Raw genomic sequence first — 124,060 nt, 5'->3', positions numbered from 1 at the left:
GTTATATGTAAACCTTTGATTAATTAAATCTCATTTAATCACTAAAAATAGTTAAATTTGGGCTCAAACTATAATTAGGCTTAGCCATTACTAACTGAATCTACCTCTCATCTTTCAAGTCATGCTTAAGTCAAACTATAATCCACTACTCACTTTCTTTCTTATCTAAATTAGAATGAGTCAAAGTTCCTTCTTTTTTTATCAAGCAATAGATTTTCAACAATCAAATATTTATCAAGTTACATAATTTTGGTAAGGAATCTCCACCTAATGCAATAGATTTTCAGCTCCAATTCAGGCAAAATTTCAACAATAATTGCAACAGTAAACAAATTTCAAATTCCTATTTGAGCAGCAATTTAGCAAGCAAATTACCCATCTAATGCGGCATGTTTCTAAGATATTTCATGCAGATTTTCACAAGATTTCATGCATATATATAGCATATTTCAAACACAATTACAGTAGATTTTTAGCAAATTTTTATGCTCTAAGAAATCTATAAATAGAGGGATTGAGAGCTAGAGAAAATTATTTTTTCTTGTGTACTTTCTATTAAGTTTTTCTTTTGATGAGTTGTAATTTAAATTTCATCATTCAAACTTGTAATTGTTTCAATTTAATTGGCAACAATAGAGCACATTCGAAGAAATTTTAATCTTTGTAAGTAAGCAAAGTTCATATTTTGATTTTCTTTTAGCATAATCTCTTGTTTTTGAATTTGAATTTTGTTTTTGAAAGAAATTTTTTATAACTCTCTAGTGCTAAATTTTATATTTATTTTTATTCAAGTTGTGTTATTAACTACTAAAATGAATTTTTAATTTTCTTAAGATTGAAGATGAAGCTTGTTGAGAACATATTTCTTTTATTCTAAATTTCTTATGTGTTCTTAATTTGCTAAATAGGTTATTCTTTATTCTACTTTAATTTATTTTTTAGAATTTAGATATTAGTTATTTTTCTTAAAATGGATACATCTAATGATTTAAAATTCGTATTCCATATTTTCTAAAAAGTTAACTTGCTGAACTATTAAAAACATGTTAAAAAGTTATGTGGATATTTAATATATTATGGGATAACTTGTAGAAAAACTTACAGCCATTTTTTTGTATAAACCAATATGTATTTATGCACTTTCATGAATATTACAAAAATTTACTAGCATTATCTTTTAATGAAAAAATATGTTTTTTCTCTTTATAAAGGGGAATGCTCCCTCTATTTAAAAAGGAAGTGGTTAAAAGCCATTGAGTGTCAATGAGCTGAATTTCACTATTTATAATCCACCAAATATATATAAATTAATAGCTTTTGCTAATAGAAAATAGTATCTTTGTGTTTCACTGCTTATTGTTTTTTTCTCATTTATAATTATTAGGAAAAAGCTTGTCCAACCTTATAAAGAAGGTTGAGCGCTACACGGACTCGCTGTCTATCAAAGAAATAAGTTATGCCAAACTTACAAAGAACAAAGTTCATAAATGAAGACATATTAAATATAAAGAAATAAATAGTTAAATAAAAAAAATTATCTCCAAAATTGTAGCATCATCTACCTACATCATTTCTCATAAAATAAATTATTTTTTATATAAAAAGTATAAAAATGTATTATGCATTAATAGGTAAATAAAGTTAAATTTTATCAAAGGCAAAATTAGTAATTTATTTTGTTAATAATCTCATTATAAATAACTGCTCTTTAGCCTATAACTTGATTGTTTTAACTATGTTTTACTTAAGAGTTTGATTATAAAATTATATTAGGAGACATTAGCCTAATTTAAGAAACTCTAAATTTTAGTGTGTATATTATTTTTGATTGAAAGTTTATAGTTATTTTAGTTTTTATTGAATGTGAGGTTAACAAAATATGTAAAGATTATTAAAATATATAAAAAGAAAATGAAGTTATGCAATTCATTTAATTGAATGCGTATGTCATTCATAATAATTAAAGAAAAAAAATTATATGTATTTTTTTGATTAATCGTCTGCTCACTTATAATATCAGGGAATCTCTATTTAGCTTGTTAAAGGGCTGAAGAGCTATCTATTGGTGGTACTAGTGGAGCAGGAGGGGCTGGATAGTAATTTCAACAATTATTATAAACTTATCTATAAAATATTTTTATGTATTAATTTCAACAATAAGAAATATCATGTGTTTTAATGTAGTTTAGTAATAATTTTTATCATATTTTATGGATTACTCTCAACAAAGAGAAATTTGTGTGTTTTAATTTGCAATAGTAATAATACAGACTATTGTAGTGTCATGGTGGATATATACTATCTTGTGATAGAAGATCCTAAGTTAAAATACTTATGAGCACAAATTTCTTCAGAGAAGAAACAAAAAATAAATTGAATATGTGTGCGCTTGTTTTGATCCATTGTGACTCATAATTTGACTCATTTATGTCTCATTTATTAGGAAGGTTGACCTATATTTTCTTATATATTAGGTAAGACTAGCCGTTATGCGTAGTCTATAATTGACCTGTAAGCTTATGACTAATAAAAAAATAAATTAATAATAGAAAGTTAGAGAAATTTAGAAAGTATAAATATTTCAACTATTTAACGAAATAAAATGTACTAATGAATGTATTAAAAAAGTGGGACATAAGGTACTCTCACATTAAGGATAATGCATCAAATATATTCTTTTATTATTCAGGAGCATGTTGGTTAGATATAGTTGGTAAACTTATTATATATATGAAGGTATCAAACCTCAAAGCGAGCCACACATAGGCTAATCATCTCATTAAACTACTGCATTGAGCTGTAATATTGTCGAACTAGACTTCCAAGCTAAACGTAATGCTTTAAGCTGTCGTGTTACCGGACTGATCTTTTAGATTACCGCACTATTTAGTTGCCGAGCTTGAATCAAACCGCTTAGTTAAGCTAAGCCACTAAAACCACATACCAACACAAATAATAATTTTTTTCTCTATTTTCTATGATAGAGATTAACCCACAACATTCTATCGTGTGGATAATATTAATAATTTATGCCTAAATAGTTAGTCATTAAATGCACTATTGCGAATAAATATTTTATATATCCTTAGAGCATCTCCAACCGGGCTCTATATGGGGCTCCAAATTTGGAGCCATGAATAGTGAGGCTCCAAATTTGGAGCCCCACCATGAAAATGGAGCCGGGCTCCATTTGTCACATCAACTTTTTGAAAATGCCAAAATTGCCCAATAAGTGTTATATTCAATAATTTTAATTCTATTTGTATCCTTTGTTAAATAATTTAGTTAGTTAAGCTAAGCATATAATTAATTTTACTAATCGGTTTTTAACACAAAAAAATACCATTGGAAAGGTCTCATTGAGACCTTTAAAATGAGTCTAATATTAAATTACTTTTGATTTAATTTAAATTTTAAATTTTTTATTATTTATAAAAATGAGTCTAATATTAAATTATTTTTGAGTTAATTTAAATTTAAATTTTTTTATTATTTTTAAAAATGAGTCTAATAAATTATGTATCCTAAAATATAATTACTCAAAATTATCCCCAATGTAAATATTAAAAATTAAAATACATTAGATATGAAATACATCAAACATGAAATACATTAAAAATGAAATACATCAAATAAAAATTACATTAAAATTTATATTCCTTCATTCCCGTGCCTCTTCCATAAGTGTTCAATTAGTGTATTTCGAAGCTCAAAATGAGCCTCTCTATCTTGGATCTTCCTATGTCACGCAAGGAATCGTTGAAATCGTTCATGATCATTGGCTTCAAGCTCTTCAATGACCAGAATATTAAACATCTATTGCTTTTATTATGTTTGGTTAATTTCTGCTTATTTTAGGTAATGTAATTTTGATATTTTTAGTTAATGACATGTAATGCTTATTTCGATGTTTATTTCGTGTAATGTAATTTCAATACGTTTAATTAAAAAATTAGTAATTTAAAATTACTTCTAAAACTATTGAATATTAATCTTATTTTAAAGATCTCGATGAGAGTTTTCTAACCATATATTTTTTAATAAAAAATAATAACGCTAAGATGATCTATTAAGCAATTTAAAATAGCTAATATAATAATATATATTAGATTATTTTATCATATATGGAGTGCATCGGGCTCTTGCTCCATTTTTTGCTCCATATTTGGAGCCTTTGGAGCAAGCATTGGAGATGCTCTTAGAGGATATTTGATCCGGAAAAGTGAGAGAAAATAAATGATAAATTTTTAGTACAACACTATTTCTTATTATCTTGAGAAAGTCAAATATGGTCAAATTAAAACACTTTCTTCGAATGAGAAAAATTGGGTTGTTATTTATAAGATAAAACTATTGACTAGATAAAGTAAAAATTCAATACTAATAAGAGGACAAAGCAAAAAAGACATGATATGAATAAATTTTAAAGCTAACAAGAAGGCAACTCTCAATGTATTTCATGTTTGTTATATTTCAGTGTTTAATGTTTATATTTAGAGGATAATATCGGGTCATTATATAAAATCTTTTAAGATTATTACCAACTTTTTTTATTTAATTTAAAATTTTAAATGTTAAAGTAACTCTAAAATTTGAATTGCACTACAGAATGTTTCAAATTTAGATACTTATTAGAGTGTATCGAGCTCAAACAATTCAGAGGATTATTATGTACTAAAAATAATTTAGGAGTTGTTATGTGATAGTTAGTAAAAATGATACGACTCGATCAGATTGGATCCACTTGCGACATTGGGTTCATTGGGATGAGCTTATTTATGTAGTTTGATATAAGATGTTTTGCCGGAGCATTTGAATGCTAGGGATTCGCATTCGAATAGGTCATGCGAACGCCTGCACACGTTCACAAAACAGAGAACGGGAATTGTGTGTTCGAACGACCATAAGCCCGTTTGAACCCCCGTTCAAACGCTTGCATGTGTTCGCAAATGTAGAGAACGAAATTTGCGCGTTCAAACGCGATCATGCGCATTCGAACCCATCGCGGCAATAACTTTTTGTTTTTAAGGTTTTAATTTGGTTGTTTGGGTCAGAAAGGTGAGCCTCTATAAATATGTGGAGGAAACTCTAATTGGAGTTTATCTGATAATTGTATTGACATTGTTGCCCTTATCTCCCTCCTTGCTCTAGCCATTGACGCCCTCTCCCACCTCTTTTCTTCTACCGCCTAAGTCCTTGGTCGACCTCCTCTAACTCCTAAGCCCCCTCTCCTACAGTAACTTTTCCCCCTTCGCTCTAAAAGAGTTCTCTTAGCACCTATCTAGCCATTGAAAGGCTAACAAGCTAGAGTTCATCCAACCTTCGACTACTGTTCGATCGATATCTCAAAATCTAGCTATTCAAATCCTGAGATCTTGGATTTATTAGAAAGCTCCCTTCAAGAGTGACAACATAACCAAATTTCAGTAAGATTTAATAGCTAGATTCTCCGAAATTCCCTTCGAAAGTCACATCCTCAAATCTGTCCAGAATCGTTATGGATCAAATCAAGCTGGTTCGTAATAGAAAAGAATTATCCCTTAAACTAATTCACATCCTCTTGACTTTTCTCTTTCAAGCAGTCAACAGGGGAATAAGAGAAACATCAATAACCTAGAGGTTTAACTGTTTAAGCCTACATTTGCGTTGATGTTAATTTATTTCGTCGGGCAGTGAACATTTTATATCCAACATCATTTAAGGTAAAACGGATATAGGTCTACAGGAGCAATCTACTTGAACCCTTTTTTTTTTCCTCTCGCCTCTCTTCATTCATCTAACTATTTTATATTTACCAACAGTTCAATTATCATTTTATCTTTCAAAATATATCACTTTAATCAACTATTATTTTAATCCTTCTTTTCCTCTGTCCTCTCCTCTCCTCTCCTCATTTATCTACTATAATATGTATTTTGGTCATTTGATATAAAATATCTCTTAAACCCACTATTTTTTTTTATGACATATTAAAGGTAATAATAACACCACTTAACTAGTTAACAACTGAACAGCCAATTTTCCTGAATACATTTACGATATTTTATTCAAGGTTAAAAAATGAGAGTAACCAAACTAATTTCGGAGCTAAACTCAATCCAAGCGGAGATCTGCCATAAAATATAAATGGGTGGCTTTAATATCATCACTTACTTTTGCCAAATCTTTCATGTTCAATGAGTAAATGCTGTCTGGTCACCACTGAATGACATACAACAATAATGAAAAACCTGCAACTGCAATATAAATGCAATCCTACCACTATGTAACCTACTAAATGGAATGGAAGTACCTCAAATCTGGCACATAGCTGCCAATCTTTCTATACATAACTACTCAACAACAGTGGGAATAACACAGAAGTTTGAACGCTGTTTCTGAGTCAAAAATATCATTCCATATCTGCATCATGAGAGAGAAATGGGTCTGATAGTCATACAATGCTCAACCTGCAAATGAGGGCAATTGCAAACATGCAGCTTGGTTCCCCCTCAGATGCTTTCTTTGGTACCGGACGCTTCAACTTCCTTTTTCTCATCTTCGCCGCTAACTGCTTCTGGAATCTCCGAAAGAGGGGATTGACTAGCATCATCAGGATCCTTTTTCAGCTCTGTTTCAAACTCTTTTGCAGCCTGATTGTGTATATAATTTAGAAAATGACTTGAAATCAGAATCAACACAATGGTATAATCTATTATACATGTCACTCAGAGTAGAACTACATGAAACTAACCAAGTCTGATAAAATAATCTACAAATAGACTGAGTCAAAAGCCTGTAACTACTTGAGAAATGCATGTTTCCTATCTGGATAATCAAAGTCAACAATATAAAGATTGAATGTCCTCTAAAAGGCAGAAGATAATGCAAGAAACTGGACATTGAGGAGGATAAATTTTATTACATCCCTTCTTACTACTTTCTCCCATTTCGTATTTTTCCTTTATTTTGATGCCTAAGTATCAGCAGTTTCAATTGATATCCTGAATTTGAGGCCTTGATTACAACCAAGTGTTTACAGAATCTTACTTTTACCAATTAAAATTTAGAACAAGATTACAGTACATAAAGAGCCTCATTCTAAATATATTTTGTCAGTATATGCAGAAATCCAATAACAAGTGGACTCAAATCTCAATACTATCCATCTCTTTGATGTTTCTATTTTAGGTAATTAATCTCACCCCTTCAATTTTAGTCAGATTAATAGTCTTATCATATATAATCATTATTCACATCTGCCTACTCATTTGGAACTAACTACCCTTTGTTTCTTAAATGTACACAAGCTACAAGTGCCCAAATACTATTTATCCCAAATACATATTAAGGATTATCCACATATGCAACAAGTTCGATCATATGATTTTCAACAAATCCCCCACAATCTAGTGTGTTTTGTCCGGAAAAAAAAAAAATTTCCCTCACAATCTGTTTATTCCTCATACCAGTCTAATAAAATTGCGACAGTCCATAAGATCTCCTTGTTAATATCCACTAGCTCAATTGCTTGGTCCAAAAAAAACATACCAATAGTGAGTAAGAAACCAAAAAGTATTTCTATATGTTTTTTTTTTAATAAAACTTCTATACATTTTATCCTCACAACTTCAACAAATTTATGGCCAATGAGATAGCACTCGGATAGTTAAAGGGGCTCCTGTTGCACAAGAGTTCCCTGGCTCTGATCCTGGCTTCCACTCGAAAAAAAAACATCATCAAGATTGTGGCAATAAACTCCCAGTGTCCATTTTCTTGGTGAAATAATGTCAGTCATATGATCTACATATGCTTATACATTATTTCCATGAAGTGGATATCTGTGAGAGCTGAAAATTGTATTATCCTAAAAGATTGGGTTTTGATTTAGCTTCTTTTAGTTCTTCGTGTACCTCTTAAATTTTGCTTGGTATATTTTAATCGAGGCTCTGCCCTCATTTTCACTCAAAAGAAAAATAAAAAAATCAAGTGGGCTATCCAAGTGATGAAATTGCCAATTCCCATTATAGGGAAAGTTTGGGTTGAGAAAAGGTGGACTCTCAGGTACTAAGAATGAATGTGGAAAATTAGGTTAATCCTCTGCCCAACTATTTCTGTTCTCCTAAACACACTCTTCTCCCAACTCCCATTATTGGAGATTGTTCCTCCTCCATTTTCCTTTAGGAAAAGAGGAGAAAGAAAAAATTAAACAATTGCTTAAAGTTAGCTCCTTCACATCACTGCAGAACACCAAAACTGCTCCCCTTTTCAGCAAAGATCATGAATAGATGGCACATGCAATTACAAACCCTAGGAATTACTAAGTACCATTCCCCGTCTTGCAGCCAGGGGTCATAAAAGTAAAGAGCGAGAGAGGGGCGAATCGAACCTGCTGAAAGCTCTTCACGGTCTTCCCGATGCTGCGACCGATCTCGGGGAGCTGCTTGGGGCCAAAGACGAGCGCCGCGACGCCGGCGATCACGACAAGCTCCGGCACCCCAAGGCCGAAGAGGCACCGGCACCCGAGTGCGCCACCGCCTCGCCGGCTGGCGGCGAGGCGGAGCCGCCTCTTCGCCGCGAGCGGTACGGCGTTGGCGGCGAGGAAGAGGGAGCTGCGGGAGGAGAGGGAGAGGGAGGAGGGTTTGGCTAGAAGCGAACACGACGACGACGCCATCGGAGACGTAGACGAGCAGGCCATTATCTTCATCTCTTTCTCTTCTCTTGGCGTCGGGTAATTTTTCCGGATTAACTTTGGAGAGTTTTGGGAATTGGGGAATACAAAGTAGAATACGTTGGAATTATTTAACGCCACGGAGACGGAGGTGAAACTTTTTACCGTAAAGGTTTTACGACAGCGACAGTTGGCAAAACGAGCCATGTTATTTGGCAGTATTTGGCTACCTTCTTTTCGTTCTATCCTATCGGATAACATCCGATAGGATTGCTAGTCCCACTCCCACCTTCATTTTAGAATAGTATTACACTCATTTTTATATATTTTTTAAAATAAGATAATTTATGGATAGTATTATACTCATGTTTTATGTTTAAAGTAGGGCCGTCTGGCCGGCTCGTGGTGCTCATGTTCGCTCTTTTAGAGTTCAACTCGAGCTTAGCTTGAGCTCTAAACGAGACAAGCCGAGCTGATTTTTTGAGCTTAAAAAACTAATTTAGTCGAGCCAAGTTAGAGTCAGCTAAAAGCTCAGCTCTATATATAATATTGAGATGATATTATATATATATCAAAATAAATATATAAATATTAGATAACATAGTTAGTTAAAACAAATTTTATTACCGAGCCACTCTTGTTTGAATCCAAGCTACTAAATATTATTTTTTTCTATAAAGATTATTAGATGTTCATATATCAGAATCAGCCCAGGAGCCATCGAGCCAAGCTCAACACTCGTCGAGTTAAAGATGAGCTAAGTCGAGCCGAACTTTTCCAGTAGGGTCGGGCCATCTGGTCAACTCGTACTCGTGGGGCTCATGAGCTCCGCTTGTTTAGAGCTCAACTTGACTCGACTCGAGCTCTAAATGAGACAAGCCGAGCTTAATTTTTTAGCTCAAAAGGCTAATTAAGTCAAGCTGAGCTAGAGAGCTTGACTAGATATACAATACGTGAGATGATATTATATATATATATATATATATATATCAAAATAAATATATAAATATTAGATAACATAGTCGGTTTAAGTAAATTTTATTACCCAGCCACTCTCATTTGAATCCTACCTACTAATTTTTTTTTTCTATAAAGACTATTAGATGTCCATATATCAGAATCAACCCACGAGCCATCGAGCCAAGCTCAACACTCGTCGAGTTAAAGATGAGCTAAGCTGAGCCGAACTTTTTCAGCTCGAATCAAGCTCAAGCCTAGACGAGATTTTCTTTTTTTCAAGTCGAGTCGAAGCCCAACTCGCTCAAACTAATTTACACCCCTAATTTAAAAGAAGAGTTTAATATATACATATATATATATATATATATATATATATATATATATATATAATTATTATATTGTTTTGATTGTAATTTTAGAATATATAATTTGTCTCCCTCGTTCGAACTTTAAATTAGAATAAGAAAACAGCAGAGAGAACACGAGGAAGACTGTACATATAATAAAAGTGAAATTAACTTAAAAGAAAGGAGGAAAGAGAGGACCCATCGACAAATTCGAACAGGATTGGCTCACTCCGACTACGCTCTAAGGTGGGGTCATGAGCATAATAGATTTCTTTCCCAATAGATATATTAACATGCAAAATAATAGAAAATTTCTCATAATGATATTGGGTTCTTCAAAGGAAGTAGAATTACTTGAAAAATGAGTGAGATCAAAAAGCATCCTCTGGGTAATCATTAATAATTTCGAGATGATGACTTTCATCATTATTAAGATGATAATAATATAGGTTCCGAACATTGCACTAGTTCTCTCGAGTCGTCCAGTTGGATTTACTGAATAAATTAGAACAATAGAGGTAACACAGGTATGAGCAGACATACCCTTACTCCTTTTCCACTTTGAATCCACCGTGACCATGGCAATGTGAGCAAATGAATATTTTGGGAAAGAAATTCTGAAAACCCTACCGAAGTCCATCCAAGGCCACCTCCTTTGCAAATCGCAACGATCGCAGACACCAAATCCCTCTCGCCGATGACTTCTCTGAGCATCTCTCGTACTTTCTCCAGGCTGAGAGAGAAAGGAAAGGTAAATTCCAATTTTCATCTTCTTGATTAATCTCGGATCCTAGTTGAGGATTTCTGATTATTTTTTAATTTTGTTGTTGCATTGCTGACCTTTTCTTTGACTTGCGTTGTGGATGTTGTTGAATTCACTGTGGTTTGGGCACTCATCAATGTGCTGAATTGTATAACGATGTGGTAGTTGGGGGTGATATAATCGAGCAAAGACCGGTCTTGCTCTTCTATGTACCTTCGCCACTAACGAGGATTCAGTTTCTCTTTTATCCTTTGATTAGGTTGCACTTATTCCCTTCATCACGGCTGGTGATCCTGACCTGTCAACAACGTCAAGAGCTTTGAAGGTTCTTGATTCCTGTGGTTCAGACATAATTGAATTGGGCATTCCGTATTCTGATCCTTTGGCAGATGGGCCGGTTATTCAGGTTTCGTTATTACTCTCTCCTTTGTGTTTCTTCTTATTGATTGAGTACGTCTTAGCTATATACTTGTATGTATTCTAAGGCTGCTGCTACACGTGCCCTCTCAAAAGGAACAAACTTTGATGCAGTCATTTCCATGCTTGAGGAGGTATGACCATTCTAAAATGTTGATCTTTTTAGGCAAATCTCTTTCTCTCTCTACATGTTCGATAGGCTCATTCGCACATACTGTATATCTCCATTTCTTCTTTCACCGGTGCCCTATCTCTCTCATTTCCTTCTGCTCTCTCCCTCTCTTCTTCTTCTTCTTCTTCTTCCTCTCTCTTTTTTCTACAATCTCTTTCTTTGTCTATCTCTCTCTCCTTCAATTTGTGTTACTGCAGTAGAAAATCTGCTGTAGTAACAGAGTGAGATAGAGAGACGCGAGAGAGAGTGGAGACAGAGGGAGGAAGAGATTGAGAGGGAAAGACAAGGGAGGGAGAGAAGAAATAAAAAAAAAATCGGAGAAAAAAATTACTTACAGTAGAAAAAGAAAGAGAGAGAGAAAGAGGAGGGAGAGAGAAGAAATAAAAAAAATAAAATTTGCCTTGTGGCAATAAGAGAGAGAGAGGGTAGAGAGAAGAAAGAAAAAAAAATTAGGAAAAAATAAATTTGCCTTGGCACTAATAAGAGAAAGGAAGAAAAGAGAGAGAAGGGAAAAGAGAAGAGAGAGTCAATTCGGTATTCATTAAAGTTTTGAATAGAGTTTTTAGACTTCATATGTAAATAATTATTATTTTCTAAATTTTTAAAAAATTTCTGTATTTTTTAAATAATATTTAGAATTTATATGTTCGATCTGATACGGGCGGCCAATATAGCCGATATGACGGATACGGTCGATACATATAATTTTTTTGGATGGCTGATCCCGATACCGATATTGAATTTTGGAACCTTGGCTTGTACATGTGCATGTATCTATGTGTGAGCATAGCAATGAGATGGAAGCTTTGAAATGGGCGCAGAAAGTCAAATCTGTGTTATGTTCATTGCTTGCGATGCTTGCATACAACCCATGCACAATGATAAATTAGTGTCCGACTTTGCTGTCCCGATGCCAACAGAGTGACAATCTTAAATCTATGCAGAAATACCATCTGGTGCATACTGTTTGCTACATTTAAGCACAATATCAAACAGAAGTTGGTATTTAATCACTTCGTAGGAACCATGGTTAAAGAATGTAATGAATCGGTAACCAATGAAATACAGGATGAAATGCCAAAAAAGGAGCCAAGTTTGAGTTGTTGCAAAAATTTGAGCAGCAGGAGATTTTTTTAAAACTTTTTATAGGGTATTAGGTTTGTACAGGGATAACTAGATAAGATTGTTTTATATGCAGTATGATAAGACTAGTTTTTGACTCCTTCATAGCATGTGATCCAGTTGGAATTGGCTAAGCAATTAGGAGAGGATACAACTGATTGCAAATGAACTTGACCCATTGAGCCAGATGAAGATAGGCTTGGGGACTAGAGAGGATACAACTGATCATTAAAGAAGGCACTAAGTGGCTTAGGCCTTACAAGTTTGTTGACTATTGAGTTTCTTAGATCGGTGTGCTGCTTTTTCTGGAGTGGCTATAGTAGAACTTAGTTGTTAAAATAGAGCTGCGGCATGCATGACAGATGACAGTTTGCAAGTTATTTGTTGGAGGTACAATGTGATGACTATAATTGGGGCCTTGCTTATGATGTATGGTTGTTCTAGATGTGAGGCTAATATGTTCCTTGCTTTTATTAATAGAAGTTTTCTGGGAAATCTCTGTGAACAGGGAGATAATAATAAGAATCTCAGGAAAGTTAATTTCTCCACTCATTTAAGGTAGACTTTGGTTAAAGTGGTTCCATTTTATGACGTATTCAGTGTACATAGAGGATGCATCTTAAAGCAGGATGAACACGAATGGATCAAAAAGCTCCAAAAGTGAAAATTATATTTGTTAACTCACCAACTGTTAACTCCAAAAGTGAAAATTATAAATTATTATATTTTATATTCAACACTCTCCCTTATTTCGGGGCTAAGACTTTTTGATGGACTCAAGAAGTGAACTTGATTTAAAATGGTGGGGATTTTATATTTCAAATGGTAGATAGGTCTGACGAAATTTGAACTCAGGATCTCTGTTCTAATACAATGACAAATCATAAACTACTCTAATAGATTAAGCTATTAGATAACGGTCGTTTTTATATTTAACGAAATCTAGATTGAGTTATTCTATCTGATTTATCTAGCTGCAACAGTTTTTGTCTTGTTCGTCCAATTATTTTTGGTACATGTACGTCATACTGTCTTATGAACAGCTGTATCTTATGTCATAGACTTAAGAAGGACATCCATAATTTATAGGAAACTGTAACTAAGATTGCTCCTAGAAGTGGAAATTGTATGTTACCACAAAAAATAAAATAAAATAAACTAATTAGCTTTGTTGATTCTCACTTGATTTTAACAAAAGATAATGAGAATATGAAATGACTATTTTTTTTTCATAATCTCACAACTACCTTGATGGTTCTTAAGTAATTTATTATGCATTATCTGGTTGAAATATCCCTTCTTGTTGATTTTGATGTCATATCATAATGTTTTAGTGAATAAGTAAATACTTATCTTTTGGGATGGTGCAACTTGTTTGTTTCTATATCTCACTTATGCTTTTAAGATTTTCTAAGCAGGTAGTACCTCAACTCTCTTGTCCAATAGCTCTATTTACATATTATAATCCAATTCTAAAGCGTGGCGTGGAGAAGTTCATGTCTGTCATAAGAAATGTTGGTATACATGGTAATTTGTCACGTCCAATATCATAACAAATGCTTCTAATACTAATTTACTAGGGTACCTGTTTTCAATGTTTGTTCATGTTGTGAGGATTTCCTGGCAAATTGAATTGACTCACCTGTCACTTGGTCCATTTTTAAGGCAAAGTTCAATAAATGATTAAATTATTCCGAATTTTTTATGGACTGGTTTAGCAAGGTGCAAGTAGTTTTTTATTTTATTTTGTTCTCGTTTTCTTTTATCCTAATGATATATGAAATTTCAATTCTATTGATTAAATGTATAAATTGAAGAACAGATTTGTTCTACTTGGATCTAAGGGTTTAATCCGTGGAAACCAAAACATTGGAGAACATCATTGTATAATATATTTGGGTTTTTTTCTCTCTTTTTTTGCATATGCACCCCACCCCAACAAAGTTTTATAATTCCATATGTCCGTTAAATTTGATAAAGGCATGAATGTCAATAGAATCATCTCTGCTCACATTAATGAGGTTTGCTCAATTTAATTCAGTGAAATTGAGATATCTGATAAAGTCGAACTAGATATCTTATTTAATTTTGAGTTCTATCACTTGGATTAAGAATCAAGCAAGTTATCTAACAGACCAACTTCTGATGTCCTTGCGACATTATTATAGTTTCAAAAAATAGCTTCATGTGTTGTAAGATCACCAACTCTCATTATTGATGATGTTTAACACTACTGTCCTGAATGATATTTTTCATGACTTTAAGCAGAAAGAGATAATCCCCTTCATTCTTTTTCACCTCAATTCCTTGGTAAAATGCTGAATTCTTGTCCCAAGTTCAGATTTTCCCACTGGAAAACATCAAATTATCAATAAGAATTGAAGATGGCGACATCTGATGCGATAGTAAGGCTTGCCCCCTGTATCCAAGAGGTCATGGTCCAAGTAATGGTAACAACCTCTTCAAAAATAAGAGTGAGGCTGCTCAAACTTCCCCTCCCCACACCCTGCTTAGGCAAACCTTGTGTGACACTCTTTACTTCTTCATGCGTACCTCTCTCCAATATGGAATTTTTTATTGCATTGAATCTATGTGCTTCATAGCTGAATAGGTTATCAGACTTGGTGCTAGAGCAGAGGGCTTTATGTATCATGTTTTGTCTCTGATTTATGCCAACTCTATGTACAAACCCTGCAGTATTTGTCCTGATCCTGCATTTTTGTTGTTACCCATATTGTGAATTGTGTCAGCTAAGTTTACTTGAATAGGAATGGATTCCTCTGGCAACTGTATCCACCTGTTTAGGAACTAGATCCTCTTCAACTTGAGAAAATATTTGTGCATGGAAGCATTTTGACACACTTTAAGTTCTACATTACATGCCTCCAGGTGCTTTTTCCACACTAAGCATTCCAATATTTGGTTGCATTATGAGGTTACGTATCTGTACTTGAAAAATGTAGGTATGTTTCTTTGCTTCTTTAGTAGTCTTACCCTTTCCTTCTGGTGTATCTCTGTAGCATTGAAATACTTCACTGCTAGAACAGGTCTAATTAACTTTTGGACTACTAATAGAGACTTAGGTAGGAAAGTGGCACACTAAGCCCTAGCTTTCAAGTGAGCATTGTGAATTCACTTCTCCATGTTCTCACCTTTGGATGTAAATTTTGTGGTAGCACTTTTAAACCTCTTGCACATATCGGGCTTGTCGTGTCCATATGTTCTAACATTTGGGACTTGGGAATATGCAAGTTTAAGGCTCAAGTAATTCTTTTTGTTTTTTTTTTTCACTGCTAGATATATTGCATAATTGTATAGAGTGGAGTTGCTCATGTCATGTAATTCACCTCTCTGTTCTCTGTTGGAATCCTACGATCTAGCTTCTATATGTTTCTTTGTTTCTGCCTATATTTCTCTTTTTGGTGATTCAGCAGCAACAATTGTCATTTTGCAGGACTTGTGGTGCCTGATGTTCCGTTAGAAGAGACTGAACTTTTAAGGAATGAAGCTGTTAAACATGGCATTGAGTTAGTATGTCTTTTTGTTTTTAATCTTTATTCTAAAGCTTATCTTTAGAACTCTTATGCAGGTGCACCTTTTCCAAATTAGGAGTTCCGTATTTGTTAAGAAATACAGGAATTCTCTACTTGGCAATAAGTTGTACTATTCTGTTTCCATTTTTTTGCACCCTGATTAGTATTTTACCATTACATCATATTATTGCTATAACAATGCATGGTAGTTTCACTTGCCCAGGATGGATGCAAGTTCAATTTCTCTATCTCTATCTTTTGGTTGTGGATTTGTCTAGCACCTAACTATTTATATTGCTGATTTATTATGATTAAATCATTAAACTGATTCAATTGAATGATATTATGTTTCTTTGGACTGTTCTCCAATGAGCTGAGATAATGATTAATTGATTACATTGCATCAAGACAATATGATAGTTTTCTAAAATGGTCCGTAGATTTCTTCTATTCTATGACATAGTATTAGCCCTTTTGAATTAACCTTTTCTTGGTAATTATTGCCAACTCCCTATGTCAAAGTTGTCTTATTTGTTACCTTGTAACTCTTTTGTTATGATCCGACCACGTGGGTCGAGTCAGTCGAGTCGAGTCGAGTTAGTCTAATTTGCTTAATGTCTTTAATTCTGAATTAAAATTGATAATCCTCATATGGATCCTATTCGCTATGACTCTACTTCTATAAATAGGAGTGGCCTGGGTTAATTATCAGGAGCAGAATGATCTTTGAGTTAAGTTATTTTATTATCTCGTCTTTATTTTTTATCGTAGCCGTAAGATTGTCCTTATCTTCATAGGAATAGATCGTAATCTTAAATTTATTCAAATAATCCAAACTCGAGCCACCATCATCTACCATAGGCCACCCTACCTTACAGCCTCCACCACCACTCTTGACCGTTTGTCACCATTTGACGACTACCGCAACGTTGGATAATTATCAATCTGTCCAATTCTGACATTTCTTCACTGTTTTATTTTTAACTTTTTATCTCGACCTCAGATTCACGTGAAATCGAAGTCATTAGATTCGTAACTCACGAGGCTACCACTCATAAATCTCGTAATTTTTTTTACTTCCAGATCATTCAAGATCTGATTTGTAATATCTTTTCATGTTGAGGGAAACATTTTAGTTCCTCACAGAGATGTTGCACGAGTCTAACTTGTAATTACAGAAAATTAGGCAACAACTCTACATACTAATTGGCCTTGTAGCTCATGCCAAGTCCTTTTTTTTGCTTATTTCATACCTTTGTTTAGAGTCTCCAAACAATATGCTAATTATGTCAAAATTAGGTTAATCATGGACCATACAAGGTTCTCAGTCCCGTGTATCTTTTTGGAGCTTATCGGATTCAATTTAGGAAATGGCCATCCAACAATTGTCGTGCTAGTGGCATGTGTAGCTTGCCGCTCGACATACATTTATAATATTTTTAATAAATGTTTTAGGATATTTAGAGATGTTTTTGAGTCTTCGGCATGTTAATATTTGGTTTTTGGTTTAAATATATGTATTGCAACCTACATTATAGTGTTTTATTTTTAGATTATTTTTGTAATTGACTGATTTTATTAAAGATAAAATAACAGTTAAATATAAATATTATTCAACACATAATATGATTGAATACATTTATTAAAACTATTATCAATTATTGAACTTTATAATATGATTGAATACTCCATAATATAATTGAGCATATAATATTAATTGATAATATTTTAATAATTAAAACTAGTATCTAATTGAACGTAGCATGATGAAGAGGATCAAAGGCTTCATTTGCCGGTATAAAAATAACACAAGAATATTGCACTAAATACTGTCGATAATCTTTAAAACTCATCTACTGATAATATTTTATGTTGTAACGTTCCACATAGTATTTATACAAATAATTTTTTTTATAATTCTCCTATGATACAATATGAATATTAAACATGCACATGAACTAAAGTTAATTTAATAATGATGAATGGAAATAGAAAAAGTTATAAAAAAAGGCTCCATATGCAATGCCGAATCGGCACGAGTCATGCCGACGGCCATCCTTGTGGCCATCTTAGTACTATTCAAACATATTTAACATGTCACTTTTAAGGGCAGCAAACTCCATATATGCAATGCTAATAAAATATCTTTTTATTACAAATTCCAATATCATATAACAAGGTTTTTGGTTAATAGAAATTTGACGACTGCTGTGGAACTTCAAAGACAACTATAAGGATGAATCCTTTCATGACACATGCTTAAGTAAATTTGCCATCTGTTCTGTGTGATATGTTGCGCCCTATCATCTAGGGGGAAGAGAGGCAATTCATGGCTCCTGTTTTGCTGCTAGCCCAGTACAGCAGCGAACATTATTAGCTTGTAAGAAGTCAATCTGGAAAAGGAACAATATAAAGAAATAGTAGATATAATTTTGGTGGATAGGAAAAGAAAAACCACAGAAGCTGTTCCAGACTAATTGTGAATGAGAACCTTTAAAGATGTAGTAGAGATTAGTAGACAAGTTAGTATATATGGATATAAATCTTGTATTTGTTGAAGGGATATTTTATTATTGCAATTGAGTTTGTTAACATGGATTGTCAGAAGAAAAATGTAGAGCAATTCAAAAACTACTTAAGAGCAAGAACATTTTTGTTTGGTAGAGGAGAAAGAAGGATAAGAGAGGATCCATGGTGGTTTTGAGTATAGGAAGGAGGGATGGATAGTGGGGCATGATTTTAGATTTTTGGAATGTCTTTACTAGTCTCTTGTTACTACCATTACACATTCCAAAGAGAGACGAAGATTTGATCAGTCGGGAATGGTACATACCAAAGTTGAAGACTTAAAATCTGAAATCCTACTACATAATAAAGCTTAAGGTATAGTAGTGTCCCAGAAGTAGATTTGTTTATGAATAATCTTCTGTTCTTAAATTTTTCAAACTTGTATAAATGTTACAATAAGTTGGAAGTTTCTTGTTTCATATTACATGTTTCTTTTGTAGATCACGTTTTACGTTGTCCTTATTCCTAAAATGAATCACAGGTGCTTCTTACAACACCAACAACCCCAATGGAAAGAATGAAAGCCATTGTAGAAGCCTCAGAAGGATTTGTATACCTTGTAAGTCTATGATCTACTGTATGCATCAAGCAAGCATCAGTTTGCTGGATAAGTGTGCATGAAGAGTTTCTGTATGTTGCTTTATACATATCTCCTTCTTCAGTTGATGCTGCTTTCAATGCAATGTCACACAAAGGGGCATATTTGTCAAACCTATCGTGAGGAAGTATGTCTTCAATTAGATGTTCTGTTAGTTGAATAAATGATATGGCACATATCTGCCCAAAAGTAGCTGTTTTTTTTCAAATATCTCAATCAACGGATCTTGGTGTTGGATCATATAATAAGATGCAACACCGAAACCACCACCAACTGCAAAAGCGATCACCAATAATATGCTAGAAGAGGGAGATGCAATTCTTCCACTTCGAAGAAATAATTTGTTTGTTAATATTTCTTGACAATGTTGGTTTATAAATTCCTGAAGATTTCCTTTATTTTGCTAGTTGTTTGATCTCATTACTGCACCACGATTGGGCCATTTAGCGACAAAAATAAAGGAATAAAATAATTAGCCTAATCAACGATGATCATCCAGGAGGGTTCAAGGACAACCAGCGGACTGAGAAGAGTGATTTCTGCTGGATGTGGAAAATTCTCAAATCAGTCCCAACATCTTCTTTTGTTTGGACTTGACTTCTTACTTGTAAAGATAAGGATATAAGACTCTGTTGTAACATGCTAGGTCTAGATGTTATGTCCTTCAAGTTCGTGTATTTAAAAGGTTGAGCTTGTAAGATGTTTGGTGAAGTTAATATACTGGTAGGCACTTCAAGAGGGACTACACTGTAACAAAAAATAGTTCTTCAATGAAACAAGGTGAAATATTCACCTTTGCATCGGAGAAGGACTCTGGAAGAGGCAGAAATAGAAGAGTGGATTAATTGAGTACAAGGGTGAAGGGAGAGGAGAAAAGTAGGAAGCAAGAAAGAGAGCAAGAGAGGTTGGGAGGGATCAAAGAAGTATAGTTTTTTTTTTTCTCATGTGAACGCTAGTGCTATTGTTCAGATTGACAATAGTTTTACATTTCTACTGTTAAAGATAACATATTTTGAAGGAATGAAAGTCCATTTTCTTCATGTAAACCCTTATCAGTGAGGTGTCAAATAAAGGTCATTCAAGATAAACTATTTCTTAAATGGCTAAATACCTTGAAAATATTTCAGTCATTGGCCTTCAGGTAAGAACATTCAGATGGTCTATTATAAATCTAGTGACACTTTTCCATCTAGATGTCTGCATATGCAATCTAAAGTGTTGTGATTCTAACATTGGGGCCTTTCATCTCCCATAAATAAATAGATACGGCAAAATAAGAATTACTATACTAAACTACATTGCTGCAGGGCAGGTAAGCAAAGAGACAGTGCATTGATATCACTCTACTCGATATTGCATGATTTCTACAACATTCATTTATACACCACACAAAATAATGAGCAAATCAGTTGATTGTTGATTTTCAGTCAAGTATGCATTTACTGATTAGTAAATTACATTACCGCAGGCCAATTATACTTAAGGGCATATCTCCAGGCATTTTGCAAGTCATGTTCCTGGTGTCCGAGTCTTAATCTATTGGTGGAAATTCTCATAAGTCATAACTACACAAATCAAATAGATAGGCTTTTTTTTTTCTTTCGCATTTCTATGATACTCCCATTTTATTAGCTTTCTACAAACTATTTGATTGTTCGCGATATACATTTTAATTTTATCAAGGGAATTTTAATCTGCTAAATAGATTTTTAATGTAAGATTTGTTGCTTTTGAATGTCTATCTGTTTTCAGAACCTCAGATTGTGTCTTTATGTTCTATTAGTTTGATCTATTTCTTATGATATTATCCCTTGACCTCATGCATTCAGAAGATACAAAAAACTTTGGTTGCAGAACTGTTGAGTTAATGATACTTGAATCTCTGCCTCTATTAAACTTTGGACCACTTGTCACACTTCCTAACATTGAAATCCTAGGCCCAATCCCAATACCTAATTTGTGAATCAAGTTTGTTCCAAATTTCCAATTATACTTGTGTTTTCCCACACCACACCACAACGGAAACTAGAAATTAGGGAATTAAGAGCAGGCTGATGAGGTTTGAAACTATGATGTATAAAAAAAAATTCTCTGATATCATGTTAGATAAGAAAAATTGTCTCTGATATCATATTTATTGAAAATCGTTTATTTCTGATAGATTATGTACTTCATTAATGCAGGTCAGTTCTGTTGGAGTTACAGGTGCCCGTGAATCAGTAAGTTCACGTGTACAATCTCTCCTTCAGGAGGTTAAAAAGGTCTGGTTCTATTATCTCATTTTCTTTGCTACTCTATTTGCAATAGAAGTGGTAATGTTTGGATTGTGATGTATGCCCTTTTTATTCATACATTCCCATTCAATGTTACTGGCTCTTTACCTATAACTATGATTCTTGATTCATGCGATTCTTTTCTTTTGGCTTCCTTTGCCAGCATATCATACGATAACGGGAGTAGTCATGTGTTGCCATGCAAGCACATTAAAATGAAGTCATTTCCATTGGCTAAATGCTTTTCCAATTACTTTTGGGAGGACAGTGTATTAGGGAAAATCATCTAGAATAAGGGATGCATGTATTTATTTTTTGTGTTTTGACTTGATTATGCATCAAGGGATAATATGATGTTCTTTTTGGTAAAGCCAATTAATTATATAAGATTTCTTGATTATTCATTAGTTTTCATAATGAACGAGCTGTATGTTTGAGTCTTTCACTTTGACTTGAGAGGCTTAGATGTTTTAGTTTCCCATTAAGAGTGACAACACAATAGACTTCAACTTTTCTGCTAGTCAGGTGCTGTAACTTGGTCTTGGTCGTCTTTCATTTCAGTCAGGATATTGGTAATCTGTAATGCTTTGTTTGTGGTTAGCCACTGTAGCAAAGATCAAGAGTGGTGAGTTATTGCTATGGAGTAAGTATTGCTAGTTGGATGATAGAATGTTGTAGTAAAGAATTCAGTTATGCTTTAGGTTTCACCAAAGTTTGATTTGATCTTTTCTCTATTCTTAACTTGTTAGCAAGGTCAGAAATTTTTTAAATCATTGAGAATCAGTACATAAATAAAGATCATTTTGCACACTTACAATTTTAGCATATATAAGTAAATCTTGATGACGCAATGAGTTAGTGAAGAGATTATTTTAAATAGAATTAGATTATCTATACTTTGGCTTAAGTGGATGCAAAAGCAGTCATATCTCAATTTTGCAGGCTACAAGTAAACCTGTTGCAGTTGGCTTTGGCATATCAAATCCTGAGCATGTGAAGCAGGTAGACTCTTCTGGGAGAGGTCATATTTCTACTCTCTTTTATTTAGATTTTTCTACGTTATTGGCAATCTTTTTATTTATGTAAAAATTCCAGGTAGCGGGATGGGGAGCAGATGGTGTGATCGTTGGTAGCGCGATAGTTAAGATCTTAGGGGACGCAAAGTCCCCTGAAGATGGATTGAGAGAACTAGAAACTTTCGCAAGGTCTCTGAAGGCTGCTGTTCCATAAGACACAATTTAGATTTGTCCATGAGACAAGTAAGAAATTTGATGAAATATTCTCCAGTTCTAAATGTTCTTCCAGAGGTTTGATCTTAGAACGATGTTGGTGGACTAACTAAAGTGCAAGAGAGATATTTATGCTTTATTGTTGTCCTTGATAAGAGACCTCTATTTTGAACTTGAAACGATATCAACTCTGCTTGTGTTCTTTCCCATTCGCATTTGTGTATCCCATTTCAAAGATGCCTCATGAGAAGGTAAAGAAAAGATTCAAAAATAGTGGGCTAATACTAATCTTTTAGTTGAGAGTAGAAATTTATACATCATCTACATTTTCCTTCTCAAATTGTTTACTCAAAACTCCTGAATCTGATTGATATTATGATTTATAGTTTTACCGTGTTTTCTTCACATGAAAGCATTTTATAAACATGAGGAAAGAGCTGAGATGAATAATATGGCAGCAAAGGGGACATTGGACATCATTTACACTGGTACTAAACCAGTTTGGTATATTTCAGTGCCTAGTGCACAAGTTAGCTTTAGATACCTTATAGTAATTTATGTATGACTTGAAATATCAAGCTTGATTTGAGGAATAAAAAGAGTTAGAAAGGCCTGAACAAATTCAACCACCTTTCTACGATTATAGTGATGCTTCGGATGCGTACTGAAATTGATAATTTGGGAGTTGTAGATTGTTTCCTGCTTAGCATCACTTCTTTCATGCTTCTTTCTTATCATCATCCTCCATGCTTGTATGGCCCTTAAAAAGATCTTTTATTAGCTTGTATGCTACTTTTAAGTTGATATTTGTATGTATACCCCCTCAAAGTATAGATTATTTGCATAGATACCCTCAAAAAATTGAAAAAAATAAAAATAAATCACACACATGCACTAAAAAAATTGCATAGTACCCTTCTCCTCTCGCCTATTACATGATGAGGAGAAGGTGGCTGCGGAGTTACCGGCCGCTCTGATTCTAATTCGGTGTCCAAATAAAAATATAAAACTTACCTATAAATAAAAACCATAAACCATCTTATTCACTCACTCTCAGCCTCCTTTTTTTATTGTCTTCTTTTTCTTTTCTTTCCCAAAGAGTCACGTTGTGGGATTAGACTACCCAATCGAAGATCACCACGCTTCTCACTAGTCAGTTCTCTCCCACTCCTTATATTTAATTTAAAACGTAATAGATTAGAACAAAAATACCTAACTTTTGATGTTGAGGCTTCGCCGGCGAGTTGCACCGGGATCCTTACCTCTAGTTAGGAATCCCTAGATTGTATTAGACATTTTTCTTTAAACCATTTGTTATTTTAGTTTGATCGAAGATTGTTATGAACCGGCTTGATCCAATTCGTAGCGGTCGAGATTCAGGTCTGCACAGGATTTGGGATCCGTAGGTGGAGGCACGGATTCATAGGTATAGGATGGAGGTGATGATGGATTGGAGGCCGAGTGGTTGATGAAGGTGGCTCGGCAATAGATGATGGTGGTTGTGGCTTGCGGATACGGATGCGGTAGATGGTTGAAGGTTATGATTAGCCTACAACTGTGGTAAAAACCGTACAGGAGGTAGAGATAGTTAAGATAGAGAGATAAAGGGGGAGAAGTAAGCTTGCCCTACGGGACTAGGGAGATCAACGGAAGAGGGAGATTAGAAGCTAGACGAAACTATGCCAACGGAAGAGGTGTGGTTAGTTGGTAAAGGAGGAGGAGTGAGATGTAGAGGTCGGTGGCCTAGTTGAGAGAGATGCCAGGGCAAAAGCCAATTTATCTTTCATTCTGAGCATGCTTAAGATACAAACCATAAGACCCTATTTATAGAGATTAAAACAAAAGGTCTTAAACAAATTTAACTAAACTAGTCTTTCTTATCTTCTTGAATTAACCCTTCGTTTCGCCATAGATAGATTTCGAATCTGGAGAAGTCATGAATACCAAAGTTATAGAATCTGGAGGTTAGTGATCTTATCCAACTGGTTTGATATTATTTGAATGTCTGTAGAATATTCTGTGAATATTTTCTCGAAACTACGCGAGCTGGATTTAGCTAATTAAATAAAATCCTAACCTACTAAGACTCTAACTAAACCAAATAAGATAATAAGATAACTATACTCAATCCATTGAGCCCAATATCTTTTGAGGTTATTTGATCTGGTCCGGATCGCATCATTCCACCATGCTTTTGGTCACCTTGTCCTCAAGGTGTCCGTGGTGGTTTCCAAACCTTTTGTGGTTGTCAAATCCTTGCTTCCAACATTTGAGCCAAGTCCGAGTTCATCTTCTCTAGCTCGGGCTTGATCACATCTGATCCTTGCAAGTGGCCACTCTTCAGGTCTGAAACACAAAGAAAGTTTGGACACAAATTTATAATTAAATTGATAGGATCAACTTGGCTTGAGTCTGTCTCATGCTCCGAAGTGAATGCGCCTAATTTGTCCTTGGTTGTGGCCTCTTGTTGGTTCTTCACCTTCACTTCTGCCCTTGGTCGATGGGGGGTTCACCCCACTCATCCCATGGGTCTTCTTTATAGTTTGCTACCATAGGTGGTTTAGGATGCAAGGGTGAAAATCCAGCACGTTGATGTTGTGGTTTGTCGCACCGAGGCCATGGTACTTGTAGAGTTTACCCTTGTTGGTCTTGTTCTAGCGGTGGAGGACTCTCCTCTAGCCTACGATGCTAGTCATGAGTTGGAGATCGACAATCTGGTTGGGCAGCAACCAGTGGTAGAGCCACAAAAGCCATAACCCTTGCTGGTTCTTTCTCGTTGTTTCTAGGCGGGATGCCGCCTTGATTATCTTCCCCATGGCTGATATGCTTAAGTATACACCTTGGAAGATTTTGGTTCATGTCCACCCCGTTTTGAAAATTTTTATAACATGGCTTCTCATTTTCCCCTATAATTCTCATTTAACACTATGATGTTATTTTGACTAACTAACATCGACCGTGTTACTAAAATACCCCTATTATTTCCTCTCATTTTCTATATTCCTCCACCATCTTTCTCACCTACCTCTCCCACCATTCTTGCCCTCGCCATCACCACATTTCCTCATCTTCCTCGCTCCCCTCCTCCTCCTTCTCGTCTTTTTCTTTTTCTTCTTTTTCTTTGGGAAGAAAAAAAAGAGAATGAGAAGAAATGAGTAATTTGTATATTTATAAATTATTTTATATATTATAATAAAATATTTCTTTTCTGATGCCGTCTAAGTTAACCCAGAGTATTAAATAAGAATTATTGGGGAAAAGGAGGGGTAGATTACAAAATCATCAAAAACGGAGTGTGAATCACAAAATAAGTAAAATGTAAGATGTGATTTATAAAAATCTCTTTTGTTTATTATTGGATTACAATTGTTGGAGTTAAATATTTATAATTAAATTCTTATCATTTTGAACTTAGTAAAATATTAGTTAAAGCTTCGTATATCTTAAGTGTATTGAGATATATGGCTATAGTTATAACCCCGATTTTGAGTCATGACTAATCACTTTTCAGGTTAAATTTAAATATTTTAATTAAAAAGACAAAAATATTATTAATTAATTGAAATATTTGAAAACTAAACTGAAATAAAATTTTTTTGTATTTTATATATTTAAATTATTCAAATTTTAACCATTAGTTATTTAATTCTAAAGGGTGTTCACACCAAAAAAAGTCAAAAGTATACATGAAAAAATGGTGTGCTTTGAGGATATGCATACAAATAATAACTTTAGAAGGGCATACATATAAATAAGAGATTTTTGAATGGTATATATGCCACACAAAAAAAAACACCCCTTTTTGTTCTTCATTAAGGCTAAAATTTGGGTGATGATATGCTCAAAATCCTAAGAACAATTTGCGGGCGCATATTGCATTGTGGCAGATAGAGAAATTGACTGAGCAAAGAACAGTCAAGAGGTTTGCAATGGCCCTGTATAGTTCACCTACATAGCATCAAGAACCATGAGTATTGAGTAGAAGCTCTAGAAAAGAGTATTTTGTGTACAAGCCATCCCTTTGTCATTGTTTTTCACCACTTTTTTTCACTGTAACGCTGGAAACCTATCCATGAAAAAATCATGTTTATCCTTTGAGAAGTTTAAAAAGAATTTGAATTGTTGCATCAAGAGAAATCCTCTCTTGGCGCATCTTTTGTTCGACAATTGCATTGAACACTATGGAACTATTATTATACACTGGTGGTCTCTCTCAGTGTGAATCACAGTATCCGGCATTTGCATCCATGCTCCTTGGGTCCTTCAAACCACCTGTCCCAAGATTGATTTGCAGGTCCAGTAGTTCTGCCATGACAGAAAGAAACAAGTGAAGTTGAGGAAGTGAAGAGTTATACTATTAAGTCTATAAAGGGAAGAAATAAGACAAGAAGATTCTTTTGATTACACTGGGAGAAAAGGGTCTGGCCTGCTTTCTACTTTACGAAGGAATCTGATTAAATGCCAAGTAGAACGTCAGTTTCAACATTATCGATTATGTTTAGCAATAAAGCAACAACCAAGTTTCATATATGTACATACTCTTCTAACGCTGCAGAAACCTTTTCCGTCTTCTCAAGCTCCTGCAGTTCTTGCTGTATATTACCAATTTCACAAAAATGTTGAGATACTTGAAACAATAAGTTCAAAATAATGTCTAAAATACACAACGGATCATTATGTTCAGCTACATTTTAGAAGAACTAAATTGAGAGATCTTCAATCACAACATACTTGCCTTTTATCATCTACCTTACTCGCATGTACCAATGAGATTGAGTCATGAAATCACATTGATAAATGATCCAATAAGCCAACTCTTTAGGGATCATAATTCGTAACAGCATTAAAAAAAATCTCTATTTCAATACATGCAAGAGTACTTTTTTTTTGGTTGAGGAATTTAATACATGCAAGAGCTGCCTGAGTATCTGCACCATTCGAGTGAACATTTCATAATGTGAATTTGATTACTCAAAAGAGGCTACCATGTTTCCACACTGAACCATCTCATATGAAAGTTAATATCAGGATGAAGTGAGATATCAGTTGAGCTGAAAACCATGGTTTACAGTTTATCTCCATTTGTCAGTTTAAACCCTTATGTATGATAAATGACCCAACCAAGGAATTCCAGAATTTAGATTTCTACTAAATTGGACCTAATAATGCTAGAATAAGGAAGACTATTGATTGCATATTGGCATAATGGCTTTATTTGGACCTGCTTTTTGTAAATATGACAGATACTATAAGGAAGCCATTTTCTCTAGAGATACCATCAGCAATTGGAACAAGGTTGATGATATGTGATGAAACCTATTAGTTACATGTACTTAATTGCTAAAATTATAGGAACCAAAATTGGTGAATCTGCACAAGGCAGCAAATTATGTATTGTTCCTACGGGATTGCAGGATTGCATTTCGCAAGGAGTTGCATCTTTCTCGTTCATCATAGAGTTTCCATGTCCAGAGGAGCTCACAGAGAATTGATCCAATGATGAGGTATAACTCCACTGGGCAAATAGCCTTATGGTTAACATAATATGCCCCTATATGATCTGACTTCGCTAAAGCTAAGATCTTGCCCCCAATATCTATGTGACCTCTGAACAGCACCTAGTACCAAAAGTTTGTTCATAGCATTCTCAAAATATTGCCTTCTAGTGGACCAAGTTTTTTTATCCAGAAAGACTAAAAAAGAGATCATATCAATTGGTCGGTCATTGCCGGAAGAATCAAATATGTTTGCCTTGTACTTTGTACTTTCTGCTTTGGGAAATTGGAACACAAGACCTGGGAAAGAGCTTCTTTCCCTTAGAGAGAAACCCTTGCACGGTTGCACCTCTTGAAGAAAAAGAAGAAATGTTAATAATGACCAAATTCACTTCTATTTTATTGTAAGTAACATAAGTTACTGGCTCTATGAAAGTATAAGAAACTAGACATAAGATCCAGAAATCCCCAGAGAAATTAACTCTGGAAGTATTTGTCTGTTTATTGGAATTAAATGTAGTCAATGAGCACCTAGAAGTTCTTGGATAGCTTATCTATAATCTAACTGCATAGTATGTTTCAAAATGATGAATGTAGACTGATACACCTCAATTCTGAAAAAAGTTGATTGGCTGAAACTATACAAGGGCATCTATGTTATTTAAATAGAATTTTCTTTTTGTAGAAAATGAAACTCTTAACAGTTGAAAAGCATTATCTGATGCAAATTTGGACTCCTTGACATAAATGGTTATCAGAAATCAGAAAGTCATATATTGATTCACTTTTGTTCTAGTGAAGAACTTGATCCAATTTTTCATGGTTGACATTATAAGACTAACTGATCATAGAAGTTTGTCAATCCTTGCATGGAGCCTCCAATTTGTGTATGTACTCCAGCTGAGCCCTTTTTGGGGGAAAGATTTGGCAGAAGAGGTCAACTTTTTATCCTTTATCATGATGTGATATCACAGTCATATCTTTTATTGATTCCTGTATATCACTACCAAAAACAATTACATTCTTTAAGTGTTATACTTGTATGGTCAATGAAAGATGGTCACATAGTTTCATGTATAGCAAGCCCTAAGTTTTAATAAGATAGCGTTAAACTAAGCTTTGGATGTTAAATTCACCATTGGTAATGTATGATACTTACTACAAAAGGGAAAAAACTACTGGCAAGCACTTGTGCTTTTTTTCTGACTGTCTAAGTACTGACAAGCGACTGTATCAGCAAAACAAAACTAGCACAACTTTATGCTTCAGGAACTCAAATTTGATCATTGAGTCACCAAAACTATAGCTACTCTAAGTTAGTAAGCAATTTTACTGTCTCAGGAAATTCTGCTTCTGTTCATCAACACAAATTAATCCAAAACTTGAATATTCTCATTGCTCATTAGCCATAATATAAGGCATCTTAGAGAAAGGAAATTCTACTTCTACTGAAGCATATAATCACTAATTAATATCAAAACAACGTATGAGGCAAAAATCTAAACGAGCAACTAAAACAATCTAAATTGATCCTAAGCCCAAGTTCCTTATCACTTCAAGTAGTCCAAAATTTAACCTTTGAACTTTCGAAACATTCTACATTCCATCAACAATCTCACCCCTTGAATATAGACTCATAATACGTCAACCCACACCTCCATCAGCTCAACCGGGACACCAAGGTCAAACCTCTCCCTCACAATCCTAGCAACGAAATTTATTTCCTTAATACCACCTACCTCACGATTCATTCCAAAATAAAGAAAGGTTCCTCCTTTCCTAGTGAATCGAATAGAAAGAGACTAAAAGAGAGGGAAGGGCGACCTCGAGAAACCGAGCTTCTTGCTCGAAACGCTTGACCTCGGCTTGGATCCGGTGCTTCCCCTTGATGTCCCCCGTTTCGGGCAAGTTGCCGCCATCCAATTCGACGGACGAGGAGGCTTTGATCCGATTAGCCTGCATCCCTCGACCGTTGGATCGGTGATCAAAGGCCAAGCAGCTCGAAGACGAATCCGAGGACTACGGCAGCACAGGGGGGAGATCGCGGCTGGTCCACCTCAGGGGGCCACGTCTCTTTCTGGTCCTCTGGATTCGGATCTCGTCGCCATTAAAAACACGAACAATTTTCAAGAGGAAAGCCGAGCAGAGTTCAAAAGGAAGCGAATTCGTAGTTGGAGTCTTGGAGACTTCTTTATTTATTTATTTCTTTTTGCTACTCGGAAAGCTCTTCTTTTCTCTCGGATAAAATAATTAGAAAAAAGTTTGGATTGCGGAAAGGAGGGATACTTACGGCCGGTCATAGATGGGGCCCAGTTGGCAAAAGAGGAATATTTGCACCGTTGGAAAGGAATTTTTAAATTTTTTTTTTACTATTTTAAAGTCTAATTTACTATAAAATTTATATAGTTTCTGCATTTTTTAACATTATTATCTCAAAACTTTTAAATATAAGTCCTCGAATGGATTAATAATTTATATAAAATTTATAAAACTATTGAAAAAATATATATAAAAATAGATAAATCAAAAAGTGATTTTATATGAATTTTTTTTCTAAGACTTCAGTAATTTTTTTTATAAATGGCTGACAATATATATTTAGAAATCGCTGACAGAGATAGTAATTTTAATTTTAGAATATATTAGATTAAAAAAAAATTGGGAGGGCTAGTTCAGTCAAAAATTCGTTGGAAAAGATAAATTTTTAAATTTTTTATGATTAATTAAATCTCTAAATTCTGACCTTTTCACTGTGAAAGATATCTGAAATATTTTTCTCGATAGTTATTTGTTAGTTTTATATTTAAAAATTAATCTGTGTGAGTGTTACGTGATTAATTTTAAAAATTTTAGAACTATTTTACTTTTATTTCGAAGGAAGAAAGCATACAAAACTAAATATAAAATAATTATTTGATATTTTTATATCAAAGGAAGAGAAGTTTTTATATAATTTAGATAATTAATGTGTATTAAATTAGGTACTTGGTGTACCTTAGTTGTACGCTAAAATGAATTTTACTGTCAAGGATGACTTGCTATGTTTGTAATATAAAGATTATAGTTTTTAGAAAATTTACAATTAATACCCTACATCTTAATATATGTAAATTGAGCTTATATTTTTATAAAATATTTATATAACACATCCGGTCGAGATAATTCTCACACTGTTTACTTATTCACTAATGACATATAAAAAACTTCTGCCTAACCTAAATCTGCATTGTCAGATTGAGGTTCAATGAGGCATCGTCCAATGTTGATTAATATAGACATACTATCTGATACACACCAACGCATTGATTGCGTGTATCTAATAGTCATAATCGTACCAACTTAAATCTTGAGATCATCTTTGTATTTGGTTTTATATCGTTGGATGCCTACGATAATGCAACAACGTATATATAAACTGGCCTCATCTCATCTAAGATTGAGGTCGAGCAAGAAAAATACACAATTATATCATACCGTAGAAGAAGAAGAAAAATAAATAAATATTAAACATTTTGTAAAAAAAAATCGGTTAATCTCGAAGGAGTATTCTTTCTATTATGCCATATGCATAAATAATTTTATTGTTAACATGAACTTGGGTTATATTTTATAAATATTTTATAAAACAAAGGGTGTAATTTATAAATATTAAAAATACATGACCTAGAGATAGGTTGTTAAATACAAAATTTCTTTCTTCTCATAGGTTGTATTATTAGTAGGACTACTTATGACCAAACTTGGGTTGAAAGAAAATTCAAATTCAAATTAATCTTTAAATCAATCTTAGCTCAATCTTTATTCAATTTGTTTCAAGCTCACGTTTGGCTTGAGTTGAGTACAATTGAAAGTTAATTTAAATCAACCTTGAATTTGTCTACTAATTCTAAGACAATCCAGCTTAAGGGTTGAACCTAATTAAATCTTATTGGAGTTCGTAATTTAGGGCCTTAATAATTTTGAAAGTTTTTAAATCATACCCTATATTTTAGTAATTTTATGAACAACTCAATGTCTTTCAACTATTTCATATATATTTCTATCATATCCCTTCTTTTTATTTATAATTTTATATTATACCTTGGGGTGGACTTAAACTAATATAGCTCTTTGATCACAAAAAAAAAAAAACTAAATGTGGGTGTTTTTTAAAATTTTCCCTAATTATTTTTATGTACTATAATTAGTTTGTATTTATTTTATGGGTTTTTTTGTACATATACCCGTCAAAATCTTCTTATTTATTTGTACATCCCTCTAAATTTCGCATTCACGTGAATACCTTTCAAAACCAACTCCTCCTTTTTTTTCTTTTTTCTTTTCCCTTTTTCCCTTTTTTTTTTTTTTTGCATGGATGTGGTTACTTTCTAGTAACTATATGTCAACATTTGAACCATTTAATTGATAGCATAACTAAGATGTCCTTATTTGAGGGCAATATATCAATCTCATAAGAATAGCTCTCTCGCCTCTCTCTTCTAGGTTTTAGTCAAACTCTAATCCTTCTCTTTCTTCTAAATCAAATCCATCTTTGCCTTCTAAATTGAGCTCAGTTTCTTTTCCTAGTACAAGGGCAAATTATGGTGGAGATCTGGTGCACCAATGGCTTTCTTACTACGTGGGAGATGCAGCGCTTTTTATAGGGTTCAACTCTTTCTTAAGTAAGATTTTAACCGGTTCTAGCAAGCCATCTCACTACTCTTGTATATTCCATGAGAGTGATAGTTATCGCGTGGGTATAGATTTAGATTTTGATGTATCTCACTTTGTAGGATATATGATAAATGCGAAGGGTGTGAATTGTTTGGTTATTACTGAGATCTTATTATCTCGATGCTTTTCTAAGTGAGAGTTCTAACTCTAAACACTATTCTTATTTTTTCTTACCTAATCTAAGAACTCGGAGTATGTGTTTGCTTCCAGTGTTGTTAGAATACAAAATATAAAAACCATAAATCTCTAATAACTTAAGGTTTGAGAGTAGTTAGTAAGTTAACATGGTATCAGAGCTAGATGTCATGGGTTTGAAATTTGTCATGAATAATTTTGTCTGAAAATATGTAACTCCACTTAACCCTGAAGTGACGAGGAGTGTTAGAATTTAAAATAGCTTAAGTTTTTTAAAAAGTTGGTGAGTTGACTAGTGTTGTAAGAAGAGTTATTGGGTGGTGGCTTCACAGCCTAGTGGTATATTTTCAAGAGTTTTTGACCAAACTAGTATTGTTCCAAACTTTTTAGGTTAATTATGTTGATATCTCTAGCGGTTTTGTTAGAACTACAGTAAATTAGATCATATTTGGTAATAAATTTGAGTGTCAATTTATTTTAGTAAAAAAAAAGGTCTAGTTTAGTCAAAAACTCTATTTTCGATGCTGAAAGTTAGGAAACAAATAGGTTGCTTGTCCTTTAAAAAATGGCGGTATAAATTTACATGTGGTTGTTTTCTCTTGGGCTTGTGGAAAATGCAAACTCCCTTAAATATTAAAGCATTTCTTTGATCGGCTTACAAGAATAAGATTTAACAAAAATTAACTTGATCAAAAGGAATTGGATTAGTGATCCTAAGTGTATTTACTACAGTAAGATGAAAGTATCCCACATTTGTTTTTCAGATGCCAAAACATGCTGGGAGTTTTGACTTAAGCTAGAGATTGTTATAGTAATTTCAGAACCCTAAAGAAGTGAAAAAAGATAATGAAATTATGTATTCATGGAGAGATTGGTAGGTAGCAAAACAGTGCTAAAGCTAAAAAAAAAAAGGAGCAAAAATCACCCTGGAAGGATCTTAATAGTTGCATGTATTTGATGAATCTCTTTTGTTTCCATTGTCTTTGTATATTATTTTTATTGTTTTACTGTGGAATTATTCTTCTTTATTTTGGTGGTATCCTGTGTTAGGGTTTTAGTTTATTTGCTGGCTTAATTTTGTAAAATTTTGTATTTGCTGCTATGTATGAATAGGGTTGGGTAAGTGGTGGTTGTGTTTTGTAATGAAATTAGGAGAGACTTTTGCTTTTAAAAAAATTTGAGAGCAATGTATATATATAATCCATAAGGACACTTTTGTTCTTTTAATATAAATATGGGTCAAATCAAAATTTAATTGTTGGTTAATTTTCATAGGTGTATGCAAAATAAGGGGTATTCATGTAAAAGCAAAGTAATTTGAAGAGTATCCATATAAAATACCAACTTTAGATGGATATTTACATAAATAAAGGATTTTGAGGGGATATATATGAAAATTTGTTGCCAAAATGACAAAGAGCCAACGGTCCGACCCAATTAAGCTTTAACCAATATACTAAACCGCTTAGTTTAGATTTCAAGCTATGTGTATCGCTCAATTTTATATTACGAACAAGATCTGGAATGATCCGAACATAAAAAAATTTATGAAATTTTAGGTGGTGGTAGCATAAGGTTCTAATGGCTCTAGTTCACATAAATCGAATGTCTGGATGAAAAAATATAATAAAAATAGTGGAGCAAGGTCAGAACGGGACAGAACGATAATGACATTGCGGTAGTTGTCAGAGGGTGGCGGACGACCAAGAGTGGTGGTGGACGGCTGTAGAGTAGGATGGCTGTTGGAGATGATGGTGGCTATGGGTTAGAAGTAGAATTTAGATTTCTAACTTAGATCTACTCCTATAAAAATAAAGACGGTATAACGGTTATGATAAAAATGATAAATGTGATAATAAGAAAATAACTAAACTCAATTAATTCTTAAAGCTTGGATGCTTAGATGATTAAAGCCTACTCCTATATATATAGAGGTCAGATACAATGAATTCAACTCGGACTTAGCCCTAAAGACTCTTATACGACTCAAACTAGAACTTGTCTTAGAAGCTTACATGACTTAATTGAACTTGTCTTAGTAGCTTATATAACTTAATTGAACTTGTCCTAGTAGCTTACATGACTTAATTAGACTTGTCGTAAGAGCTTACATAAGCATGAATCAATTAAAAGATAAATAGGCTCGATTCATCGAGCCCAATGTCCTCATGAAACGATCCAATCTGACCCGGTTCGCATTACTCCACTAGACTTTTAGTTATCATATTTAGGAATGTCTTTTCTTATGTGNAGGCTGGACAAAAAGCCAACCCTCCCTGGATACAAATACACTAAGACCCCATTAAGCTTTAACCAATATACTAAGCCGCATAATTTAGACTCATGTCATATGCGTCGCCGAACTATTGCTCCGACAATAATTAGTTAATCTCATGCCCTTCTTAATCACAAGGAAAGCATCTACCAACCAACTCTACTAGAGTTTTGGTATCATATATATTTTTTTTAATCATTCATGATTCCGAAGGCTAGATGTGGGCTGGACAAAGGGCCAACCCTCTCTAGATACAGAGGCACTTAGGCCCCACCGAGCTTTAGCTGTCTAGTCTAGGCTTCAAATCATATGCGTTGCCGAACAATTGCTCCGAATCAAATGTCGCTGAGACCTGTTCCAAGCCTTGTGTTGTCAAGCTGTTCCTCTAAGCTAACTATGCTGCAAGTCATCAACCGAATCGAGCCAAGCTAAATATTATTTAGGGTTATAGTTGAACTCATGACCTCCTTAGTTATGAAAAGGTAGCTACCAACTCTACGGTTGGTTGGTTTTGGTATCATATTTAGGAATGCAAGTCATCAACTTCATTTTCCCTACTTCCTCATCTGTAGCAGATCATCTGCGTGCCTGGCTGCAGAAAGTCCATGTTTTCAACCTTTCAGCAGATCTAATCCATTCATAAACTGACAACTATTAGGTAATATAGATATTCCTATAACTACTTTTGTACAAGATCCTACCATTTCTCAGTACCCGATAGCATTATCCATCGTTAGGTTCCACATATCCGACGACGGAAACATTTGGATTACTCGTTTACTGTTTTGGTTCCAGTGCACTTCTTTTTTTCCTATTTCCAATCCTACCCTCGTCTCTTTCCTTGGAGCTTTCTCGACTCTCCGTCGCCGACCGCCACGTCAGCATCTTCGGCGATCCCCCCCGGGGCTCCGGCAAGGTAAACCCCCCCTACCTTCTTGTCTTTCTTCCCGTGCGCACGCGAAACCCTAACCCTAGACTGCCTATTGATCTCTTCTTGGAACTGGGAGATTGAGGCCCGTGGTTGATGTGGATGTGATCCCTGCGGGGATCTATATGGGAAAGTTGGGATCTCTCCTCAGATTGTCCATTTCGAGGTTTCGGCCTTCTTCCAATTGCTTGGATTTCTATTGAATTGCGATTTGTCGTTGGCAAGCTTGATTTTTTTATTTTTTAGGTGGAGAGTTGAGTATGGAATGCTCTCTGACGTCAATGGACCAATAGTTAGGCATGTCGGTTAAGATTTGAGCTGTTAATTAGATGGGGAATGCATGATTAGATCAGTTGTCTGACTGGTTGACAAATTAAAAATTGACAATTTTTGACGAGTTAATCTGGATAGTTTGTGAGAAGAGTCGTAAGTCATGGTATTAACTATGTGATGTTATAACATCTTGTATCCTCTAAAAGAGGAGCTAAATTTTTTTGTTGGATAGTGGCTTCATGGGTAACTATGGAGCAAGTAACTTGTTTCTAATATTGGTGTGCCAGCAATTTTCTCATATTTGAATAACCAGTTAGCTAATTTGTGAGATAATTATCAAGGTCATAGGACTTCTTAGAAATTTATGCAAGAGCTTGATTAGCTCAATATTCTTGTACTTGAAAGTTAAAACGTTCTGGAGATAGAAGTGACATGGAAATGTCAGTATGTAGTATGTGTTGATCTTCTTCTGTTGTCTAAAGTATCTAATTGTATATGCATGTTTATTTAGTGTACTGAATTTTGGATGGTCAAAACTTTTGAAGGTTGTGGAGCTCAATTTTATTGAAGGCTTAGGGCATTGAACATGAGTATTAAACATGCCTAGCAACCTACCATCCACCAGAAGTATTGGACTACCTGTATATTTTTAAGGTGAACTCGAAACTTTCACTGTAGTACCATGTATCTCCTTTTATTATCTCCAAACTTTGCCATAAGCGTGTTGTAGCTCCGATATTGTCACTTTTGCTAGAAGTTGCATATTTTCATGACATGGTTAAGAAGTTCTATTGAGTTATTGGTTGTGCAGTTTTTGACATCACCTCTGTACTTATCTATAGCGGTAAAGTGTTAAGGCCTATTTGGCAATATATACTAAAAGGCCTTTCAGGATTTAAGCCTATAGTAATTAATTTTTGCAACTATAGGTTCCTTTAGTGATTTTTTTCCCCTTGGGAATTAGTTCAATATTTGTTTGGGATCTATTTTGGTACTCATAGGTGACTTTAGAGGATGCTAGAAAGGAAAGGGAGAACCACCATGGGAAAAGGGAGGAGGAAGAGATGGGGTGAAGGGACTTGAGGCAACATCAACTAGGTCTTGGAGAAGCGGTCTTGAGAAGCTACCATCTGTGGGGTGGGGAGGTGCAGTTGGCTGCTGTCTGTGTGGTTGGACAGATTACCAGAGAGGAATGAGGGGAGGAAGAACAGATGAGGAAGGAAAGGGAGAAGAAGGGAGAGAGGTGGGCTTGGGAGGTATAGTCGTGGTTAGTGGGGTTGTGATTGGATAGATTGCCAGAGAGGAAAGATGGAGGAGAAGGAGAAGGGGATAAGAAAAGAAAGATGAAGGCTTTGAGTCGATTTGGGAGAGGAAGAGTGGAAGATAGGAAGAAAAGTATTAGGTCAGAGTGGATATTTCTTCCCAAGCAGAGGGCCTTTTCCTACATGAAGTATTTCCTCTAAATTGCTCGCCAAACACCTATTAGGAAAAATAATTCTATCTGCGCCTCCTTTATTCAAGTTTATTTAAATAGGCCCTTAGTCTTCCACTCATACAGGTCTTATAAGCTTTTCAATTTATATCCTATTTACAACTTTTTTTCACTTGATGTATCATGTTTTGTGACTTTTGTCTAATAATATTGTACATGTTGGATCCACCTAGATTAGTTGATCATTTATCTTTTAAGTTAGGACACCTATGACGCTTTTGTTTACTTTTTTTTGCAAAATAGCTTCTTTCCACTTATATTGCATTGCTTCCATTTTAATCTCTAAAAGTTGATCCTCACTTTTCATTGCTTCAATATTATCTTCTCTTGCCTTAGCAGATTTGTATGGCTCCCTCCATTTTCAGTTGTTAGCTTATCAGTCAGTTATCATGGCCTCAAATTTAGTGTCACTAATAGATCTCTTAGTCTCTTCTTTAGCCACTTCATGTCTTTCAAAAACCTCTCACTGCTTTTACAAATTTTTCTGGCTTGTAAACTGTGCTAATTGTACACTGTTATTAGCTTCATCATTCCAAAATCATTTTTTTTCTTGGTTGAAATTTGATGTCAGCCCACTCCTTTCAGATTCCAAGATATCTTTATCTTGACTCTATTGTAATATGAATTTTATTGTATTTCATATTGTTCTAGAGACTTCTTTTCGCTATGCTTTATTTTTCTTAGTCATTAAACTGATGCTAACTACATCTGTTTAAGTTTGTCAGATCATGGTAAAGCACTTTATTTTCATCATTTGTTCCATCTTATCCTGGTAAATGACATTATTAATATTGGCAAATTTTCTTCTGACTAAATTGTTACTCGATACCTATTTTTACTTTCTTATTGAGTGGAGATTCCACATAATGGTAGCTTTAGTTGTTTGAAGGCCTTTATGAAGGCATCCAAAAGTTGATCGTTATTCCTACAAGGAAGTTGGGAAAGTCAAAATCGTGAGATTTTTTTTTTCAAGTGATATCTATCAAGTACGAATAATGTCTATTTTTTTTTTGAAGCTTTTGAGTTGTTCAGTCCTCAACAAGTACGAATAGTGTCTATTTGTAGCCATTGGTTCTTGGATGAATTCAGTATTGTTGTACTTCTGTACGCAACTTTTCCTTTTCTTTTCTTGGTATATATCTTTCAAGTTACCTTTGTACTGAAACCTGACTAACCTTCATGCACCCTAGTTCATATTTTGCATGATAAAGTCATAAAACCTGTTCTGTTGTGAGGTTGCACTGTCATCTTTGCTCAATTCTCGATTGGCATAAAGGTTGAGAGTTAAGAGGCATCATAAATCTATGATCTGTAAGTAGCACCTTCCAGGCATACTGTAGTTAGAGTTCAGTTATTTCTTCTGTTCCTCCAGGAGCACTGCGTGATTGCTATACACATTGTTTTAGGAAAATGGTTGAATTGGGTCTTAGACTGCAATTCCAGAATCATTAATCCAGTTTTTTATGGTAATCTGAGAGCCTATTCAGTAAGCTTTGAAGAATCACAGGATTACTTCAAGGGATGCACTTGGGTTACACTTGCGTATACTTGTCTTGTTCAGCATTTTATTGATATATGGAATCTACAATCTGATATTGTTATTGTGTGTGATTTATTCATTATGCAGCCTTGCAATCATGGCTCCCAAATGTTTTATCCTACTATTTTCATACTTCTAATTATGCAAGTATGATGTTCTTCAACCAACCTAATTCTTTATTGACCAGGCTTATCAGCTGTGCTAGCCGATCTCTGTCATTAAATGGAACTTGACACAATAAAAGATGCATTTGACCGAGTTACTAAGAAACAAAAGATATCATTCTCTAAAACTCAAGAGGTCATAGACCAGATTACAAAAGAAATCGAGCAGGCAATCATGAAAATGCAGACATCCAGCAGTGATGCTGTGGAGTGCAGTGATCAAGTGCCCATTCTTGCAGAACTGAGGACAAAGCTGAATGAGATGGCCCCAATGAGTCAGCTTGAAGGATGTCAGAAGGAACTCAGCATTGGTCTCAGCAAGTATGTCAAGCTCCTTGAGAAGTATTTTAACCCAGATATATCCAAGGCATATAGAAATGTGGAATTTGACAACCATATAATAAACGATATAATTGCGAGTCACTTCTACCGGCAAGGCCTGTTTGATCTTGGTGATTGCTTTATACATGAAACTCAGGAATCTGATGCCTCAACTTTGAAATCCCCATTTCAAGAGATGTATGGTATTCTTGAAGCAATGAAGACCACGAACCTTGGACCTGCTCTGAGCTGGGCTGCAAAGAACAGCGAACGGCTATCGCAGAAAGGGTCTGGCCTCGAATTGAAACTTCACCACCTGCAGTTTGTGGAGATACTTCAGAATGGAACTAGAGATGAGGCTCTGAAGTATGCAAGGACATATTTGGCTCCGTTTGCTTCGGTGCACAAGGTCGAGATCCAGAAGCTAATGGCATGTCTTTTATGGGCTGGCCGGCTCGACCAGTCCCCATATGCCGAGTTCATGTCCCCAACGCACTGGGAGAAGCTGGCCGAGGAGCTGACCCAGCAGTTCTGCAGCCTTCTGGGCCAGTCCTACGAGAGTCCACTCAGCGTGGTGATAGCCGCTGGGGTTCAGGGTTTGCCAACGCTGCTGAAGTTGTCGACAGTGATGGCTGCTAAGAAGCAGGAGTGGCAGGCCATGAAGCAGCTGCCGGTCCCTGTGGACCTTGGGAGAGAGTTCCAGTTCCATTCAGTCTTTGTGTGCCCGGTGCTCCGGGAGCAAGGGGGTGATGAAAACCCCCCAATGCTGATGCCGTGTGGGCATGTTCTCTCCAAGCAGTCTATAGTGAAGCTATCGAAAAGCAGCACCCGGCCGTTCAAGTGTCCATATTGCCCGGCAGAGGCAACAGTGTCACAGTGTAGGCAAATCCATTTCTAATGGTTGGTTGGTCTTTGATTCATCTTGTGGGTTGTTTGTATGATAGGTGGTGTTCTAATGTTTGTTTTAGGCCAAGGTTGCGATAATTTCACTGTGATGTTTCTGTCAAGTTTGTTGTATGGAACGTATTCATGTGGTTCTCAGCCTTAAAATACCTTTTGTATGTTAAAAAACTGACTGGTATTTTGTTGAGATCACAAGAGTAATAATTCATCCGTGCGATGTATGTATATGATATGTTCTTGAAAATGAAAGGCATATATGTGTTGAAAAAGAATGTTTATTGAACTTGATAAACATACAAATATATATATATATATATATATATATATATATATATGAAAGCTAAAAAGGTTTTATGTCTACATGTATGTAGATTATCAGTTGATGTAAATTAATACATTAAGATAGATAAGTATCCATATCCTCAGATCCTAAATAGTTGTTACTACGGATTTTGTTATAAACGAAAGTTGAACTATTTCTTTTCCTCTTTTAACTTTTCAGATAGAGATGTTGTCAACTGAGCTACTGTGGGTTTATTTGAGGCGAAGAGGGTAAGCAATTTGTTGGTAGAATTAATGCTAGCGTGAGATAAATCTATGATTTAGAAAAAAAAAAGGGAGGGAGGAGATGGTTGACCCAGAAGAATGGGGATCATCTGATGAAGAGGGAGGAGAGAGGAGCTAGAGTTTGAGGGAGGGTGATGCGAACCGGGTCAGATCGGATCACATTAAGGAGAGATTAGACTCAATGGATTGAGTCTAGTTATCTTATTTGCTTATTTGGTTTAGTTAGAAGGTTATGATTTTATTTAATTAGCTAAATCCAACTCTGCGCAGTTTCGGAAAAATATTCGCAAAATATTCTATCAGATGTCTGAATAATATCAAACTAGTGGGATAAGATTTCCAACCTTCGGATCTACAACTTTCGTATTCACAACTTCTTCAGATTCAGAATCTATCTACTTCGAAACGAAGTTAGTTAGTTAGCTAACTTTATCTTGTTGTTTGAATTTCAAATAAATCGGATAAACCTCATGTGGATCCGATCAGCTATGAAATTTTACTTCTATAAATAGGAGTGGACATGTATTAATAATTTTATGAATAGAATCATCATTGAGAGAATTCTGAGTTTAGCCAATTAATATTCTCGTACTTATCTTTTTACATTAACCGTTTGATTGCCTTTATCTTCATAGGAGTAGATTATAACCGTAGATCCTCTTCAAGTTTTCAAACCCTAGCCACCTCCTATCTCGAGCAGCCACCCTACTACACGGTCGTCCACCACCCTCCGTCCTCTTTGATCTATCTCCACTATTTTATTTTTATCTTTTCATCCCGACCTCCGATTTAGGTGAAACTAGAGTCATTAGAATCCTAACTCACGAAGCTACCTCAACCTAAATTTTTATAATCATCCAACGGATGGATCATTCCAGATTTGGTCTTTAATAGAGGGGGACAAGATGGTCAGCTTTATTGGACTAGGAGGATTAATAGTCGAGGAGAAAGGAGATGATGGCATCTTCTTGACAACTTTGGCCTTGGATCGAAGGAGAAGATTGAGAAAGATAGAGAGAGAAAAAGATAAGAAATTATAATATTTTTAATGCCTTAAATATGACTGCTTTTCACATATTTATTTGAAAGCTAACTCTAATGACTTAAAATTAATTAAGCTCTAAACTAAATAAATAATTAAAATAACCTAATCGAACTGAAATTATCATCGGAGCGTTCAAACGTCAGAAACAAAAATTGTTCTCCACTGACAAGTGTTCAAACGCCATTGGAAGCATGTGAGAAGAGTTGCTCTTAGGTATGGGTATTTGAATGACGCCTCGATGAAAACCGCTCTAATATTTAGTTGTCTAACTAACGTTGCTCGAGCATTCGACAATAATTAATACTACGATAAATAGATTCGACACAGTGAACCCAATCTCCCTCGCGAGGTGACCCAATCAAGTCTAGATCATATCATTCCATCGTGCTCATGTACCATCTCTAATGCACAGTAATATATTGATTGCATGGATTCGATGATCTTAGTCCTATCTTCTGTACTTTTACGACTTGCTACATTTAACTGTCAAGACGGCTGAATGCCTATCAAATCCCAATTTTTCATTAGATATTTAAATCACTTCAAAACTTAAATATGAAACCAATTGAGTTACAAAATCGTTTATTATGATAAAGACTTTCACATAAGTCAAGTCATTGATCGGTTCCACAACTTATATAAAAATTTCGAAAAGGCTAACAATTTTACTAAGTTTATGAGATTTTTTTTATACAAGTCTTTTTTTTTTATTATTTAACTACTTTTATATATTTTGAACCAAAAAATGACATATAATATTTCTTTCTGAAGACTTAACCATTTTTGAAAGTCTATTTCCTCTCTCTCTCTCTCTCTCTCTCTCTCTCTCTCTCTCTCTCTAATCTCCACGTACGTGTGACGAATGACCTAAATGCATGCAGCCACGTGTCAAGACGAAAAGAAACTAGACGCAATGACGTGCAAAGCATGCATCAATACTCGTAAAATTTCCTCGATCTCTACTACTTGGAGATCTCTAAATCTAAAATTTCTCCATGCAAAAGATTTTTTATAACAAATGTCTTCTATAACCACTAACCTCCTTAAATCCTCCATTCCACTTTACTGCTGCTCCTCGTCACGTAGCCTTCTCCGCCATGCAAACCCAACCCTAATTACCTTCTGCTCCCAGGGTGGCGACACGTCATCGCCGGAGCCTCCGCGGCCGCCACAGTGTGATCCACCGTACAAGCCCGACGACCTGCCGGGCGTCGACCGGCCGCCGGATTTCTTTCCGCCTCCCGGAGTCGACCCCCCGACGCCGAGGCCCGGCCCGGACATCGTGCCGGGAGACCTGCCACCCGAGTTCGATCCGCTAAGGCCGCCGGAGGAGGTCCCGCCGATTACTCCGCCGGAAGTTGTGCCACCTATAGTCTATAGTCTTTTGATCACGGAATATGTTTAATTGCTTGAAATAAAATAAACCCTTTTTTTTTCTAGTAGATTCTATTTTCTTTGTAAAATAACCACAACAATTTAACTTTGTCAACATAATTATGGGCTTAATTTGGCACTTAGAAAGGTTATATTATGATATTTGTAAAATAAAATTTTAATTTTAAGATAGAGGTTTAATTCAGCTTTATATTCTTTGTTGGATATTCGGATAATATACGCAACTAAAAGTTTTATAAAAATAGTGATAATTAAAATTATTAAAATATCAATCTGTACTGTGATTGAATTAGCGGTAATTAAGTTTATTATTCATATAAGGATTCGTATTAGAAGAAAAAGAAAATTTGGATCACATATTAAAAACAAATGTTATCCAATTTATTTTCACCTCGCCTTTTAATAAATTAAGAAGGCGAAGTTAAGCCACCATCAAAGAGTAATGCTGTGATTATAAGTAATTTTAGAAATATTAGGTTTTAATACGGCGTTTTGTTGTCATGGTAATTAGTTAACATAGTATTTGAGTGTTATTAATAGGCTCATATTGTAATATAAGTAATTTTTGGGTTCTAATTCTAACTGTATCGACTTAATTAGGATATTATTAATTAATTTTCACTTATCTAAAAGAGAATCCGGTCATGATCCACTCACCCAAACATCAATTTATTGCCCTAATTTTTTGGAGTATTTTATCAACGTAATTCGAAATTTTTATGCAATTTAAAATTTACTTAGGTGAGTTTTAATCTATATGGATGCCACTTCAGGTGACGCTTAGATGTATAGAAAAAAAATATTATCTTCTATTGTAAATAAATTATTATTTGAGTCAGTGATTTTAGAAATAGTTCGGCAATTTGTATCTCACAGGGGAGATTAAATTAACTTCGATCCGACCCGATTTTGATAAGATTCTCATTAAAAAAAAAATACCCAACTCAATTCTTTTTTATTTATATTTTTTAACTAAATTAATTTATAATTTTATTTTATAATTTAGGCGTGCTATTAATTTAGACAGAAATTCTAAAACTCTTAGTTCAGCATATTTAGGTAAGAAAAAGAGTGATAATTCTATTACACCCATTCATATAAGATAGAAAAATGTGCATAACTTAAAAATTAAGTATGTTAATTATACTTATATTTAGAGAAAGAAACGGTGTTGAGTGATATTTTGAAATAAAAGAGAAATTTTTAAACCAAAATGAACAGTTTTAATAAGAAAGTTTTATAATTTAATTGTATTTAATTTTTTAATTTATAATGATGAACTTTAGTATGTTATGGCATATATAAATTATATGTACTTATAATAAAATATGTATCGAATATAAAATATATATACAAATGCTAATTGAAAATTTAAATCCTCGTAATCTCCGTTTTAATGACTTGGTCAGAGAGAGAGAGGGGGGTTCGTAAAATGTGTTTTAACCCTAAAAAGAATCCATGTGTTGCTGCTCACCATCACCAGTCACACAAACCGCTTTCTCCTATCTCGATCCACCAACACGTATGTGGTTGGTGTTCGTGTGAGCGTAGTTTCTCTTCCGGGATTGCGGAGGAATCACTTCTTTCACGTCTCTCGCTCAGAAAGAACACTTTTTTTTTTGTTTGTTTGGACTAGTGGCAGATTTGATTACCTTTACCTGAATAAAAGGAGTAATTTTTCCAAGTGGGTTTTCGATTTTGATGTGGTTTGGCATATAAAGTTCACTTCTTTTGTATCTCTCGCTTCTGATCTGTGGGTTTTACATGGCTTCCTACATCCTCAATGCTCCAAATGGATTGGGTTTTCTTGGTTCTTCCCTTCAAGGGAGGTGCCTCCCCAAATTGGCTTTGGTGCCCATGGGTGGGAAGAGGAGGGCCAAATTAGTAGCACCAAAATGCAGCATCTCTTCTTCTTCTTCTTCTTCTTCTTCTTCTTCTTCCAGGCCGGCGTCGCAGCCCAGATTCATACAGCATAAAAAGGAGGCCTTTTGGTTCTATAGGTTCCTCTCCATAGTCTATGACCATGTTATAAACCCTGGGCATTGGACTGAGGACATGAGGGATGATGCCCTGAAGCCTGCCGAGCTCTACAGTTCTCAGTTGAAGGTTGTGGATGTAGGTGGTGGGACTGGGTTTACCACATTGGGCATTATCAACCACGTCGACCCCAAGAACGTCACGATCCTCGACCAGTCGCCGCACCAGCTCGCCAAGGCGAGGCAGAAGGAGGCCCTGAAGGAGTGCACAATCATTGAGGGGGACGCCGAGGACCTGCCGTTCCCGACTGATTACTGCGACCGGTATATTTCGGCCGGAAGGTGAGGTTTCTGGTTATCTCTATGGATCAGTCACACATTGCATGAATTTGGTGTTTGTAGTTAGCTGGCAAATAGCATAGCTATTGGAGTTGACATTCAGATTTTCGATCTATGAATTACTGAAAGCAGTATTTCATATGTCTTCCTTCTGTTTGATTAAACTATGTCTCTAATTTAGCTGATAGGTAGAGTTTGATCTTAAGTTTGTGGGGAAAGCTATTTGTAGTAACCTGTGGCATTCAGCAACCAGGATAAGAAATTATGTCAAAATTACTAGGATGGACGAATTGTATTCGTGATTTATACATTTCATTGTTCATTTAGTTAATTGATATTCATTTCGATAATTGAAGTTCGCTTGTTAGCAGTTGCTCCAGAAACCAACTAAATTTCTTTCCCGATTTCTTAGCTTTTGAAAGAAAACTGAAGAATTCAGAACATGGAAAAATGTTTCTTCTTTTCTTCCGCTACACTCAAAAGACAGTCATATTTTAATCTTACACACAACTTTTCAGATATTGAATCTTCTCTATGTTATCTGTTTTAAAGCTGTTCTGAATTGTTGTATAGATATCCCATCATTTGAGTGAATTAGTACATGTTCATTCAGTCCCTTCTTTTGCTGAAGTGATATTGGTCTTCTTGTGCTCCAGTATTGAGTATTGGCCTGACCCGCAACGTGGAATTAAGGAAGCATTCAGAGTCTTGAGACTCGGAGGAGTAGCTTGTGTCATTGGCCCTGTTTACCCAACCTTTTGGCTGTCTCGTTTCTTTTCTGACTTGTGGATGCTCTTTCCTAAGGAAGAAGAGTACATTGAGTGGTTTAAAAAGGCAGGATTTCAAGATGTAAAATTGAAAAGAATTGGCCCCAAATGGTACCGTGGAGTTCGTCGACATGGTTTAATTATGGGATGCTCTGTGACAGGTGTGAAAAGAACATCTGGAGATTCTCCTCTGCAGGTGCACTTTGCTAACTTTTCATAGTTCTTCAAAGCGTTGAAAAGTTAATTTAATCTGCTACTTGCTTCACATCTTTATTTTTGGCATGGCTTGCTTACATCAGTGTCATATAGGTAAAACAATTAATAGATCTAATTTGCATTTGGGTGGTTGAATCAGCCCAAGAATAGATCCTATTTTCCTTTACGACTGACTTTTTTTCCCAATCTGCGCACTTACTGGTGGCTTTTCAATAATTTCAGGCAACCCACTTTAACATGTAAAATTATAACATGGCATTTATGATAATTCTCATCAATGAAGCTTTTCTCAAACAATATGGATTTAGTTATGCAGCAAAAAATCATGATTGAGGACCTCATGAATAATGGTTATAATCTTGCCTTATTTTTTTGAATTGGAAGTTGTAAGAGAGGTCCATTGCATCTGCTTTCTTGAAGTCAAAGAAGAAAAGAAAAATACAATGTCCGAAACTTCTAAATTAATTACAGACCAAGAACATAATGGCAATGAAAACATAGACTAATAGGTATACCAGGCCATACCAAAAAATTCAAGTACAAAAATTGCTTCCACATTAGATATAATTCACATAATCAACCAAAGGAAATTTGAAAAACAACATATTTGATCAAGAAGCCAGATTTTGCTTCTCCGTACAGAGGGTCTTTGCTGACAAGTTAAACTAAGTTAGGTAACTCTATTGCTACATCTTAAATATCCATGTAGAGGGTCTTAATTAACTTCTGGAAGGAATAGCAAACTCCACTCCTGTTAGGCTACACAAAGGAGAAAGAATACTGTCATGGAGTAAGTCTTAACCATCACATCAAGTAATAACCTCTTGTAAAGGAGCAAGCCACTCAAGAAAGTCTATTTAGCTAATTTTTTAACACACACTATGCAATCATACAAGTCCATCAACTGACAGGTAAGCCGTCAACAGGAGCCTTAGGTTGTTTAGGTGACCTATTAGAGTGACATGAGATCAACTTCTAAAATCATAAAGAAATTTAAATTTATAAGAACTACAAAGCTTATATACAAGAAAATAGCCAATCAGTATGTTGAAGGTAACTACCATTTAAACACCATCACATGCTGGTATCTGAATGTCAGACTAGCATCCTTTATATCAGCTGTCAGTCTACCAATTAATCCAGACTGATAACTAGCTATCAGATGATGCACATCAGGGACAAGAAGCTCGGTCCCTCTGTTAAGAGATGTAAGAAGAAAAAGAGAAGGGGCAAGATACTCTCTTCAAGTGAAAAGTGCAGTCAATTATAGGCATAATATTTTGTACATGAACAAAGGCAAGATTGATTTACAAATAGTAGCTCATTACTAGCACCAAGTGCACTCAGCAGGATAGGGAAAGCTATAATGTCACTGATCCACATGTGTCATTATTCAGAACACTCAGCTTATCAGTTAGTTGATTTAATTCTGATTTCTTGTATGATTTTTCAAAATCAATCTCACAGACTAGCCCTTATCTTCTCTTGAGCATAAGAGTGAACATCTAGATTCCTGTCGGTATGCACGAAGTAGGTAATGGAAATCTCTAGTTTCAAAGCAGCTCAGTAGTAGTATAATTGTGTAGTCATTAGGTGGCAGAAGGCACCCTTTTCACTCTTCTTTCTTCCCAACTGAGCTTGAGAAATGGTTCAAATTAGTTAACTGGATATTCAGCTGCTCGACTTTTGAACTTCCTTCTCTAACTATTCATGCATCATAAATAAGTTCTTCAGAAGGTGATTAAAGAAAAGGGATAATACTATAACAAACTTGTTTTTCTGTTTTAAGCACTGCACCCTTGGCCTTTTATTGATGCACTGCACCCCAGAAGACTACCTTAAAAGTTCTTCAATATGCATAAAGTTTTTTTTCGAATGAGCAGGAACTCCTCACTTTTCTACGTTATTAATCTAGATTTTGTTTAAATAAGAAATTTTTATAGAACAGTCTAGCTGAGGTTTCTTGAATACTTTTTGCAGCTTGGTCCAAAGGTGGAGGATGTCACAAAGCCTGTAAATCCATTTTCCTTCCTCCTGCGCTTTATCTTGGGGACTATTGCAGCCACATATTATGTTCTGGTGCCAATATATATGTGGATAAAAGACCAGATAGTTCCTAAAGGTATGCCAATCTGAGAATGAGAGGGAGGGAGCTCTGCATGGGTCGTCATGAATAGGAATAATCAATTGGCCAGTTATTTAACGTGACAATCAATTCACACATTTGTTGTAGCAACCATGATGGATATTTGTTTCCATGAGTAAATTTGATCTAGAGATGTGTAGGCTCAATAAGCTTTTTCCTTTGCAATGGAAGACACCTTTACCATTTTCTTTTACATTGATGATCCCTCTGTTGCTCTTGTTCTGTCTCATTATTCATTTGATTGCACATTCATTTCAGCATCAAATTTTGTTTTTGTTTTCATGATCTGCATGCAAGCATGGTCTACGGCTTCTGCTGTTTAAAGATTGATTGTTCTTTACTATTTTGTGCCATTGACACTTTTATGAATGAATTGATAATCCTTCTTTAAACCAAGTTTTAAAGAATTTAGGCACATCATTCATAGTTGTTATTTACTGGAAAGAGTCATCATGCCAACTTTTTTAGGATAAAAGAAAAAAAAAGTAAGGTCCTAGTTGAACAGGTATTGTAATGGTAAAAGGAGGAGAAAGGAGAGGAACAAATTTATGGTCTTCTTGCCATTTTTTCTTAGGAGTTAGGATAAATGAAAATGGAAGTCTTTCCAAATTCTTTTTCCTTTCTTGTCCCTTTCCCTTGTTAATCATCGGGGAGAATTTACTAATATCTTTTTGCTGCAAGAATCATGTGAGATCATAGTGAAGGAATTGATCATTGCCTAATCTCCCCAATTAATTGCAGCAAAAGCAACAATTAAATCACAATCATATAGGCAGATGCCCACTTGGGGACTTCTAGCAACTCTCAAACTTGTGGCGATTTTCATACAATTGTCATATAAAGAGAGAACAATAATAGATGGTTAGACAAGGTTAGATCTTAACTTGATTTAGGTCTGACTCAATGTGGACTTCTACTATCTTCTACTCAGTTGTATTAAGTGCTTTTGGGTCTTCTGAGTTTCTTCTCTTCCTTTTTCATACATGAACTCTTCCTCAGTGCAGATAAAAGAGGGTTGCACTAGGTAGATTGATAACTGGTGTAAAATGCTTGTCAAGAGAACTATGGACACAAATCTTTGGTGAAATGTTTAGGCTGTTGCCTAATTCAATGTCATATCTCATAATTATCAGAATTCTTATTACTCAAAGTGGTATCTCAAAACCAAATTTATGTGCCCTGGAACTTGATGAGGACCCTGAAACTTGATAACTAGAGCAGCCTATTCTAAATTTAAGAATATCATCCCACTTAGTCATCATGCTACTCTAACCTAGAAAAGATTGCGGTGAACCTTTGTAGAAATGGTTGTATGAGCTCCAAACTAGCCAATTTTGTCTGAATAAGAAGATTCATATGCTTCTTGGTTTGCATCAACTCAAACAAAGCTATCCTAGTTTCAGGAAGAAAAAATATTCATCCTTGATGTGGATAGTGATAGAAGAAGCTATCTAATTGCAGAAAGATATAAGGCTACAAATTGATGTTCAAGAAAAAAGGATGATGTCACTCTAGGTAGACTGAATTATTTCAGACAAATGGTGGTCCATCTTTTGATCTTCCGACTGACAAGATTCATCGCTGTATCAGCAGATTAGGTTTTGCTCATGGCTCGAGATCGACAACTGCTCTTTCTTTGATCTTAGCAATGCATTATGTACTTCTATTTATACTCAGGGAACTGAATTTACCATGAAACATAAAGTTCTGAATTTACCATGCTGACACTTGCCTGTAGTTATCTATCTATTCAAAATAAATGTTATCTTGTGAAACTTTCTCCTGGTTTATTCATTTTCCAAATCCACACAGTTTTGTAGTCTGATTGAATTCCTTTAAAGCTCCATGCATTCATTTCATACTGAGACAATGACTATCAACTATAAGAGAGACTTCTCAATGTATAGAAAAGATCAATCAAGTTGGATGCAAACATGTATCTCATTCTTTTGTTCAGCACATACTGCATGCCTTGAAGTGTGAACCAATTATTCACACCAGCATGCTTCTTGATCATCTATTAGGAAACATCAGAGGCATTAATTTGTTCATGCGCGACGCTGGATTTCATGGCGGCATGTGCAAATGACATTGCATGTGATAAAGGTCCAGCAATGAATCGCCCCGATGCAGTCCAACGATCGATCATGTGCTAATGGTCCCGTTCCATTGGGCTAGACAAATTGACATGGAAAATTAAACAAATATGAAAAATATCATGGCATATTCTGCTGGTGATATATTAATGACCTACTACTGCTGCACAGGCTGTGTTCTTTGTTGTTTGGGAGTATTATTGTGGAGAAATAAGCCAGGACCACACCTAAGAAAACAGCACTGACAGGGAGAGGGGAAGCCCATCCATCCATGGACCACTCCCTCAGGGTTTATGATTCTAGATCTTTTCAAATGCACTATTAGGGTTCTGTGAAGAACCATCTTGGAATTGGTTCAGTGCTGAATTGGCCAGGATAGTGATGTCTGATCTGTGAGTTTTAATGTATCTGGGTATATGAACATCTTTCCATTTTCTTCATACTGATATGTCAAAGATGAATTTGAATTTAGAAGACAGTGGAGATCATTCATTCATGCAATCACAAGGTTCAAAAACAAACCAAAAAATTGTTGTAACTTGAGATAGTGTTGTTGGACATGGTACTTTGATTCCCTCTCAAACTTAGAGCTGCCTACAAATGTGCTATGCAAGTACAATGTTTGTGGCTTCAGACAGATAAAGATATGGAGACAAAGCATGCATGCCTGAATTGGACCACATAACTATTTCTTCTGGCTAGGTTTGTTCTATTTGTTAGAGAAGCTACCTTCTCCAGTCTCAACTCTCAAGTGGACCATGATGTATGTTAAGAGAGAGAGAGAGAGAGAGAGAGAGAGAGAGAGAGAGAGAGAGAGAGAGAGAGAGATTATGCATGTGAGATATCATGTTTGGTGGGATTTATTAACCCTAAAATATGCATGCTTTGTACCTGACTTGAACCTAACCTTTTGGAGAGGTTCAAAATGTACTAAATTGTTGACAGTACTATTGCAGCAAGAGAATCTTTGTGATAGAGTGCTCATGCTTGCCAATTGATATGACTTGTCTGATAGTACTTGCAAAGAGATGGAGTTTAGTTTAACTTAAAAAAGAATTCAAAGTTTGAAAAGGAATGCATGTCTCAGTAGTAAGTCTGTGCAGCTACAATCAGATTATTGAGCTTTAAATTCACTAGTGAATGCATGTCCCCCTTTCTCATCTCCTAGGAGAGAAAGACTATTGCTTGCTTTCAGGTTTGCATCTGTGGATGTATAGGTGAAGATGAGCAGCAACCAGAACCTAATGACTCATACTAAGACATATACTATATGATATGTTGATGTTAGCTAAATCATTCATACTCCAACCTTTGTACCTATCCTTAGATTGATCGATCTCTCCTAATCAAATCTTTGTCTCGTTGTAATTTTGAACAAGAAGTTTATCTCTCTTGAAAACTTTATACTAATATTACTTGTTTTTTTTCTTGCTGGAACTGCCTCTTTAGATTACTCATTGCTCTTCTCTTCCATCTTATCTCTCACTACTACTCTCAGAAATATAACATCTATTGTTCTAACTCATTCTCTCTCTCTCTCAATAGAATTTTTTTTTGTTCTCTTTGTTAGCTTCTTCCTGTCTTGTGATAATATTTCTCCTCACTGCTACGTTTGATTTATTTCCTGGCACCTCATGGCTGCCTTTATCTACTACTACTTTTATTTATTCTACTTCTCTGTACGTGGTCATGGGCTTTCTAAATTCTAATGCTTTATAAGTAAGAGAGATGATGACTAATTTATTTTCAAAACAAGTACGATCTAAAATTCTTCATTGATGCTCAGTTGATAGATGTTCATTAAGCTCAAAGTGATAGTTACAGCTTAATACACAAATGTAAAGGGAAGTACGAACAAAATCCTAAAATAAGTCCCGCTCTTAGCTGAAAGATAGGTTGGCCGACATAAAACACAGAGTATCAGCTTGTATCAATACAAATACTCATGCAAATAAATTTTCAAAGGGGATAGGACATCGACCCTAGAACAAGCTTCTCTCTCGGCTATCTGATGCCGCCATACAAATAAGACTAGTTACAAGAGACTTTAACTCAGAGTGCTTCTCAACAAAGGATCGACGTCCTATGGCTCATCTCGTCCTAAATAGATCCAACACGCATAGAGATCAGCCAACTCGACAATAACGGCCAAACAAGCTAACAATTCATGCTCGGACATTAAACTGAGAACCCCAGGTTAGCATCTACACAATAGTCGAGAGCTATGGCGGCAGTTGGAGTTATGAACGTAGAATAATATGTTAAAAGTTAAAGAATTTAATATAGAAAAACTTATCAAAAAAATCCCGAGTTAGTTTTACCATAACAGTACTTTTGATAATAAAATTTAAAATACGTAAATTTATTTTTATCTTGACCTTAAAAACTTATTCAAGGGTATTATGGTTATTATGCATTTATAATTATCTTAACTCATTTTAATTATAAGTGATACTAAAAATAAAAAATAAGGAATTCTTTTATATATTCTCTTTATTATATTAGCTCATGTGCCGTTTGTAATGATATTATATCATATGCCATTATTCTAATGTTACAGGAACAATTAATTTCTATTTGCACATAGAAATAAACAAATAATGGGTAAATTATAAATTATTTTTTGTGGTTATGTCTAAAATCAACTATCTTTCTAAATTCTCATTTAGATCATTCTCATTAGGTTGGTTCTATAGCTCAAATCAAACTACTCTTCTAAACTCCCATTTATATTACTTACCTCTCTGTGGTCTAGATTAATATGAAAATCAAATGATCGTTAGTAGAGTCATCAAATTATTATAATACTCTTGTGATATTAGTAATTCCATTGTTTGGGCAACTATAAATTTTTTAATCTATATTTATAATATAATTGATATATTTCATTCTATGATCATATATCTCAAAAAAGAGGTGCAAGGTGATAGAGAGATAGTAACTTATAGGGAGAAAATTTATTTTGCTATATAAGTTTGAAAAAATGAGATATAATGAGTAAACATTAATAAAATAAGAAGAGCAATTCTTATATTTTAATGTTAATTCTAGTGACAAAAAAAAAAAGAAAAAAAAACCCACCAAGAATTCTTGAATTTTTTTTATATATTATTTTGGATGAAAAATATAACAATTTTGCATTAGTCTAAACCAAAAGGGGGCAAAAATAGGACATACAAAAATTTAGATGCTAGTTTGATTTTAGTCATAACCTTTGATTTGATAATATTTATATATGATTACATAATAATATATGTTGTGCATAAGTCTAGTTTATCTAACTCTGTAAATTACTCTTAACTAATCATGAGCATTATCAATACAACATAGTAGTCTTTGTATGTAATAATGTAAATAAATTATATTATTGACCATGATAGCAATTTACAATCTGCTAAATGCCTCCTTAATTAATCCTATTAGAAGATCATTTTTTATCATACTATTAAGAATACAAATATTTTCAATGCACCTTACAACTGATGCAGAAAATTCTTGTCACTTTGAATTCATAACCTCTGGATTAGGCATACAGGACTCTAATAATTTGTGCTAATTGTTGATTATCTAGATCATATATTGGGTTATAAATAAGTTAACATAATCTGACTCACTTAACTTGAGCGGATTGATTTGGATAAGATTAGATTAGGTCGCTCAATCCATTTATGACTCGAATCCGATTATATTCAAATATAGATAAAGTTTTTAAGTTTATATGCTATTACCACTCTAACCTTGTATTTTGCTTGAGTTATGTGTCTACAAACAGTATAACCCTAATTTCTAATAGGGTCTTTTGCATCTATACCTTTCAAGTTTTTGTTTTTATTTACATGTATCCTCTTCTAATATTACTATCAATTTACATATTATTACACCCTGTCTTTTAATAAAATTGTGATTTACAGTCTACATTTTTACTATTTGCAAATCGAGCCATATGATTTAGCAAATATGTGAAAAAAATACTTTGACTAAATCTCTGAGTTAAAGTTACGTAAACTAAATAAATAAATAAAAATATCTTCAATCAAATCATACTAATGACATTTTAGTTATTTTAAAAATAATAGCACTTTAGTTATTTTAAAAATAAAATATCTCTACTTAACGAAATATTCTGACGTTGTTAGTTCAAATCTAACCTAAAATATTTTTTTTTGCATATATTTGCTAAATTAGATGGCTCGATTTGTAAATAGTGAAAATATTAGGGTGTAAAACAGAATTACTTTATAAAGTAGGGTGTTATGTACAAATTTTCTAAAAAAATAAGTAAAATCCTACCGTGCCCCCCACCACTGTAACCAAACTCACGCGCCCAGGATTGCAGCCGATCCAGATCCCAACGCCTTCACAGCCATCAAATAAAAAATATAACTAAAATAAAGTAATAATAATTAATTATTAATATAACCTTTAAGGATAAGCCCTTCCCTTAGCCCCCCCCCCTCCTCCTCGATCTTATTCATGAAAAAAAAATTATTATTATTATTAATATTATTAATAATATTTATAATAATTGTTATTGCTCTTCGCGTCCGCATGCGGGTACGGCCCCCTATGACTTGCTCCCATCCTATATTCTGCACTATGCCGCCCTACTCCCTGCAACCCTACACACTTCCCTCTCTTCTTACACACCTACTCCTCTAACCCTAAAACCCTACCTCTCTCTCCTTCTCTCCCTCTCTCCCTCTCTACTTTACTTGCATATTTGTTCAAAGGATCAAAGTAGGGAGTTCATGTGAAGCTCATGTACATGTGTGATCTCCACCTTCTATAAAACCTCACCATGCACCCCAAGAGGCTTCTCATCCTATGTTTTGTTTGTGTTCTCTCTTCTCTCTTCTCTCTTCTCTCTTCTCTCTTCTCTCTCTCTCCCTCTATATATATATGTATGTTGGATGATGTTAAGCTTTGTTTGCTTGGATCTTTGATCAACTTTGGTTAAAGAAAGGTTTGCTCAAGGGAATGAGTGAAGCTGCCAGCATGATCTAGCTTTGAGTGACCAAGAAGAGACTATATGTGTTTGCATAGTTTTAGTAAAGGTCAACCATTGCTAGGTCATGCTGTGACAGCCTCACTTCTTCCCATTGTTGGGCATTTCAAGCTTCAATTCGTTTTTCTATTTGAAAAAAGAAGCAAAAGAACTAAAGGGAAAGGTGCAATAGAGATTAATGTGAGTGTCATCTTCCTCTTTGTCTGTCCTCTTTTTTTGTCATTACTAACCTTCTCATTCATGTGACTGCAGAATTCTGGTCAAGAGTTATGGGTATATGCCTTCCTTCTACTCAATTTTTTTTTGTGTAGCATATGATTGAATGGTTATTTGGAGTTGGAATTAGTATGGAAAGGAAATGAGAGATGAGTTCTTTTTCCTCTCTTTTTTCTCTTTTTCTCAAGACAATGCTATTTGATGTAGGGTGAGTGGATCTCAGGTGGAGTCATCTATATACATGGTCATGGGCAACCTTGTTTTCTTGAAAATTTTGATATCAATGTAACTTTTATCTGTACTGTTGCTTATGGACTGTTAAATTACTACTCTTGTTCTATCTTACTACAATGAGGAGATGAGGCTACATATAAACTGACTTGTTGCAAAGGAAGAGCTTTTGATGCATCAAATGCATAAAACTGTGCAATAACTATATTATTGTAGCACAAATTGTGATGGTGTTTGGACGAAGTTTAGAGTTGACAGGCACCAGAATCCCAAATTGATATACCTCTTGGTTCAAAACTACAAAGTAGACACTTTGCATTACTTTGTTGAAATTATTTATGTGGTTTAAGCCATTTGCCCCCCTAAAGCATTCTCTCAAAGAAAATTAATCTTTGTGCCGTATCTTTGAAGATCCCATGATTTCAACAAAGTAATGCAAAGTTTTAGTGATTGATCACCAAGTGATAAGGCCACTCTTTGGAACTTTACTAATGCTCATTAACATCTGATACAAAGTATCCTGCTTTTGTTACTACAGTCATCATTACTATCTAATGAGAAGAAAAAGAATATTGTAAAGATAGAACCATAGTAATGTGATAATGAGCATTAGGTTGTGAGGTTGTGCAGCTAGATGCTCAGATGATGAATATGCTCAGGTTGTCCATCCTTATTTGGTTCACAAAAAGAGGAAATATCACAATCAATAGATGAATGTGTTTATGTGATTTAAGGAACTAGGCAATCAATAGATAGCATTGTAATTTTACTGCATGAAATCCAACTAAGGAATGATTTCCAGCTACTTAAATATTGAGAGAATTCTTGTTATTCTCAAGACTACTCTCTTTTCAAAGTGAAGGAGGTGACGGTACAAAATGAGTTGTTTAAAGTTCTATATTCAGAAATTCCAATATTGGAATAGCTCCTGCTATCCAACTGAGATCATTATTTCTACAAAATTCTAATTAAAATTCCCCTTTAAAAAATGAAATGAGAGAGTGGTGGTATATTATTTTTGAGCATTTATGCACTTGTCAAACAGGGTCATTAATTATGTGACTTGGTGGCTTCAGATATATAGTATTCCGACAGAAAGAAGAATAGATCAGCTATTCTTTTTAGATATCATTCTATTAGATTTCTACTAGGAGAATCAAACTTTCAGCATCATGAAAGCAAGATCTCACTTATTTGAGCTTTTGTAAAAGATTGTACCCAAAAAGGTGACAGAACAATCAATCATATATTAAATGTAAAATATAAAAATTATCATTTTCTAATAGTTTAAAGTAATGGGTGAGTTAACATTATGAACTGGAAACACTATTTCATATAATAAATATGTAACACAAACAGAATCTAAATCTATTGTAGGGTTTTTCACAGGAGGGGCAGGCTGCGGTTGATCTGGGAGCAAATTCTAGCTAGACATCTCAGTTTCTTGGTTTCTAGAATTAGGCTTTGGTGATAGAGACTGATCTCACAGTGGTTAATGTATACAACTGCTGATTTACTCATTTTCTTTTAGAAGAACTGACACCATACTCAGAGAATAGATGCATGCCTGGTGTAGTTAGTGGACCAATGCTTACTAAGATGAGCAATCATCACTTAACAAAGAGAGAGAGAGAGAGAGAGAGAGAGAGAGAGAGAGAGAGAGAGAGAGAGAGAGAGAGAGAGAGAGAGAGAGAGAGAGAGATTCACATGAGGTTAAGATGCTCACTATCTTTGTTAGGTTAAGATGCTCTCCTTCCACTTTAATCTCATGCAACTAAAATAAAACAAGCACAAGGGGCCCAAAGAAGATGGTCCCTACTTGAGTCTCTCTCTCTCTCTCTCTCTCTCTCTCTCTCTCTCTATATATATATATATATATATATATATATATATATGTATCTTTGTGGGTTGAGCATCTGGGTATCTTTGGACGTGGAGATGCATGAAGGGGTCCCATCAAGAAGGCCCACTAAGAGCTCATGGCTTATTTAGAGACCTTAGTTGCATGGTAAGGCACTCCTCAGTATATATTCTTTTGTGCTAATTCTGGGACCACTCTTCTTTTTTACTTCCATTTTAGATCTCTTTTAATCTTGGTTGCTTTGCAACATAAAACCCTTACACCTCTCCCTTTCTTGGTCTATATATATCCTCTCCTCCCCTCCTCCTTGGGCCAATCTCTCTCTCTCTCTCTCTCTCTCTCTCTCTTTCATTTAATGGTGTGGTGCACCACAAGCAGCTGAAGCTGCCAGCATGATCTGATCCATCTTCTCCTCCTCTCCATCTAGAAATCTTCGATAGGAGCATAATCAGATCATGCTGCAGTTTCATCTGCTGGTAGAAGCACAGGAAAACCCTAATCTTCAAATCTTTTATTTATATGTGTATCCTATTAAAGGAAAAAGGAAGAAGAAGAAGAGGTTCTTGAGATGGTAATTATCTTGCTTTATCATATGAAGAGATCTGGTGAACAACAGGTGGAGATAAGCAAAGAAGAGAAGAGATAAGTAATAGATGCCCTAAAAATTAATATATAGTTGGTACTTCTAAGATCTTATCCTTGAGAGCTGAACAAGGACAACCTTCCCTGTGAGTTATTTTCTTATTTAGTTCTAATCCTTTTCTTCTTCTCCTCTTCTTTTTTTTTCCTTGTGCAGCAATTTTATTAAATTAATCTTCTCTTAATAAGTATTGTGATTGTTTCTAGTCATTTCCAAGGAATTCAAAATGGGTTCTGAATCATCATGCTGTGTTATATGAATGAAAATATATATACATTATTTTTCTCTTTCTCTCTATCTCCCTGATAGTATTCATGTGCATAAGGGCTCAAATTGGTTACTTACCTATGCATATATTGTTCAGTTTGCCGACAGATCTAAATTTTATTTACAGCATCATCAGCTTAATTATTCAAATATATATGCAACCTCAATTTTTTTGTTAGTTTCTTAACTGGTTTACATATATTCCTTATTCCTAGTGGTTAAAAAATTTAAGGCTACTTGAAGAACATAAGATTGCAGAACTGATGGGTTCTCAGTGTTCTTTATCTCTTTATATTGAAAGGAAGTAAGATACATCAGAGCTCATTGTTTCTATAACATACAATCATTCCACCAGGATCCTTCCCAAGTACAAATTATAAATATTGAACCACAGAGCAATAATTAGACCCAGACGGCACATCTTTACAGTCTTCAATCCTTGTCTAGATCTACTAAAGTGAAGCTCTCAGCTTTCACTTTGCCAATTGCTGTGGTGTAAACATGACATTTAAGGCATTTCAGGCCTTTGCAGCATTCAATATTCTGTTTGATGACATCTTCCTAATTGAAGAGCCTTCTCTCACTCCAATACTTCTCATTGATGTTAGCTTGTTTTCTTCTCTCTCTCTCTCTCTCTCTGTCTCTCTCTCTCTTGGTTGTTGTGGTACTTTGTCACTGTGTGCTTCTTGGGAGAGCTTCATTGCTATAGAGTCCAAGTATCCTTTATTGATTTGGTTAGTGCAGACAAAGCTCTTAGGGGTCCACTTGAAAAGTAGAGAGACATTAGAAGTTGTCCTCTTCCATTTAGTGTTTGTTTCCTTACAGTCTGAGGTTGTTCCCACGAAGGCCAAAACCCATATCTCCTTCCTTGACCTTTAGCACAAAATGGTATGCCCTACACTTGTGTGAGTGCAAAAGTTCCTACCCTTGGGGGCTGCTTTTTGCTAAAGGTCATGAGTGGTGGGGAGTTGAAAAGGTAGTATGAGAATATGGGGCAAAAGAGATCACTTCCAAGTGTGGAAAGGAATCTCCTTTAGAGCATATAAGGCCTGAGGAAAGGAGCAAGGAAGATTTTTAATGTCAAACTTTGGTGGTATCTTAAGTGTTAATTTTTCTGGTACACCTACTGACTAGTTCAGGAAAAGTTTTCTAGGCTTAGCTCATGAAGCTGTAGTAGGACTTCTATTAGCTTGTTCATATTTGCAAACCACAGGAGAAGACAAATATAGTATATAATTAGCAAGACCCTCAATGATCAACATGTGTAATTAATTATTTATTAAAGCAACTCTTGTCACTGAAAGGGGATATGAAGAATACTTTAACCCAAAATCATGACATAATTATATGCATTTTCTATTTTCTCCATTATGAATTCATGATCAAAGTTGTCTTATATCAAATATTATATGCATGTATAGGACATCAAATTTGTTAGATCAAGTAAGGTCTTGTTTGGGTTAAATTCAAAGTATCTTAACAAATATGAATCAGATAACTTAACTTTGCAAGTTTTTTCTTAATATTATAAGTAGGTATATATATTCAAGAATTTTTTGCTTTTTTCCATGTACAATGTCATACTATCATCTATTATGCATATGTATTACCACAAGGAAGTAAGAAAAAGTGCATACTTGTTATCTAAATGACATGTAAGTCATGATGTTTATAGCAAAATAGGCACATATGCTCATAACAAGGAAGGATGTTTTTAAATTGAATCTGTCTTACTAACAATAAGTTGCAGCTTTTTGCGTAGATATCACCTTATCTACCGAAACCGACAAACATTAACATGGTTGAAATTTAAAAGGAAAATGGTATCAGGAGGAAGTCCAAAAAGGAAGTAACTTCTCTAATATTTCTTATTGGTTATCTCTGAAGATGCTTATACACACTTAGTAGAATTCTCCAGAAGAAAAATGGAACTCTTAATATATATAGCAAAACAGATAAAATAAAAAAGAGTTAAGGAAACATTTTAATAGGACATGTACTACTTATGTCTGTATTCTGAGAAGAAAGAACTCAAAAAGTTTTCTTGCCATGTCTGAAACCTATGCAATCCATTTATCATACTGATGAAATCAGCAGGATATATAGGAAGATCTAGATATAATCAGATGTGAAATCCCCATTTATTTTTGTCTCAAATTGCCACTCTCAAGAATAGTTTCATATGATAGCACACATTAATTGGCTTGATATTACTTATGTGTTAAAGTGTCTTTTTTCCCCTGTTGTTCTTGAAATCATAATCTGCCAATTGATCTAAACACAACTTCTAAAGTCAGAATAATGTCATAAACTAAATATCATCTGCAATTCTAATGTTGACTATATTGGCCTTTTATTCTTGATAACAGTAGATTTAGTCAACAAATTCTTTGAAACGGAAAGTTTTCCAGAAACCATTTATTGATTAGAATATTGACTATATATATGTTTGAAAGAATCACACAGAATTATAAATCATTTCTACATTAACTGCAAAATAATTTTCCCTCAAAATGGTGTGATGAACTCTAGATGACGTTTATTCTAATACTCGAAATCACGCAATAAAGTACCACTTCATCTAACTTTTCCCTTTCTTTTGTTGTGCCCCATCTCTTTGGAAGAATCAATAGACTGAGGTTAACAACTCCAATTAAACCTAATAAGTTTCTACTTGCACCTTGTATATATATATATATATATATATATATATTCAAATTCTCAAGAAATTTGTAAACATTATCATGTAAGATCAATGCATTTTTCATCTGATATATAACTTTGAATTGAGGCTGTCTTCTTTAGTTTAGTTAATTGTGTTTATTTTCTTGTAATCCTTCAACTTCTCTGTACATAGATAGATCGATTAATTTGCAGTTTCCTAGTTAAGAGGAATCAGACAACTTTGAAGGTGGAGGCTTCTTGGCTGATGAGTATGAGGTGGCATTTTTACAACACACAAGATCTCAAGGATGTGATTGAGCAAGTCTGCAATTTATACAGCTAATTCATTAAAATTGATAAAAAAACTTACAGTGTAGTCAATGTTTTGGACTTCATGAAAATATATATTTTGATCAGGGAGAGAAGAATCTCCCAAAAGAAGCCTTTTATCATGCAGCTACTTCATGATTTCTCTTTGAACAGAAGAAGTAAATTTCAAGATGCATAAAACCACCATTTTCTGTAAACTTTATATATACTATTTACAATGTATGCTCTTGCCTTAATTCCCTTCTGTTTCCTTATGCATCTCTCTCTAGAAACATTTTCTAGATTGGAATCAATAACAAGAACCAAATAAAAACAAAGAAAGAAGCTACAACATCACATATAATTTTCTCATGGTATGCAAGCTATGCAATATTTGTTATTCTATGCTAGGAAAGTTTTAAGTTGTCATTGGATGTAGAAGTGATGATAAAGCTCATTCAATGTAATCTAATAAAAGAAGCAACCTTTTCTTTTTAATCTCTTCTTGCAAAAGAATATATAAAGAAGCAGTCACTTAAATCTATTCAGAAAATTACATTACATTGCATAAACTATATGAAAAGATTAGCCAATTGATTTGATAAAATTCAGTAAAAATCAAGTAGAAGCAAACATATAAGATTAAAATTTTAAATTCTAGAGTGGAATCTCTTTCAAAAATGACATCCCATCAACTAAATCTTCGGTTATTTTTTTACACAAACTTCTACTAAAAACTTCGAAAATATCATAATTTCTTATTGCATTCTTTATAACATCATAATTGCTACTAAAATGCTCCCTTTTTAAATCTAGAGTGTATAATATTTATCAATAACTATTGTCTCACATAAAGTAAAATATGTTTTGTTGTACTATGATAATGGAAATAATATTGGATAGCTTTCAAATCATCTTTAATAATTTACACAAGGGTAAAATAGTTTTTTTATATCTAAATTGAGTTTTAATCATGATTAGTTAAATTTAACTAATAAAATAATATTATGAATTGAATGGCAAATGCAATTATAATATTAAAAAAATTTCAGTGGCAATTATATTTAAATATAACTAATCATGGTTAAAATTGAACTTAGATGAATAAAAGACTATTTACCCTTGGATAAATTGTTTTAAGTGGTTCTAAAGCTATTAATATGTTACTTGGTATCATAATATGAGAAGGCAAATATCTTTATGCAAGAAAAAAAATTATTGATAATTATTTTACACTCTGAATTTTATGCAAGAAGAAAATTTTAGTCATTTAAATGTATTTATTAACTTCATTAACTATTAGTTAGAAAATTTTAAGCAGTAACCTTGACTTTGAAAAAAGTCAAAAAAATTCATTGGTAATTATAATATTTTAAAGAATAAATACAACCCATGCAGAATACTTTTTTTTTTACAAATTTATAATTTACGCCCTATATTTTCAGTATTTTTAGTGCCTAATATTTAAACTATATTCTCAGAAAATTTAGGGTGTGAAATGTAAATGTAATTTTCCGATATATATACCTCCGTTGTGCGGGCGCAACAAGGATTTCAGCTTGGTATTTCCGCAAGCGAAATGGAAGCAGAGGTAGGAGACCGAGTAGAACCAGCTCTGCGCGTTCGCCAATTCGAAGAACCCCCTTCTCCTGGAGCTTTCTCCTTCGAGATCGAGCCCAGCAACGTTCCCGCGGTATGAGAAAGCTTCTTTGGCTCGGATTTTGATCTCAATGTCGCTTCTGTTGTGCATCCTCTGGTCAAATTCTGAGCTCTTTCATTCTTTTGGAAGGTGTTTCGTGGCGTTGTCAAGGATTGGGAGGCCTCCTCCAAGTGGAATCCTTTCGATGGTGGTCTCGACTACTTGGAGGTGTTCGTCTTCTCTTTCTTGTTATACTTCTCGGTTCTTGGCGTTACTTTGAAGCTTTTTGGGGTTGCGATCGTTAACAATCCCTCGGCATTTGATATAGAACTATTTTGTGCCTACAAAGTTAGCTGAAGGAGAACAAATATCCAGGGAAGAAACATGAAATTCTTCTTTCAATTCTCTATTACTCTCAATACGTGTGCATTATCACTTAGATAGCGATCTTCACTTTCCCAAGGTTTGAAGGAACCAAATGGGAGATTTGTCAAATTCAAGTCTCCAACATCATGGCAAGTTGGAAGGAACCGTATGGGAGACTAGAACAATATAGTAAAACATTGCCACACCCATCATATGTGAAATATATTTGAATTCATTCAAGTGGTTGCTAGTCTTGTGGCAGTAATTTTACTGAGAAATGTTTTATGTTGGTACTTTCTATGAGTCCTTAGCAGCAATTTCGAACTTGGAGGATTTAATGGTACTAAATCTTCTGATTTACTAACCTTCTCTGTAAATATTCGGGCATGAAAGTTACATTAGATCATCTTAGAATGCCTTTATCACCGTATAACTCCTGTATATTTCCATCCATCATGTAATATTTCCACTCTTTCCTATCCACTTTGCCGAGGGGAGAGGGCCACTCCAGGAGCAACTGTTCGCATTGGCTCTCTTTTAGTATATATTCAGAAGAATGTTGTACAACCTGATGTCTGAATTATGCAAGAGCCTTATTAGCACTTTAGCAGCCATCCATATGAGACCTTTTTTGTGATCTTAAACTTATTATCTTCATGTTTACAATATTATCCAAAATTATTTACTTTGACTTGATTTTGACACCAGAATTTTGAAATCTGTGATAACAATTGTAGGAAAAAGTAGGTTCTGCTGTTGTAGAGGCCATGACATCTAAATCTGCACCTGTATTCTATGGGGATCTAAGAAGTCATGAGAGGGTACGAGTGCAACTGGGTATTTTGAAGGCATCATCTTCTTTCCAGATATATTTGTGCATATTGAATTTGTAATTATTGCTGTCTTATGCTGTATACACATTTTCCACTGGCACTTTTGGCCATAGGTACCTCTACCATTTTCTACCTTCAACACCTCTTGTAAATCTCATCTTCAGCACTTGGGTGGCGTTGGTGGTTCTTCTGCAGTGCAAGAAGTTGTCAAGGAAACAGCTTATTCAGAAGGAACATGCTCAACCTCCTTAAAAGCTCCTGATCAATTTTATTTAGCTCAGGTACGGATTTACTAAAGTATAACAGTTATTCGCTGTCTCGATTGAGTTTTGCTTTTATTTGCAAAAAGAAAACACATGAAAAATCGTGATTCTGTGTTTGTGATACATCTTTCTGGAGGCATAGGTTGCTGCTTGCTTTAGCTCCTATATGAGACTGTGAACTAGCTAATTAATAAGTTGCATAGCCGAAGGTGTCAGTTGTTTTTAAGTATGACAAAATAAGTTATTCTTATGCAGGTCTCAATTTTTAATGCTGAAAATGAAGAAAGGTGCTCCTTGGAGATCTTGAGAAAAGACATTCAGACGGTTGAACTTTGCTTTACTCTAGGTCTTTTTTATTTTGTCTAGATTTGCCTTAATTGATTTTTCTTTGTTTGTTCATGCAGCCTATATTTCTAGGGACTAGAGTATTTTCAGCAATCAATTTTTGGATGAATAGGGCTCGATCAAGGTCTAGTACCCACTATGACCCACACCATAACCTACTTTGTGTTGTTGCTGGTTGCAAACAAGGTGTCTGTTAATTTATCTTTTCTGCTGTAATTCAAGTTTTAACTATTACTATTTGTGAAATGCCCATATGATATAAGCATACGTGATAATCATAAACCACTTTCTTTTACCTTCTGCTAGGTTGGATGAAAAAGATGTATGTTTCTTTCCCAAAATCTGCATGTTCTTGATTTCCTTGTGGAACATATCATCAATCATCACTTTCATCTCATTGAGGAATTTATGGAGATGACGCCTGAGTTTCCTGTTAGCGTGCCACTTGGATCAAGTTAAATTTTATGTTTTTGGATGGGCCCTTTTTCTCAGAAATTGAGCATGTAGTTTTACTTACTACAAATAGGCTGCTAATAGACATCTAAAGCCAAGTTGGATATTGCAATCTGCTGAGAAATCATACCCAAGCTCATGTAATAACACTTTGACCATATCCAAAAACACTAGTTATATCTGCGAGTAACATGCTGGTTTAATTTATTCAGAGATTAAGGATGTGTCTATATTGTCGGGGTTGAGTGGAATTAATTGTGGAGGACATATATAATGTTACATAGTTTCGGCAGTCCTAAATATTTTACCTTCTCAACTGATACTTATAACATCTTTATTGGTAAATATGTTTTTTGTGTTATTTAATTTTTGTATACCTAGAAAATCACAAAAAACTTTCAGGGGTGAGCTAAGCACAAGAATATTAGGAAAAGGTAAGGCTAATTTACTTGCAGTTGGCAAAATATTTCTTTTTACTGCATTAGAGTATCTGTCCAAGTGAAATTGAATGGCTCCCCCTCATTGAATTATAATTGATGTTTGCTATCTTAGACCCTGCTAAGAAATTCAGCAATGTTGTCTCTATTTTCTCAAATTATTTGTAATAAAACTGAGCCTTTGGGCTCTTGTTCGAAAAAAAAAAAATCCAATCTTTCCTGGTTCTTGACTTCTATTCTGAGCTTAGCTTTCGTCTGTATCATCCCACTTCTTGATCAAATGCATAGTTTATCATGTGTCAACTTGTAAAATATGTAGCAGAAGCATTGGGAACATGTATCTGATCATTTTTCTTTCATTGAATTCCACTATTCCAGTTGTTTTATGGCCTCCTTCTGCATGCCCATTTTTATATCCAATGCCTGTATATGGAGAGGCTTCCAACCATAGGTATGCTGCATATCTGTATTCTTCAAGACAATTTTGTTCTTTTTTTCTTGAATTTGTTTGCTACTATCAACATACTAGAATTTAAAGTAATTCTATGAACTAGAAATACTAATATTCTTTACCTTTCATTGCCCTCGCAGTGCTGTCGACATACAAAACCCTGACCTTTCGCTTCATCCTAGGGCTAAACACTCAAAAGAATATTCTGAAAAGATCATTCTTCACTCCGGTGATGCTCTTTTTATTCCTGAAGGATGGTAAGACATAATTATTCTGTTCTCATATTATTCTTTTGTGATTTTAATTTTGTTATTGCATTTAAACTGGTGAAAAAAAAAAACCTGAAGCAAGCAATATTCTGCTTGCTTCCAATAAAAACCAGAGCCTAGGAGGCTTCTTGCCACTCACCAACTCATGATCTTAGGGGGAAAAGGAAAGTTGATCGTGGAAATGAAAAGTTGAAAGCCAATTGCTTCACCTCCTGTTAGTGATGCTGCTTTGTTAATATCTATGATTATATTGACTAAGTCATCCCTTTTGGGTCTTCAATCCAATTGAACAATATGAGTACATATATTAATGTAATTGACTGGGTTAACATAGTTTTACTTTGTTAAAAATCATTTATGATATTAGTTGACTGTCACAATATGTTTATTTTATAGTTGTTTCAGTCCCTGAGAAAGAATTAACATTAGTTTGTTTGATGATGATGGCAAGTTTGCACTTTCACTAGCTAATTTTATAATAATATTGTTACGACCCAAGTCGGAATCATGATTGGCCATATACCTCAATACACTTGAAATACACGAAGTCTTAATTAATATTTTCTAAGTCCCAAAATAATAAAAATTTAATTATAAACAACTAAATCTAATAAATATAATTCAACAATAAAGAAAAGACCAATGCCATCACTGATGTGTTTCCAATCAAATTAAAATAACAAATAATAATGTCTAATACAACTGATGGATAAAATAGTAAAATCGTAAGTGGAGGTGAAGTCTCGGTGCATCTTGCTCAATCGGCATGTTGACCAGTACTTAAAATATTAAAAGGGATATTTAATGAGTGGAATCCACTCAAAAGCCAATAAATCTGAAATTTATAACTTTAAATAATATCCAAATCTAGCAATATAAAATGGCAATTTGGCTAAGCATGTTCATAATAATAGTAATAATAACAACATAAGCAATAATAACATAAATTATAACTTATAACATGCTTCTTGTCAATATGCCAAATTTCTCTTAATATTAATAATAATGTCATATGTCTTAATTTGGGACTGTGCCCGATGGTTCACATTAACTAGAAGCCACCTCAAGATGTGTTCAATTTTTTTCCTTATATTTAATCCGGTTGGGATCACCAGGAGGTGTCACTATGTGATAAACACAATTTACTTTTTTCACTAACCATTGAGAGATATTAGAGTTACCTCAGGGAGACTCTTGGTCTAGCCCGAGACTTTTCTCCAACCGCGCTAGTCACCTAAACAGATTATGTATTGATTAGGAATAGGTCTGTCTCCTGGACTATTTTCTAACCATGCTAGGGTCACCTAAATAGATCATGTGCTGATCAAGAATAGGTTTGTCCCTTATACTTTAAGGTAGACTTGAGTCACCACAGGGAGATATATAAAGAATATCTAGCCTGTGTCTGTTCTTAAAATCCTACCACAATATCAAATTTATTTTTCCATTAATATTCACGATCATTTATATGGCTATATTATAGCAATGCACGAGTCTTATGTTTTGCACATAGAACATAATAATGCACACAGAAATATAATAATTAAATTATACACAGAAATATGATGTTTTATTTGCATACAAAGAAATACGTTGAAACATCCAAACTTCTAAATACACGTGTATACCGCGTGGGTAAATCCCCCCACGTGGTGCATCATGTGATATGTCAGTAATATGTTTCTACAAGGCACATAGAAATGTAGGTTCATACCATAAATAATCTCAAGCAAAATATAAGTCTGGATACAAATTTCACAGGCCACAACAAGCCTTTAAAGATACACGTCAAAAATACAACTCCAATCATAATACCCTCGTAGAGGCTTAATACAACTAATAGAAATATAGTAGGGATATATATTGATCCGAATTTCGAGTTTCGGAACCTTGCATCAAATGCATGTAATGTGATAGGGATATATATTGCTTTATCCATATTTTTCAATAATTTATCTTATTCCAGCAAATGACTGAAGGACACGGTGTATTGCCAGCAAATTGTCTTAGCAACAAAAGGTATTGGCAACAAAGAAGAGTATGTAGATTCAGTGATCTGGTGTTAAGTGTTAGCATTATCATTTTCAGCCAATTAGTATCGTTTATCAAGAAGATACTAAATCTCCATTCTTTAACTCAATTTGCATTGTAGTGATTATTGGGGCTTAGTGGTTAATATGATTTCTTTAACAGGTTTCATCAAGTGGATAGTGATGATCTGACTATTGCGGTTAACTTTTGGTGGAAATCACGCACGATGACTGACATGTTAGAACATATGGATGCATATTATCTGCGTCGGGTATTGAACAGGTATAGTTTTCTTGTTCTCATTTTATTGGGTAGCTCAGAGGCATGTTATCATATTTTTCTGCATTTTTAAGATCGTAGCTGCCCATTTAGTCTTATTAAGATTCCATGTAGGCTCCAAAGTCCAAACTCACTCATGCTTCTGCTTTTCCTCCTTCCATCTTACTGCTCCTCCTTTTCTTCCCAAGTTATCCTCCACAAAGTTTTCAGTGGCATCATAAACAAGATTGGTATAGGATGACCACCTAGTGATATATTTGGTCAAAAGTTTCTATTATCAAGTTTTCTCTTGATTCCTGTACGATAATGTTAGACCTTATGGTTTATGTGATTATCTTTAATTTTTAATGGCACTTCCATCCAGAAATCCTATTCTTTGCATAAGGATGATTTTAGTTATTTGCATAGAGTCCAATTGATGTTTAGTTATAATTTATCTGCAAATTAATAATCTCACCTTGGGAAGCGGCTGACAACACTTTTTTCTTTTCTTAATATTTCTCCTCTTTGGTGCTCTTATGGGATTTTCTTCTCAAAACATTGATCTGTAGAGAAGATTGGTGGACAAGGAAATGGTATGCATCTTCTTGGTTATTTTACTTTTTGCAAGATAAAACTTTGCTTATTTATTTTGTGTTTTTACTCTTAGTACAAAGAATTTGTTTTCAAGTGTGCAAGTTTTTCTATACTCTAGTTTCATTCACTTGGAGGTTTAGTTGCTTGAGAGAAGAGATTGTTCAGTGATGCTGTTCTAACTTCTTATTCTTACATCTTATCAGATCATGCAGTTAGGTCGGAGCATTACACATCTCTTTCTGAGTATCTGTTTATCCTTAGAATTTATCAACAGTAGAGAGAATCTGCTGATGGCCTATATCTTGCAAATATAACAATTGGATTGGCTATTTTGCTTTATTGCACTCACAATCTAATCTTGGTTTTGGTTTCCTGGCAAATGCCTGGACAATACGACCCCGTTATCCGAATTAGTTGCATGATACTGCTTTGGCTTGTCTAATAGATTCACGAACCAGTCTACCAGTGTCCTTTAGTTAGTCTTGATCTACATAGTTTACACAACTTTGGTTTGAACTTTGAAAGTTTCAGCTGAAACCCAAAATGATTCAATGCAAAACAGATCAATTTTGGCCGTATACAATCTGAAACTAAAAATCAAATGCCTTCAGGGGTAAACAATCAATCTCAGTTGAGTTTCGGCCAAAATGACCTGATAATAATAGTAATGTTTCATATTATTCTTTTCATTTCAGTAGTTTGCAAATTCACAGATGTAACATCTTAATCCTCTTCTGTTTGAATATGACAGAATAAAATGCTGTGCAAGAGTTCAGTCGGCACTCTCAAGGATGCAGAAAATTCTCATCCTTCTAATGAAGATTCAAAAGGTCTTCGTTAATTCTATGTCACCTCCTTCAAGAATTATTTATGCAACTTCTACTTATGGTTAATTATGTGCTCTTCATGTTAGCATCTGTTTTCAGTGCTTGAGTTATCATCTCGAATTTCTTTTCGTTCGAAAAATCAGACAATTTCATCAATCCAGTCCGAGAATTCATCAAGTTGAAGTTTGCCCTCAAAAAATTTCTATGTCAATCTTGATGTCATGATCCCACCAATCTATAGGTCTCGGATTCCTATCATAGTCTCGTTCATGTCTCCTATCCGTAGGGTCACCCTCTAGTTCATTATTGTTATCCTCATTTGGATTAACTACTATTTTCGGTCTACGAGCCCTAGGATGGTTTTGTGGTAGTGGTTGCACTTGGATTTCCGCTGAATGTTGCAGAATTTGAACCATTCCTTGTTGTGGCAATGCCATTGCTGTTGTAGCAAAGTGATCTTCTGTAATGTAATCTATGTTGGAGTTTGTACCATACGTGTTCTCAAATGATGTTGAACTGTTCTATAGACGTATTGAATGATTTTGAGCAGTGAAGGTCCTCAGGATGTGAATATGCATGTCTTTAGATGTAGGACAGAAGGTTGTTGTGCAATTTGATGCAAAAGGAAGTAAGAACTATTGCATGCAACCTATGCCTGCAAATAAGCAAGCTCAAGTATAAAACTTGCTCTGATACAAATTTAATACAACTGTAAACAAATGTTGGAGCATTAAATGTAAGCTAAATAGCAATATAGAGAACAAAAATAGTAAATGATCATAAAGCCTTCTATTATAATATAAGCAAGATCAAATTCAATTCATTGTAAACTTAATAAAACAAGCAAATCTGAAATTTATAACTAAAAGATGAGGCCAAAGAGAACAATGCATCTTCTACTAGACTAAGATCAATCAAGAATGGGCTAAGGATAGGTCTAGGCTTCAAAAACTCATAGATGGTTGCAAGATATAGAACCAAAATAAGGATTTTAATATAAACAGTACCAAAATATTGTTGGATCTCACCCGACGTGAAGAATAGCTTTTAGCCTTGAGTCTTGCCTTCATCTTCAACTCCATGCACCAGTAGTTTTCAATTCTATTGCAGGAAATTCCTCAAGGCAGCAGCAAATACATAGAAATGGAGCAAAGTGATAAGGTACAATGACAGAAACCCACTAGGATTACAGGAGGTTTGTAGAGAGGAGAGTAATGTAGAATGAAAAGTAGATGAGAGATTTATGTAGAGAAGAAAAGTGTTTGGTAACCTTCAAAGATGATTCCCATCTAGGGGTTCTATAGGGTTTATATAGAAGAAGGGAAGACCAAAGGGCTTTTGGGGAGTTTTGGGGAGGTCCAAAGATTGAGTAGTCTAAAGAGTTTCTTTGAGGATTCACTAGAATAACCTAGCCTAGTGTTTTTTTTTTATGAGAGAGAGAGAAAGAGACCAAAATGTGGAGGCGATCCATTAGCCTAACCTAGTGTAGCTCGAATTGACTTCCTAGTCTAATAACCAATCCAATGCCAAACAAAATGAGCGAACATCCCTACCATATTAGGCTAATACTATGATTGTTCAAATAAAGCAAGTAAATCATCTAATTGGAAATTGATGCCACATCATGCATGGAAGCATCAAACAACTATTCTTCTTATCTAGTTGATTTGAAGACAATTACAAGATCAAAGTCTTCATCAATCTGTTGATTCTACCAAATATCTGATCAAAAGAATTAACTCTCGTGAATAGAAAAAAGTTAGTAATTTGAGTAAAGTCGCGATAATAGACTGAACTCATCTTGCTGCAAGCCTACAAGACTACTCATAAGGTAAACTACGACTCAAACCCTAATTAGACAAAAAGAATTACGTTCAAAAAATAGAAAGTTTGGAGCGAGACTGTGGAATCAGGCCTCCCATATACCCTGGTTTAAGACATGCCACTATGCTAGAACAAATGGAATCATTGAACCACCAATTCCTTTTTTACCCAAAAATTGAGATCACTGTAGAATCTATCTTTCATGCAATTGTTGTAGGTTTCTGAACCATATTGTTTAGATAGACTGACAATTGAGACTTTAGTGGCAGATCCTTCCTCAAATTTTCTGTTTGCAGTTCTGAATCATTACCAGATAGCTTCTAAAGCCACCTTGTGGAATTGCCCCTGCTATCTCCTCCATTACTATTGATGCATAACAGCCCTATATCACATAGCTACCCTGTTTTTGGGAATACTAGAAATTGTTCTTTGTTTTTGTTTGCAATTTTAGTGAGGACCTTTTTTGCTTCATCAGGTTCTGAGGAGCATGATTTTATTAACCAGATGGAAGACCTCAATAGCGAAAGTGAGAAGCATGGACTGTTACAGCAGCTAGAACCCTTTGCACTCCAAGCGCTTTACGAGCTTATCTCTTTGGTTCATGACAGTGTTAAAGTTGATCAAGACAAATTATTGCAGTCCAGTAATCCAAAAGGTTCATCTGCCAATGTGAACAGTGAAAAGAAGATTGATACAGATAATTCATCTCTCTTGGAAAATGATTCCATTGCAAATATCTTTTGGGCTCTTGAACCACTTGTACTCAGGAAAGTCCTGTTAGCCATGGTGGTATGTTCTTAACCATCTATTCAATTACTCCATGTGTTATAACATACTTTTATGATGCTACAGTTGCAATAACCTGCTGGAAAGAATTGGAAAATCAATGTATAGGACTGAAGTTTTCCCCTTTGATGCAGTCATCGATCTTGCTTTTATCATACTATCATAATTTACTGGTAAAATTTATTCTAGTAAAATATCAAAGGAATATGATTCATAATGCATCAGTAATATTGAGGAGATCGACGAGAGACAAAAGGAATATGGTTTGTAAGTTTATATTTTGTATGCTTCTCTCCGGTTTAAAATAAAATCTATTCTAGAAAATAAAATTTGAAGTATTTCAGTAATTATTTGGAGATTCCTATTTAGTGACTAGAATCACGATGATGAAGTTCTCATTCTTGTTCAATACTTAAATTAAGTTGAGCATATATTTACCATGTTCAATTGGCAATTAAATTAGGAATAATGACAATCAGTACTTTAAGATTAGAAAACCTTTAAAGAAAGAAAAAAACTTTTTTGTGATTGTTCAAAAGTTTTGGTAAGAATTCTACTTCATCATATCCAGTGGTTTTCTATTGATTGTATATGGAATTTTGACTACCTTGATGGTCATCAAGAATGAGAACTGAGAAACTTATTATAAAGCCTTTAGAACATCAAAGTTGTCTTATTGTCAGTATATTTTTTGCACAATATTTTAGAGTGACACAGTAGGAGCAAATTGGTAATGATATCATGTTTCATTAATCATTTTATTTGATTTCCCTGATTATCTTGAATCTTCAATTAATCTCCCCCTCTGTTTCTACTTGGATACTGATTAAAATCGCCTGATTCACCTTCATTCTAGCATCATTTTCCAAGAACACTGGAGGCGCTAATTATCCACATGCTTGGACCAACAGGAGCAGAAGTTCTGACACAGAAGTTTGACGAGATGGATCATCAAACCACAAAAGAGCAACAGTATATATAGTCTAATGCCTTCTTTAGTTTTTCTATGTTGGTCATATGGACAAAGTTTTGAACTGCTTTGCTGACACTTATTTGCAGGGCAGAATTTTACAAGCTCTTCTACAGCATATTTGATGACCAGTATGCTGCAATGGATGCAATTCTGAATGGAAAGGAAATGTTTGCTTTCCAGGTACCTCCTATTCCACAAAAAAGTTTTTAGCTTCTCTATTATCAGCTTATCACATGAAAAGAAGTTCTATAGACCACCAGATTATGGGCATGGTTTGAAGTTTCGTCCGAAACTGAGATGGTTCACTGAAACATTTCGCATTTCGGTCCTATCTGATCCAAAACTATTCTCAAAACTAGCATCCGACCAAAACAACCATAATAACAATTTTTCTAATATATTTTAAATTCAAAGCTGGATATGACTTGAATCCAAATTGTATCTAACTCAAGATCAACCTCATAGCTTAAATGCTTTTAGATTTTGTGTGATGCATCGAAAAGTAAGATAAAGAAGACTATTTATCGAAAGAAATCTAAAACCAATACAATAAAACTAGAATCAAAATTGTCCAAAATGTTTCAATTTTTAAACAAGGTGAAGCCAAAACCGAAAATTTGAACTATGATTATGGGATGTTTCATTCGCTACATGTTCACTTGGACTCGTTCTGGCACTTGCAGAATCTCATTAGTTATTATCATATATGGTATATCTCACATCTTTGTTTCCAGCATTAGTTACACAGGTAAAAATGAATAAACAAGATGTTTCTTCTTACTTGTACATTAGAAATTACTGCAGATATATTAGATAGTAGCATCCATTGACAATAGGTACTTCTCAGTCTAGATGTAATTGAACATTGGTTATTGGTTTAAACAATGTAGCTATCAAGCACCCATTACTTATGTCGAAGAGGTTTATAACTCTCCTTTTCAAATTGCAGGCGTTCAGGAATGTACTGGATCTGTACCTTGGGGTGCATGTTGACCAGCCCGAAAGTTAATTACAGAGCAAGTGTATATTGCAACAGTAAGTTTTAGGTGATTCATGTCAGGAGCAGCTTTTGTTGTCAAGAGGGCCTCGGCAAAATAGCATTGATTGTATGGCTGGATGAGGAAATTGGTGCTGGAAACTTCTGCCAAGTTGTGGCCATTTTATTTCTCCAACCTTGCTCTCAGATGTAGTGTTCAGCAAGTATGTGAAGGCAGCCTTTTAGTTCCATACTTCGAAGCTACTTGGTTTGTTATCAAAGACTATCAAGTGAATGATGATGAGATAAGAGTTCAAGTTGATTTATGAGCAGAACAAATTCCCTTTCTTCATGAGACTTGTAGTTTGCTGCAATTGTTAATCTTACTCAACTATTCTCAAAGCCAGTCGACGAAAGGTCATTTTATGCCCTCTTGTATACAGAGTTGGTTTTAGAAACTTTGCCTGTCTGACAGTTGAACGTGCTTCAAATATGTAAAACAGCACTCATTTCAAGATAGAAAAGTAAATTTCCAGTTGGTGGCATGAAGATAGAGCAGCAAACATAATTGTATGGAAGGAACTATATAAATTACAAATCTCCAATATGGTGATGGTAAGTGAAATTGGAGATCGTTATGTTGCATGCTCAAAGCTACCACTTTTCTGCTTAAAGTATCCTTCGTAGGGAATAAATTCATATCACCTATGAAACAAATAATGATATCATCGTCATAAGAGCCATATTCTGATTACTGCAAACTGCGTATATAAGCAAGCTTGGGCTTGTTTTCTAGCTGAATGATTGCTATACTTGTTAACAAGGTAAAACAAATTGATCTATTTATTAATAAGCAAAATGTTTTTGTCCACTCACCTAGAATATTACATCACGGAACAAAGGTAATATTAACATAAAAGAATGACAAGAATACATCTCTACTGTCTATGTACATTGAGCTGCAAACTGTCAAGCAGCCTCAAGGCGCGGAAAACAAAACTCTTCTTCATACATTGCTTGGTGGAAGGCAGGATCCTACACATCTACTGGTTCACTTGATGGGGTCTCCTGCACAAAGAATGTCATGTCATGTCAAGTAGAGTTCTTTTTCTTTTTCTTTGTTAACCAAATAGCATCGCATAACATCATCTGTGAAACTAAACAGTGGACAAAACAAACTCATTGTTTGACGGATTAAAATAACCAGGCTTAAAAAGCCAAAACTTCCATTGACATATTAACCTAATTAACATTGTTAGGTCTTGAATATCATAATAAGTGAGTTCTAGTGAATTAAAAGATCCCTCTCGCTTTCATGCATCTTTGAAAGTGCCTAATTAAGTCAGTTATCTCGATACAGACACAGATCTAATCTAAAGTGTAGCAGACACAGATCTAATCTGAAGTGTAGGTCACTCTTACCTCCTAGGGCATCACAGATAATTGAATAAAACGTAAGTTCGTATTATGAGTAAGTTAAATCCACCTTTAAACTCTCATACTAGTTTAAAATTCAAACAAGAACGCAAAAGGAACTTTCTGTCAAAAAAGTTTCTATCATTAGAAAGAGAAAACAATAGAAAAACCTAGACATATTGCGTTATGCAGGGACCAACTAACTGTCCTTAACTTACATTTACTGAGTCACTTCATTACCAGCTCAGATTTGCCACCATGTCAACAGTGCTTTCTAATATGCATTTTGACAAGCTCTCGTCAGTAAGAGATAGCAAAAGTCCTTATACTACTCTCCGGTGGTCACATCATGTTATTGCAGCAAAAGCACATGAATATACTCGATCACTTCTTGGAAAAGTAAACCATGAGCAATATTAGCAGTTTAACACATTGTTAGAGAACACACTAACAATTCTAATCCAAAATTAAGGGTGCCTATACTTTTCCTGCTTCACCACTTATTCCAATTACAACTATGCCAGCTTATTCCATTTACAGCTATGCCAGTAAAATTAACATGTAAAACTCAAAAAAGGAAGAAAAGAAGAGTTAACGGACTTACATCAACATGAATCTCCACAGGAAACAAATTTATGGCACTAGGATCAAAAGAGAAACTGCTTCAGAAAGAAACACAAAACAATGTGTCATATAACAGTTTAAACAAATGTATACTTGCATTTATATATATATATATATATATATATGTATGTATGTATGTATGTATCATAGAAGACAGAAATAGGGAAAAGAGAAGAAAACAAAGAGTGGTTCCAAAAGCAAAGAAGAGCATCTAGTTGACACTTGCCAATTAATCTTTCGTAAATAGGACCTACAAGTACAACTTCCCATAATGACCTCTGCTGTTACAACCATTATCTCTTTCCCTCAACAATCATCTTCTTTCTCTTTTGTCTCTTTCTTCTCTTCTCTCGCCCCTCCAACGCGTTCCCTCTCATGGTTGACTCTCATTTTTTAAATAGACATCATGCTTGTGCATTGTCCAACATTTTCACACAAGAAACCCCATGAAGAAGGCAACTAGGCTACACCATGATAAACCACAAACCTTGTTGGTTCTCCTGCTTCATAATGCCTAATGCCGTGCCTGTCAGAGCACCTCCCATTAAAGCAGAAGTTCTCGAGAACACTATTTGTCAATCTCATGTAGATATGTATATGAGCATTATGATTACGTAGATACAACGAGATCCATCTTTCTCAATCCTGTCGAAGTCATCATTGCAAATTTCAAAAGATTGATTTTTTTTTTATGCCTAAAAAAGTTGAGAATTTTGACAAATTAGCTACCAAAAGAATAGGCAAAATGATTTACCACTGTAACTTTTCTATGTCAGCAGATAATTTGACATCTCGGTATGGCAGAAGTACTTAAGTATCTTGATACACGTCAAATGAAATCTAAATGCTCATCTTGACCAAGATAATACCCTATGATCCCTATACCATCTCTTAAATTTGATATATGAGCATGGAACATGCATTTTCAATTAGTGTCAAGCTATCAAAGATTTTTTAGATAATAGGACTTGTCAAATTATAGACTGTTGAAAATATTTAATTTCAAACTTAATTCCTATATACAACAGGAAAGACCTGTAGTTTAAAAAACGTTGAATGCTAATGACAGAAAACTTGCAAAGCCTAAACATTTCGGGTCATAATAAAAACAGCAAAAAAGAACCCTATTATTATAAGTTTGACTGCTTTACATACTAAATAAATAATAAAAATAATATTCATTATACATACATAACTAAATGACATACGTATATTAAAAACAATTACCCGTGTGCTAGAACTAGTCGCCACACATATGGAATAAAGAACTCCTCAGGATGACTCTCTTGCTCATATGTGAAGCGCAACTGAGTAAACATCTGTCAAATACTATATTTGATGAGTAACCATGATAATTTGAACTCTGGAGATGGAAATTAATTTTTAAAAATCCAGTCAACTTGAGTTCAAACGTGCCTTACCTTCATGCCTTCACCACGCCATGAACGACAGTTTATTATAATGATTTGAAGAACCTTGTCCACAGACCATTCCCCATTTAATTGCTGCATATCCATGCGACTGTTGAAGAACTCCAACACCTGCATGATAAATTCGTTAAACTATAGTTGCACATAGGATTAATGAAAAAGTAAGGGAACCAATGAGACTAATAACTAAATTATAAACATCCAGATAACATTGACATTTAACAGAGATATCGTACAGTGTAAATATTTTCAAGTAGTTCATTGAACCGTGGATGGTTCTTGAATGGCTGAAATACTTCCTGGCGGTGCAGTATTGCATACACAACCTATTACAAACACAAAAATATATCAGCTAAAGTATAAGATATAAACCCACAGTAGAGAAGATCAACGAGTTGTCTATTGTTATACCTCAGGATTCCGAGGCAATGCATATGTAAGAATTGCATTAATAATTTCCAGTACAATTCTTAGGAAGTCCGTATATATATGAAACTCAGTTGACTGCAAGAAATCCATCCATTGCTTCAGAAAACATAAGTATGTAAAAGGTGACAACACCCAGCCAAAAAGAATGCTGCAATCGGGTAACAAGATAAGAGTACCATATCATCTGTTACATTCCCCACTTCAATTTGGTCAGCCATAATTTTGTGGGCCTTGTCATTTTTCAATTCGGCCAATTTTGTATACCTGGAAACAAAGCATAACAGACAAAAAATTCAGATTCAAAAGAACTCACTCATAACAGCTAAAAGAGAATATCAACAAAAAAATACATAAATAATATTTTGTAAATATAAAATCCATTAGAATAAGTAAAAGAAAAGGGAATGGAGGTAGCATACTTGCGGGCGAGCATGTCAAAAAGGCTAACCAGCCTCTGCGATGCATATGCACTCAACCTATGAGCATGAGGAGCCATATTCGCCAAAATTGCGAGACAGTTTGTATGAAGATAAACATCCTAAAAATGATTCATAATTTAGTGTGTCAGAATAATAATCATCTTTATAATTTATCAACTCTTGGCTCCTGATAAACTTAAATAGTTAAATATTCACAGGTAAAGGTAAGATGGTTCAGTTAAAGAATAATTCACCAATCAGTTACCCAACCTTTTGGCATCGGTGGAAAGTTGAAATGTCACTTGAACATACATACATATAAATAAATATATATATAAGAATCATGGCAGAAGAATTAACTGGAGTAGGAAGCAAGCACACAATACTAACAAACAATTAGAGTGACACATGAATATATGTGCCATTACAGATTAAGCTGACAAGTCAATCATACAGGCAAATTAAACTACATTTAGCATATTGCATATTTCAAGAAGGAATAACTAAGAAACTTTCCTTTCTTTCTGTGCTCTAACACACAATTAAATAACAGATTAAAAAAAACTAGACATCAAACAAGTACAAATCTTCTGCGGCCAAATGCATTTGTTGGTTATTCGTGACAAATCCCTGTGTCCAGCAAGCCAAAATGGATTATCTGGTATAGAAAAATTATATAATTGGATTGCCACTAATTGCACAATTATTACTGATGGTATCTAAAGAAATGAAAAATAACCAGGTTCCATTCTCAACCAGTCCATATGCCTGATGAATAATCTCTATACACATATATAGGTATATACATCGTATAGGTATAGTAGACATGACACTGAATCTGCAGAAGTACCAGGGCAGATGTGGTGAATGGATGGAAGTAACTCAGTTTTCTATTTCAAAAAAAAAGGAAAAGAAAAGAAACTCACCCGTAGCTTGGAAAGGTTGTACTTAATTGTCCGAATTAGTACTACAACCATTAAAGAACCAAGAGAAGTATAATGCAGAAGGCGTTCTTGATACCAAGGAACATTTGGTAGTATCTGCAAATGTAACCCGGTAAATACCTTTTCTCATATAATGTAACTTATAAAAAGGTAAATAGTTCTTACCAATTTATGTATGCTGGCATTAAAGGATGAATCTTGACTAAGTATGAGAAGGATAACCAACAACATATAGATTTGATTAGATGTCCTCCTTGATGCATTGTAAAGCATCTCCAGAATAGGCATCAACTGTTGATTAAGTTCAAAGGTTAATAGATGTAGGACTAGAATAGGATATCATAGTTCTATTATGCACAAATGAAAATATGTAGAGGGCATAAGAGAGTCAATAATGAATTTTATTTTACTGAAATCTGCCTATTAACATACCTGGGAATCCAACCTATCAAAATTCACAACAAAAACTAATGATACAACATTTGCCCGACTGAATGGACATCTAGTAAAATTACATTCATGCTTCCTTTTCTTTTCTTTTCTCTTTTTGGGTATAGAGATTATAATGTTCCTGATCAAGCAGTTCAGTTCTTGTAGAAAAACAGAAGCTCAATAGTACTAAAGTTTTGGGAGTGGAGATGGTTAGGTTACTAATCAAGAAGTTCCAATTCTTGACAAAAAACAGAAGCTCAACAATACTAAGGCTGTTTCTTCAGCCATGTACATACCAATGTATCCAAATCTGTTCGCACCAAAACATACTCCAGAAAGTCACAGTTCCCATGCACCAAAGAATAGAGTAACAAGACTGAGTTCTCATCATTTAAGTACCTGAACAATTATACCGATAAGGTCTTTAATCCATCTAATGAAATGGCAATGAGGAGGATGAACTTCATAATTAACTACAATATTCTTGTAAAACTATTTTCAAAAGATGACAGAAATTCATGATAACTACCAGATTCATTCTGTATAATGTGTTCTCTCATCATGTAAAAATCCATCTGTCTAACTATCATCTCTACCAGAAAACCATATTCTCTGCAAGAACTTTATACAGTTCAGGAAAGGGTATTTCTGTCAACTGTCAAGTCATCTTATCAGACACAGCAATACATATCAGCTCATCATGGATCTTTCTGCATGACTAATTTATTTGGAAAATCAATTCCTCTGGTGTTTTAGTGAGAATGTTCCATGTTGATCACCACAGTATAAGTTTTCAGTGTGTACATACTATTTAAGTTCCTTCTATTAGGCAATATAAGGATGATCGCTCATGTACTTTCAGCTGGTTTGAGTAGACAAGTAGACAACTATAAAGGTCAGTATTCAATATGGAGTTGGAGCAAATTCTCAATGCCAATAATATTGCCTTACTACCCATTTATGCCTCGTGTCGAAAGAAGATATGATATTATGATACACGACGAGCAAAAGCAACTTAAGAAATTGTATTTTGTTTGTCATATACAACTATTAAATAAACAAATTCCTCTATAGCCAAAAGATGAATGTTCCAAATACTTGTAGAAGCCACAGCTAACATATACAAAATGACATAACTGGTTACTTCTTTCTCTTTCAAATAACAACTTTGGATAGCACTATATAGTATGACGATTTACATCTCTTATGCAAAACATAACTGTAGACATATAATGAACAAGGAACATCTCACTATGCAGTATGGAACGCTGATATTAACAATAGCCTGGAAACAATCAATTAGCAAGTCTTAACCTAATACTCACATTCCAAGAGTGTCAAAAAGGGAAGCAAAAGGCAATCTCACAACAGGTCCACTTTGTGCATTTCCCTCAATATCAACACGATCAACTGCAAGTACAGTAGCACTTCCCTGTCATGTTAATGCTTTGACAAACCAACAACAAAAATTATCCAGTGAAAATGTCTTACATTCAATATCCTTAGCATTTTCTAGTGCCTTGCAGTAAGGGTTGTCATGAAAAGTTGAAATGTCCTTCAAATAGGTACTTGAATCACCACCCTCCACATTATGAATATCAATGGATTTATCCACCAAAATACACTTTCTATAGTGAATGAGAATAAGCAAAACAAGTAGACTGTTACTTGCTAGTGGACTTTTTGGACCTTCACTGGTTGCACTAACTAGATAGTTGAAAGTGTAATATGGCAGTAGTACAAAGTTTGCTGCAGAAGCCAAAATCAAGACTAATTAGAATATTAACCAACAAAAACGAAAAAAAAAAAAAACACAGAGCAGATAGACATGCAGAAATGTGTTGCTTCTTACTATTCATGTAAGGAAATTTAAAATGTCCCACTAAAAAGAAGATTGAGCCTACAAACATACATTATTATGTGCCATTTAAAGATTGCTATAAAATATAAAATGTTTCCTACTTGAAGCAAAAAGGTACTCAGAAGTACTTAATTGCCAAATCTACAGTTCTACACATACTTCCACAAGAAGAAAAAGAAAAGAAAGGGATCGACTCCATTGTTTACCTTTGATCATGTAAAGGAAACTCAGATGTTCCACTCTTGTAAATGAGCTTACAATCTTTTTGTTGTATGTGCAATTAAAGATTTGCGGCAAAGACAAGTTGCTTCCTACTTGAAGCAACAAAGGGCAGACACACATTTGTCTTATACCAACTCTACTTCTTTTTCTTAAAAATCGGCAAATAAGGAATCATAGCTTTGGAAGCAGTTGCATAGGGGTTGGCATCGGGTATAACTGCACTGCATAAGCATTATGCAGTCATTCTATGTAGTTGGACCTTATATGAGCTGCATATATGGACTGCATATGCATATGTGACCACAAAAGGACCACCTATGCACATATGCATGTGATAACTATACCTTGTATTCTTAATATTTTAATCTTATTGAGTCCTTTTGGGGTAATTTGCAGCAAAAAAAACATTTTAGTTTTCTAATTGGTATTAATTAGAGCGTACCTTTTGTATAGACGATGCGTATAAATTACATAAGTAATGCGCATCTTTTTTTTTAATCTCGATACGTATTTTTCTAAAAATTAAAGCGTACATTTTACATAGTTAATGCATATAAAATAACATAGCTGATGCGCGATATTTTTAGGACACGGTAGTCTTTTTCAGATTTGTTAGGGCTAAATCAGTAAAAAATGCCTGAAATTGCAATTTGATAAATAAGAAAAATTGAAGAGTTTTTTGTTGCAAATTACCCATCTTTTTGTAATCTTTATGTTGTTAGCAGTCTTCAAGATAATAATATATCTTGTAAATATCTAAATGTTACTTGAGCAATCATATGACTATGTGCCACCATACCACACACGTGCTCGGCAATGGCTTGACAACCCACTTTCCACAACATTGTTAGGAATAATAGTAATTGAATAAGACAAAGCCGGTGATCATATGCCATAGAGCAATCCAATAAAAAGTCAAAGTAGAAAATTTAGAATTAAATATTGAGGCAATCAGCAGAAGATAAAAATAATATATTGGCAAAAAGTAAAACAGGAATAGAAAATTACTTTACAAAAGCAACGCCAACAAAAGTATGGAAATTACCAGCTGCGGAACCAACCCTTTGTAGAACACCAGGTTCACTTTCTTCAGAGAAAATGGAATAAGATGAGTCATTGAATGGAACGCGTGGATGGGCTATAAAACTTAACAGAAGTCTGCGAACTACGGAAGCTACCAAAGTAGGTTCCTGTATAAAAAGAAGTGATTTGCCTACCTGCTTTTCATATGGTTATAAAGATTAAAAGAAATTGTATGCAACTGTAATCACCTGGAGCATGGCAGCATCAATGAAGGGATGCACATCTTTCAGTCCTGGGGATGGTCCAGAACAAAGCTGTGTTGACATAGTCACCAATACCAAGTTCAGGAGCTCATGATGGAGGATGCTTGAGTGAGGACTTGCATAGGAAGCATAACCAAATTTCAGAAGCAAACCAAATGAATCAACTTCATAACCTAGGACCTAACTAAAGATCATTAATTTACCTTACATCTGATGCACCAATAAAACTGAGTATGCCTCGCATCACAAAATTCTCTACACTTTGTCCTGCAATAGAAAAGGCAAAACTGTAAGATATGAACTAGATTCTCTTCAGAAACCAATTGTTGCATAATAAAGGGAGAACCACATAATGGTTCCTGCAAGAAAACTGAACCACAAGTTGAGTAACAATAATCATCTGAACTACCTTACACAAAATGCAATAAAAGAGTAAACTAAGAGGATCAATTACCAGCAGGAAACTTTTCCATCCCCTTCTCATCTTTATCAATGTCAAGATATAATTCTTCCCAGTTGTCACTTTTTGCATTTTCGATGATGAACTTAAGAAATACAGATGATATGTATGTAGCATTCACAGCCTTCCTATATACAGTAGAGGATCCAGGAGATGTTGTAACTTCTTGTAAACACCAAACCAAATGAATCAAAATCTTTGCAAGATGCTTAGTGTGGTAGTTGTTCTGAGCTGCACCGGCACAAGAAAGAAAATAGTATTAGCATTGGTCAATACTAATAGGTAGAAGAGAATATTGCAATAAGATAATTCTTCTCTAGGGGTGACAAAAGCAGCAATGGCAGAAATTCATGTAACATTACACTGGGAAAAGATGACATAGGAAAATGCTCTTGAGGGAGAGACCCATCAACCACTTTTAGGGATCTTATTTCATTACAAATATTTCTAGTTCCTTGTATTGGCATAACTTTCAGGTTCTTTTTTTCTTCAAAGGCAAGAGCGAGCCAGTTGTTCACTTTTATCAACTTCAGGTATTCTTTTTGGAAAGGAAAGATAGGTACTAACATACATGTGAAATCAAGTTCTAGTTAAACATAATGGACAGTACAGTCTCAAAACAAGGGAATGAGTACCCAAACTTTAGAAGACTCAATGAAAGAAATGACTTAGCAATGGCTGTTTATATGGCACATGACCTCTACATATTAGTGTGAAATTAGATAGGAAGGGTTATGAAGTTCTAACCTCACAGTCTAAGCTAGAGAAAAAAGGAAAAATGAAACTGTTTTCTACTTAGGAGATCAAGCGTTTATCAATAAATAAGAATCAATAGGAAAAAAAAAGACAATAACTCAGGCGTCGTTTGGTTGAAGAATAAGGAACCCTTATTTATGAATTAGGGAGTCCTTATTCATGATTTGTAGCCAAATACCACTAAATCTAGTATAACCAATACCACAGTTAAAATTCTCAAAAAATATAGGTATTGCAACCCTCTGTCCTAGTATTGCAACCAAACACAAAAAATATAGTTCTCATCTAAACCGAGGATAAAAAAGAGATATAACACTATGCATGAGGCCTTAATAATCTGAACTTAAAAGAATTTCCTCTATTCTACTGGAGTACAAATGAAGGTAAGGATAGCAATCTAATAGCTATTTTCCACAACACTTGATCTCTCCCAAATCTAAGTAAATTGTGTGAAAAGTTGGAAAACGGAAGACCTTGCCCTAGCAAAAGGAATAAATTTTAACTTCATATACCATATTGGATAAGGTATTCCATGCCACCTCCCAAGATTCTCTCATATGCATGATCTCCACTACCTTTTGGAGAATGGATTATAGCCTCATAATACTTCATTTAGCTTCTTATCTGAAATTTATTATCAACTTTATTGGCCATTTGATAAGTCCTATTAAATCCCTCTCATATGTAGTTTTTCATTCCACGAGTTTTATAAAACGAGGCCATAATATTTGGGCAGCAAGGAGAGTACACAGTGCATATGCAGTATTTAGGTGCATATACAGATGCATACACATTCCATATTAAACTACCTGAATTCGTAAAAATATGGACTATAGTTATTTGCCTCCATACAAAGATCTGTTACTTAAATATTGCAAACAATGTAGCTAAAGTCTATGATTACTGAATACATAATGCTCCAACAAGTCCTATCCGGTCACAGAGGGCTTCCAAGTATCATATAACCATATGCCAGTTCATATATGGCACTCTAGAACAATGTTCTTTTCAAATCAAATCACCTTCCTGCTAACACTAGTATACAAGACTATTCACAATCCAGCAAGATGCAGAAAGCCGAAAGGAGGTGTCTTTGTAATAATTCTGCCCTGCATGTGAGTCTAACTAAGGAAATCTTATCTAACAGAACTTACTTAGCCAAATAATTGAATCTCTTGCATGAATATGACGAAGCGTTTAGAAGGAAGCATGACTCCTAAACAATCAAGGCATATCTTGTCACATATCATAAATGTGTCTCAGATTTTAGTGCTTAAAACCTCTAATCATAGTAATTGACCTCAAAGAACCAATCATTTCAATAAATCCAAGGGGAAGAGGTCATAGGGAACACCAACCGAAGGCATGACAAGCCTGGAGGACGCGGTGGCGCGGCCATTGGAGGGTAAGAGGGAGCTCAAGCAGCTGCTTCCAGAACTCCGACGAGATCGGGTACGACTTCGCCCCCACGAAGGCGGCGATCACGTGCTCCGCTGTTTCCGGCGGCCGCTCCCCTCGCCGCGGCGTCGACGGCACCGCCCCCATTCGAATCTAACCCAACTCCGACCTCGGGAAACCAAAACCCTAGATGGAGACTACGAGATCGTGGCGGAGACGACGAGAGAAGAAGGAAATTGCAAAAAAATATCGTAAAAAAAATTGGGAATCTTCCTATCGAAGTAAAGAGAGAATGAGAGACGAATAGACGACGTATTCTATTAATAAAATTATTCATGTGTTTCCGTTTTAATCCGAGAGAGAGAGAGAGAGAAGCGGTGGTTTAATGACGCAAATACCCTTCCCGTCGGCAAAATGGGTTTGGCAAGGACTTTTTGCGTGGATCTTGATTCCATGAATCTTAGCCGTCCAATGGATGGATCCTACCTGGCATTGGAAATGTACGGCTTGGATGATCGTGTTCTTCTCGATGTGCCCAACTCTGAAAGGTGACAGGTAGTTATAATCCTTTTTAACAGTTTAGGTGTTACTTTTAAACATTTACAAAATAGGCGAGCTTTTAAAACTATTTAAAGGAATATATTTGGTTGCTTACCACCTAAATTAATCGCTATCCGTCCTAGCTGCGATTCGTTTTCGTTGTTTCTAGTTGCAATTCCAGAGTCTTTCACCAAACTAGGTGACAAACTTATGTACCTTAATAGTTCACCTTCTAAACTTATTACTATAGTTAATTACAAACAAATGAGTCTAATAAAAAAAATACTAAATTTTTCAATATTTTGTGTAGGACTTTCAAAGAGACTGAGAAGATTTGATTTACATTTATTTGAATTTGAATTTGAATTTGAATTTGAATTTGAATTTGAATCTACTATTTTGTCTAGTTTATTAGATTGTAATATAATAAAGCTCTATAGTTTATATCTATGCCTATGGGATCAACATTTTAATTTTAGAATAAAACCCTGAAATTTTTCTTAACACTTTATAACTTATGTAAAATATTAATAAGATTAAAATAGTTTTATATTTGAACTTATGAGGTAGCAGTTGGCATGTTCAAAACAAACCCTTCTTAGTGCTAATTAAAAACTCATAATTTAATTTTGTTATCTTGAATAGCGATTCATTCTTGTTGTTAGTGTGAAGGGCCAAGCTGAGTCATTATGGGTAACAGTGAGTCCTATTAATAGTTTGAAAAATATAGCTATTTTAATGGTTTTGAAAATATACTTAGTTTACAAACATAGTAGTGATAGTTACAGTTATGGAGTTATAGTTGACTGGTAGATATTATTTGAGATATTTCAATTCGAAATTTCAGAATTTCTATTGAAACTTAGAGTTTTTGACCGAATTAGCCCTGTTCTAATTTTTTCTTTTAATCAATAGACTACTTCTTAAATTTATTACTAAATGAGATCTAATTTACTGTAGTCCTATTGGACTAATCAGCGTTTTATCCCTAAGCAAAAATATTAGTTCTAAAATGATGAACTGATTAGCGTTTTATGTATATAAATTATTTTAACTTAATCCTTTAGCAATTAAGGAGAAAAAATTGTCTAGCGATAAAAATGCCGATGGGTTTAGCATTTTTGTTTCAGTAATACTGAATTAAAAAGGCGTCATGGTCAAAAACTCTTGAAACCAAAAAGGAGGTCAAAAAGTTTTATTATGTTGGGTTTGTGATATCAAACTCATCTAATCAAACTATGTACTTATTTAGATTAGTTCAGTAAACTCATAGAGTGAGTTTATTGATTTGGATTTATTTAACCCATGATTTGGATTTATTTAACTCATGATTTGGATTAGTATGTCTAAGAGTGTTTGGATGTATCTAAATATTAGAGAGATGGTAGGAAATGAAGGATTCTTCTCTCTTGTTCTTTCTTCTTGTGCAAAGGAGATAGATTTGTTAGTCTACTCTCTGGGGCCATCTGTTAAAAGATATAACAATTAGTGAATGATTGGAGTGTCAAATTTATTTTATTTCAAAGAAACTTTGATTTGCGAAAATCTTATTAAAAAAATTAATTGAATAATTAATAATACTAATATAATAACAGAGAAATAAATTAAAAAATTGCTGCCTGAGAAAGTATTGCCTCTCTTTCTCCTAGGGCAAACTATTTGAGCGAGAGAGAGATCGGACCCGCGAGCCCAAGCCTATTAGTCTCGGTCGTTGTGTTTTCAAAAAACTGTCGAGATAGGGGGCATAATAAAATTGGCAGGAGTTTATCAAAACTCAAGGGTAAGGTCAAGTGTTCTTCAAACTAAACTCTAAATTATGCAAAATAAAAAAATTTGCATATAATACCCTGTCTTTTAATAAAGTTGTAATTTACACCCTGCATATTTATAATTTACAAATCGAGCCCTATAATTTGACGAATATATGTAGAAAACACCCTACTGTTAAATCTGTTAGTTAAACTTAACTAAATATCTTAGTTAAATTAACTATACCAAAAAATCACGAAAATATCTTCAGCTAAGTTATATTAAGGGCATTATAATCATTTTTGAAATAAGTGTATTTTAGTTATTTTAGAAATAAAATATATCAACTTAATATAATATTCTCACGGTGTTAGTTTCAATCTAACCCAATGTGTTTTTAGTATATATTCACTAAATTATAAAACTTAATTTACAAATAGTGAAAATGTAGGATGTAAATTGTAATTTTGTTAGAAAGTAGTGTGTCATATGAAATGATTTGATATCTGTCCCCAAATGGTATTGGGATTTCTTATAAAATTCATAGAAAGCATGAAAAAAAATAACTGTTTAATAAATTGATTAAAGTTTTTAAAAATCTTTTCATAAAGATCCTCGACTTTGGTATTAAGAATGTTGTTCTAATTGACTTTTCCAACACCTTCTTGTTAGTCCATGATCTCCATGCTTAGTTGAAGATAGAGCCTAATAAACACTTTGAAAGCATATGCATAATTGAGAGTGCATTGAACATTTGTTCTTCACCTGCAGATACGCTAAAGAGGTATGGGAGCAAATGACTGTTTATCATAGTTGGGATACCAGATGGGAGAGCAGGATAGATTCCAATTGGTTATGCAAGGTGTGGAACTCAGACCAACAAAAGGATGCGGTTGCAAAGGTATCATTGTGGCTACCCTTTGGATGGTATGGAAATATAGAAATGAGAGGGCATTTAGAGATGTAGGGGACTAGTTGAGAATGGTTGTCCAGTGAGCGACCCAGCTAGCGAAGGAATACTCTAATCGGGGTGCAAGAAAAGTCGATCAACTAGAGCACGACGGCGGTGTACTTGGACAGCTCCGGCCTAGGGCTAGGTTAAGGTGAATGTCGACGATGCCTTCTCGAAGGGGGACTACCAAGGAGGGGTTGGTGCGGTCCTCAGGACGACAGATGGTGCACTCCTAAAAGCTGCATAGGAGCCCATGCAGGGAGACTCAACAATCCTCACCGAGGGATGGACCTTAAGACTTGGATTCCGGTTGGTCAGTGGGCTTAATATTTGAGTCCAACTCACTCAAGCAAATTCAAATCTTAAAGGCGGAAAGTAAGTTGTTTGTGCAAGTTCCGTGGTTTAGTTGCTAAATGTAGAGTGTTATTCAACTTTTTTTTAAACTATTATGTAATGCATATATTTCGTGAAGGAAACCTCGTTGCCGACTAGGTAGCAAAGCGAGGTAAATGTGAGTCCGGACCAGTTTTGGTGGGCCCTAAGGACCTAATTCCCTTAGACCTTTGTATCCGGCTCTCAATCGATGCCTGTTCCCCCTTCAGGGGATAGGCCAACTAAATAAAACTCTACCTACAAAAGAAAAAAAAACATATGCATATTTTTCTTTTAGAACTATTGTATGCCCCTCATTATAGTAGAGCGGTAAAATCCTTCTATTTGTGTCTCGTATTCTTAATAGTGAAATTATTATTCTTTCATGTGCATGGGCATAACCTCATTTTTTATAAACCACATATATCTTGTATTGTTGTTATGCTTATAACTATTTATCTGTCTTATTTGTTTTTGAATTTAAGGACCAACTTGAACTAGTTTAGAGACTCTTAAACTGGTTCAGTAACCAAATATTTTTTTAATCTTTTTCATATATAACCAAGTTTACTCTCTAAAAAAATTAAGACTAACTAATTGAGTTCGGGGCTTAGCCTCAAACCAAACAATGTATAGGTTTTTATATTTTTTTATATTATTGCACATCTTAGGCATATGTGTTGCTAGAGCTAAGTGCTTTGGTGTTAATATTTTTTTTTATTCTAGTAGTGTATGGAAAGAGCCTTTCTCTTCTTTTTCTAACAAATAGTAACAAAGTCAATATTGCTAGCAATTCTAGCCTAAATAGGTTTATAATTTATAATTTGAGAGTATTTTAGGGTAAAAGAGTTGTAAGATTTATTAATCTCATAAAGAAAATTTTTAATTAGTTATTTAATAGGCTTAAATATAGTTTGTTCCCTCAAATTTTGACTCATTATCACTCTGCATCTCCTAATTATTTAAAATATTATAATTAACTAATAGATCTAATATAATATTTTCTTCATATATTCATTAAATTATAAGAGCTCGATTTGTAAATAATAAGAATATTAGATATAAATTTTAATTTCGTCGATTGACCTAGTGTTATATACAAAATTTTCTTTATTTTAATAAAAAAAGTTAAAAAGAAAAAATATTTTTGATAGGTAAAGAGTCACTTTTCAATCTATTCTTTACGATTAAACATTAAAAATAGATAAGTTCTTAAAAATAAGTATGTTTTCTCCTACTCTCTAACAACTAAACACTTCTCTTATAAGAGAAAGTGGATTACATAATAATTAAAAAAGCCATTGATAAAGGAGAACACATAAAAGTTACTTCCCGTCTCACTTTCCGCACTACTCGGCAACGAAACCAAACTAAAGGCGCTAAGAGCGATATAACTGACTTTGCTAGTAAGTCGTTAACGATGAAGCTACAATTGCCGATATCTGAAATAGCTTAAAGGTATAACTGACTTTGTTTGTAAGTCGTTAATGATGAACCTACAATTGCCGATATATGAAGTGTGAGATCGTATACATGCGGTCCTCGCGTCGGTCACTGCGCTTCGACGCCTGTATCTGCACGTGCTGCGCACATGCGAGCAATCTCGCTCCTAAACCCTCCTCCTCCCTTGGCCGCGCTCCTCTGTCTCCTCCCTCCTCTAAAACCCTCCTTCCCCATCCCACCCCCGTCCAAAACCCTAGCCATGGCGAAAACACTGGAAGAATCCGACGTCGGCATCTCCTGCTTCGTCTCCTCCCTCCCCGGCTTCCGCGGAGTCCTGAAGCAGAGGTTTCTCCCCTTCTCACCCTCCACCCCCGCCTCCACGTTCGCACTTCTCACATATCTTAACCGTTATACTTTTACTCGTTGTCAGGTATTCGGATTTCATCGTTAACGAAGTCGACTGTGATGGGAAGATCGTTCGTCTCACTTCCTTCGATCTCCCCCCGAACGTATGATCCGATCCTTCATAAGAGTTTCGATTTTTAGTATAGCTGGTTGTTTAACAATGTGTTTTTTTTTTATTGTATTGCTTTTAAATTTCAGTGCTCTGATTGTAAAGAAGAGGAGAAGCCTACTTCTACTGATAAAGATTATACCTTTGAACTTGAATCCTTTCAATCGCTCTGTGGAGATGTCGATGCCCAAGCATTAAAAGGAATTCTTGAGAAAATCTCATCTGGAATGGAGAGCGATATTGCTCCGATTATTCTTTCCCCTGATTCTGATAAGTCTCATCGAGCGGTTAGTTGAAAGGTTATTGCATTCTTTACAGGGTACATTTTCTTTGGAGATTTAAAGTCGTAATCACTTCGCTTTTAGGATGTTCATAACTTCTTCAAGAAGAATTTCAAGTTTTTAGTCACTGATACGGTCGAAGGATCAGATGGGAAGGAGAAATGCATAAGGGTGAGGTTGGCAGGAGGCGGTAACAAGAGAGGGAAGAAGCGGAAAGGTATGGTTAGTTCTGATTTGAAAGATGACAGGCCATTCGATAGCAGAGGGTCGGATAATTGGCCGGTGCATCTTGGAAAGTTTCTAAGGTGAATTTTTACGGCTGTTCTCATGGGTTGGCATTTACCTTCTTTAAATTGTGTATAATTTTTTTCTGACAGCTTATTTGTATAGTCTTTTTGGTCCAGTCAACTGATAATTATGCTGCAGTAGATTGCAGAAGAGGTTAACTCAAAAGCAAGTTACAAAATGTGTCATTTCTTTTGTAATGCTAAAAAAGCAAAGGCAAGATTTACAACTATTATGTTAGGCTTGGTTAAATAGCATTTTAATTCCGTTTACAGCAAATTCACTTTGCAATCTGATTGCCACTCTATTACAAATTGGGCCAGACTTTGCTTCTACAGCTAGATCTCGGTGTAATCTCTGTTAAACATGACTACTAAACTTTTACCTTTTCTAGTATAATCAATTACAATTATACAGAATGTGTATGCCACTCTCACTTAAGCTTAGGCTCCAAATCATTTCCTTGTCACATACTTCTTTATGGAATACATGATTGTCACATTGTTGAGCTCCAAAACATTTCCGGTGTATCTGCCAGAAAGAGTTTTATTTTAGTTATTGACATAGAACTTGATGAGTCGTTGTGTTTTGCTTGAATTTTACTATATATATATTGGCTGCTTTTTTTTTCTGTCAAAATGTAAGGTATAACTAGGTTGTTCTCTAATCCAAATCTCCTGTTACTCCCCCGAATCAAGTGTCCCTTAATTGTTATTTGCTGGCTTAATGGCATATGTATGAAATATATCAGAGTGTCAGACATTTGGATGGATCATCCTTTTGAGTTTTTAACAGGTTTAACCTTTACAAGGAGAACAAGGACACTCAAGATGCTCTAGGAGTAATAGGAAAGATGCTAGGGATTCAGGTATACCACTGCTTCCATCTCGTCTATTTTGATTATCTTTCTCCATTTTGATATGGCCTTGATTCACGCTTTATTTATTGATTAATGACTATGATTTTGCAGCAACGCTCATTTGGGTTTTCCGGGACAAAGGATAAACGCTCTATATCAACACAGAGGGTATCTTTTCATTTCGTCATGTAGAATAAATTTGTCTGGACTTGATTTATTGGGTATTTGAGTGATCAAATTGCATTTGGCTCCTTTCCTGCTGATGTGATTTAATGTGTTTAAGAGTTGCACCAGAACTTTACTTGTAAAAGAGAACAACTTATGATTGTTTGCTTCATGACACTTCATTTGAACAAGAGGATTTTAGTGATTTATTTTTATTTAAACGCGTCAAAGAAAGGCTTTTAAGATATTCTTAGTTAGATCGCTTAAAGAGCATAATTCTGGTGGTCTGAAATCTGAATAAGTTCAAAATCAAACAACATCAGATGGTGTAGGTTGAAATTTTTCTATCTAGTAAGATGAATCATATAATCCATGTTTGTAACAGAGTCGATCAAATATTTGATGTTTCCTCTATCAAATAGGTGCAGAGCTGCATAAGAGAGCAAAAAAAGAAAAGAGAATATAGATGGCACCTACTGGATGAAGCCAATAGCTTTTCTAGCTAAATCATTGTTTTTTTTTTTGTAATTATGTCCTGATGAAAGTCCTTTTGGTTTGATATAATGTCATTTGGTCCAACTGATGGCAATTTTCCGGTCTGGGAATCTAGAAAAATAGGGTGAGTAGAGAGGTTATATGCTGCTTCGGAGTAGTAGTGGATACATGGATAATATTCTGCATTAAACTAATACTAGAGAACTTTTTTAGATTACCAGAATATGTATGCAGCATAAATAGTAAGAAAATAAATTGTTTAATGCGAAGAAGAGAGGGAAATAGTTTTGAAACAAGAAATGATGATGCAGAATCCAGCAAATAATAGGAAAATCGGCAAAGAGTAACTTTTAACCTTAGGATATAGAAATCCACCATTTACAAAGCTCTGTTGACTGCTGAACAGATACCTAGTAAGAAACCTAGATAATTTCTTATCTATAGTGCTAGATCTAACTAAAGGCTTCTATTGTGAAATCAGCAAGAATCTTCTAAATTCATCAATGAATTCAGGAAGAAGTTTCAACCATTTCTTGATTCCCAACGTATCAAAAGTCTGACCTGGAATCCCAATTATGACTTTGGGAAGTGCTAATACCCTTAGATAAGCAAACCCAATCTCTGTGCATCTGAATTTTCTATGAAGATTATAACTAAAGAAGTTCGCCACTTTCTGATGGTGTTCCATGTATTTGCCTATTCGATCTATGGGCCTCTGGGTCACTTCAACATGATATGTTGTTAAATCTACTGACTTTGGGCTTGATGTTAATTTTCAGTTACTTTAATGATTGTATCTACTATAGATTCATGAATTGATATCTCCATTCTCTAGTTGTGCTCATCTATAAGTCTCTTTTCCAAGTTTTACTTACGGAAGAAAGACATGATTTCAAGCATTGAGAAAGCAAATAAAGTATAGAAAATGTTTTATTGATGGAAGTGGTCATTCTTCTTAGAATCGAAGTCCTAAGTCAAGAAATAAGTCATCGTATTTAATTTCCTATAGAAAAGTACCAGAGTGATTACGGGTGGCAATCAAGTCGGGTTAAGCTGGTTCAAGTCGGGTCAAATTTGAGTCGGGTCAACTTTATCCTAACACGAACACGACACGATTAATAAACGGATTGCATTTGATAAATACGAACACAACCCGATTATTAAATGGGTAATATGATACGACCCGTCTAACATGTTTAATATACGGGTTGTGTTAACACCAAGGTTCCAAAAATTTGTATCGGGATCGGGATCAGCCGTTCGAAAAAATGATTCATATTGGTCATATCGGCTCGAACTATTTTAATTAAATAAAATTCTAAATATTATTTAAAAATGTTGAGAAATTTTTAAAAATTTAGAAAAAATTATAAGAAAATAAGAAATAATAATTGCTCACATATAAAGCCAAAAAAGTAAAAATCTCTCTTCCTCCTTCTCTTCTTTCCTATTCCTCTAACTGTTAGTCTGAGGTATCCCATTCTCTCCCTCACTTTCTTTTTCTTTTTATCTTTTCCTCTCTCTCTCCCTCACTCTCTTTTTCTCTCTCCCTCACTCTCTTTTTCTCTTTCCCTCTCTCTCCCTCTTTCTCTCTGTAGTTGCTGGCTGTTGTCAATAGCTGATAGCAACTGCTGTTGTCAACAGCTAACAGTTGCTTGCTGCTGCAAGACCGAAACCAACCAACCGGCTAGTTTCAACCCGGATCGGAATCGGCCGAAACTAGGAATTATGGTTAACACGACTCGTCTAATTTGTATAATAAACGAGTTGTGTTAACACGACACGTTAACATGACCTGTTTAACCTGTTTAACACAACATGAATAATACAATAATATTAACCTTGTATAAAATTCAATATTTATTAATTTATTCTATATAAATAGTGTATTATATAAATAAAATAATCTATTTCTAACTCAAAACTCATACAACATAAAAATTATAATTCTAATAATTCATCATAACACAAATCTATATAACAAAGTTTGGAGATTAGAACAAAGTTCCAACTCTATTGTATGGAGCAAAGTTTAGGAACAAATCTATACAACAAGTTTTAGCTCTAACTTCAAATCTAACAATCTCATGACAATTAGAACAAAGTTTAAAGTTTACAATTCATTACAAATTACAAATAGTTTGAAATAAATAAACAATAAAATTTAGCCTTCCATTTTATTGTCCAAATATTATGACATGTCAAAAAGAAACAAAAATAAACGTAAATAACTAAGATATAAGATAGAGAGAAAAGACAACATCATTCATAACTAATATGTGAGCAAGAGAAACAATATCATGCCATAGAAACTAAAGCCATAGATCAATGCATAAAAATTATAGTAAATCATTGCAGTAATTAAACAAATCTAACAAGTAAATAGTAAATCCTCCCGGTCATTATATTGATAATGGCAATCTTCTTCCAATCATTCTTGATGTTGGCCAGCACACTAGCCTTGCAGGATTGGCAATCATAGCAGAGTGTAGATTGATCATGTTCCATGTGTTACAATCAAAGTTAGATGAGTTTATGGTGGTTTTAGCCCATGAAATTGCGTTCTGGTAGGTAAACCCACACTCTTGCGGGAGGCTTGCAACATCCAGTCTGATAAATAAAAGAACAATGCAGGGAATTAGTCCGTATGTGAAACAACAATCAAGATAAATTTAATAGGGAATACTAAACAATGGATATGTTAAGAAGGAATATGGAAGCACACATATATTGACCTGCAGAGTAGCATCATGGGTAGGAGCATAATGATAATATAGTAAGCTACAATAGACATTAAAGGCACAAGTGTGATACTCTCCATCGAATAAACCGGGGTAAGAAAGAACTAAATGATTACAACACCAAATAGGTGATTAAAAGACCAAAAACATTAAGGTGGAATGGCACTAAGTAATCATTAAACAAGTGAAACACAGGTTCTACAATGTGGCTGTATGAAAGTTAGAAAAGCTAATTGGAATAGATTGTCTCAATAGTTGGTGTAGGATTGTTTACATGCATTGATATCTAAACAATAGGTGGAAATTTTTTTCTAGCTTCAGTTGGTGTAGTTGTTATGAAACATGTGAATCTATTGATAAAAAGGCGATGGAAGAAAGATAAAATAAATCTATAACAAAAGCAACAATTGCAATAGGCACTCAGAATATTCTCATCATGTTCTAAAGCAGAACACCCAAAATCAAACAGATGGACTCAGGCAAAACTGAGGGTCTAATTAGAGAATAGTAATAAAAGACCAAAAAGAAAAAACTGAATTCAACATACAGTATTGGGGTTTACATGCAGTAGTTCAAAAAAAGGAACCGCTAGTGCATTTTGGTCACCACTCTCTCTCTCTCTCATCTTTTCTCTCTCTTCTATCTATGAAGTAATGTAGCAGACGGTAGACAGAGGTGTAGAAGGAAGCACCACGATAGGCGACAAACAGAGGCGATGACGGAGTTGCTTGGGGCATATGGTAGGCGGAGAGGGAGGCACCGCGGTAGATGGAGGCGGGCGAATTTTTTCCCCCTTTCGGTGAGGAGGCCGGAGAGAAGAGTGGAGAGTAAGTTAGGGTAGTTGTGCATGAGTAAGTTAGAGTAGATGTAGTTAGGGGTTTTAGTTTTTACATATATATATATAATGGGTTGGTGGGTTGACCCGACTCGACCCGTATACTTAAACGGGTCAAATGGGTCAAAACGAGTCAGTAGTATAAACCCAAATATGAATCGATTATTAAACATGTTAGGCGGGTTGATCCGTTTACAACCCGAACCCGATTATACTAAACCCCAACCCGATTAAGAGTCGGGTTATCGGATCAGGTTAAATTTTGCCACCCCTAAGAGTGATATATGAATCAGTTAGGTGCTTTTTTGAATGCCATAATATTTGGGCGCTCACAAAATAGACTTAAATCAAGGAGAATGGTGATATCTGCAGCTTGTAGACTTTTTTAATCTTTTTTAGCTTGGGGTTTGTTATTCCCTTGTACTTTCTTATGGTTTTTGGCAGGCTTATTTGTTTTTATTCCAATGTTGTAGATAATAACTATATGTTTATATGCTTGGATGGACACATAATTGAATACTGATCGACTTAATGAAAGAAGATTTTTGTTTTCATTAGGTAACAGTATTCAAGCAACATGCAAATAAGTTGGCTGCTCTGAACAGCAGACTCTTTGGTATTAAGGTTGGAGACTTTTGGTAAGTGCTTATGTGTTATTAATTAGTTACTGCAACATTATGATTTGACACTTGAAAGCTAACAATATTTTGCAGTTATGTGGGAGAGGGGCTTGTTCTTGGTCAACTTTTGGGGAATCGTTTTACAATAACTTTGAGGTACTTTGTTTTCTTGCATAGGCTAATATTTTATTAATGCAACCAAGGATAGTTTTGCCATTGGCATGGCTCGTGCCGACCGGTGGCCAGCACCGCAAGCATGACACCATCGCTGCTACTCCCCTGAGTCAGTTAAGTAGAGATTGATCGCTTTCTACTATTGCCTAGTTGTTGATGTGGTAGAAGGCATCCTTGCATTCACAACTGGCCTTCAATGTCCGCCGCACCCTTCTCAAGAGTCAAGACCTAAACCCTAGAAAGAAAAACGTCATCTCATAGTGGATTGGAAAAGATAAGTTGGGATCCACTTTGCTTTAAGAGGATCACAACTTAATCTCTTACCATCTGAGTTGTTTCCGCATCCAAACGGAGGACCATCTTCTTGTTCAATTCAAACAACCTAGGGAACCTAGACAAGCCTCATAAGCTGACCTGAAAGTTGCTAACGACATCCCCGTTCACCGTGCTAGCGGCCGCCACAGCAATCTATGGATGCAACTTACAACACATAAGCTTCTTCTTTTATTCATTTCTGAAAGTTGATGCCATTTATCTACATACTCCCTAGAGGAGTGGTTGCAGATTCTGAAGAAATTGTTAAAGCTTCTGCTGATGGTTTAGAAAGGAATGGGTTCATCAACTATTATGGTTTACAGGTCAAGATTTTGCATTCTAGAGATCTGATTCTGGATAATAAGCTTTCTGCAACTTCCAAATTCTGTCTTATGTTTTCTGACTTCGAATATCTCGACTGGCTGGTAATGGTAGCAGCGTTTTGGAAGTGGTTCTGTGCCAACTCATCTTGTTGGAGCGGCATTACTTCGAGGAGAGTGGAAGGGTGCTGTAGGGCTGATTCTTGATCCAAGAGAAGGAGATATCCTTCAAATTAGTTACTTTCATTAATTATATGTTTGTACCAATAATATATACACACCTCTCTCTCTCTCTCTCTCTCTCTCTCTCTCTCTCTATATATATATATATATATAATTTATATTTCTTAAATTCTTGTTTCTTCGTAACTTATTGTTCTTCAAACAACGTGATGACATAAGAGAGGCACGCAAATACTATAAGGAACATGGTGATGTCGACATGACATTAAGGAAGTTGCCTCGCTATTTGGTAGCTGAGAGGGCTATTGTAAGTTCTTTGTGCCCATTGGTGTTTCACCATAAATTATGCTTAGTCCCTTTTCTTCTCATGAATCATGCATTTTCTTAGTCAAATTTTTTTCCTTATAATCTCTGTATGCTGGGAGAGTTGGTAAAGAAAAATAGACCATTCCTTTTCTTCTCCGCTCTACTGATAACTTGACTTTTTGTGTACTAGAAAAGCTAGCTTTCTGTTATGTTAAGTCAGCGACTCAGTGCCCTTTTTGTGGTTTTTCGTGATTTTTGTGACAATATGATCTCATGAATCATGACTAGTGTGGCTTTTTAGAAGGCCAAAACCAATGGTTATTAGTGGTCCTATCTCATGATACTGAAGCATTACTAGATGGTCTTATGCCATTCTCTGAAGGTGCTCAAACAATGAACTGAATTCTCTTTGGTTATGCTGGTAATTCACCATGGTGTTTGCCATATTGAGATGCAGCTGAGGGATGTTAAGAAGATCAAAATATTCATGGGCTGCAAAATGTATAAATTGTTTGAATATCTAGCCCAGAAAATGTGACATCAAATAATGCTAGCTATGCTTGTATCCTGTGGGGCTATCATACTAGCAATTCAGTAGGTTTCTTTTCACAAATGAGAAATCAATTGAGAGATATAAGAATAAAAAAACATGATGAAGTGTAACTAGAATTAGTCATGAAATAAGTGTATTTGATTATATATAGCATCACCACTATTGTGGGGCATCAGTCGGTGTGAGGGTATGTATCCAAGAGGTCACGAGTTCAAGTTTTAAAAGTAGCCTCCTAAAAAATGAGGATATAATTGCATTAGTCGCAAGGGCCAATTTGATGCTCTCCAGTGATCCCAGATGAGGGAACCCTAGGAGAGTTGTTGACACCAACTATCGTTCATGTACAATCCATACTATATCCGACTGACTACCATCCTACCTCCTCTAAATTCTTGAGATTGAGGAAGCTTAAGCTCACCTAATCATAGAAAGAGAGAGCGCGAGAATCTCCCTTCTCCAAAGCTCACATAGGTAGGAGCCTCATGTATTGGGAGGCCCTTTTCTTTTTAAAATATTGCTACTATTCAGCACTATGTTGCCATCATTGTTTTGCGCAAAATCCTGACCTTGTCTTGTGAATACCTATTCATGTCTTTACCTGGAATTCTCTGTTTGAGGTTGTTCATTAAGCATCATATTCCCCTTCCAGTATTTCTCAGGGGAAAGAAGCAACTTAATCTCTATTGAGAAATAATCAGATGGATGAAAATATTCTGTGTGTTTCTTTCTTGAGATGCTAATTTGATTGCAGAATTGAATATCCACATGTCTAGGAAACTATTTGTGCAAATCGCTGAAGGATTACAATTATGTAGAGCAAAGGTAGGACTCATATGCTTAATTCTCTTGCATTCAAGTTTGCGAGGGAAGCATGTTTGTAATTTTGATTAACAGATTGCAGTTAGCATAAAGAACTCATAATTTATTTATGCCTTGTTATATTTAAAATGCAACAACTCATGATTTTTAATTTATTTATGCCTTGTTATACTGTACAATTTTTAATTCTTGTTTTCTTTTTCTTCTTCTCTTCTCCAGCTTCAATGTTTGAAGAAATGCCCTGGTAACTATCTGCAGGCACTGAAAGCTATACCTAGAACACTTAGAATGATGTATGTGATCTTTCCAAATTTGATGGGACAACATGGTTGATTTTCCTTGAAAACTGTTTAAATATGTTAACTAGGGAATCCTGTACATGTACATATAATGCTTTAGTTATTTATTTTGTCGTACCTTATTTTTCCAAGATTTACCGCATCCCTGTTTCTGTATGTCATATCCCATGTCCATGCTTCTTGGTATGTAACATATAAAGTGATACATGTCAAATTAATCATTCAATATGAGGGTATTCTCTAGACTAGACTACACAAATCAAGTGCATGAAAGGAGATGAAGGCCAAGTCTTATGGTAAGTTTGGGGAAAATATAAATTTCCTCTATCTTATTAAGAAAAATTTGAAATCCAGAAATTATGATCAATTAAATGGTAGTAGTGATAGTTGAAGGTTATTGATGTCCATTTAAATAAGTTTCTCACATTCTCTATATTTAGTGTAAAATTTTTGGTAACTTTTGAGAAAATGTTCTTCCAATTTGTCTATTAGGAAACTTAAATAGAATATGAATAATAGTAGCCTAAAGAAGTAAAACTGGTGAAAATTAATGGTTAAACATTCATATGCATCCTTTAGTTCATCATCTGATACAAATTTTTCTAAATTTGGGTTGAAAATGTAAGTCAAGTTAGGAAAATTGAGGCTTGTAATTAAAGTAATTTGTGAAGAAAGACCAAGCATAATGGATAACTAATTGTCCTTGATAGGATGTCACATGTCAAGCTTTTCTATTGCCTTGCCATTCTAGTGCAGAAGACTCTGAATGGTTGCTTCTCAGTTGCCACCCCCTAAACTGTACTAGATACATATATTATCCTACCTGAACTAGCCATATAGCTTTTATTGCAGACTCCTTCATTGCTAGGCTCCATTTTTTGAGGAATTTGGTCTCAATTTCTAAAGAGTTGATGGTCTTCAGATTTTTCTTTCCTCCTGCATTTGAGTAAATATTATTAAGTGATAGTTGCATAGGATCAAAACTAATTTGGTATTTTGGTTAGCTGCGTCTAGTTTTTAAGTTATACTTGTTAATTGATTCGGTTACCTCATAGACTTTTCTTTTACAGGTATGTGCATAGTTATCAAAGTTACTTGTGGAACCATGCAGCTAGCATGAGGGTGCAGAAGTATGGTTAGTGTACTTTTCCTTATAAAACTATTCGTGACCTATGAATATATTTTTTGTTTTTCGTTGAAGAGGTCTGTTTGAGCAATGCCTTGCTTCATCCTCTCGAGGAGAGGGAGCTAGAAAGTACCTTGATGAGCTATGCTATTATAAATTGAGGCACAGCCACCTGAAATCTGCCTTAATTCGTTTTGTTTCACTGCTTAGTGCAATTGTCATGCAGAATATTCGTTTTAGATGGGGCTGTCAAAAAAGCTCGTCAGTTTGCGAGGCTCGTGAGCTTGGCTTGTTTAGAGCTTGGCTCGAGCTCTAAATGAACCAAGCCGAGCTGGGGTTTTTAGCTCGAAATGTTAATCGAGCTGGACTCGGCTCGCTCGAGCTTGGCTCAAATTAGCTCGATATATATATTTTAATACATTATAATATATATTATCCATTTAAATGTTTATAGTAATATGTTATAGCATAGTTGGTAATGCACTGTAATATCAAATAGGACAATATGGGTTTAAATCTTAGATTTTACATGTAAAAGATCAATTTTTTAAATTGGTTGGATGACATTTAGTCCCACATTAGGAAATGAAGAGTTAGAAATCATTTTTATATATACCCAACCCTCAAAAGGTTATATTATTACAGCTAAAAAGTAAATATATAATAAAAAAATTTAAAAACCGAGCTAGCTCGATACTGTTATCGAGCCGAGCCGAGCCTACATTATTAGGCTTGTCTTGAGCTCGAGTTCGGGTCGATCTAAAGTTTAAACATTTTCAAGCTTAGCCAAGCTGAGCCCAGATCGCTCAAGCTCGGCTTATTTACACCCCTAGTGTTAGATGAAGACTTGTTTTCTTTACAAGGCATGCTTTTCTTTCTGATTGGAACATAGGCGCTATTATCCAGCAGCATAACATGGATTCAAGTGAGATATCAGGATGTCTGACTATGGATTCGAGTGAGATATCAGGATGCCTGACTGCCCAACTGGCAAGAGCAGAAAGATAAATACTGAGGATTTAGAAACAAGATACAATATGTAAAAGTACAAATAACACCCTATTTTTTTATTATATTACAAATAAAGGCTTCTTTTATTGTTTACAATAGAGTCCATTTGCTGAAAAATACCAAGTCATATTACAAATAAAGCCCTCTTTTATTGTTTACAATAGAGTCCATTTGCTGAAAAATACCAAGCCACCACCTACCATTTGATAGACAGATATAATCTGCTGACCAGTAGGTTTGGTTAACCACACAATTAAATCAGATCTCCAAAACAGCCTGGAAACAGTTTGGAACACCAATTTCGAGCATAATAGAGCGAAACAAAGCCTTTAAAATACTAAAATCACATTAAAATACTGAATTTCAGAAGATTAATAAATCCCAAAATACTGTTGTTTAATCTCAAATGTCATAATAAAGGAAAGCTATATTGCTCATTTAGGAAATATATATTTCGTCAAGTGGAGGCTCTATTTGTAAATAATGAAAGGAGAGCTTGATTTTTAAAAAAAGATAGATTATTATACACCCCAACCTCATGCCCTGGAAAGAAAAAGGTTGCCCGAAGAAAGGAAAGAGAACGAAAGAGCGAGATGGTGGTGTGTTCCTGCATTGGTTGGTCCTAGAAATGGCGGCAGCTAGCGAGGAGTATACGACTGGACATGCTGCCACCTAGGGATGACCAGGCAACTCTTTTGCTACGATAAGTAGGTTATAGTCATACTGTATTACTCGCAAATCGCAGTAGAAGAATTATTTTAATCATTGTGTTGCATAATGTGGATGTGTTACAATTTATATCCATCCAACTTTTTATTAATAAATCATCAGACATAAGGTCCTCTGGTTTGCTCTTGTTTTAAGAGGTTAAGATCATTACTGTCTGAGAATTCATCTTTTACAGTCTGAACTACAGGTGTTTATTAATCATCTTTAAGCCATAATCATGTTTCTTAAAAAATATTCGACCAATTTATTAATCATCTTTAAGCCGTTAACCAATTCTTTATGTCTTCGACATGATTTGCCTTCAGAATGTTATAGATTCATTGTCAGATAAATGTGACATGTCAAAAGAGCCTATTCTGATTATCAAAACTACAGGTGTTTCACAGGTTGTACAAGGGGATTTAGTTTATTGTAAGGACAACTTGCCTGAAGAGGTAGTTGTACTTGACAAGTTTGAAACTGAAGATGATTGTAATGGCGAATTTCTATCAGATACATCTTGCGAAGAAATTCTTGAAGAAAAGCTTCAGCTTGTGAAGGTAAGCTATTCTACAACATGCCTTGGATGCCTTATTTGATTAAATTGCTGAATGTTTTGTGGTTTGACAGATAATCCAACTATAGCTTCACCCTTGAAAGAAGAGTATGAAAAGTCAAGTATGTCTAATAAATAAATGAATCACATCCCTAGATATTCAAAATATGATGAGTTGTAGCCACTGCCATGTGATCTTTTGTTGACTGACAATGAATTAAATATCTCGCTGCCATGCTTTTTTCAACTTGATGCTTCCTAATTTCTGTATCTTCTGTGTGTGTGCGCGTATGTGCGCGCTGGCCTACAATATCACGACCCGAAATAGGAATCGTGACCGGCCATGCATCTCAATATGCTTGAGATACACGAAGCCTTAATAATACTTTCTACGAGTATGATGGCAAATAAATAAATAAAATGAAAAATTACTTTATTAAATTTCATACTAATTGCAATAAACATAAAATAATATTATTGTTTTTGAGTCTCTAACGAAATAAATAAATCTTCTAATCTAAAGCATAAAATCCAAAATAGCGGAAAAGTAAATAGGTGAATCCTAAGTGGAGGTGGAGTCTGGGTATATCTCGTCAGTCGCCCCGCTGACTATTACCTGAGATAGATAAATAAATACAAAAAAAGGAATCCATGAGTCAACAACTATAGCTTAGTGAGTGGAATCCACTCGAAAATCAAATAAATTTTAAATCATATTAATACTGAATAAAATTAAACTAAAAGCAACAATATCCATAATAATATGCAATAGGCATGCTATTTAAATAATAACAATAATAACAATAGAGAGAGACAACTTGTAACCTTGCACGGTTTCAACATATTAACATTTTTTCAATATTTATACTGTTATATGTCTCAATAAGTCTAAACCCTGTGGATCCACATCAACTAGAAGTTATCTCGAGATGACGCTCGGGACTTTTCTTCATAGTTGATCCGGTTAGGGTCATCAGATGGTATCACTATGTGATCAGCACGTTCTGTCTTTTCCGCTAACCGTTGAGAGAAGTTAGAGTCACCTAGAAATTTCTCATTCATCCTAGGACTGTTCCCTAACTCCTCCAGAGTCACCTAAGAAAGTCACCGCAGTTATCTGATTTAGAACTTTCCCATGGACTTCCAGATAGACTTGAGTCACCACGAAAAATCGCAAGCGATTTATACCGAGACTGTTCTCTAAGTCGTACCAATACTAGTCTCATTTTTTTTCACTAAAATTTAATATTTGCACAAAGTATGGTGATGCACTGAATATAATGATTAAATGCGCACAGAAAATATAACAATTAAATTTTTTGCACATAAGGATGAAATAAATAAATTTACATGGTCTGACAAAGGTACGAAATATAATAAAATAAATATCTGAGTGAATCCACCCACCTGAGTCTAGGCAAGACAATCGAAATCTCAAATTTCTAGCTCACGTACTAAAAATCACCACCGGGGAGGAGTGTGGTGGTCCCAATTTCCTCCGGCGATGCTCCGACAGGCCGAACCCACATCGCGATTCCGACGATGAGAAAAAAAAAACGAAGGAGGGGAAGAAGAGAGGAAGGGGAGGGGGCTGAGGGGATTAAGGGGAGAGAGAGAGGATTAGGGTTTTAATTTATAGATTAAGAAAAATCTAGATCTAATTCGATCTGAATTAGGCGCAATTTCTCTCTGCGCCTCATCGCGTGCCGGAGAGGGAGAGGGGAGGGGCTGCACATGCACTCTCCTCTCTCAACCCCTATTTTTTTTTTTCTGATTCTTACATACAAAATTTTGTTTAATCTTCCAAAAAGCTTGAACCACATTTGTAGCCATTGAGTAAAACCTCAGGAATTGGAAAAAGCTAATCCTAAAGCATTTTTCTCTCTCCATCTTGGAATTAGTCTTTGATGATCCTGAGGTGCAACCAATTCTAATATGGGTGCCAGAATTTTTCACCAAGTTTGAACATGAAATTGTAGTCTTACTCTATATCTGGGGGTAGACTACAAAATTTATGTTATATCTTTGAAAAATATTTGGCACTTTGTAGCCATTGGGCACATCTCCGATATCCAAAGAACTTGTCGCAAGGTGAAATGAATTGAGGGGCCTTTCTATCTCTCCATATTAGGATTAGTTTTTTATTATCCTGAGAAAAAACCAAATGACCAATAACTAGAGAAGTGTTAAAACTTTTCCCAAAATTTAAATATAGAATTTATATATATGTATGCATATAAATGGTTTTTCTTGCACCTTCTTTAACTCAGATTGTTCATTGCATTGTCTGTTATAGGCAGTTGATTCTGAAGATTTATCTAAAGGGATATACTCATTTGAAGATGTTGTACTTCCTTTGCCTGGGTAATGAGCTTTTTCACACAGTGGAGTCAGCTGATTATGGAACATAATTCTGCTTTACTTTTCTCTGCAGTTCTAGAATACAGTTCCCTGAGAATGAAGTTGCTAACGTCTATCACGAAATGGCAAAGAGGGTAAATTATATCTCTGGAAAATATTTTTCTTAGTTTTTTTAAAGTAGTGTTACAATGACGATTTGGTGATTATCAAGGAAATATTGGTCTCACTGAAATGCTATTAATGTATTTTGTTTATGCGCCGGTGATAGTTATGCCATATTTTATCCTAGGGTGCCTTATAATACTTTCATTTGTGCTCCACATGAGGAAGTCTAACCTTGGTAGAATTTTCTTTGAGGTGCCTGCTTCAAAATATCAATGTTTTCTACACTTGCATTCTCAAATGCCCCGTTGTTATTTTGGCCATATTATTACACTCTGTGAATTTCGATTATCCCACCATGTTTAGAACCAAAATACCACTATTGGCATGTTAGAATTTGATATTCAAAGTAAATGTAGCTGGTATATACAAGCTCCTACTTATGTTCTCTCTCTCTCTCCTTTACGTAATGCTTTAGGGGTTATGTGATAACCATCATCTTTATTATCACTAATAGGTGAGTTAGAGAAAAGGTCTGACAATTCTAGTTTTACCAAACATGTAAAAGACATAACAGAACTTCATTGTCTGGTAATAGAAAGTAAAAGAAAAATCGTCATTGTTTTGAAAATCGGAAAAGGCGGCCGCCATGGCGGGGCGGTGCATCGGCCGCCCCGCCATTCGGTATGGCGCTCGCATAAGGCGGGCTGCCGCCTTGGCGAGTCGCCTGAGCGCCAAAAGGCGCTAGGTGGGCCGTTCACCCGATAAGGCAGAATGGCGGTTCGGCCCGCCAACCAGCCTTATCGGGTACAAACGGGTATAGGGTCGGGTTATTATCTACTAAGATAACTAACTCATTAACCTTAATATAAAAACTCTCTTCTCTCTCTCTCTCTCTCTCTCTCTCTCTCTCTCTCTCTCTCTCTCTCTCTCTCTCTCTCTCTCTCTCTCTCTCTCGCTGCTCTCCTCTCCCGAGTCTCGGCAGAGAAATTAGAAACCCTAAAGGGCCTAAATCTCCGATCCTCTTCAACTCTCCCATCCACGACCGCCAACGGTGAGCTCCAAGGTAGCTAAAGCGGCGGCTAGTGGCATCGTGCAGCAACAGCAAGAAGCGGACGAGTTGGCAGGGAGCGAGAATGGACGGCGAGAAGCGAAAGAGGTACGATCCTCTTTCCCTCTCTCTTTCCCTCTCTCCCTCTCTCTCACACACTCTCTCTCTCTCTCTCTCTCTCTCCCCCCCCTTTACAGTCTCACTCTCTCAATTGAGCAAATCGAATGTCCTTTTCTTTAAATCTGTTTTAATCAGTTAATCAGTTATGATAGGCAATTAGACAAAATGACAGGTTAAAAGTCGACTAAATTATTTGTTGGAGAAGAAATGCTTATAAAGTTGTAAATTAGTAATTATCTATTAATCACTTAATCCGTTGAAATGTTTTAATCTGTTAAATGTTAATCACTTAGTAATTAGTCTATCAGTTTATTTGTCAGTAATTACTGTATGTAATGTATATTATATATATATATTTATTTATTTTTATTTTTTTATATTAAAAATACTAAACCGCCTTGTCACTCGCCTTGTCGCCCGCCTAGGCGCTAGGCGGTGGGGTGACCGCCCGCCACCCGCGGCCGCCTTTCAAAACATTGAAAATCGTAATGGACTACACCTAATTTATAAGTGCAATATACTATAAAATGGTGTAGTATCTTTATTTTGCAGGATCTGCTGCAAGCCAGCAGCAACCTGTTTACTTTTCTTTCAAGTTCTATGAAAATAATGAAACTATGATATAGACTGAGAAATCACTGACCAATGATTGCCCCTTACTAATTGCCTTATTTTTCTTTTTGACTCAGGATGGCATCAGCTTGACAGAGAGTGCTCACGGTGTCAAGTAAGTTACATCTGCCTTCATATCCATGTATTTACTAGGCTATTTAAAGCATTTCCTCTGTAGTATTTTGTGCTAGTCCTATTTTAATTAAAATCCACTGATCTTGCATGGTTGCATATGAATTCTTATCCCTGATTCTCAGTGTTGTAATAAAATATTTGAATGGGTCCAAATGCTAGGGAATTTTCAATTACAAGTATGAAAGGAGGTTACAGACGGGTATTCCAGCGCCCAGTTGACTTCACATGGTATGTTGTTTAGTTGAACTTTCCTCCTTTTCCCAGATGGAATAATATTGTTGATTTATCTTCCAAGAAACAGTTATCAATGCAAGTTTCTTTTGATTGGGCACAGGGAACTGATCACTTATACAGATGACAATGTAGCTCTGGCTGAGACTGATCTGGACATGATGAGCAAAAGAAAACCTGATGATGTCATGAAGGAAGAGGTACTTCCAAATGGGCACTTGGTCACCCCATCAGAAGCTCAGAATGTTAGACGCGTGCCTGCAGATGGAAGTGAAGGCGGCCTATCATCAGTTGATTATCTTTGCAGCACAGAAACTTTATCACCCAAATTGGCTCTAAAAATGGAATTAACTTTGCCAACTTCATGTTATGCCACAATGGCTATTAGGGAGCTGCAAAAAGCTTCAACTTCGGTATGACCCCCTTCAATTTGATGCTGTTGTGTAATATTAATTTCTCAGATATTGAATTTCAATCTAGTACATAGCATCTTACAAGATCTGAAGGGCATCATTATAACTCTGATTATCCTCTTGCCATTTGTTTTTCCCATTCTTACTGGCTGCATCTAATTCTTAAGTCTTTACTTTCATCTTGTATGAAGTTCATTCACCAGTTGCATGTTGATATTTACAGTTCCACGAAGTTGAGTTTTGCTTTAGTGGAAAATCAATAGATTTGCTCAGTCTCTCCTGGTGAAACCCAATAATTTTCAGCTTCTTAGTTCTTATTTTTGCATAGTTGGTATTAGTTGTATAGATCTAGGTTTCCAGCATCATACAATTAAAAACAAATTGAACTGTTGTCAAATATAATTTTGTTGTACTAAATACTTGCATATGTAACTTGTACTCTTGTACCATACTCTTATATATTGGTAATGATATATTTTACTAAATTTAATACATCATGCTTTGCTTTTCACATTTGAATGATGTCAGAAACTACTTCATGGTTTATGTATTGGTCATCGTAAACATGTAATATTGACAGATTTTTCCTTTGTTGAGTGCAGGTTACTTATCAGAAAACGATAAACCCTTGTACTAGATAAAGGCTTGCGATTCTCTGTGGGTGTTGCACAGAATTGGAAGCATTCATTGAGGAGAATCACAAGCAGAGAACCAGAACTATGTAATTTTCTTTTCTTTCCTTTTATGGTTCCCCTTTCTGTTCATACCTTCACCTTCTCAGACTAGCTACTGATGAAAGCGCTTACTATATTTTGATTAGTAATATGTCAGACCCAACAAATGTCATTTATGGATTTCTAATATGTCAGCCATTTCTTGTTAACAGCTAGAGCTGCTCCTGCAGAAAACCAGATAGTCTTCATCAAATTGATGGTTTGATTAGCACTTTGATGCAGGGGCGTCATTATGTTTATGGAGATCTGAGCGTACTGCATCAAGAGATAAAGATATGTGCTTCCTGAATTAATCTTTATCGTCATGTATCATGTTGTATTTATTTTATCCCGAGTATGGTAAACTGTAGGTCATTCTTTTCTTCATCGAATTTGTCATCTGAAAGTATGTTTACTGATGCTACTGATGTAATCTGTCATTTGCTCAACCAACAATAAGTTAGCAAAGGAATGTTGACCTGTAAATTCTACTTGGGAACCTTACAAACTATTGCTCCTTGTAGGAATATATGGTAACTTATTGAGTTTGTGCATCCTATTGTGGCCAAACTGTTTGTACTTTTGATCTCTGTAAAATGTCTCGATTGCATTTGTTGAAAGCTATCGCAGATTGGATGTTGCATTTTTTCATATAGTGAATTGTATGGTGTCCCTATTAAATCGTAAACCACTGCTATGAGGAGTTCGAAGGAGCCAACTAGATGTCATGGGATGCCTGTCAAGAATCAGTTGGATGTCACCTTTCTATTGCTATTTTGTTTATTTGAATTCTTTCTCAACAGGATGATCATTATCAGAGAACTTTGCAGTTTGCAGTGGTGTAATCAAGCTGATGATAATAATCATCCAAAGTTCAATGGAAGATTTCGATTGGATCAAATTTTCAGTCAAAATAAGCTATTTACTCTCATGGATACCCAATTGATTTCACGTTCGATGATCATATTATCAAATTAAGGTGTTTTTATCGAAGAAAATTAAGTTAGACAACTAAAACTAGGCATGTTTTAGAGTTTTTCTGGATAGAATTTTTTTTTTATTTTGAGTAAAAAAATTCTGCCTTAGAATTCCTTTCTTTAGAAAAAATGGGTCAGCATACAATTGCTAATACTGTTATCTCGCTAAGTCACCCCTGCATTTTGGAGAGGAGAGGGACAAATATCTAAGGAGAAGAATTCAAGTTTCCATTCATTAACAATGCAAAATACCCTCAAGAGAAAGAGAGCAAACATTACATGGTTATCAACCTAAAAATTTGCGAATTACACCGGTAAAACCTGAGTATTTTTGCATGAACAGTTAGCCTGTAGTACCAAGGAGATAAAGAAGCTAGGCCACCATGGATATAAGCAATGCGAGATCAGAAGAAACTTGCAGCAGCCAACATGATAGGCTCAGTGATGATCTTCTCATAACTTAAAATATAAAATCTAGATAAATAAAGGAGCACTGCATGCACAAAAGCATCCAATTAGGGGGGTGCAATACACAAGGGAAGAAGCTACACAACAGCATCTGATATTAGAATCATGCCTACCATTTACAATCTTTCTTATGAAAACATGAACACCCATTCCTTCTCCAAATCATACCAAGAAGATATTAAACATTGAGATAACTTACTACATTTTGAGTTTAAACTAGCATCTTTTACCTCTTCATATCGATAACACAAACGCCAGAAGAGCTAGTCATCCTTTGTCCTAAGCCTCAGACAACCACAAGAAGATGATTTTCTCTGTTTCCTGCTGTCTCTTCTTCTTCCATAGAGATAATCCACAAGAAGAATTTTTGGCTTTCTGCGCATTGAGTTGGTTCTCTTTTGTCCATTTTCCTCAAGCTTCAGCAACATAAGTTCGATCTTCTGCAGCTCTAGCTCCAGCCTACCAATCTTTTCTGACACTTTTCGTGCCCGGTCTGTGATCTTCCTTTGGCTTCTGTTCCCCACCTCAATATTCTCACCGAGAACATTCTCAGATGATGTACTGAAATTTTCAGCCTTCTTTGTTAACTTGTTTGTTGTGTCGATCAACCGTGAGATTGTCCCCTCAGCTTCTTTCAGCTGCGCATTAATGCTATCAAGCTCAAAGCTGCGCTCTTCGGATGCTCTAATGTTTGTCTGCAGATCCTGTATGCTGCCTTGAAGAACTAGTAGCCTTTGAGAATCAGAAGAGAGCCTTTCCATGACCTTCCTATTCCACTCTTGATGAGGTTCTGTAATAACTTTTCTGGGTAGCTCTTGCTCGTCAATGCCCAACTCCTTCACAGCCTCAGAAGAAGGGCGTCTGGCCTCATCTTCCTCAACTTCTTCAGTCTGTGGATGCTTTCTATCATTCTGCATATTTACATTTCGAGCATTCTGTGCTTGGTCATCGTAATTTGCATCAACTGCTCCCCATAACATGAGCATCTGATCATTGGTTTTAGCTGTATCTTTTGTCTTTCTTTGCTCAGATGAACAATAACTATTACTGTATTGTGAAGAAGTCTGAACAAGATCAAGTTGTATGTCTTTCAGCATCTTCTTCTCGCTGTTTGCTTCACTGAGGTCATCTTCTGAGTTTTGCTTGAATTTCAACATTTTGATTTGTTGCCTTGCAGCGGATAAACTATCATTGCAATCAAGCCTTTCCTTTTCTAGAAGAATTCCTGTATTTCTCACCACTCTTTGAAGTGCTTTAATTGTTGCTTGCAACTTTTGCAGTTCCAAGTTTCCAGCCGATGGTGTTTCATCATGATTGTCACTTGGTTTCTGGCTGGTCTTGAAGTGCCGAAGTGACATCAATTTGTTCTTCTGAAACAGATATATGTGTTAAGTAAAATAATCTCAAAAATGAAAATCAAAAGATAAAAGCGGATAGCATGTTAACTTAGTATAACGTATAGGAAAAGGAGTACCTCCTTTCTCTGCTCATATGATGGTAAGCGGTTCTTCGCCAGTGAAAGTGTCTGTTTTTCAAGGGATGCAACATCATCTTGTAAGGCTCCTAGAAGGATGAAATCTCCATTCATGTCTACCTTCAATCTTCCTTTTTCCAGTTCAAAGGCCTTGAGTTTCTCCTTCAACTCATTGACATGCAAGTTTCTCTGAGCAATTTCTTCTTTTAGCACTTCCTTCTGCACCATGGAGCTTATCTCAAAGCTCTCACATGTTGATATCAATTCGAGTACCTTTTCTTTGAAGAGGGCTGCACTAATTGTTGCATACTGGATGTTATTTAGTAACGAGGCGATTTCTACATCGCATGTCTTAACCACCTCTACCCGTTTTTGCAGTTCAGATGTCAAATCCTTCTCATTGCTTCTGAGATCTTCAACTTCATTCTGCAACTTATAAAGTCCCTCTCTCAATGTCTCAGTTACTTTATGAAGGCATGCAATCTCCTTTTCCTGACTCCTGTTATTTTCTGATAGAACTGTAAGTCTCTTATCTAATTCTTCTCTCACCGCCTTAGCTCCATCAAGATTTCTGCATAATTCTAAGTTCATCTCTTGTGCTTGTTGGAACCTCAGATTAGCCTGTGAGAGCTCTCTGTCTTTCTGTATTAAGAGGTCCTTACCTGCCTCAATTTGTATATTAAGTTGTTCACAGACACTCCATGCTGTCTTAAGATCATCCTCGAGTTTAGGATCACTTCCTCTGAACTCTTCCAAAGCAGCAAGTGACTCCTTGAGACGATTGTTTTCATCTTCTAGAGCTTCCACTTTCTCATGCATTAGTCTGATCTCCTCATCTAGGTCAGTCCTAACCACATGAAGAGATTCAACATCCTTATGTAATGACTGCAAGTCTAACGCTTTCTCATAATTAAGACTTCTGAAGATCACATTAAGATATTCCTGGGTAGTAGCATCAGCAAGAACAACATGGTACTCCTCTTCCAGTGCTCTCTCTTTCTGTCGGAGTTCATACAGTTTATTGTACAAGGAGGAATTTTCTTCTAGCAACTCAATTATTTCACTTTGTAAAGAGCGACGAGACTCTTGCAAGACTGATAACTGTTTATCCAGGAACTTCATTTCGCCCTTCAGTTCTTCCATTTTCTGTTTACTGGCTTGCGTCTCCTGCTGGAACTGTCCGTTTAACTCGAGGATCTCATGCTTTTTGCTTTGCAGAGATGATATTTCCTCAGATTTCATTAGAGATTCTTGCTTGAGAATGTTCCTTTCTGATCTCAGTTCTGCTACTTCCTGAGCAAAATGCTCCAAAAGTGTTATGACAACTGATTTCTCAAGAAGTTGATTCTGCTTTACATCCTGGATATCTGAAATAGTATTCAGCAAGTATCTAATCTCGTGCAAAATAAGCTGCAAGATTATTTCATCTTTCGTGATGTCCAACGAACTGTATTTCTGATCCAACTTAAGTGCTTCTATTATCAAGTGAATTCCTTTAGTTAGCTTCTCATATCGCTGTGATAAGGACTCCATCTCTTCCTCTTGAATGAGGCACTTCTCTTTCTGTACCAAATTCAATTTTGCAGTTACACTTGATGTCTCTTGATACTTCTGCCATTCTACTGAAAGCATCAAATTCTTTTCTTTCACATCACCTAAGCATCTCTGCAAGATAAAAATCTCAATTTGCGCATTAATGATGTTATGTTGCTCTACTTCAAGCTCCAATTCCCTACGGTGTCCTTCTTCCTGGAGTAGACAAATCTTCTTCTCTAAAGCACTAAGCTGACTCTTGCTGGACTGCATAAGATCTATATGTTCCTGACGTTCTAATTTCATCATCTTCTGCAGTTCCACAACTTGATGGAGTGTCAAATCTTTCTCCCTCTCTAGAATTAACTGTTTGCCTTGTAGCTCTTCATACCTGTGTTCCAAGTTCCTTAAACTTTCCCCAATGGTTTCTACCTGACATATAAATGTGGGTTAACAGTTAGCCAACATGAATATACACAAGTTAATAAAACAACAGGAAATAGGTTGGTGACACAACTAACCAATCTTATGTATGGTCTAATGTTGATACATAGATTATTAAGAGGAACTTTAATGGAAAAACAGGAAACTTTCATCACACACGAGAAGACTAAACATCCCATAATTCCATTCAAGAAATTTCAAGAAAACAGGAAACTTTTGGTTGAGAGGGCAAGGTCTCTTAAAATATTTACCTGAGAGACAAGCATCTTCTTTTCTGCTAGAAGCATAGAATTCCGAATAAGAAGAGACTGACAGGATTCTTCTAGCTGTTTCAACTTTTTTCTCAGACCTTCAAGTTCAACATTTGCATCAGACAAGGAGTTCTCCAAGAATGTATTTTTTGCCGAAAGATTCTCCATATTCTTAGCGATAGTCTCTGCCTGGGAGATCAACAGAACCTGCTCCGAATTATATGTGGAAATCTTGGAATTGAGATGCTGACAAGATTCTTCTAGTGACTTTTTCTTCTTTCTTAGTTCCTCCAGCTCAACATTTGCAACTGAGAGAGAATTTTCCAAAGCTGCATTCCTCTCTGACATCTCCTCCAAATGTTTCAGATTCTCAAGGTGGAGAACTTTCACATCCTCATGATTCTTGATGATCTCTTCTAGCTCTGCATTTCTCTCTTTCAAGTCATGAACTAATTCCTGAAGTGACTTCATGTTAGTGTTGACTATCTTTATCTTTGCTGCAAGAGAGCAGTGATGCCATTCTAGATCATTTTTATCCTCTTTGAGACAAGAAAGCTCTTCTTCAAGAGCCTTCTGTTCCTCTACATGGAGAGATATTTGGTCTTCAAGTTTCGCTTGTACATCCTTCAAGAAAATTACTTCATCCTGCAGACTAATGATCCTTAAAGAAGAAGAACGGTATTGATTGTTCAATATTTTGTTTTCTGTCCTAACCTTCTCTAATTCTTTATCTGATGCAAGTTTATTCAGTTCCATGTCTTTCAACTTGGAAACTTCACCTTGAAACTCCAAAGACAAATTCCTCAGCGTTTCTTGAGATTCTGCCAGCAGCTTCTCAGAAGATAAACGAGCCATCTCGGCCTGCATACCTTGTAGTTGCACTTCTTGTAAAGAAATGCCGAGTTTAACCAACTCGACTCGCTTCTCATTAAGCTCACCTTGCTGGTCTTTTACTCTCTGCTTGAGATTATTCAGTTCCAACTGTAAAGTTTGATTTGTACTCTCCAAAAGAAGGTGTTGCTCCTCAGGACTATTTGAACTTTTGATTCCGATTTGCATCTCATTTCTAAGCTTGTTAAGCTCTTCCTGAGTATGACATATTTCAGCCTTGAGTTTTTCTAAACTTGCACTTGAATGCTCCCACTGCAGAAGAGCAGCATCCTTTTCGGATTGTAATTTTGAAAGAGCCTCTTTTAGGCTCAGTGCTTGGGATTCAGCTTTATCACCTCTCTGCAACTCAGATGTGATCTGGGTCTTGAGATATTCATTTTCCTTTGATAACTGAGATAGTTCTTCCTGCAGCATCTTATGGTCTGAATCTTTTCCTTCTTCCTCATTAGAACTCCATGTTTCTCTCTCTCTAGCTTCAGTAGACTTTGAGCTCATTGCTTCTTCTCCAACTGTAATCACATCATCAGTCAGTTGTTTCAGTTAAGCTCTTCTCAGCAATGCATCACATGTTAATGAAATGGAAAAGTGGGATTATAATACCTCTCGTAGCTCTTAGGAAATCAGCAGGGTTGAATAGTGGTAGAGTAGCTGAAGGCATATCAAGAGCACGCATTTCTTCCTCAGTTGGAAAACTTCCAGGTGAGATCTCATCATCCAATTCTAAAGGAATCTGATCAGGAAATGCTTCTGCCATTGTTCGATGAGCTTGTCGTAATGCTCCAGTTGCATGATCATATCTTTCTGCTAAAGCTCGGTATGCGCGGTAAAACTCCTCGACCAAATGCATAAGCTCAGGGCGTCTCTTATAGTACATTTCTGCTCTCCTTGCAAAGGAGTCAGCATCCTCTTCGATGATTTTGATCATTGCTTTGAGCTTGGTATCAATATCTGTTTTATAAAGCATGTACAGGAAATTAATACACTATTATTTTACTCTAATCATTTTAGAACATAGTAAGCTAGAGAGAGAAAAAGGGACCAGCAAATAACAGATCCAAGATAACACTTGTCTTCTTCTTTCAAATGTTATAGAAATTCTCGGCCTTTTGCCATTCCAAATATGGTTAATTTCATCAAAACACTAAATTTTACTGAATTATCCTACAAGGGCAATTGTGCAGCCAGTGTTTTTAAGAATGAAATTGTACAGACAATGCCATATTGGTGATCATAATCATGTTAAACGACTAGCCAAAATAGCTGTACTGACAGAATATACTCTGACAAAATGCAATGGATGATACCTCTATCAAACTTCTAATGCTGATTTGCTAATCACCCTATGCACTGCTCATTCAAGCACCCCCTCACACCAACATAATCTGTAATATGAAGATCCCAACCATAAGATAGGCATCAATGTAGCCTTCAAATTCACTCCCATCTTCAAGCAGGTCCAAATTTGAGATCAGCTTCAAATGTGACATGATACACTTCACATTTGAAGAAAATTATGACACTTTATCCCCAATAGTTTGATTTTCTCCTTCCAAACATTCAAACCTTTTGTATCTCTCAAAAAAGTGGCATTTTTTCTTTGATTATAGAAGGTTAGTTACAATACTGTAATTGCAGTCCCTAGCAATTATGATATTCTCCATGAAAGAAATTTGAGTTCAAAATCTCTGGCAAAATGGTGGACTTCTGTTTCTCGAGCTTCACTGAGATTATATATAGAAAAAGAATAGGAGTTTCATTGTAATAGTAAATTATACTTGTAATTAAGAGATTCGATCATGAAACAGAACGAATAACGGTAAGGGACCCAAGCGGATTGATCATGCCATAGATGACAACGAAAGAAGCAACTTCTAAAGATTATGTAGCCACTTAGATGTTTACATTACTAAATTCTCAATAAGATGGAATTCACTCCATCAAAGTTAGCATTCAAATAGGACAGATTTTTTTAAAATAACACGACCAACTTACTTATTGCATTGTAAGATAACAATAAATTTGAAACTATTCTTCAACGGATTGCATCTAGGAATCACCATCTAAAATTAGCACCCAAGATAATTACATTTAAAGTCTGTTATGCATCTGAGCGGAAGCTCAAAGTACTACAACCTGGTATAAATCGTTGACAGCTGCAATCGGGAGTATAAGTTAAACATTAGCCCTAAAAACATGATTTGCACTCAGTCCTGTTAACTACACTTGTAACGCAGAAACTCAAACCTCTGAAATTCCCTCTGCAGAAGGTATCTCTGAATGCAAATTCAGTAGCACATATCTTCAAGAATGATAAGTACAGAGCTTAGGCAAGTACCTGTAAGATTTTCCTGAAGCCATTTTGAATTTTTTGGGCTGATATGGCTATCCCACCACCAAGAGTACAAGCGTCGCGACTCGGCTTTCGACAAAGTTGCCATGATATGTCCTGATACTTGTACCAACTTCAAGATTCAGAAAGATTCAGAGAGCCACCAACTTTTAGTAAGATTCAGAAAAGATAGAACACTCTTTTCAGGCCACCTTTAAGAATGTGGATTTGTGAGACCAGAAAATTCAAGAATTATCATTGTTTGAAAACAAAATCAACACTGCGATAGCGATCGCACGGAAGTAATGATCAATCGTTTGTTCTCACCTTGATTTTGAGAAGCAGGCCTCTGTGGAGACTAAGATCGAACGCTTTCTCAGCGGCGGCGCCTGATCACCAAGATCATCAGCACTTCCAATACTAATAATTATCAGGATGAAGCCACAGTACTAAATCTGTCAATCCAACATGGTTAAATTGTCCTTCTTCAGCTTGAGTCATGAACAAAAACATGAAAAAGTTCCTAATTTCTATAGCAAAAGAGCCCCTCCTCATCAAACAGAAACAGCAACCAAGGAATCAAAAACATACCCTCATCGCTAAATCCGCATGATCACTCCCAAAACACACACAAAAAAACCCAAAACACTCAAAGAGATCAGTCAGACACCAACAAACCAACAACAAATCACAACATTTCCGGAAGTGGGTATCGATCAAACCGCGGTAAAAGGAAAAAAAAAAAAAACAAGGAAAACCCAACCTTTGTGCAAGAAAACCCACCAAAAGATTGGCAAAGGATCTCAGCAACGCACACAGCCGCACCGAAAGATCCAGCTGCTACCCACCCACTCTTACCCCATTGCCTGCATCAAAAAGCTAACATCACTTTCTCACACCAATGCGTGTTCTGTGTCAGCAAAGGTTCTTCCTTTTTAATTCCTTCTCTTCGTTTCCAAGGAGCATAAAAGTAAGAACAAAGGCATCAGGGGGGGTTCAAAAGGAGATAAAGATTTGGTGGTGATTTGGATTGGATTGCTCCAGTTTAGGGGAGTTACAGCTTGGATGGGAATGACCACCAATCCCAATAATGTCACTACTGGGTACGTGCATTAAATTCTACTCAGAAAAGGGGAGAAAAGAATACGTTCAATAATTTAGCAGTAAAAAGGAGGAATCTTTCCCTCATGCAGCCATCTCACAGTGGCCGCCAGCCTTGCCGCTTATTATTTTAACAAAAAGGTCCTTCCTCTTTCCATTATTAGTCCCCGTGCTTCTTTTCTTGTGAATTATTTTCAGTTTGTATAACGTGCTCTATTATCCAAGTTAGGGTATTTTTGCTTATCACCACCTATATTTTCACATTATTGCATCAAAACCATCCCCATTTCATATTTATTCGAGTTATGCGATTAATGAGTTGATACATATCTAATAGTATATGTCAAGACCGATTCTAAATAGAATTGCTATGTAATTGAATCATAATTATTTTTTCCAATGATTAGATAAAACTATCCCGGGAGAGCTTTGTTAAATATTCAATAAGAAAGAATAAGAAGATTATCTTTTTTTTGTCGCAAATGTATACAGGAAAGAAAGAGTTGATTTGTAGATAAGTAAACTGATCGTATCTTTTACTACAATGTTGAAACATTGGCGGACATTTGCACCAAAAAGTCTTTTAAGTTTAGATAATAGTAAAATTAGATTCTTTTCATGCATCTTTTATATAAATTACGTGCACTATGTCGTTAAAAAAATTATGCATTCGATATAGAAAATAAATGCACTTAGTTTCCGAGAGCCTATTTATGTTATTATTAAAATTTAAGAATTTTTTTGGTTCAAATAGCTTGATACTTAGAAAAGGAAGAATAGCTTGGAGAATAGTTTATTACCTTTGCATTTTAATTGAGAGGGTTAGGTAGGTAGGATGCATGTCGGTAGGTATTAAATTAAACTAGATGTCATTATCAATGGTGATTTGCTAGATATATTAATGAGTTGATAAGAATCACATTTATATACAAAATCTTTGTTAAATTAGCAATCATATAATAATTAACAGTTAATATTTGATTAGTGTTTGGTATATCTTATGCTAAGTATCATCCATAAACACCGCAACTGAACACTTCCTAAATTAGTAATCTCGAGTTTTACTTATTTATATATATATATTTCAAACTTAAGCACCTAACTCGCGGTCCTAACCAATTTATTTACAATTTGTCAATTATAATGTAAAAATAACTTAATTATCCTTATAGAAATACAATTTAATTTAATGATGGTAAGTGTTTAAGTTTTAAAGTATAATTAACGACAAAGGAAGCTAAGTGTTTAAGTTTTAAGGTATAAAAGGATAAGTTAAAATCTAGCGAAACTATCGGGAATAAACTATAAAATTTCTTATAATCTATTCATAAGAAATAAGATCACAATTTATTTTTAGAGAAATAGTTATGAACAACAAGAAGGGCAACTAATTTTTTTTTCTAATATCAAAAATAAAACCAAACTAGGAAAATAAAAAGGTTCTAAATTTCCATCTTATACAAGATTTGAAATCTTAAATCATATAATTCCATATTTCAAATTAGAACCATCCAGTTTGGTCAAAAGAGCTCCCCTCACCTTCATGATAAGTGCCTTCAAAGCAGTGTGATGGAAATAAACCCAAAAAGTTAATTTTTATTTTTTAGGTATATGATAGAGAAATGAGTACAAGGACACTTCACCTTCACATTGAGGTCCAAAAAGTTTGGCTGGCTTTCTATCCATCAGTCTGATTATAATCCTATATATATATATATATATATATATATAAAGTTTTGTAAGTCAATTAATGTATAAACTTTTATTATACTTGATCCTCTTAAACTATTAAAAATCTAATGCTAGTGAGAGAAGGAGGCAAATAGTGATGTTAATAAAAAGATATTTACATTCTATTGGTAGTGTAGTATTATTAGTAAGGAAAGAATTTTAAATTAAGAGGTGCCCAGTAGTGCCAATGTAGTATATATATATATATATATATATATATATATATGTTTGCAAGATGATTCGAATCAAATCAAGACTTTCTTAGAACTAGTTGCTATAACTTAGTTTGATTCTCCGGTAAATATTGAGATTGATATTTAATAAAAAATTTAATAGAGTGTTATATGCATATAATTAAACATGTTGTGACTTATTTTCTACAAGATTTGTCTTAGTTGTCTAATTTACATATTAGAGAGGGCTAACATATTAGTCTATTCTTTGATGACCTCATAATCTATCAAAAAGGAGAAAAAAAAACTATTTCTTGTTTTACATAGTCGTTTAGAAGAAAAGTAGAGACCATTTACTTATTGTGACAAAAATAAATGGTTCACTAAATAAAGATCTTAGCAGCATAATCTTATCCAAAAAATATTGCATTTAAGCACAAATTTTATATAAACTTTAAGCCCGAATTTAAGTAGAGTCCACATATTATTAATGATGATTTAATGGTGAAATTGAAAGAGCTCACAAAGTACTTTAATGTTATATATTTAATAAGCAAATTTATAAAATGAAGTGAATAAAAATTAGTTTTAAAGTGTCTATCATAACAATAAAAAAAATGAAGTGAGTTTACTATCGTATTAACTATTTGTTAAATATTTGTGAGATATATAAAGTATCAATTCTACTTAAGCTTTGAACCCTAAGGGTACTTATTTTTATAGGTAAAAGAATTTATGCAAAATTAACTTACATATGCACCACTCGGTTCGGTTTGTGTGCGGGTCAGGTCTTTTTTTTTTCTTTTTTTTTTTTGCCGAATAGGATTAAAGATGTGCATCCCTTAGATGAAACAAGGAACTACAAAAAATGACAAGTCATTTGGCTCGAAAAAATGCAACCTTTTGTGTCACAATGCACTATTCACACATTTTTTGAATCTTCTTCTACTATATTGAGAAAGAATAAAACACTTGAATAGTAGCTTCTTTTTGTATGCAAAACAGTTGTTGTGCTTTAGGAAAGCGATATCTACTATTCCAAAAATCAATCGGCGGAGAAAATTAGTCTTAAGAATATAGTGTTAAATATTAGACTTGACTTATACAGAATAT

General features: G+C 34.9%; 9 protein-coding genes across 23 annotated transcripts; 5 read left to right on the top strand and 4 right to left on the bottom strand.

The window, feature by feature from the left end:
- Positions 1 to 6,116: 6,116 nt before the first annotated feature.
- On the bottom strand, positions 6,117 to 8,782 carry LOC140795949 (sec-independent protein translocase protein TATA, chloroplastic-like). Its single transcript, XM_073148775.1, has 2 exons — positions 8,369 to 8,782; positions 6,117 to 6,632 (listed from the first exon to the last, which is right to left on the bottom strand). Exons 1-2 carry the CDS (start codon positions 8,684 to 8,686, stop codon positions 6,492 to 6,494), a joined length of 459 nt encoding a protein of 152 aa, XP_073004876.1. The 5' UTR covers positions 8,687 to 8,782; the 3' UTR covers positions 6,117 to 6,491.
- A 1,547-nt stretch (positions 8,783 to 10,329) lies between these two features.
- LOC140796851 (tryptophan synthase alpha chain-like) lies at positions 10,330 to 22,903 on the top strand. 2 transcript variants are annotated; one of them, XM_073149998.1, is made up of 9 exons: positions 10,330 to 10,708; positions 10,980 to 11,126; positions 11,206 to 11,271; positions 13,850 to 13,958; positions 15,886 to 15,962; positions 19,014 to 19,091; positions 21,314 to 21,391; positions 22,346 to 22,424; positions 22,499 to 22,903. In XM_073149998.1, exons 1-9 carry the CDS (start codon positions 10,655 to 10,657, stop codon positions 22,534 to 22,536), a joined length of 726 nt encoding a protein of 241 aa, XP_073006099.1. In that variant the 5' UTR covers positions 10,330 to 10,654; the 3' UTR covers positions 22,537 to 22,903. The 2 variants fall into 2 exon arrangements, with proteins under 2 accessions (XP_073006099.1, XP_073006098.1); XM_073149997.1 differs by having other exon boundaries at positions 10,359 to 10,708; positions 22,346 to 22,405.
- Positions 22,904 to 26,585: 3,682 nt separating this feature from the next.
- Positions 26,586 to 30,345, bottom strand: LOC140795913 (guanine nucleotide-binding protein subunit gamma 1-like). The gene is made up of 4 exons (XM_073148735.1): positions 29,952 to 30,345; positions 27,172 to 27,224; positions 27,038 to 27,082; positions 26,586 to 26,937 (listed from the first exon to the last, which is right to left on the bottom strand). The coding sequence occupies exons 1-4, from the start codon at positions 30,087 to 30,089 to the stop codon at positions 26,856 to 26,858; spliced, it is 318 nt and encodes a 105-aa protein (XP_073004836.1). The 5' UTR covers positions 30,090 to 30,345; the 3' UTR covers positions 26,586 to 26,855.
- A 5,655-nt stretch (positions 30,346 to 36,000) lies between these two features.
- Positions 36,001 to 41,140, top strand: LOC140796399 (protein RMD5 homolog). Of its 3 annotated transcripts, none has more exons than XM_073149427.1 (3): positions 36,001 to 36,166; positions 36,997 to 37,105; positions 39,671 to 41,140. In XM_073149427.1, the coding sequence occupies exon 3, from the start codon at positions 39,706 to 39,708 to the stop codon at positions 40,864 to 40,866; it is 1,161 nt and encodes a 386-aa protein (XP_073005528.1). In that variant the 5' UTR covers positions 36,001 to 36,166; positions 36,997 to 37,105; positions 39,671 to 39,705; the 3' UTR covers positions 40,867 to 41,140. The 3 variants fall into 3 exon arrangements, with proteins under 3 accessions (XP_073005528.1, XP_073005529.1, XP_073005530.1); XM_073149428.1 differs by having other exon boundaries at positions 36,004 to 36,344; XM_073149429.1 differs by lacking the exon at positions 36,997 to 37,105 and having other exon boundaries at positions 36,004 to 36,166.
- Positions 41,141 to 45,296: 4,156 nt separating this feature from the next.
- LOC140795973 (2-methyl-6-phytyl-1,4-hydroquinone methyltransferase 1, chloroplastic-like) lies at positions 45,297 to 49,515 on the top strand. The gene is made up of 3 exons (XM_073148806.1): positions 45,297 to 46,196; positions 46,850 to 47,156; positions 49,157 to 49,515. The coding sequence occupies exons 1-3, from the start codon at positions 45,643 to 45,645 to the stop codon at positions 49,310 to 49,312; spliced, it is 1,017 nt and encodes a 338-aa protein (XP_073004907.1). The 5' UTR covers positions 45,297 to 45,642; the 3' UTR covers positions 49,313 to 49,515.
- A 14,651-nt stretch (positions 49,516 to 64,166) lies between these two features.
- On the top strand, positions 64,167 to 76,484 carry LOC140796407 (lysine-specific demethylase JMJ31). The gene is made up of 15 exons (XM_073149446.1): positions 64,167 to 64,304; positions 64,401 to 64,478; positions 65,354 to 65,437; positions 65,563 to 65,730; positions 65,968 to 66,036; positions 66,117 to 66,243; positions 67,326 to 67,398; positions 67,539 to 67,655; positions 69,861 to 69,980; positions 70,534 to 70,552; positions 71,305 to 71,383; positions 73,680 to 73,993; positions 74,847 to 74,962; positions 75,050 to 75,143; positions 75,913 to 76,484. Exons 1-15 carry the CDS (start codon positions 64,191 to 64,193, stop codon positions 75,970 to 75,972), a joined length of 1,632 nt encoding a protein of 543 aa, XP_073005547.1. The 5' UTR covers positions 64,167 to 64,190; the 3' UTR covers positions 75,973 to 76,484.
- A 268-nt stretch (positions 76,485 to 76,752) lies between these two features.
- LOC140796406 (uncharacterized) lies at positions 76,753 to 87,938 on the bottom strand. Of its 3 annotated transcripts, XR_012110450.1 has the most exons (19): positions 87,577 to 87,938; positions 85,457 to 85,693; positions 85,206 to 85,269; positions 84,988 to 85,117; positions 84,762 to 84,906; positions 83,125 to 83,382; positions 82,959 to 83,043; positions 81,930 to 82,032; positions 81,367 to 81,492; positions 81,184 to 81,297; positions 80,258 to 80,376; positions 80,015 to 80,102; positions 79,821 to 79,913; positions 79,646 to 79,735; positions 79,401 to 79,520; positions 79,207 to 79,298; positions 78,467 to 78,624; positions 77,960 to 78,014; positions 76,753 to 77,007 (listed from the first exon to the last, which is right to left on the bottom strand). XR_012110450.1 is itself a non-coding variant. In XM_073149444.1 (18 exons), exons 1-18 carry the CDS (start codon positions 87,761 to 87,763, stop codon positions 76,975 to 76,977), a joined length of 2,142 nt encoding a protein of 713 aa, XP_073005545.1. In that variant the 5' UTR covers positions 87,764 to 87,938; the 3' UTR covers positions 76,753 to 76,974. The 3 variants fall into 3 exon arrangements, 2 of the variants coding, with proteins under 2 accessions (XP_073005545.1, XP_073005546.1); XM_073149444.1 differs by lacking the exon at positions 78,467 to 78,624 and having other exon boundaries at positions 77,960 to 78,017; XM_073149445.1 differs by lacking the exon at positions 78,467 to 78,624.
- A 4,855-nt stretch (positions 87,939 to 92,793) lies between these two features.
- LOC140796661 (multisubstrate pseudouridine synthase 7) lies at positions 92,794 to 112,145 on the top strand. Of its 2 annotated transcripts, none has more exons than XM_073149736.1 (21): positions 92,794 to 93,017; positions 93,103 to 93,181; positions 93,276 to 93,473; positions 93,552 to 93,772; positions 94,548 to 94,620; positions 94,723 to 94,779; positions 99,406 to 99,485; positions 99,561 to 99,623; positions 100,192 to 100,279; positions 100,395 to 100,497; positions 100,663 to 100,766; positions 102,357 to 102,430; positions 103,507 to 103,571; positions 105,678 to 105,841; positions 108,134 to 108,201; positions 108,272 to 108,332; positions 110,161 to 110,198; positions 110,378 to 110,446; positions 110,553 to 110,862; positions 111,465 to 111,583; positions 111,749 to 112,145. In XM_073149736.1, exons 1-20 carry the CDS (start codon positions 92,821 to 92,823, stop codon positions 111,501 to 111,503), a joined length of 2,151 nt encoding a protein of 716 aa, XP_073005837.1. In that variant the 5' UTR covers positions 92,794 to 92,820; the 3' UTR covers positions 111,504 to 111,583; positions 111,749 to 112,145. The 2 variants fall into 2 exon arrangements, with proteins under 2 accessions (XP_073005837.1, XP_073005836.1); XM_073149735.1 differs by having other exon boundaries at positions 92,803 to 93,017; positions 100,395 to 100,498; positions 100,664 to 100,766; positions 111,819 to 111,958.
- A 905-nt stretch (positions 112,146 to 113,050) lies between these two features.
- LOC140796318 (protein NETWORKED 1A-like) lies at positions 113,051 to 121,096 on the bottom strand. Of its 9 annotated transcripts, none has more exons than XM_073149295.1 (7): positions 120,726 to 121,096; positions 120,270 to 120,397; positions 119,949 to 120,154; positions 118,214 to 118,561; positions 116,723 to 118,122; positions 114,495 to 116,459; positions 113,051 to 114,390 (listed from the first exon to the last, which is right to left on the bottom strand). In XM_073149295.1, exons 3-7 carry the CDS (start codon positions 120,049 to 120,051, stop codon positions 113,284 to 113,286), a joined length of 4,923 nt encoding a protein of 1,640 aa, XP_073005396.1. In that variant the 5' UTR covers positions 120,052 to 120,154; positions 120,270 to 120,397; positions 120,726 to 121,096; the 3' UTR covers positions 113,051 to 113,283. The 9 variants fall into 9 exon arrangements, with proteins under 9 accessions (XP_073005396.1, XP_073005397.1, XP_073005395.1 ...); XM_073149296.1 differs by having other exon boundaries at positions 119,949 to 120,059; positions 120,706 to 121,031; XM_073149294.1 differs by having other exon boundaries at positions 119,949 to 120,059; positions 120,726 to 121,028.
- Between the last annotated feature and the right edge of the window lie 2,964 nt (positions 121,097 to 124,060).

The sequence above is a fragment of the Typha latifolia genome, chromosome 10, assembly GCF_019914945.1.
Source record: "Typha latifolia isolate L0001 chromosome 10, TyphaL0001v2, whole genome shotgun sequence".
NCBI classification, from domain to species: domain Eukaryota; kingdom Viridiplantae; phylum Streptophyta; class Magnoliopsida; order Poales; family Typhaceae; genus Typha; species Typha latifolia.
This window is presented reverse-complemented; position numbering and strand designations above follow the sequence as displayed.

Coding starts and splice junctions, on each gene's coding strand:
- LOC140795949 (XM_073148775.1), bottom strand. CDS start 8,686: ATGAAGATAATGGCCTGCTCGTCTACGTCTCCGATGGCGTCGTCGTCG. Junction 6,633..8,368: donor CCGTGAAGAGCTTTCAGCAG/GTTCGATTCGCC, acceptor ATACACAATCAG/GCTGCAAAAGAGTTTGAAAC.
- LOC140796851 (XM_073149997.1), top strand. CDS start 10,655: ATGACTTCTCTGAGCATCTCTCGTACTTTCTCCAGGCTGAGAGAGAAA. Junction 10,709..10,979: donor GGCTGAGAGAGAAAGGAAAG/GTAAATTCCAAT, acceptor TCCTTTGATTAG/GTTGCACTTATTCCCTTCAT. Junction 13,959..15,885: donor AAGAAATGTTGGTATACATG/GTAATTTGTCAC, acceptor GTCATTTTGCAG/GACTTGTGGTGCCTGATGTT.
- LOC140796407 (XM_073149446.1), top strand. CDS start 64,191: ATGGAAGCAGAGGTAGGAGACCGAGTAGAACCAGCTCTGCGCGTTCGC. Junction 64,305..64,400: donor AGCCCAGCAACGTTCCCGCG/GTATGAGAAAGC, acceptor TTCTTTTGGAAG/GTGTTTCGTGGCGTTGTCAA. Junction 71,384..73,679: donor TTCTAATGAAGATTCAAAAG/GTCTTCGTTAAT, acceptor TTGCTTCATCAG/GTTCTGAGGAGCATGATTTT.
- LOC140795913 (XM_073148735.1), bottom strand. CDS start 30,089: ATGCAGGCTAATCGGATCAAAGCCTCCTCGTCCGTCGAATTGGATGGC. Junction 27,225..29,951: donor AAGAAGCTCGGTTTCTCGAG/GTCGCCCTTCCC, acceptor GGTAATATACAG/CAAGAACTGCAGGAGCTTGA. Junction 26,938..27,037: donor CCAGACCCTTTTCTCCCAGT/GTAATCAAAAGA, acceptor CTGTCATGGCAG/AACTACTGGACCTGCAAATC.
- LOC140796406 (XM_073149444.1), bottom strand. CDS start 87,763: ATGGGGGCGGTGCCGTCGACGCCGCGGCGAGGGGAGCGGCCGCCGGAA. Junction 78,018..79,206: donor CGACTAGTTCTAGCACACGG/GTAATTGTTTTT, acceptor TTCTTTCTGAAG/CAGTTTCTCTTTTGATCCTA. Junction 77,008..77,959: donor CTGTGGAGATTCATGTTGAT/GTAAGTCCGTTA, acceptor TTCTTTGTGCAG/GAGACCCCATCAAGTGAACC.
- LOC140796318 (XM_073149295.1), bottom strand. CDS start 120,051: ATGGCAACTTTGTCGAAAGCCGAGTCGCGACGCTTGTACTCTTGGTGG. Junction 118,562..119,948: donor GCTTCAGGAAAATCTTACAG/GTACTTGCCTAA, acceptor TTTATAAAACAG/ATATTGATACCAAGCTCAAA. Junction 118,123..118,213: donor TTTCCTAAGAGCTACGAGAG/GTATTATAATCC, acceptor ATGTGATTACAG/TTGGAGAAGAAGCAATGAGC.
- LOC140795973 (XM_073148806.1), top strand. CDS start 45,643: ATGGCTTCCTACATCCTCAATGCTCCAAATGGATTGGGTTTTCTTGGT. Junction 46,197..46,849: donor CGGTATATTTCGGCCGGAAG/GTGAGGTTTCTG, acceptor CTTGTGCTCCAG/TATTGAGTATTGGCCTGACC. Junction 47,157..49,156: donor CTGGAGATTCTCCTCTGCAG/GTGCACTTTGCT, acceptor TACTTTTTGCAG/CTTGGTCCAAAGGTGGAGGA.
- LOC140796661 (XM_073149736.1), top strand. CDS start 92,821: ATGCGAGCAATCTCGCTCCTAAACCCTCCTCCTCCCTTGGCCGCGCTC. Junction 94,621..94,722: donor GAAAGATGCTAGGGATTCAG/GTATACCACTGC, acceptor ATGATTTTGCAG/CAACGCTCATTTGGGTTTTC. Junction 105,842..108,133: donor AAAAGCTTCAGCTTGTGAAG/GTAAGCTATTCT, acceptor TGTCTGTTATAG/GCAGTTGATTCTGAAGATTT.
- LOC140796399 (XM_073149427.1), top strand. CDS start 39,706: ATGGAACTTGACACAATAAAAGATGCATTTGACCGAGTTACTAAGAAA.